The sequence below is a fragment of the Cupressus sempervirens genome, chromosome 9, assembly GCF_028749045.1.
Source record: "Cupressus sempervirens isolate cs-2001-9-10 chromosome 9, ASM2874904v1, whole genome shotgun sequence".
Classification (NCBI taxonomy): Eukaryota; Viridiplantae; Streptophyta; class Pinopsida; order Cupressales; family Cupressaceae; genus Cupressus; species Cupressus sempervirens.
Genome location: NC_143126.1, coordinates 236646624 through 236790802, shown reverse-complemented (window position 1 = coordinate 236790802; position 144179 = coordinate 236646624). Strand labels below are relative to the sequence as shown.

The window sequence follows — 144179 nt, the reverse complement described above, 5'->3', positions numbered from 1 at the left end:
TCACCAAATTTAGAAGACAATTTTGGAACATTGTGCTAAAATGGCTAGTTTCAGGGACAAATTAGAAAAGGGAAAAAGGATGTTAGGGAAATTGGGAATAGAATACCCTGGTTTTACAAAAACAAAGAAGGCTAAGGTTAATTATGTGGAGCTTGTCTTAGAATCTGAAGAAGAAGGGGAATATGAAGAAGGGAAAGATGTGACTAAGGGGAAGGAGAAAGTAGCTTAATAGAAATAGGTAATCTATTAAGCTAAGAATTATGAATCTATGGAAAGATTGTTTCAGAGTTGTAACGACCCAATTTCCCCTCCCTCTTCATGTTTGGTTCATAACAAGATGAGATCTCCAATAATAATCATAGAAAAAGATATCAAGGCTACTTAGGTGAATGTGGTAGAAGAGAACCCCAAATAAGCCATTAGGTTTTTTTACTATGATGATTTAGTTGAGAATGACTTAGTCATTTCTTTACAATATGATGAAAGAAAGGAGTTTGAGGGCTAGATGCATAGGTAGACACTAATTGAGAAAACAGACAAGGCTTTATGGGAGGGTTAAAAGAAAGTGAAAGGATGGGATTCTAATGCTTAAAGTGGTTGATGAGGATGAGTTTAATATCAAGATTATGGATGAAGGTATCAATGATCTAGCTATTGAAACTCCTCGCAATATTTTTCAAATAACAAAACTAGCCTCCCTCGCTCTACTTGCTTCGACTTGATAAATAGACGTTCCAATCCCTTAAAATGCAAAATTTAAACTACAAAGCTCTAGAAGAGAGAATGGAGGGGATCTAGACTAAAGAGGACAAGAAAGGGTGAATCTTTCATTATTTTGAAGAAAATGGTTTCAATTAGCAAATCTCTCAATTTTATTTAATTTTTAAAATTATTTATTTTATCTATTATTTTGGAATCATAATGTTTGTGTTGAAAATTTTGGCAGATCTCAATAAAAATAGGAAGCTCATTAATCACCATGGAATATTATAAATCAATATTAAAACTTTGTTTACATGATGGAATATTATGAGGATCATTACATTATATTTAAATCAATGTTGAAAATTAAAATTTGATGATATAGCCCTTAAGTATCTAATAATTATGATAATTATTGGTGAATTCATCTAACTTCTCTAATAATATATAATATTTAGGTGAATCAAATCTAATAATGTATCAAATATTGTGGCAAATCTTTGAGTTCAAAGTTTTAAATAAAATAAATTATTGAACAATTTTAAATATTTAAGAACTAAATTTTATAAAAAATGTGGTGATTTAGGTCACATTAAATCTTAAATTATTAGCCAAATTACTAGCCAAAAATTTCAAAAATTAGCTAATTGGCGAATATTAGCCCCTAAAAAAAACCTCCGAAGGAGGATTTAGAGTATAAGGGTAATTTAGAGATGATCAAAGCAACGAAGAGAGAATTTGACAAAATGGAAAAATGTGACAAGGGATGCATTGACTAGATGTCGGGGTCTTCTTGAAGTCAATGTAGTGTGCATGAATAGGGTGTTGGGTTCCTTAGGTCAGGATAAGGAGGTGAAGCTTGTGCTTGATCTGGAGGATGCTTAGAAGGAAAAGGAGGATGCTACTCTTGGAAAATTGACCTAATCAAACACCAAGAAGAAGTAGAAGCAAGTGACCCAAATTGATAAAATGGATAGCAAAGAGCTCACAACTAAGATACAAAATTCAGTTGGAGCATATAGAGAAGGTTGAAGACATAGTCTAGCTTCATCCACCTGTGTGTTGTCCTTTTTTTGTTTTTGGTCTAGTTAGAATATCGATGTTTTAGTTCATGCAGGTTTTTGTGTTAGATTGTATTGGCACCCTAAAAATCCCACACTAAGCTTTAATTTCTTAGGTGGATGTGAGCTTAGTTCTACAGACCCTTTCATTTGCATTTAGATTTCTATACATCTTTGTTAGTTTTTTTGTTCTTATTTCCAACCACATTTAATTATTACTATATGAGTTAACCATCCATGATCTACATAGCATTTTCATAGATGAGGCAACAAAATATGCAATTTTTAAGTTGTGTGACCAATATCACTTGATTTGTAATTAGTTGCAATGAAAAATGCATCACATTAAAAAAATATAATCCTCCTTCAAATTAGAGACTTTATAGGACTATTTTTACTAAGTTAGGAATATTTTTATAAAAATAAGTTGCAATTTTAAACTGTGTACATCGTAGGAGCTAGCGTTGAATCAGTTTGATTGTCAGAATATTTTTTTTCTCATTCAATGTGCACAGACTTAAACTATAGTGTATATTCATGTTTGTGCAATATGATAAGTCAAATAAATGAGATAGAAAATCTTTGTGCAATGTTACATAGGTCAAAAATGTTGTACAATTTTTGGTGTCATACGAGCTAACATCAAATAAGTTTGGGCATTAAGGAAGCCTTCTTGTCATGTCCCCATTTTGGAGGTAATTTGAATTAGTTAATTAAATTAATTAAGTTGTCCAAAATAATGAATATTTTATGAGGATGACTAATTAATTATTTTAATTAAATAAATAAGTGGTATTAAGTTAATTATTTATAAAGTTATCAAATAAATAAATATTAAAAGATAACTTTATATTTAATTAATTTAATAAAGTGACTTGAATTATAAAATATTTTATAATGTCACTTAATAGATAAATTAAAATAATGTTCTAGAAGTTTCTGGAGAAAGTGGAGAAAAAGAATATATATGCATGGAGGGCTCATTGTGCATCGTCCAAGTTTATTTTCTCTATTGTGTCTACTTGAGCATTTGTGGAGCTTGAAGGCCTGCAAGTATTCAGCTTAATCATTGGGAATGATACCTCCCAAGTGATTGCACAATTGAGGAGGTGAAAGATCCTTTGAAGTGTTGGCCTTTGGAAGTGGCACTCAGCCATTTCAAGTTGAGCTTAATTTGTATACTCAGACTTACCTTAGGGTTTGAGTTTTTGTTTGCAAGAGAAAAAAATAAATAGATAAAAAAAAAGTAGTCCAAAAAAGAAGATCCGAAAAAAGCAGATCCAAAAAGGCAAAGCGAAAAGGTAGCATTAGTAAAAATTATTACAGCCATCTACAATTAGGTTCCTTTGGATATTTCGTGCATTTTTCTTATAATTTAGATGCATATTAGAAGGTAAGGCTGTAGGTGAAAGTTTGTATCAGATTTAAGCATTATTCTTATGGATGTAAGCCAAGAGTCTTGGCCATTTCATACTAGCATTGTAGTTGATATGTGCAATAAAGAAGACATAAGTTGCTGGTCTGATATAGTTGTAATTGAATATGTATTTATCATTCATGATCAACTTATTAGTTTGCATGCCAATTGTTTGACAAAATGTCAATTGGCTGTAGGTTCTCTTTTTGGCATAAATAATGTTATAATTTTGCATACCAAGTGTTTGTATTAATGCCACTTGGCTATAAGTGCATGAACACCATCATAGGTTGCATCCAAAGTGTTGGTCATAATTACTATTTTCGGTAGTAGCATATTGCAAGTAGTCTTAGTTACATATTTGCATTGAATATTGTAAAAATAAGTTGCACATTCATGTTAGGTCATCGTTTAGCTAATTTTGAGTCTTCTTGCAAAAAATTATCATTGAAGAAAGAGTCATTAAATAAAATTGAAATACTATATAAGTCATATTACCCTTGTATGTGAAGTGTTTGAAAAAATTTCTCAGTTCAGCATTGGAGGTTTTTACTAGCCTATTGGTAGGGGTCATTACAGTGGTATCGGAGTGGTTTCTTGCCAGCTTGATAGGGTTTATGCAACCACCATTCAACTTATTTAATATGAGCAAAAACAAAAGGGTTGTATTTACATAGGGAACCAACATAGTTGAGAACATGGTTGAAAGACATTCTCAAAGCTGACCCAAAATTATGAGAGATGATGAGGCTTTACATCATCAAGATAGGCTTCTATGGTCAATAGAGGCAAGTACACAGGCAATGATAGCTATGCTGCAACATTTGATTGGGGAAAATAGGAGAAATAATCATAATAATGACCAAGATGATAGGAGCATAGCAGGATCACAACATAGGCAAAGGACATGGTCTGGGATAGCTAACAGACCCATATGTCCTACATTTAGGGAAGAAACTCCAGCACTCACACCTAATGCTATGGTAACCGATATTGTAGATGAACTCTGACAAGTGAGGAATTATTGGAACTCATTACTAGCATATATACAAGACAAATGGACATTTGACAAGTACCTAAACTACATAGCTGCCATGCAGAAGTAGGCAGATAAACACAGTGATTTGCAACAAGTCACCAACAAGTTGACTAGATTTCTATTTGGTAGATCTTCTAATAGGGTAGATGACACAATTACTTGGAGCTTTCATGAGGAGTTTGAGAATTTAGCTTTTATCCAGGTTTAGTTCTCGAATTCTACTCTACCGTAGGACGAAGTGGTGAAGGATATTATGCAGATTGATAGTAACTATCAACTTGATACTCAAGTTGAGATAGGTGTATATAGTTTGCCAGAGGGTGATGTCATAGGTACTCAAGATGGTTTGGTTATGATAGGTAGTGACTATAGCATAGAGGGTTCAAATGATGATTTTGAGGATGTTGTTTTGCATGATAGTGAGATACCTAGTAGAGATGAGCAGACATTGAGTATTCATGACTTTGTTGAGAGAGAGAGTACCAGGCACATTTGGATGCTTCATCACATGAGGTTGAGCCTAGTAGTACTTTGGATGATTTTTCTAGCCAACTAAAGGTGAGCGGAGATATTATTGTGACTTCATTATCTCATCATGATAGGATGTGGGATATGATAGAGGATCATATCCAGGCGATTTAGTTATAGGGAAAACATAAGGGAGTTCAGGCAGAGTCTTCTTGTGTTGACTTATAGACGATTAGACAAGGAATGGGAATGATGAAGTTGAGTTATTTACATCTTATATTAGATTATGACCATCTTCTTAGCCTTGCCAAAGACTATTTAGATGCCTTGAGGAGGAAGGAGGAGGAAGTTGACAGGATTTCTTGCGAGCTTGAGGAAACTCGAGCTTCTTTGGTGAATACTCCATTGGCATTACAGGGCTTGGAGAGACATGGGGATGAGCATGGCATGGAATTGAGTTTAGTTTCATCTTGCACACCTAATACTCAGCTTTCTATGGAAAGTAGATCATATGTGGTCATTGATAATGTTGTGAGTTTCTCTTGCATTCAGATCCAGGATACAGGGACAATTTTAGACAGGTATGTGGAGTTAGTTGGTATTAGCCATATTACTCAGGTGAGGAGTTTCGTTGAGTTACTAGCTGATTCTAGTTTATGAATATGGACTCGAGATTGTTATATTGGCATTTGGGATTCAATTGACTAGATATCTTTATCATTTTTTGGTAGCAGTGATTGTTTGGCTATTATCATGGATTTGATTAGTAGATTGCATGGTGTTGTTCTTTCTTGTGCCAGTAGCTTGTTCGATGTTGACATTAGTTTTTATACATTGGTGTTGGGCTTTGTTCATATATCCAGTTGACCATTCTTGTTGGAATGTGTTGATGATCTTTCATATTTGGCAGTGTGTATAGATGAGTCCCAGGATTATACTGGCATTGATGACATCTAGAAGGATGTAGTGGGCAGCTTTGAGGACTTAGTTTCCTTGGAAATTTCTTTTGGTACAAAGGAGTTGGATAGTGATGCTATAGTTTTTGATACACCGTATGTTGATATGAGCTTTGCAGTTGATTTGCAGGATATGGATGGTAATACTCTAGAGACTAGTAACTTTGAGGATAATCCTTTGGATAGTGTATCATAGGAGGATTGTAGAAGATAGTCTAGCCAGTGCAATCATTTGTCTACTCAGCTAAGAGTTAGTGAGTGAGACATTGCTATCGCTTGCCAACATTTCAATGATGCTCATCAATTGTTAGTAGTTTATGGATGGGGTTCTCCTACTAGTGATGAGATGATGATATGAAGATGTACTTTGGTTTGTAGTACTTTTCATCAGTTATGGGATGGTTTGACGCCATGAGATGACAGTTGCGATGGGCAACACATGGCAATAGGTTTTTTGATTGATAGCTTGATAGTACATGACTTAGAGCAGGAGTTTCGAAATGATGCTTTAGTGGTTGTTATTGATTCTACTCCTTTGGCAATGTCATCTCCTAACATAGCTAGTGATCAGTTGCAGTGGGTTGCATCAGCTATGCATGGCAAGCTGTCCCCTGAGGCTGGTTCTTTTAATCAGCATTATACTATAGGGTATGTTCATCAGTTTGCATTTGATTCATGTGTTGAGGAGTTGATGGTAGGCATACTTAGTTTGGGTTCTATTTCTTGCTATTTATCTTGTGATGTGTACTCACCATCAGTGCTGGATGGGAGTTATGGTTATGAGATAGTGGTCAATGATTTGCAAAGTTGTGTTGATTGTAGTAGATGTATAGTATGTGGATTTTCCGTACTTGGTGCAGTTTCATTTGGGAGTGTTCATCATTGGTGTGTGTTGATTGTATTTACTATGTTGGCAATTTGGGATGTCCACTCTAGTTAGGTTATGATATTTTGGGAGTTTGTGTCTCGTGGGTTTCTGACTATGGCAGTAGTCGATTTGAAGTTCAGTTGAGCAATGATTCACCCTTCATTCATGGATTCTTCTTGGTTATATTGCAAAGGATATTGCAGGAGCCTGTGTTAATTGACAACAGTATAGTTCATGACTACATTTGGGATCTAGGTGGATTGATTGGTTTATTGTTCAACCATTGGTTGGGGACAAGCAATTTTAGGAAGGGAAAATTGTCATGTCCCCATTTCGGAGGTAATTTGAATTAATTAATTTAATTAATTAAGTTGTCCAAAATAATGAATATTTTATGAGGATGACTAATTAATTATTTTAATTAAATAAATAAGTGGTATTAAGTTAATTATTTATAAAGTTATCAAATAAATAAATATTAAAAGATAACCTTATATTTAATTAATTTAATAAAGTGACTTGAATTATAAAATATTTTATAAAGTCACTTAATAGATAAACTAAAATAATGTTCTAGAAGTTTCTAGAGAAAGTGGAGAAAAATAATATATAGGCATGGAGGGCTCATTGTCTATCATCCAAGTTTATTTTCTCTATTGTGTCTACTTGAGCACTTGTGGAGCTTGAAGGCCTGCAATTATTCAGCTTAATCATTGGAAACAATACCTCCCAAGTGATTGCATAACTGAGGAGGTGAAAGATCCTTTGAAGGGCTGCCCTTTGGAAGTGGCACTCAACCATTTCAACATGAGCTTAACTTGTATACTCAGACTTACTTGAGGGTTTGAGTTTTTGGTTGCAAGAGAAAAGAAAAAATAGATCCAAAAAAGAAGTCTGGAAAAGTAGTCAAAAAAAGTAGTCTGAAAAATCAAATCTGAAAAAGCAAAGTGAAAAGGAAGCATTAATAAAAATTATTACAGCCATCTACAATTAGGTTCCTTTGGATATATCATGCATTTTTCTTATCATTTATATGCATATTAGAAGGGAAGGCTGTAGTTAAAAGTTTGTATCAGATTTAAGCATTATTCTTGTGGATGTAAGCCAAGAGTCTTGGCCATTTCATACTAGCATTGTAGTTGATATGTGAAATAAAGGAGACATAAGTTGTTGGTCTGGTATAGTTGTAATTGAATATGTATTTATCATTCATGATCAACTTATTAGTTTGCATGCTAATTATTTGATAAAATCTCAATTGGCTATAGGTTCTCTTTTTGGCATAAATAATGTTATAATTTTGCATACCAAGTGTTTGTATTAATTTCACTTGGCTATAAGTGCATTAACGCCACCATAGGTAGCATCCAAAGTGTTTGTCATGATTACTATTTGTTGTAGAAGCATATTGAAAGTAGTCTTAGTTACATATTTGCATTGAATACTGTCAAAATAACTTGCACATTCATGTTAGGTCATTCTTTAGTCAATTTTGAGTCGTCTTGCAAAAAATTCTCATGGAAGAAAGAGTCATTAAAGAAAACTGAAATACTATATCAGTCATATCACCCTTGTATGTGAAGTGTTTGACAAAATTTCTTAGTTCAACATTAGAGGTTTTTAGTCACATATTGGTAGGGGTCATTACACTTCTTTTCTCATTCAACATGTTTTTCTCATTTAATGTGCATATGGGATTAAAATGAAGTGTATTGACAAATCATTCACAATCAAGGGTCTTTTATATAGATCATCAAGTTCCAAACTTGAGAGCATCTGGAGGAGGATTTTGTTCTCAATATACTCAAGGGATCACTTGGAGATGGATATTTGTGGAAACTAAATTTGGCCCACTTCTTATTTTACTCCATGGGGAGTCTCCATAGTAGTTTGGCTCCAAAGGATTTATGTTTCCATGTGAGCTTTCTAAAACCTACACCCCCATTCCAAATAGGTTTATAGATGTTATCCCATTTAACGAGAATGAGCTTCTTTTGTTGGGAGTTTCCTTGCTAGATTAACGATTTAATTTTTTCCTCAAGATTAAATTTAGCTTTGAATGGTAAGTAAGGAATAATATTTTAGATTAGTGTAATGTAGTAGGAATATATTTGTTCATTGTCAACTAACTAGCATTGGAGAGTTTTTGCCATGTTTTAGTCTTACCCTTAAAAGATTGAAATTATTGGTATATAATTGAGTTTGTGTTCAGGGTGATGCCTAAGTATCCTTTAGGTTACTTCTAATCTTCTCCAAGTCCCTCACTTTCTTTGTTTCTAGATTTCCCTTGCATTACCTATATCTTTTTCTTCTATGTTGTGTTTCTATTTTTCTGATGTGCATAGAGTCTAGGTGATCTAGGTATGGTTGTGTTCTTTCATCCTCTCAATGAGAAGTAAGTTATCCATGTTCTACCATTTCCTATCTTGCCCCATTATTCATTTTCTAATAGATTCTGAGCAATCGATCTAGTCTTCCCTTCAATGAACAAAATTAAGTGTGTATCTAAAGAATGAGGCCTTGGAAATGATTAAGAAGTTGTGGATACTCATATGTCATGATGGAAAGATCCATGAGGAAGAGAACCAATGCTAAGAAGAATCTCATTCATGTTGTAGAGGCAGATTCTAGATTTAGAAGGAAAAGACTAGATCTATGAGTTTTCCACTATGCACTAATGGAAGCGAATATGTTTTGTTTAGCATTCGAGGCCACAATGATTTGTGAGATACCCAAGGATTTACATACAAGAAGCAAAGGCACAATGTTGAAATAATTTTTGTGAGCTTTTCATCAATGAGGCATGCTCGCAACCTAGCTTTAAGACCATCAGTTTGAGGTTAAGGGTAACGTGTTGTTAGTTGTACTCTAGTCAGGGAAATATTGCTAAGAAAGGGGTTTCTGTCCCAAGGTAATGAAAAAGGTTACTTATCTAAAGGTTTTTGGAACAGAAACACAAGCGACTTTAAAGTATGAATATTCTTTAGAGATTCTTGAAAGCCATGTTTAGAAAATTTAGTAGTGAGAATGTGACTCTAAGATAAAGGAAATGCAGTGTTAAATACTTAAGGCACAAAGTGAAAGAATGAAGTGCAGAAGCTAACAAAGGATTACTCATGTTGAGATTCTGAATAGAAGGAAGGTTGGCTTGTGGAAAAGATAAGTTTCTCCTTCACCCCCATAGAACTTAAAGACTTGTTTTGTTATGTGATATTTGGTAATATGACTTTACTCAAAGTAAAGTAATAGAGCTTCCTAGAATTTAAGTTTTTATGTGCAAGAGAATGGAAAGTTAAAATAGTCATTTATCATGGAATTAAATGTAAATCTTGTCATTATAATTTTTGGCTAGACATAACTTCCGTTGTGTGGTGCCAGTGTCGGGCAATTCCTATACCTATTTCATTGAAATTGCCTACAATTCATTTATTCAAGTGTAATAAAATAACTATTTATCAAGAACTATATCCTATGCAATCATAGTGAATGGCAATTAGAGCTACTAGTAATGATAAGTTAATAGGCTCAGAGAGTGAATTAAAAGAACTAACAAACACATCTTTCAAATTCTATGATTTGGGTGATCTTCATAGAAGACTCAATTCTAAACCTATTCACCTAATGACTCAAAAGCTTAAAGAGAGAAAACTAGTTGAGACAGCTAGTCTTCCAATGGTAGTACATGTAGTTGATCTTGCAAGGGAACGTATTGAGAGATACGACATGGAAAAAAAGTATATTTTGTTCCCTAACTAATTTATCCTCATCTCGATTAGCAAGGCATAGATGCGGTCTATGTTCGACATTCCCATGAAGGAGTAGTATTGTGATGTTGATTTTAGCTCTTCTGTGTCTATTTTCAATAAGAAGAAGATGGGAAGACATGCAGCGCACATGGTTCAAGACTACTCACTCAAAGAAGAGTGAAATGCCCAAGACCTTGTTTGGCATAATTTTGAAAAGAGACATAGTGGATATCCTTGCTCTTCTCCTTAGACTAAAAGGAAAACATGAGATCTTGGAGTTCATCAAGCACCATTTCTTCCTATCTCAAGCTATATATGCTGAGGATATGCATATTTACTTGGCACAAATTATTTGCGATGACCTCAACTCATGGTTGAATTCAGCTAGAGAATTTAAGCAATTTTACATGTCATCCTATCAAATTTATGGCTTGGCTACTCATCACTTGTGGCCTAGCCTGCATCTAGAACTACAATGAGCATACTAAATTATATGAGTTCTACCCACACCTATAGTTACAAAGAATTTTTGAGGAGTATGTGGCTATAAATGATGCCTTCACAATGAGGCTATGTCAAGAATTGCAAGGATGCCCTAAAAGGAGATTTTCACCAAAGGCAATTTCAACCATCATCAAATCTGAATACACATTCATCCAAGTTTTGAGTTTCTCTTATTTGCAGATAGGAGCTTACAATAACTTTCCCAAGAGGCTTCCAAGGTATCCATAAGACAAGGTGGTTCTAGTCGAGGTATGTCGATAGATCAATAAAGTGAACACCTTGTGTTCTAATGTAAAGAAGATAGATGAGATTCCTTTCCCTATAGTGGTTGGACCATATTCATGTGCTTCCAGATCTAATGCTCAAAATTTGGTGAACATCTTAGATAGAAAAATTAAATTGGTAGAGTATGAGATACTCATGCCTCAATATGATCCAATCAACTTTCTAAGGGATCACTTCAAGTTGAGATATGCAAAAAAGTATGTTTTGAATATAGAAGACTACTGGGATGGGTGTCTCTACTAATATCAAATCTAAGAGAAATTTTGGTTGTCACTAAATTTTTTTGAGATTAAATTGTATAATGATTCTGTTGATGTTTCTGACCTTGCACATGATGGACCCTATATGCATCCCACATCCTACATGAAGATCAAAGGCACCTCAATTTTGTCTAACTCATCTACAGGTCATATCATAGATACTATCAAGGTTCTTATGTAGGGAATAATAAAAATAACAAATAAGTGGGTGGAGTGGACCCATACGAGGAAGAAGAAGACTAGAAGCACTAGTTCTATGGGTGGAGTATATTTTGGAGCCACCAAGTCAACTACAATAGCTTAACTAGCACAAATACTACTTCAACATATGCAGACTGATTCTACAAGGTGGAGACCAACCCCTAAAGAAGAATGTTCCATTCACTCCTACCTACAGAGGTGGCTCTCTTCCAAACACTAGGAAAGTTAGGCAAAAGGAGGGAGACAAGGACAAATGGAAAGAACAAGAAAAATCAATGGTCAAGAACAAGATGCATTTTAGCAAGGAGATACCTTAGCCCTCTTGGTGACTAACACTAGTAAATTTGAGCTCTATTTTCGACCAATTTTGGTCTAAATTTCCACCCACATTGCTCAAAATTTTGACCAAGATATTCATAAAAGTTTTTCTCGTCAAAATTTTGACCAATACGTTTGTCAAAATTTTTTAATTTTTGGTGGTTTTGATTTGTCAATTTTGGTCAAAATTTTGACCAATCCATTCGTCGATTTTCTTTTGATTGGTGAAAATTTTGACCAATGCTTAGTAGAAAACTAATAGGCATTGGTTGAAATTTTTTAGCATTGGTGAAAATCCACTAATGGTTGGTCAAAAAAAAAAATCAGTTGGTTGAAATTTTGACCAATGCTTGGTAGAAAACTAACAAGCATTGGTCAAAATTTCCAACAATGTTTGTTCAAATTTGTTTTTTATGTTGTATCAAGAAATTGCTTCTTATCGAAGCCATTTAATTTGCAACCTTCTAAATCTTTACAAATATAAAGTTGGAGCAGAAACATTTTTCTTTTCAAAGGTGTCATCTGATTGTAAAGTGTCTATTCTATTATCTATTCAACAAACAAGACATATATAGTTCAACAAATAATGGAATGGATGCTTTAGAATCAGATGACACCTTTGAGAAGAAAATTTCTCCCACTCCAACTTTACCTTTGCAGAGATTTAAAAGGTTACAAATTAAATAGCTTGGATAAGAAACAATTTCTTAATACAACATGGAACAAATGGACATTTATGCATAGGGAACCATCAGCTATGTGAGTGATGTAGATGCAATTGAAATATTTAGGGTCAAAGCCACCAATTAATATAAGGTTTCTGATCTCAATGAAGTTGACATTGTGGTTGTACGGGTTGTGGAGAGGGCACTTCTTCATTGTCCACTTCATCACTAATTAACTTGCACCACAAACCGATATTCTTCATCTTTGTTGTGGGCTCCTATCCCCTATGTAAGTGTTGATGTAGAAGCTGAAGGAGAAAAAATAAGTGAAAGCATGTTGAATAAGGTTTCTAATCTCAACTTGGTCAACATTTTTTATTTAAGAGCTACGGACTAGGTAATTCTTCAATGTCCAATTAGGGGTAGCATTGCATCCTCTTTAACTATTACATGTACAGCCCTAGGAGGAAATAGGTTGTCGGTTGCTTCTTTTGGCCTTGCACTTTCTTCATTGTGGTTTTTCTTAAACATAGCTCTACATCCATCCCCAGTTTCAAGGGATTTAGAAATGCATGTATTTGCTACAAAAAAAAATACCCATTTCCTGTTTTAGTTTTTGATAGGTCCTGCTGAACTCTTTCATTTGGAGAGAAGGTTTTCGTGATGGCAACAACACATAAAACATCTCAAGGTAAAACTAAAGATGAAAATGAATACAAGCATACGGTTGACTTACCTCAGACAAGATTCACCCTCAGAGCCAATTCAATAGCACATGAAATAGAAATATAGAATCTATGGGATGAGAAATAATTATTAAATAGGATCACTATTGCTGTTTCTGAGGCTATGTATCTTTGCATAGTCTTATCAAATGTTGTTGTCAAAGGTTAGAGCTATTGTACATTCACTGAGTCGTTAGCTGATAGAGATGACCTCTTTGGATAATGATTAACTCTTTGTAAATATGAGGTATTGGTATCACTAACCAAAAATATTGATGAGACCATTCTTGTATTGGAAATAGACTTGGATCATTATTTCTTACAATTATTTTAACTAACTTTTCAAGTGCAATATCATATTTGCACCATGATTCCCAAACTTATGGTCCTAGTACCCCCCATCCTCGAAACCCTGTCCCTCATTCCAAAACTTTGTGGAACAATGAAAAATGGTCCTCATAAAGTAAAATATTAAGAGATTAAACAAGTCATGTTATATTTGAAAGAAAAAACAAAGCTAAGAGAATTATACCTCAATTAAAAGCATAGAATAAGGATATTCCTAGCCAAAGATATTTTGCAAATTTTGCAAAAGAAAGACTGGTGTGTATATTAAACAAAGGCAAGGATGGATCTTGATGCATCTTTATTTGTAATGTACAAAAAATAATGTATCTATGTTTTCTTGGGGTTGCATCCATTGTGAATTTCCTGGACTAGATTCTTAGTTTGTGTTTCAAAGTTTCCAAAGATGCAAATAAGTTTGCTAGACAATATCTTATGCACCACATATAGAAAATTAAGCATATACTTCAATAGTGTTTTGCATTAGTGGTACATATTTCTTAACATATCATAAATAGACAGAATGTCAATCCTAAGATCAATTTGAGTTTACCAACTATTTTTCAAGTTCAATATGCCTGTCGCTTTAAGAAGGAAGAACATATCAACTATATCTTTACAAAAAAGTTATGGTAGGCCATCCACCCAAGGTGGAGGTCTACTCTACAAAAAGTAAACAAGTAGATGTTTAAGCTGAAGAAATAAGTAAACACAAAATATGGAGAATATATCAAATTGTGAATTAAGAAGAAATCAAAAATTTACTTCAATAATAAAACAACTTATATACTAAGAGCACATACCTCCTTTGACAAAGGAGGCTTTGAAATGGCATCATAATAAAAAAAATAGCTGCAGAGTTGATGAGTCCTCCAAAATTGGCCTCCAAGAGGAAGGAATCTGGTTCAATACAAGAAAAACAATTTACTAATTTAGAGTAACCATTTACTAGAGATTCCAACTCACAAACAATTTGCCTAAAATTAATATCAAATTCTATAGAAAAGCGTTTCTTAAACACAATAGTATTTCTTTTGTAAATTCAGAATTAGTAACTATACGATGCCAAGATCTTCAGAACTTTCATCCAAAGATGTCCCAACAAAATCAAATGATAAGCATTTCAATGCAAGAGAACGCTTGTTCCTTAAGCTTCTTGTCAAGTACAAAAAAGTGTTGATTACAAAAGAGAAATTTCAATGGAGCAAAAGACAAATAGTATCTTTATCACTATACAAGGTTTTCTTTACAAAAATAATGTAAGACATGTAGGCTAACATATTAAGGTTCTAAAAATGACAATATAAGGAAGGAACATACTATCATTTTTTAATTGTTGTAATGAAGCTATAGAGATTTTAAAAAATTGGAAAAGGGCCATGTCCCTGATGGAGCAAGCCATTTTTTGATGATGTGTCAAGGGAAATCCTAGATTTGGCTGTCATAACAAACATAAAAAACCATAGTTAGATAAAAATGGGCAGATATAAGAACTGAAACTAGCATTCATATTATTCAAGCATAAAATTATCATGGAATGAAATAAACATAATGAAAAAGAAACAAGCCCAGATTTTTTATATCTAAATCAAAGTAAATTACATAATAATGCCTAACAAACTCCCTTGTTAAGAAGGAAGATTTAACAACATAATATTTAAATTATAATACATGAAAATACAAAATAATGTAAATATATATACTATACAGAAATAATTTTTAAAAGTCATGACTTGCACCCCTTAAAGAAAATAATCAATCATAATATTTAACTATTTACTAACATGGTTAATGAAGATTGATGCTGAGATCTTCACTTCAAACTCTACCTTCAGTGCTCCATTTCCACCATTCTACAAATAATTTCTAGAATACTTTAGTTTAGGAGTAGTTTAAACAAGAAGTGTGCTATACATATGGCATGCATTAGATGATATTTTTGGATGCATTTTAGTTTAGTCTTAGTTACTTCTTCTCCCATCTGTAATCATTGGCATGGATAATGCAATTATCTTAGCTTTCTTTTTTAATTTAAAGACTTGCGTTCCAAGTAGTATACAGTCTTTTCCTTTTGCAATAATTTCCTTCAATTAGATTAATAAAAGATCATGATTATGTCCCCAAAACAAAGTATGCTCTACTCTTGAGCAAAGTTATTTTACTGTTATGGTGTATTGGATATTATTTTTTTCTGTTGTTGTTTGGATCTTTCCAGGTTTCTACATTTGGTATCAGAGTTGAAGGTGTTTTGAAGACAGCAGCATGGCAAACAATTTGCAAATCCCAGAGTTTGATGGAGTTGATTACCAATATTGGTCAATCAAGATGAATACTTTTTGATTGGGAAAGATTTTTGGGAGATCGTTGTATCTGGATATGAAGAGCCTGCAGATTGGAATACTGTCCAACCTAATGACAGGAGATTGAAGAAAGAAGCTAAGAAGAAGAATGCAATGGCATTGTTTCACATTCAGATTGGTCTTGATAAGAGCTTGTTTCCTCAAATTTCTGATGCATAGACAACAAAAGAGGCCTAAAAGACTCTAAAAGATGCTTACCATGGCAATGATCAGATCAAGGTTGTGAAGCTACAAACCTTGAAAAGAGAATATGAGAACTTGAAGATGAAGGAGACAGAGAGTGTGGGAGATTTTTGTGTGAGCGTGAAAGATGTGACTCATAAAATGGGCACTTTGGGTGAATCTATTGCTCAAGAGCAAATAATACAAAATGTATTGAGATCTCTAACCCCAAGATGGAATATTGTAGTAATTGCCATAGAGGAAAGCAAAAATTTAGCTACCATGGAGTATGATGGATTAGTTGGATCTCTTATATCACACGAGGATAGAATAAGGGACACATCTACCAGCGTTAATGAGAAGGCTTTTACTTCCCAATTGCAAATTTCAAAGAATGATGGTGCTAGTAGTAGTAGTAACAAAAAAAAAGGCTCGGGAAGGGGCCAAAATCAGAATTTTTCAAGAGGATCTAGAGGAAGAGGAGGTGTTGAAGGAGGAAGAGGTAGAGACAGATTTGATAAAAGGAACATCCAATGCTATCATTGCAATAAGTATGGACATTTTGAGAGAGAGTGTAGACTGAAATTAGGTAACAATAATGCAAATTATGCCCAACAAGATGAGGATCCTTCCTCGGGTAATTTATTTTTGTGTTATGGGAAAGGTGAAAGTAATGTGAATGATGTTTGGTATTTGGATTCTGGATGCTCTAACCATATGTCTGGTAACAGAGAAATATTTTCAAAGCTTGATGATAGTTACAGATCCAATATTACCTTTGGTAATAATAATACTGTGGATGTTGCGGCCAAAGGAGCCATGGATGTTCAAACAAAGGAAGGTATGAAAAGTGTTCAAGATATTTATTATACTCCCAAGTTATAGCATAATTTATTGAGTATTTGGCAGCTATGTGAGAATAATTATAGAGTGGTATTTGAGAACATGCACTGTACTATCTATGATAAGAATAAAAATAAAAAGTGATTACAGTTGTTTCCATGACAAAGATTAGGATATTTCCTTTGAAGTTTGGTCAAAATGATAATCAGCTTGTCAATATGGCTTATGAGGATAAAAGTTGATTGTGACATCTCAAGTATGGCCATTTGAATTTCAATAATTTGAAGAATCTAACATCAAATGCATTAGTTCTTGGATTACCTAAGGTTGAAGAGCATAAACAAATTTGTGAAGGGTGTGCAAAAGAGAGACATTCAAGGGAATCATTTCCAAAAGGCAATGCATGGTAGGCCCAATACCCACTTCAACTTATTCATTTAGATATTTGTGGTCCAATACAAACACAAAGTTTTGCTAAGTCATCATATTTTATTACTTTTATTGATGATTACTCACGCATGTGTTGGGTATTTTTTAGAAGACTAAGGATGAAGCCTTTCATACATTCAAGAGATTTAAAGCTCATGTAGAGAATGAGAAAGAGAACACAATCAGATGTTTGAGAACAGATCAAGGAGGAGAGTTTTGCTCAAACAATTTTCAGAATTTTTGTGAGATGAATGGCATCAAAAGACAACTCACAACTGCATACACACCCCAACAAAATGGAGTCGCTGAAAGGAAGAACTGTATTGTGGTAGAAATGGCATCGAGCATGTTACAAACCAAGGGTTTGAACAATTCTTATTGGGCTGATTCAGTTGCTATAGCCGTATATATTCTCAACAGGAGTCCTACAAGTGCCCTAGACAAGATGACTCCATATGAAGCATGGTATGAGAAAAAGCCTAATGTAAATCATTTTAAAGTTTTTGGTTGTTTGGCTTATGTTTGCATCCTTGATCAAAATAGGCAAAAGCTAGATGCTAAAAGTGAATCATGTATTTTTGTAGGCTATAGTGAGGAAAGCAAAGCTTATAGATTATTCAATCCTATTACTAATAAGATTGTTGTTTCAAGAGATGTGATTTTTTATGAAGGGGGAGTTTATGGTCATCAAAAACAACATGTTGGAAAGCCAAAATCAGTTTTGGATGACGATGATATTGCTGATAACGATAATGAGCAGCCAGCTAATGGTTCTATTTCAAGATCACCAAGCCCACCAAGAAACCCCTCACCAATCCCAAGAGTAAGTCCATCCTCAAGTCCTCCAAGGAAGGTAAGAAGATCGAGTGATATTTATGAGAGGTGTCAAAATCAAGCACATGAAGAAGATCCAATAGGTGAGATAGTAAATTTTGCATTACTTGCTAAAGCTGATTTTGAGCCATCATGTTTTGAAGATGCATGTGCTAATGAGGTTTGGATGCAAGCAATAAATGAAGAGATGGATTCCATTGATAGGAATGAAACATGGGAGCTTGTAGATCTTCCACATAAGAAGAAGAAGATTGGCACAAAATGGGTCTATAAGACCAAGTATAATAGTGATGGGGGTGTTGAAAGACACAAGGCAAGATTGGTTGCTAAAGGTTTCACTCAAAGGTATGGCATTGATTATGAAGAAACTTTTGCACCAGTAGCAAGACAAGAAACTATTAGGATGCTAATATCTCTTGCAGCTCAAAAGAAATAGAGTATTCATCACATGGATGTGAAAAGTGCCTTCTTGAATGGGTACATAGAAAAAGAGGTATATGTGGGACAACCACAAGATTTTAAGATTCAAGGCAAAGAAGATTATGTCTACAAGTTGAAGAAGGCTTTGTATGGCCTCAAGCAAGCACCACGTGCATGGTATGCAATAATTGATGGATATTTTCAGTAGAATGGCTTTCAAAGAAGTAAGAGTCAACCTACCCTTTACTACAAACAAGAAGGTAATGATATTCTCATTGTGAGTTTGTATGTTGATGATTTGTCATATATGGGTAGTAGTTCAAAGATGAAAGATGAATTTAAATTTGCTATGATGAATGAGTTTGAGATGAAAGATTTACATCTCATGAAGTACTTTCTTGGCATGGAGGTTTATCAAGGTAAAGATAAAAATTTTATTTGTCAAGAAAAATATGCAAAAGATATGTTGAAGAAATTTCATATGGCTGATTGTAAACCTCTTTCCACTCCAATTGCTCATGGAGTTGCATTATGTAGAGATGATGGTGCTGAAATTGTTGATGAAACATCATACAGGAGCATTGTGGGGAGTTTGATTTTTTTAACTCACACAAGGCCTGATATTGCTTATTTAGTTTCATTGGTTTCAAGGTATATGACAAATCCATCAGAGGAACATACGAAGGTAGCCAAGAGAATTTTGAGGTATGTGAAAAGTACAATAGATTTTGGCATTTACTATTCTTCTAATAAGTTTGAGCTTGTTGGCTTTAGTGATTCAGATTGGGAAGGTTGTTTAGATGATCGAAAATCTACATCTGGTAATTGTTTTTCTTTGGGTTTTGGTTTAATTACATGGAGTTCAAAGAAGCAAAGTATGGTTGCTCTCTCTTCTATAGAAGCGGAATATGTTGCAGTCACTTCAGCTGGCACACAAGCTTTATGGCTTAGAAAGCTTCTTGAAGAAATTGGAGATATACAGGTTCAACCTACTGTGATTTTTTGTGAAAACATAAGTGCCATGAAATTGGCCAAGAATCTGGTTCATCACAGTAGGACCAAACACTTTGATCTTAAACAACATTTTATTAGAGATTTGGTACAAAATAAAGCAGTTGAGTTGAAATACATCAGCATAAAGGAGCAAATTGCAGACATTTTCACAAAGGCAGTTACAAAAGATCAATTTTTGGTACTCAGAGATCAGATATTGAGTCCTCTCAGCATCAAGGGGGAGTATGAAGATTGATGCTGAGATCTTCACTTCAAACTCCAGGTCCACCGCTCCATTTCCACCGTTCTACAAATAATTTCTAGAATACTTCATTTCAGGAGTAGTTTAAACAAGAATTGTACTGTTCCAATGGCATGCATTAGATGATATTTTTGGATGCATTTTAGTTTAGTCTTAGTTACTTCTTCTCCCATCCGTAATCATTGGCATGGGTAATGCAATTATCTTAGCTTTCTTTTTTAATTTAAAGACTTGCGTTCCAAGCAGTATACAGTCTTTTCCTTTTGTAATAATTTCCTTCAATTAGATTAATAAAAGATCATGATTCTGTCCCCAAAATAGAATATGCTCTACTCTTGAGCAAGTTATTTTACTGTTATGGTGTATTGGATATTATTTTTTTTTGCTGTTGTTTAGATCTTTCTAGGTTTCTACAGTTAACTCGTCAATCAAAGTAATTAAATATGTAATAGTCTCTGAGCCAAATGAACAATAGAACAACAAACTGATGGAATTTTGTCAAACACTTGTAACATAACTAGAAGTGCTTGGAACTGAAACAAGATATTCTTGCTCTATCATATATTAATATCAAAATGTTAGGATCTTCAATCAATATCAGTCAGTGACATAGTTAGTGACACAACTCGGAACTAGGGAAATTTAATTCATAACTCAATATTAATGCTTCACAACAGCCCATAATTTATAACAGTTTGATTTTAGTCTGTTAGCGTAGTATAATTTTCAACATTACATATACGCAAATATAGAGAGGAATAGAGAGTTTACAATAGACCCAGTTGATTACAACACTTCCAGTGACCCAACTTGTAGCAGAGCCACGTTTTCCACTCTTCCTGATTACGATACAGACTACCGACTCACCTCCCAATTTATTCTTCCTCAACGTGATACCAAAATTAAAATCTGAATGATACCACATGTTTTCTCTTGTCTTATCTATCGAATTTTAGTTTCCTTGTTGGGGATGTGCACCATATGGCAAGTAGGCAGATATATTCAGAATATTTTTATGGGCTGACACAAAGTAATAAGATGTCGCCAACTAAAGATGCAAAAGCTAAAATGCTTATATAAATTTGCATCTTGAGGAATAATCATATGCACAGTATAGACTAGGGATATTTACAAGTGAAGAAATAAAATCATATAAAACACCTAGTGAAAGTAATAGATATTTCTCATATTTCACTTCCACAAGCATGCCATATTTTCTTCGTGGATAAGATACAATAGTCCATTGAAATATTTAATAATAATCCTCTCTAAGAAAAGCAACACATAAAATATTGCACAATCATTTTAGTGAACAGCAAATACCTGATTCATCTCTGCAACAAATTGATTCAGAATTTTTTGCCGAATGAAATAGTGACTTGTCGTTGACTATAAAGAAATAAAATAGTAATCTTTCCATTAGAAACATGTCCAACAAGCTTACAGCTGACAATAATAATTTAGCGGCCACAAAAATTAACCCTGATTCCAAGTAAGAAAAGATACTAACATGTTTCATTAAACAAGACAATAGGCTATTAAGTATTTTTCACATTTTGTACAGAGTCAATTCTCATAACTATTCAGGGAGAAAAATAGTCATGCACAAACTATCACTCATCAGTAAAGGAAAAAAAATGATCAACTAAACTCATGACAGACATGCACACCTATAGTAAACTAAAAAGTATAAAGTGTCAATTGTATAAAATCTCCATTAATTGATACAACCCAGTCACTATGAGAAATTTAAATTAAAATTTAAACTCAATAATCACAACTTTAAACTTAAAAATCTTCTTGGCACTTAAAAAGTGCTCGGCACATGAAGGTGTTGAGTGCCAATTTTACTGGGCACTTGATGGTGCTGAGTGGCAGGTTGCTCATCACTTGATGGTGCCGAGTGATAGGCAATAGGTGCCAAGTGATAGGAAGAGTATAGGTACCGAGTTAGCTCGGCACAAGGAAGCTGAGTAAGCTTGGAACACAAAGGCAATGCTCAGCAACAATGAAATGCTCGGTACCAATGGATGCCAAGTGAGCTTGGCTCCAACTAAAGTTTATAATCTAGAAAATTCCAAAGTGAATGCATTCACTATTAAAACCAGAGAGAAAAAGCTTTAACCTTTCAACCAAGTTTCTCAAATACAATGAATAGAAGAAGAAGAACAATAGATTCAAGTATGCCTACTTTCTTTTCTATTCAACTGAGATTTAAACTATTACAAAATCTGGGAGCATTCGGCTTCAACCAGAAAATCTTAAAATAACCCTAAACTGATAATACTTCAAACTTCAATAAACTTTTAAACCTGCAACTCTAATGGCTGCATATAAAGGTGTCTAGAGCAATCACTACTTCAACAGGACAAAACCAAATAACAACAAACTCAAAGAATGAACAAAGGTGTCATGTGCAACTGGAGACATTGAACATACTTCCTTCTGTCTCTGCAACAAGTGAATCTACCGACCACTTTCTTCTTCTTCCTTTTCTCTGCTCTGCTGAACACTGCAACTGCTGATCTGCTTGATCTCTTGAATGAATGAATAATGCATTCCTTTTGTCAAATTTCATTTTCTCCCTCTTTTCAGAATTTGAAAACCTCACGTACCTGTATTAACTTTTCTGTCTGTTCTAGACGTCAGGGTGGTAGGTGTGCATTTGGCTCAAGGGGAAAACTTCAACACTGGATTAAGTTTTTCAACACTACCCCTTTGTCTCGAGCCAAAAAAAACAAGGATCATAGCTGATTCACATCAACTACACCAAGACACTCTCTTAGGTGTACAAAAGATCCAATGCCTAATGGCTTGGTGAAAATATCTGCTACCTGCTGCTCTGACTTGCGAAAATCTATCTTGATATCCCCATTCTCCACTAACTCTCTGATGAAGTGATATCTAATATCAATATGCTTGCTTCTCCCATGGAAGCCTGGATTCTTGGACAATGCAATTGATAAGATGTTGTCACAATAAATTGTGGTTCCATCCTATTGCCTTTCATTCATATCTATCAAGAACCTCCTTAGCCAAATTGCTTGACATGCTGCTACATTTACTGCAATGTATTCAGCCTCTTCTGTAGATTGAGCAATAATAGGTTGCTTCTTGTATGCCCATGAAATTGCACCAGATCCCATATGAAACATGCATCTGGAAGTGCTCTTCCTATCATCTAAACTTCCATCCCAATCACTATCTGTGTAACCAACCAACTTAAAATCATTATTTGTAGTATACAAAATACCAAATCCCTTAGTACCTTTCACATACCTTAGGATCCTTTTTCTCGCTTGCCAATGGGAATCCTTTGGTGTTTCTATAAATCTAAAAATTAGACTTACTACATGCATTAGATCTGGTCGAGTTGCAGTCAAATACATTAGACTTCCAACCATACTCTTTTATAATGTTGGATCTACTCTCTTGCTAGAGTCTTCCTTGCTCAACTTCAAACCTATTGCTATTGGTGTGGGGGCTGGCTTACTATTCCGCATTTTAAATCTCTCCAAGATCTGTCCTGCATACTTTTCTTGAGAGATGAATATGCCATCATGCATTTGTTTTCCTTCTATGCCTAGAAAGTACTTCAAGAGACCTAGGTCTATCATTTCAAATTCATTTTTCATGAGATTTATAAATTCACCAATTAGAGCCTTATCATTACCAGTAAAAATTGAGTCATCTACATACAAGACAACAATAAATACATTACCATCTGTTGCCTTGATGTAAAGAGTGGGCTCACCATTACTTTTACTAAAGCCATTGCTCATCAAATATGAGCCAATCTTGTTGTACCATGCCCATGGAGCTTTCTTGAGCCCATAAAGAGCTCTCTTCAATCTATATACTTTATTCGCTTCACCTCGAACTTCATAACCAAGTGGCTGCTCTACATACACTTCTTCTTTCAATACACCATTAAGGAAGGTGGACTTCACATCCATTTGAAATACCTTTTACTTGTACTGGGTTGCAATTGCTATGACAGCATGCACGATTTCCATTCTTGCAACCGGGGCACAGGTCTCATCATAATCTCTTCCATACTACTGTTTCTAACCCTTGACTACCAGCCTTGCCTTATGCCTATCAATCTTGCCTTTAGCATTGCATTTGTTCTTGTAGACCCATTTCACTCCAATCACATGCTTTTTGGGAGGTAATTCAGTCAGCTCCCATGTCTCATTTCTTTCTATAGCATCTATCTCCTCATCCATGGCCTTACACCATTTCTTCTCCTTAATAGCTTCTTCAAAATATATTGAATCACTATGAAAAAATAATGCAAAATTAACACTCTCATCATAATCATCATACCTTTCATTTTGGGATATCTCCCTAAGACTCTTGGTCTTTCTTTGTAATAGGGAGGAGAGTGTAGGATTAGAATCTTCATTGCTGCTGCTTTGTCGACCAGCTCGATCGTCGCTGTTACTCAGCACTGACACTCGGTCATTCCTAGAGGAGCTCGACAATGTCTGAACCTGCTTACCTTTTCTTCTATTTGCTCCTTCTTCTTTCTGTTCATCAGCATCTTCTTAACTCATCATTGACACTTTACTTGAAGTGCTTGGTGACTCATCAATTGAACCATACCAAGACTAATTTTCAAGAAATTTCACATCTATTGAAAGCATCATCTTATTGTTCAGTGGGTCATACAATCTGTATGCCTTTGATTCTGAGCTGTACCCTGTGAAGATACACTTCACACCTTTATCATCAAAATTTTTCCTTTTCTCTTTAGGCACATGTGCATATGCAACACATCAAAACACCCTTAAGTGTTCAACTGTCCATCTTCTTTGTGACCATGCTACCATTGGAATTCTGTCACGGATTGCCTTTGTAAGACACCTATTAATTAGGTAAACTTCTGTTGCAACAGCCTCTCCCCAAAATACAGTTGAGAGACCTTTCTCTTTCATCATGCTCGTTGCCATTTCAACAATGGTCTTGTTATTTCTTTAAGCCACTCCATTTTGCTGTGGTGTATAGCTAACTGTGAGCTCTTTCTTAATGCCATGTTTCTTGCAAAAATTTACAAAAGTATTGGAGGTATACTTTTGTCCTCTATCTGACCTTATGACCTTGATAGAGTGTCCGTATTCTCTTTCAGCCTAGGCTTTAAATTTTACAAATTTATCAAATGCTTCAAATTTATTCTTTAATAAATACACCCATGTCCTACGAATGAAATCATCAATGAATGTCATGAAATAAGTACTCCCCCCAATGGAAGTAACTTGCATAGGACCGACTCGGTCGGTATGTACTAACTCTAATAGATATCTAGCCCTCCTAGAATTTTCAAAATTAAAAGGGAAGCCTATGTTGCTTACCCAAAATACAAGCATCACACTTGTAATATGAATTTACTATACGTGGAAAACCTTCTACCATTCTTTTATTTGACAATAAATTGAAACCAACATAGCCGAGATGACCATACCTAGGATACCACAACCATGAAGGGTCTTCAATCACACTCCTTAGAGCTGTTTGTGTGGGAGGTGCAGCACAAACTTGAGATGAGAAACATGTCTCTATCCTCAAGGGAAACATTTTGTTCTTTGTCATTTGAACTACTGCAAGTAAGTTCTTGCTCCCATCTTTTTCATGAATGACACACGTGTCATTCTCCATCAGCACTTTGTATCCATTTTGAATGAGCTAACCAATGCTCATCAAATTGTGCTTCATACTAGGGGCAAAATACACATTTTGTATTTTCCTTTTCTCACCTTTCTTGGTGCGGACTATAATAGATCCTTTTCCCACAACTGGTAGGGTACCATTGTTACCCATTTTAATTTTAGATTTGAAACTGTTGTCAATGAATGAAAACAAGGTTTCATTGCCACTCATGTGGTTGCTACATCCACTGTTGAGGTACCAAACCTCAGGGATTCCTTCTTCACCAACATTACACACGATGAAGGCAGTAGCATTGGGTCCACTTCCCATGTTCACATTAGCCACATTTGCTTGGCCTGAATGATCATTCCGCTTCTTCCAGCATTCATTTGCATAATGCCCATATTTATGAAAGTAGTAGCATTCTACATTACTCTTATTTGAGTTGTAGTTTTTCTTACCTCCTCTTGAGGTATTTTGTGAGCTACTTGCTCCATTTTCTCTTCCTGAGCTTTCTATTGCAGCATTTCTTTGTCCTCCATTTCCTTGGCCTCTACCTCTAGAGTTCCTGCCTGAGCCATTTCTTCCTCTCCCCCTTCCTCTTAGATTTGACTGAGCCTTGAATGCTTGCTCTTGGGAAGTAGAAGATGTAGATCTAATGATCCTATGCTCATGGGTTTGAAGAGAACCCATCAACTCATCCATTGTCAAAATAGTGAGGTATTTTGCCTCTTCTATAGTCATGACCAGATGGTCATATTTATGAGGTAAACTCCTCAATATCTTTTCCACTATCCTCTACTCTTGGTAGTCTTCTCCATTTGACTTCAATTGGTTAATCACATTGGAGGTCCTTGAACTGAAGTATGTAACTGATTCATTTTCTTTCATTTGAATGTTCTCAAACTCCCTCCTGATGTTCTGTAGCTTTATAGTACAGACTTTATTAGTCCCCTTGAAGTTTGTCTCAAAGATATCCTATGCTTCCTTTGCATAATTCTCTACTGCAATCTTTGGAAAAATGGTCTTTGTCATTGTTGCTTCAATAAGATTTAATGCCTTTGCATCTTTCCTCCTTGACTCTTTCAAATGAGTCCTCTGTGCATTTGTGAGGGTAGCATACTGACTTGGATCAGTCACATCATTAAATCCATTGACCACAAACTCCCACAAATCATTTGCTACCATAATAGTTTTCATCTTCTTTGCCCATGTATCATAATTTTGTCCATTAAAGGATGGTGGTTGCTGCCATATCTTTCCTACATCTCATTCCATGATAAATATCCTAAGAAATTTTTTTTCCCTAACTCATTGTGGATGTGGGGCCTCAAAGCTCTGATACCATGTGAGAATTTTAAATTAAAATTTAAACTCAATACTCACAAATTTAAACCTAAAAATCTGCTTGGCACTTAAAAAGTGCTCAGCACATGAAGGTAATGAGTGCCAATTTTACTCGACACTTGATGGTGCCGAGTGGTAGGTTGCTCAGCACTTGATGGTGTCAAGTGACAAGCAACAGGTGCCGAGTGACAGGAAGAGTATAGGTGTCGAGTTAGCTCGGCACAAGGAAGCCAAGTAAGCTTGGCACACAAGGGCAATGCTCGACCACAATGAAATACTTGGCACCAATGGATGCCGAGTGAGCTCGGCTCCAACTAAAGTTTATAACTTAGAAAATTTCAACGTGAATGCATTCACCATTAAAACTAGAGAGCCAAAGCTTTAACCTTTCAATCAAGTTTCTCAAATACAATGAATAGAAGAGGAAGAACAATAGATTCAAGTATGCCTACTTCCTTTTTTATTCAACTGAGATTTAAACTATTACAAAATTTGGGAGCATTCGACTTCAACCAAAAAACCCTAAAATAACCCTAAACTGATAATACTTCAAACTTCAATAAATTTTTAAACCTACAACTCTAATGGTTGCATACAAAGGTGCTTGGAGCAATCACTACTTCAACAGGACAAAACCAAATAACAACAAACTCAGAGAATGAACAGAGGTGTCATGTGCAACTGGAGACACTGAACATGCTTCCTTCTATCTCTGCAACAAGTGAATCTGCTGACCACTTTCTTCTTCTTCCTTTTCTATGCTCTGCTGAACACTGCAACTATTGATCTACTTGATCTCTTGAATGAATTAATAATGCATTCCTTTTGTCAAATTTCATTTTCCCCCTCTTTTCAGAATTTGAAAACCTCACCTACCCGTATTAACTTTTCTGTCTGTTCTGGACGTCACGGTGGTAGGTGAGCATTTGGCTCAAGGGGTAAACTTCAACACTGCATTAAGTTTTCGAATAGTCATGCAATGAAACCCTTGTATGAAATTATCTCTTACAGGAATACAAATATTGTCTGATACACAGAGCTAACTTAAACAACTATTTCAATTTGAAATTGAGAGGAAGAGAGGTAGGGCTCCCAATAGTCTTGTAGACTCGATTATTTATTCTACACATGAAATATCTATCCAATTTCCTAATAGTTCAACCAAATGTCATGTCCAATGTTTATTTGGTATGCATGTTAGTACATAGAATTACCATACGATTTCTTAGGACTGGATCTCAACGATTGGGAATGGTGTTTTTAAAATGCATTGGGGAAGAGTTAAACCCAATTAAAATGCCTGCTAGTTAAAGACACTTGTAATACTTTATCAATTACAAAACAAGGAGATAAGAGTATATTCAGGCGATGCTCAAGTTTTTTTCCTATTCATAAATGTAACCATTGGGGGTGAATAAGATGAATTCATACTAAAATTAATTATCTGACAAGTAAAAAATAATAACTATACCAACTCTAAATAATGTGAAACCAAGGAATGAGTTTGCTTGATGTTGACAAATGTCATTTTGGTTGATGCTTTATACCTATCTCAAGAATCTTGCTGATTAACCCTGCATGGGCTCTCTTTTAGTTCCCTACTTCCACATAAATGATTTTAAGTTGCTAAGCTTCAAGTGGTATTTATTTAACTATTTGAGTTAGTTTAGCTTCTTAGAAAGTTGATTCTCCTAGATAAATTAATACACTCAATGACTACATCTCAATATCTCTTTAGCAGAAAAGGGTAGTTTGGGTTTTGTATGTCATTAGACAAGATTTCATTTTGAATTAATTTTAAAACTAAGATATGCATTTGTTTGCTAATATCTTCTTAGGATTAAGGGTAACCAAAAAATAGCATGCATGTGGTGCAATTTGTTCAAGTTTTACAGAAGTGACCAATATATTGACTCTAATGCATAGCTTTATTGGAATGGATTAGTTGAGTTGAGCACACAAGTTAGGAGTTGTTCATAGATTTCAGCATTTAAATGAAGCATGAAATAAATAGGGAGCAATATAAATTTTGTGTGAGAAGTAGCTCAACATTATCCAACATACGAATAGGTTACTTACTGGAAAATCTAAAGCAAGCATAAATAGAAAACCTCAGTTTGTCAAAGAAACTCAAAGTTGAATACAATCACCGTTAAATTAAAGAGTGATTTGTTATTTTTACATTATCCATATTTGGAGATATCCCTTCCTAGCTAAAAATTATGTGAGAATTTTATTGTATTAAGTTTATAGGTTCATAGCTCACGGATCAAAAGTGTTCAGCCGAACAATTAAAACTATCCTATGAGAAATATTATAAATTTAAATTAAAACTCACAAGCCTAAACCTAAAATCTTTGCTCGGCACTTGCTCGGCACTTGAAGGTGCAAAGTCATAGATTTCTCAGCACATGATGGTGCCGAGTGACAAGCAACAGGTGCCGAGTTGGCTAGGCACAAGAAGTGCTCGACACACACAGAAAAAAGCTCCGCGCCCATTGGTGCCGAGTGAGCTTGGCTCACAAAGGAAATGCTCGACACTTACAAAAAAGTGAAGAGGATGCTGAGTGTTCTATTCCAAATTGAAAAATTATATCTTAGAGAAATTCAACATGAATGCTTTCACCATTAAAACCAGAAAGCCAAAGCTTTAACCTTTCAAACAAACTACTCAAATGCAACATACAAGGGAAGAGCAATGGATTCAAGTATGCCTACTTGCCTTCTATTTAATATTTGATATAAACTACTAAAAAATTTGGGTGCATTTGGCTTCAACCAAAAAACCCTAAAATAATCCTAAATTGGTAAAACTTCAAACAACTTTAAAACTTTCAAAAAAATTTATACCTGTAACTCTAATGGCTGCATACAAATGTGCCTAGAGCAATTACTGCTTCAACAGGACAAAACCAAACAACAATAAACTGACAGAGTGAACAGGGGAAGTACGTACAACTGCAGGCACAAACTTGTTTACTTCTTCCTTCTCTGCTCTGCTCTACAACTACTGATATGCTGAATATACTTGAACTCACTAAATGAATGAATACACATTCCTTTTGTCACATTCCATTTTCCTAATCTTTTTTTGATTTCAAAATCTCACCTACCCATATTAATATTTCTATCTATTCTAGATGTCAGGGGGTAGGTGAGGGTTTGGCTCTAGGGAGAAATGTATGCTACATTTAAATATTCTAACACTCCCTCTTTGTCCGGAGCCAAACAAGCAAGGATCACTATTGATCCACATCAATTACACCAAGACACTCTCTTAGGTGTACAAAACTTCCTATGCCTAATGGCTTGGTAAAAATGTCTGCTAGCTACTACTCAGACTTACAAAATTCTATTTTGATATCCCCATTCTCCACCAACTCTTCGATGAAGTGATATTGGATCTCATTATGTTTCCTTCTACCATGGAAGATGGGATTCTTGGACAATGCAATTGATGAGATGTTGTCACAATAAATTGTAGTTCCATCCTCTTGCCTTTCATTCAAATATGTCAAGATCCTCCTTAACCAAATAGCTTGACATGTTGTTGCATTTGCTACTATGTATTCAGCTTCTACTGTAGATTGAGCAACAATGGGTTGCTTCTTGGATGCTCATAAAACTGCACCCGATCCCATATGAAACATGCATCTGGAAGTGCTCTTCCTATCATCTATACTTCCAGCCCAATCACTATCTGTGTAACCAACCAACTTGAAATCATCATTTGCAGTATACAAAATTCCAAATCCCTTGGTACCTTTCACATACCTTAGGATCCTCTTTCCTACTTGCCAATGGGAATCCTTTGGTGTTTCCATAAATTTGGAAATCAAACTTACTGGATGCATTAGGTCTGGCCGAGTTGCAGTCAATACATTAAACTTTCAACCATAATCTTGTATAGTGTTGGATCCACTCTCTTGCTAGAGTCTTCTTTGCTCAATTTTAAACCTACTGTTGTTGGTGTGGGGGCTGCCTTACTATTTTGCATTATAAATATTTTTAAGATCTGCACTACATATTTTTCTTGAGAGATGAAGATGTCATTATGCATTTGTATCACTTCTATGCGTAGAAAGTATTGCAAGAAACCTAGGTTTGTCATTTTAAATTCACTTTTCATGGCCTCTTTAAACTCACCAATTAGAGCCTTGTCATTTTTAGTAAAAATTAAGTCATCTACATACAAGACAACAATCAATACATTAACATCTTCTTCCTTGATGTAAAGAGTGGGCTCACCATTTCTTTTTCTAAAGCCATTGCTCATCAAATATGAGTCAATCCTATTGTACCATGCTTGTGGAGCTAGCTTGAGCCCATAAAGAGCTCTCTTCAATTTACATACTTTTTGTTCTTCACCTACAACTTCATAACTAGGTGGCTGCTCCACATATACTTCTTCTTTCAATACACCATTCAGGAAGGCAGACTTCACATCCATTTGAAAAACCTTCCATTTGTGCTGAGCTACAATTGCGATGACAGCACGCATAGTTTCCATTCTTTCAATAAGGACATATGTCTCATCATAGTCTTTTCCATACTGCTATTTTTATCCCTTGACTACCAACCTTGCCTTATGCATATCAATCTTGCCTTCAGCATTGCATTTGGTCTTACAGATCCATTTCACTCCAATCACTTGCTTTCTTGGAGGCAATTTAGTTAGCTCCCATGTCACATTTCTTTCTATGGCATCTATTTCCTTATCCATGGCCTTACACAATTTCTTATCCTAAATAGCTTCTTCAAAATATATTGGATCACTGCGAGAAAATAATCCAAAATTAACACTCTCATCATAATCTTCATACCTTTCATCTTGGTATATCTCCCTAAGATTCTTGGTCTTTCTTGGTAATAGGGAGGAGAGTATGGGCTCAGAATCTTCACTGCTGTTGCATTGCTGACTTGCTTAATCTTCATTGGTACTCGGCATTGAGACTCGATTATGCCTAGAGGAGCTCAACAATGACTGAACCTGCTTGCCTTTTCTTCTATTTCCTCATTCTTCTTGATGTTCATTAGTGTCTTCTTCACTCATAATTGGTACTTTACTTGAACTTCTTGGTGACTCATCAGTTGCACCATACCAAGACTGATTTTCAAGAAATTCCACATCTCTTGAGAGAGTCATCTTGTTGTTCAATGGGTCATATAATCTGTATGCCTTTGATTTTGAGCTGTACCCTATGACAATGCACTTCACGCCTTTGTCATCCAATTTCTACCTTTTTTCTTTAGGCACATGTGCATATGCAACACATCCAAACACCCTTAAGTGTTTAACTTTCCATCTTCCTCGTGACCATGCTTCCATTGGAATTTTGTCATAGAATGCCTTTGTAGGACACCAATTAATTAGGTAAATTGTTGTTGCCACAGCCTCTCCCCAAAATTTAGTTGGGAAACCTTTCTCTTTCATCATGCTCCTTTTCATTTCAACAATGGTCCTATTTTTTCTTTTAGCCACTTCATTTTGCTGTGGTATATAGCTGGTTGTGAGTTCTTTCTTTATGGCATGTTTCCTGCAAAAGATTACAAAATAATTGGAGGTATACTCCCCTCCTCTATCTAATATTAGGACTTTGATATAGTGTACACATTCTCTTTCAGCCCGAGCTTTAAATTTTATAAATTTTTCAAATGCTTCAGATTTATTCTTTAAAAAATCCACCCATGTCCTATGATTGAAATCATCAATAAATGTCATGACATAAGTACTCCCCCCAATGGAAGTAACTTGCATAAGACCGACTAGGTCAGTATGCACTAACTCTAATGGATATCTAGCCCTCCTAGAATTTTTAGAATTAAAGGGAAGCCTATGTTGCTTACAAAAAATACAAGCCTCACACTTCTCACATGAATTTCATATGCATGGAAAACCTTCTACCATTCTTTTATTTGATAATAAATTTAAACTAGCATGGCCAAGATGACCATACCTGAGGTTCCATAGCTGTGAGGGGTCTTTAATCACACTCCTTAGATCTGATTGTGTGGGAGGTGCAACAAAAACTTGAGATGAGAAACATGTCTCTATCTTCAAGGGAAACATTATGTTCTTTGTCATTTGAACTGCTACAAGTAAGGTCTTACTCCCATCCTTTTCATGGATGGCACACTTGTCATTCTCCATCAGCACCTTGTATCCATTTAGAATGAGCTAACCAATGCTCATCAAATTGTGCTTCATACCTGGGGTGAAATACACATTTTGTATTTCTTTCTCACCTTTCTTAGTCTTGACCATAATAGATACTTTTTCCACAACTGGTAGAGTTCCATTGTTACCCATCTTAATTTCTAATTTGAAACTCTTTTCAATAAATGAAAACAAGGTTTCATTACCACTCATGTGGTTGCTACATCCACTATCAAGGTACCAAACCTCAAGGCTTCCTTCTTCACCAACATTACACATGATGAAGGCAGTGGCATTATTTCCACTTCACATATTCACATCAGCCACATTTGCTTGTCTTTACTGATCATTTTGCTTTTTCCAGCATTCACTTGCATAATGCCCATATTTATGACATTAGTAGCATTCTACATTACTCTTATTTGAGTTGTAGTTTTTGTTACCTCCTTTTGAGGTATTTTGTGAGCTACTTGGTCCATTTGCTCTTCCTGAGCTTTCTGCTGCAACATTCCTTTGTCCTCCATTACCTCTACCTCTACCTCTAGAGTTTCTACCTGAGCCATTTCTTCCTCTCCCCCTTCCTCTTGGATTTGTCTGAGCCCTGAATACTTGCTCTTGGGAAGATGAAGAAGTAGATCTATGTATCCTATGCTCATGGGTTTGAAGTTTACCCATCAACTTATCCATTGTAAAAATAGTAAGTTCTTTTGCCTCTTTTATGGTCATGACCAAATTGTCATATTTATGAGGTAAACTCCTCAATATATTTTCCACTATCCTCTGCTCTTGATAGTCTTCTCCATTTGACTTCAATTGGTTCTTGAACTAAAATTTGCAACTATCATATTGAAGGTTCTTGAACTAAAATCTGCAACTAATTCATTTTCCTTCATCTGAAGGTTCTCAAACTCTCTCCTTATGCTCTGTAGTTTTATAGTACGGACTTTATGAGTTACCTTGAAGTTTTTCTCAAGGATATCCCATGCTTCCTTTGCATAATTTTCTATTGCAATCTTTGGGAATATTGTCTCTATCATTGCTGCTTCAATAAGACTTAATGCCTTAGTATCCTTCCTCCTTGACTCTTTCAAATGACTCTTTTGTGCATTTGTGAGAGTAGCATACTGAGTTGGGTCTGTCACATTATTGAACCCATTAACAACAAACTCCCACAAATCATTCGCAACCATTATGGTCTTCATCTTCTTTGCCCATGTATCATAATTTTTCTCATTAAAAGATGGTGGTTGCTACCATATCTTTCCCACATCTCCTGCCATGTCAAATATCCAAAGAAAAAAAATGCCCTAACTAACTATTGATGTGGGGCCTCAAAGCTCTGATACCATGTAAGAAATATTATAAATTTAAATTACAACTCACAACCCCAAACCTAAAATATTTGCTCAGCACTTTAAAACTGCTTGACACATGAATGTGTCGAGTGCCAATTTTGCTCGGCACTTGAAGGTGCCGAGTCACAGAATGCTCAGCACTTGATGATGCCAAGTGATAGGCAATAGGTGCCAAGTTAGCTCGGCACAAGAAGAGCTCGACACAAAAAGAAAAACATGCTCCGCACAATGGATGCCGAGTGAGCTTGACTCACAAAGCAAATGCTTGGCACTTACAATAAAGTGAAGAGGATGCCGAGTGTTCTATTCGAAACTGAAAAATTATAACTTAGAGAAATTCAACGTGAATGCTTTCACCATTAAAACAAGAAAGTCAAATCTTTAACCTTTCAAACAAACTACTCAAATGCAACATACGAGGGAAGAGAAATGGATTCAAGTATGCATACTTATCTTCTATTCAATCTTTGATATAAACTATTACAAAATCTGGAAGCATTCGACTTTGACCAGAAAACCCTAAAATAATCCTAAACTGGTAAAACTTTAAACAAATTTAAAATTTTAAAAAAAATTTAAGCCTACAACTCTAATGGCTGCATATAAAGGTTCCTGGAGCAATCACTGCTTCAATAGGACAAAACCAAACAACAATAAACTCACAAAGTGAATAGGGGAAGTACGTGCAACTACAGGCACAAACTTGTTTCCTTCTTCCTTCTTCGCTTTGCTCTGGAACTACTGATCTATTGAATATTGTTGAACTCATGAAATGAATGAATAAACATTCTTTTTGTCACATTCCATTTCCCCCCTCTTTTCTAATTTGAAAATCTCACCTACCCATATTAATGTTTCTATCTATTCTGGATGTCAGGGGGTAGGTGAGTGTTTGGCTCCAAGGAGAAATGTATGCTGCATTTAAATATTCCAACATATCCATGTATTCTGTTCCAACAGACTTTCTAGTAGATACATCTTGTATCACAATTTAATATTAGCAATTACAAATACATACAATCACCATATGCATAGTGCCATTAACAATATCACAATTAATGACTATATTATCCAATCTTTTCCACTGGTATGTATTAAAATGTAGCTACAAATCTTTGCAAAAATTGAAAGAAGAAAATCATATAAAAACATGGGGATTTGGAACACGTGTATGTGCAATGTAATGCTATTTCTTTATCTATCCTTTCCAAGCTTCTTAAAGTTGTTAAACTTCTCTAGGATATGTATCATCCTTCATGGTGAAAATCATGTCAGTGATACCACCCAAAAGAAAGTACTTTTTACAGTCCATAGTCTTTAGACTAAATTCAAAAAATTAAAAACTTAAAATGCTGATAATTCATTCAAAGATGCTTGTGTACATAAATGCAAAGAACAAGATGATGAAAATGTATGTTGATGGGAAGACCAAAGAAAAAATAAATTTTTTTTCTTAATATATAGAGCATTAATAAAATTTGAGAACTGTGCTTTCTAGGCATTTAAGTATTTAATCTTTTTACCATACCTATATTTCAGAGTAGGCTAGAATATTAAGATACCACTGAATGATATTCAATTTGAAGGGTTTTCTATGAGAGACTACAAATTATATTTTTTTCAAAAGCACTTTATGAATTGTATTTAAAAGAGGTTCAAACATTCATAGCATTCAAAGAGAATGAACTTTATCATGCAAAAAGGAATTTCAACCGCTTTCTTTTGTTTCAAAAATTGTAGAGCTCAAATATTAGGTGCAAATACAAGAGAGGATTAGATTAAGGAAAATCATGGTAAAAGAAATTGAGCATTCCTAAAAAAGTCTTCAAGAAATACTACTAGAAGATAGAGGATCACCTAAAACATATAGGTAGACCTACTTACTGTATAAAAAAACATGTGTCGAATAATTTCTAATATACTGGGCATAATAGATGATACCCCAGCAAATATAAATTTAGAGAATTGAAGGAATTGCTAAAAATATAAGATAATTTCTTATTCCTAAGATAAATTTGAAGAGTAGGGACAGAAGAATCATCAAGGCTTGAGGTTTGTACAGAAACCTATGCCAAGTGATCCCGTGAATAATAGCAGTAGAACATTCAAGATTTCTGAGTTGCCTTTTTTGAAGGTGATGCCAACTCAGCTCCCTCTTGAACAACTCTCCTTGTTTACCAATCAATTTTGCTAGGCAATTCCTCAAAAAGTCACAATAGTCTTTTCGGCATTTTTGACATGCCTTTTTGAGAGGGGAGCCAATTCAGCCCAATCTTGCATGATATTACTATTTTATTTCTGGCACCTTTTGAAAGGAGGTTAATCTTGGTAGCAAGCATGCTTTTAGTGAAATTTCTTGTGATTCTTTTAATCTACCAACATCTAATCTCAATGATGATGAGGATCTTTTGAAGACCAATATGATGTTGACACTATTATTTTAATATTGAAAATGAGAGTTTTTCAAGACATTCGAGTTTGACTAATTAGCATTGAAGAAGTAGTTAAGTCTTATGGTGATTTTGTTCATTTTTATATGTTTTTTGTATGGACGAATCCAACTCCCAATTTTTTTGCTGAAATCGCCATACTAAACCCTAACACCCATGCCCAAACTAGTAAATATTGGTTCATAGTAAATACCTATTTGCCCAAAAGGGGTTCATAACACCTATTTTGAAATAATTTGGTAAGGCTCTTCATGGTATGCTTAAATAGAATTATAAAATTCATCATCTTACTCTTAACAATAGCAGTGAAAAATCCTTTAAATAAAATCCTAATAATTACCCACAAAAAAATTCTACATGTATGTGGAAGGAGTATTGACTCAATATCAACTTAGATGCACACAAACTAGCAACTTAGTGAGTCAAGGCCAAATCCCAAAAATAAATTAAACACTCATCAGCCTGCCTTGGATTTTAAATCTAGTGCTAGTTTGCCTAAATTTGTCCACAATTCACCAGGAATTGTCCAAGACCAACATGTAGGTAGAAAAGAGAATTCTAGATATATCTCTGGGAAAATCAATTTAGAACTGGTACCTTGTTCAAATAATACTTGGAACTAGGGCCTCCAAGGAGAAAATTGGAAACACTGATTTAAACTCAATAAGTTTACATATCAAGTTATTTCATAGTCAGTGGCAAGGATAGAAAAACTAGATAGTGCATTACTGGGATATTATTATATTTATAAGAAAAGTATTATTTTACTAAATTCATTTGGTAAGTCACTTTCTCTTAAAGAATAGTTCCTTCAACCAATACCTATCCTTATTTTCTCACCAAGAATAACTGATATCGATCATAGCTTCTTCCACGATTACTAGATTAGAGCCCAGGGCTACAAGAGCACCATGCCTTTTCCCACCATCTCCAATTCTATAGAGAAGATCCATAGTTTAAAAATCAAGTTTAAGAGGCATGTTTCATCATCAACCTTGTACGTGTGCCAAATAAAAATTACATAACAAATATAAAGACATATTGTATCCGTTTGGATCATGTTGGTCTTCATTCATGAATTGACTAGAATTGCTAGATAAGTAGGCACAAACACATTGGAACATCTAGAATATGAATCTCTTCATCATCTCAAGACATTCTCCTCTCCTATAATAGACAAAAATATAGCAGAGAAATCATTAGTACAAGTTATGGACCTTTGGATCTTTGAGAAAATGTTCATCAGTCTGTTACTTGAAACTGTTTGATAAAGAAATGTCTAAAAGTCAACCTATGTATCAAGAGTGTCTAAACAACTAGAGTATATCTATTTCTTCCAAATTTGTTGATATGATAAAGTTTTGAGTTATTACTAAATTTTGGAGTTGGGTGCATTTTCTCTTAACTAGTTAGAGGTGTCTATAATTCACCAAAATAAAAAATCTATAAGAAAATTCAATATTAACTTTTTTAATGTGAAATTTTACTTCACTATTATAATTGTGTATATGCAATCTAAACCAATTGAGCACTTGATGATTTTCCATTTGACCCTCAATTGAGCCATCAAGATTCATGACAAAAGAGGATAGTAAAAGAATTGACACATTAGAAGAGCCATAGAACAAATAACCTATCTGAAGATAATATGTAATCAATGTGATATAGAAAAAATGGCAAAATACTCACCATTTCCCAATGTACACCTCTGACTCTATCATCAACCACCCTGCACCCAACCCATATATTAAAGACAGTATTGCTGGGACTGCACATATGAAAATATCTCCATGATGAACCACAACCTGGATTGCATAAAACCTTGTTTTCAGAAACACCTTAAAACAAGGTTCAAATGCCAACTAAGGTTGGTAATAGAACTGAAAACTAGGAGCTTAAATAATGTTTCCTAAGTAGTCGGATATAAATGATTATGTGAAAGTTCTTTTTAAATACTTTATTGTATGTGTATAAAAGTATCTATCTTGAAGTGTGCCTGTACATCATGTACAAATATACAAATGTAAAAAATAAATAGATTGCATTGTCTAATAAAATGGTTATCAAATTATCAATGATACCATTAGTTTTAAAATGACCAATCAGAAAAAATATATTATTTCAAATTCACTCAAGTAGAAATTGCTCTCTTAACATTAAATGGCAAGCATTAACCATTCTATTAGCTCAAACTCTAGCTCAATCACCTAATAGAGTAACTAAAAAGCAACACTTTATTACCCTCCAGAATCCAAGATGTCATTAACTTTTCTAAAGCCCACATTTTTTGACAATGTTGTGCATCACTAAGGTCCATGAAAATCTCATCTAGAGCAGTAGCATGAATCAATTTAGCATCCTTATACAAATCAACCACCGCTAATGGTTCATCCTTTTTCTCTTTTTCTAGATCATCCTTTGGGTTTTGTTTGATTAACTCCAAATGGTTGTGAGAAATATTCAAAATTAAATTCATAACCCTAAATATTGCTTGACACTTTAATAAATCGAGTGGTAGACATGTACCGAGTGAACTCAGTAGACACTGGATACCGAGTGAGCTTGGTACTATGGATGTCGAGTGAACTCAGTAGCCACAAGTGGGTGGAGCTCAGTAGAAGAAGACACCGAGTTAACTCGGTAATGACTATAAAGTTAAACCACAATTAAAGACCAAACCGAGTGACAGACTTCCAACGTGAACTTTTCCACTATTAAAACCAGAGAACCCAAAGCTTAAATATGTTCAACAATAAACTTCACAAATGAAATTTATAGAAGAAAGACAATGGATTCACATGCGCCTACTTGCTGGCTATTTAACATTGATTGAAACTATTACAAAATTTGGAAACATTTGGCTAAAAACCCTAAAATAACCCTAAACTGGTAAAACTTGAACAACTTCAGAAACTTTAAACTTGCAGCTCTAATGGCTGCATAAAATGGTGCTGGGAGCAAACACTACTACACAGGATGAACTCAAAAAAATAATAAACTTACATAATGAACAGAGAAGAAACACATGCAATTGTAGGCACGAAATGAACTTCCTTGTCTCTACACTCTGATGACTGGATCTGTTGATCAACTTCTTTCTTCTTCCTTCTATGTAACTTCTAAGCTCTTCAACTTCAACTTCTTTCTCCCTATCTCTTGAATGAATGAATCAAAACATTCATTTTGTCTTACTTGAAAAATGTTTTCCCCCTCATTTCTAAATTTGAAAACTCACCTACTCATAATAAATTTTCTAATCGTTTAGGGGTGGTAGGTGGGCGTTTGGCTCTAGGGGAAAATGACTAAATGCACTAAATATTCCAACACTCCACCTTTGTTCTGAGCCAAACAAAAAAAGATCACTACTGATCCACATCAACTACACCAAGACACTCTCTTAGGTGTACAAAACTTCTAATGCCTAATGGCTTTGTGAAAATGTCTGCTAGCTGCTGCTTAGACTTACAAAATTCCATTTTGATATCCCCATTCTCCACCAACTCTTTGATGAAGTGATATCTGATCTGTATATGTTTGCTTCTCCCATGGAAGACTAGATTCTTGGACAATGCAATAGATGAGATTTTGTCACAATAAATTGTGGTTCCATCCTCTTGTCTTTCATTCAAATCTGTCAAGACCCTTCTTAACCAAATAGCTTGACATGTTGCTGCATTTTCTGTTATATACTCAACCTCTACTATAGATTGAGCAACAATAGGTTGCTTCTTGGATGCCTATGAAATTGCACCTGATCCCATATGAAACATGTATCTAGAAGTGCTCTTCCTATCATGTAAACTTCCAACCCAATCACTATCAGTATAACATATCAACTTAAATTCCTTTGTTGTAGTATACAAAATTTCAAATCCCTCGGTACCATTCGCGTACCTTAGGATCCTCTTTCTCACTTGCCAATGGGGATCCTTTTGTGTTTCCATAAATCTGGAAATCAACTTTATTGCATGCATCAAGTCTGGCCGAGTTGTAGTCAAATACATTAAACTTCTAACCATACTCTTGTATAGTGTTGGATCCACTCTCTTGCTAGCGTCTTCCTTGCTAAACTTTAGACCTATTGATGTTGGTGTTGGGACTCCCTTACTGTTCTGCATTTTAAATCTCTCCAAGATCTATCTTACATATTCTTCTTAAGAGATGAAGATTCTATCATGCATTTTTTTGACTTCTATGCCTAGAAAGTACTTCAAGAGACTAAGGTCTATCATCTCAAATTCATTTTTCATGGCCTCTTTGAACTCACCAATTAGAGTCTTGTCATTACAAGTAAAAATCAAATGATCTACATACAAAACAACAATCAACACATTTATATTTGATTCCTTGATGTAGAGAGTAGGCTCACCATTGCTTTTGCTAAATCCATTTCTCATCAATATGAGTCAATCCTACTATACCATGCCTGTGGAGCTTGCTTGTGCCCATAGAGAGCTCTCTTCAATATATATACTTTATTCTCTTCACCTAAAACTTCATAACTAGGTGTCTGCTCCACATATACTTCTTCCTTCAATACACTATTTAGCAAGGTAGAGTTCACATCCATTTGGTATACCTTCCATTTGTGCTGAGCTGCAATTTCTATCATAGTACGCATAGTTTCCATTCTTGCAACTAGAGCATATGTGTCATCATAATCTCTGCCATACTGGTATTTGTAGCCCTTGACTACCAGCCTTGCCTTATGCCTTTCAATCTTGCCTTCAGCATTGCATTTGGTCTTGTAGACCCATTTAACTCCAATCACTTGCTTCTTGGAAGGCAATTCAGTTAGCTCCCATGTCTCATTTCTTTCTATAGCATCTATTTCCTCATCCATGGCCTTACAACATTTCTTCTCGTTAACAACTTCTTCAAAATATATTGGATCACTATGAGAAAATAATGCAAAATTAACACTCTCATCATAATCTTCATACCTTTCATCTTGGTATATCTCCCTAAGACTTTTGGTCTTTCTTGGTAATAGGGAGGAGAATGTGGGATCAGAATCTTTACTGCTACTACTACTTTGCTGACAAGCTCGATCTTCACTATTACTCAGCTCTGACACCCGGTCATGCCTAGAGGAGCTCAACAATGACTGAAGCTTCTTGCCTTTCCTTATATCTACTCCTCCTTGTTGTTCATCAACATCTTCTTCACTCATAATTGGCGCTTTACTTGATGTGCTTAGTAACTCATCAATTGAACCATACCAAGACTAATTTTTAAAAAATTCCACATCTCTTGAAAGAGTCATCTTGTTGTTCAATGGGTCATACAATCTATATGCCTTTGATTCTGAGCTGTACCCTATGAAGATGCACTTCACACCTTTGTCATCCAATTTTTTCCTTTTCTCTTTAGGCACATGTGTATATGCAACACATCCAAACACCCTTAGGTGTTCAATTGTCCATTTTTCTCATGACCATGCTTCCATTGAAATTCTATCACAGATTGCCTTTGTAGGACACCTATTAATTAGGTAAATTGTTGTTGCCATAGCCTCTCCCAAAAATTTAGTTGGAAGACCTTTCTCTTTCATCATGCTTCTTGCCATTTCAACAATGGTCATGTTGTTTCTTTTAGTCACTCCATTCTGCTATGGTGTATAGCTAGCTGTGAGCTTTTTCTTTATACCATGTTTCTTGCAAAAATTTACAAAAGAATTGGAGGTATACACCCGTCCTCTATCTAATCTTAGGACTTTGATATAGTGTCCACATTCTCTTTCAACCTGGGCTTTACATTCTACAAATTTATCAAATGCTTCAAATTTATTCTTTAAGAAATACACCCATGTCCTATGACTGAAATATCAATGAATGTCATGAAATAAGTACTCCCCCCAATGGAAGTAACTTGCATAGGACCGACTAGGTCAGTATGCACTAACTCTAATGGATATCTAGCCCTCATAGAATTTTTAGAATTAAAGGGAAGCCTATGTTGCTTACCCAAAATACAAGCCTCACACTTGTCACATGAATTTCCTATTCATGGCAAACCTTCTACCATTCTTTTATTTGACAATAAATTTAAACCAGCATAGGCAAGATGATCATACCTGAGGTGCCATAGCTGTGAGGGGTCTTCTATCACAATCCTTAGAGCTGATTGTGTAGGAGGTGCAAAACCGACTTGAGATGAGAAACATGTCTCTATTGTCAAGGGAAACATTCTATTTTTTGTCATTTGAACTACTGCAAGTAAGTTCTTGCTTGCATCCTTTTCTTGAATGACACACATGTCATTCTCCATTAGCACTTTGTATCCATTTTGAATGAGTTGATGAATGATCATCAAATTGTGCTTCATAACAGGGGCAAAATACACATTTTTTATTTCCTTCTTCTCACCTTTCTTGGTGCGGACCATAATAGATCCTTTGCCCACTACTGGTAGGGTTCCATTGTTACCCATTTTACTCTCAGATTTGAAACTCTTGTCAATGAATAAAAACAAGGTTTCATTACCACTCATGTGGTTGCTACATCCACTGTCGATGTACCAAACCTCAGGGCTTCCTTCTTCACCAACATTACACATGATGAAGGTAGTGGCATTGTTTCCACTTCCCATGTTCACATCATCCACATTTTCTTGTCCTAACTGATCATTGTGCTTCTTCCAACATTCACTTACATAATGCCCATATTTATGACAGTAGTAGCATTCTACTTTACTCTTATTTGAGTTGTGGTTTTTCTTACCTCCTCTTGAAGTATTTTGTGAGCTACTTGCTCTATCTGCTCTTCTTGAGCTTTCTACTACAGCATTCCTTTGTCCTCCATTACCTCGGCCTCTACCTCTAGAGTTTTTGCTTGAGCCATTTCTTCCTCTCCCCCTTCCTCTTGGATTTGACTAAGCCTTGAATTCTTGCTCTTGGGAGGAAGAAGATGTAGATCTATTGATCCTATGCTCATGGGTTTGAAGAGTACCCATTAACTCATCCATTGTCAAAATAGTGAGGTCTTTTGCCTCTTTTATGGTCATGACCAAATTGTCATATTTATGAGGTAAACTCCTCCATATCTTTTCCACTATCCTGTGCTCTTGATAGTCTTCTCCATTTGACTTCAGTTGGTTAATTACATTAGACGTTCTTGAACTAAAATATGCAATTGATTCATTTGCTTTCATCTAAAGGTTCTCAAACTCCCTCCTTATATTCTACAGCTTTACTATGTGGACTTTATCAGTCGCCTTGAAGTTCGTCTCAAGGATATCCCATGCTTTCTTTGCATAATTTTTTTCTACAATCTGGTGGAATATTGTCTTTGTCATGGCTGCCTCAATTAAACTTAATGCCTTAGCATCCTTTCTCCTTGACTCTTTCAACTGATTCTTTTGTGCATTTGTGAGAGAAACATACTGAGTTGGGTCTATCACATCATTGAACCCATTAACTACAAACTCCCACAAATCATTTAAAACCATAATAGTTTTCATCTTTTTGGCCATGCATCATAATTTTTTCCATTGGAGGGTGGTGGCTACTACCATATCTTTCCTGCATCTCCTGCCATGATAAATATACTAGAAAAAACTTTTCCCTAACTCACTATGGATGTGGGGCCTCAAAGCTCTGATAGCATGTGACAAATATTAAAAATTAAATTCACAACCCTAAATAGTGCTCAACAAGAACTATTACCAAGTGCCAAAAAATTGGCTCGGTGCTTTAATAAACCGAGTGGTAGATGTGTACCAAGTGAACTCGATAGATGAAGAACAACACGGTAGACACTGGATACCAAGTGAGCTTTGTAGTGTGGATGCCAAGTGAACTCGGTAGCCATAGGTGGGCAGAACTTGGTAGAAGAAGACACTGAGTGAACTCGGTAATGACTATAAAGCTAAACCACAATTAAAGACCAAACTAAGTGACAGACTTCCAACGTGAACTTTTCCACTATTAAAACTAGAGAACCCAAATCTTAAATATACTCAACAATAAAATTCACAAATGGAATTTATAGAAAAAAGACAATGGATTCATGTGTGCTTACTTGCTTGCTATTTAACTTTTATTGAAACTATTACAAAATCTGGGAGCATTTGGCTTCAACCAAAAAACCCTAAAATAACCCTAAATTGGTAAAACTTGAACAACTTCATAAACTTTAAACTTGCAGCTCTAATGACTGCATACAATAGTGCCTAGAGAAAACACTGCTACATAGGACAAACTTAACAAAATAATAAACTTACAAAATGACCAAAGAAGAAAAATGTGCAACTGTAGGCACGGAATGAACTTCCTTGTCTCTACACTCTAATGACCAGATCTGCTGATCAACTTCTTTCTTCTTCCTTCTCTACAACTTCTAAACTCTTCAACTTCAATTTCTCTCTTCTTGTCTCTCGAATGAATGAATCAAAACATTCCTTTTGTCTTACTTGCAAAATGTTTTCCCCCTCATTTCTAAATTTAAAAACTCACCTACCTGTAGTAAATTTTTTGAACATTCAGGGGGTGATAGGTGGGCGTTTGGCTCTAGGGGCAAACTACTGAATGCAATAAATATTCCAACAATGGTTACTAACCTGCAAAGAAAATCCATGTAGAATAAATTTTCATGTACTTTGATGCCAGTGCAAGAATATAATTTTAGAAGGCAAATCTCAGCTGTACCTACTGCCGTTTTACCAGACAAGGAAGTACAAGGTAAAAAGGACATGAATTAGAGCCATCTAGATTATTTTGATGAAGATAAGACTAGATTATACCATTAGGAACTATCTAATGAAAATACTCAGCTCGAGTTCGCTTCCATAGTTGCAAGGTAAGTCCTTTGAGATAAGACTCTTAAAATCTGGACTCTCCAACAGTCTCTTGTAAGCATGCCTTTGTAAGGGACTCATAGCACAAAAGACAATATTATCTTCCTTTCCCCTCATAAGATGCCCAGGGACTCATAGCACAAAAAACAACATTATCTTCCTGTCCCCTCATAAGATGCCCAATTGTTTCTCCCTTTGTCCTCCTCAGCAGGTATTTCTGTAGAACACGTAGGAGATGTTGTTTATGCTCCTTTGCAATTTGTATAAAATGTTCAGGTGCACTTATGTGTTGTCCTTATTTGAGAGGCTCATCATAGAATTCCCAAAAGTGTTCATGAGAGCCCAAGCATCCAGGAGTAGTCCAATAAAAAACATTAAATAAGTCCATAATCTTGTTTTGTATAATTGTCCCAATAAGCCCATAGCATTTCTTAGTTTGTACTCTTTTACAGGCCTTGTAGAGCTGATATTTTCCATTCTTCAAACGATGAGCCTTATAAACAATTACAACTTCCCACTGCACTTCACATAGGCTATCACCATGAATACAGAATGTATCGCAACTTGTTAGGACTATCTTAGTGCCAGTGATTTCTAATTTTTCGAGAACAAGGTCTCTATTTGGACCATGATATATAGCAATATTGAATGTTCCCCATTCTTGAAACTCATTTTCCCAATTACGAATGACAAATGTGGGACAAATAATCAATACTAATCTTTTATTTTCAATAAGCTTCTAGTTCTTCTTCCCATCAGAGCCACCACGAATAAAATCATCAGATTCAAGTTTCTTTCATAGCAGAGCTGTGAGGAATGCAATTGTTTGTATAGTCTTTCCAAGTCCCCTATCAAATTTACACACAGATATCATAAGATTATCATATTCCATAATATTTGGTGGAAGAAGAAAATAATAATCCAATATTAATACCCTGGGCACAAGACAATGCAAACTGTATGCAATGCTCTTCTCTTTGGTTTTGGTAAATTGACATGCACATGAATAGTTGCTATAAAAAATAGAGCTTTGACAAGCTAGGACTGCAATACATAATATTATAGAAAATAAATGCATATAAAGAATTCTCTATAGTGTTAAATAATCAAACATGAAGTAGACTAAAAATGAAATGTGATTGTTTCACTGTCAGCAGATTGATATCTTCCAAATACATCAATGCTCTAACTCCATCAAGTCTCTGTGATAGATGCACTCATAAAAAGTAAAATATATCAGCAATAGCAAACAAGAGTTTATCTTAAACTAAAATTGAACCAATAGAGGAATGCTAACATGGGCTTAGTTCACTTTACAAAATGTTCTCACATCTTGGCAACATGCATCTTGCTAGTAGTTTGACACTCCTTTAACACTATTATTTGCTTTCTTTTCATCTACTTCAGCTAACTGCAATAAGGGTTTACAACTTTACTACAATGGTCCAAAGCATTGCAATGCTACTATTGGAGGACACATATGGGAATGTATCCCAGGATAATATCCTACTACTATGATAAGCTAGCCCATAACTCCAGCAGTGTGTGGCATGGTTGTGTTGTACCATAGTTGGAATATTCAGCTTGGCAAAAGCTCAAGATTTTAAAAAATTGCTTATCCAATGAGTGTTTCTATTTAATTTAATTGATTTGATTACAAATTGAGTACAAAATTGCATCCTCCAGTAGGTTCTTAATATTATAGTAAGTTGACAACTAAAAATGAATTTATGATCATTGCCCTTGAGCATCATCATGATTCAGTGTAGTTCATAAATTGCATAATACAATGTTTGACATCTTCTACCCTATTCTAGTTCAAACTTTGGGAGAGGTTTTAAATTTCTAATAATCACATTTGAATCTTGGATATAGATAGCATGAGATTTTATCATTGATAAATGATATAGTGATAGTGAAAAAATTAGTAGCCTAAGTTCTCAATTAAGGGGTGTAATTGAACATGGCCCAAGTTTGTAGGTTTTAAGAATATCGAATAACAATACCTCAGATCATATTGAAGGGAACCTAAAAACTCACTCAAGATTTACCCAATTAAAGAACACAGGAGTGCATTGCCATGATTGCAATTTACTACCATTAATTAGGTTTTGACATCTACCATTTTTTGCCTCCTTTTTTTTAGAGATTGTGCACTTATCATTAAAATTGGATTATCGATAGAATCAATACTCTAATCTCAATGATAGTCAGATTTTGTTTACAACTTACAAGAAAATGAGACAAGGGAACATTGAGTTGCATGAAGGAAAATAACAACATAATGTGAATGTCTAAACAACATAGACTTCTAGCCAAGACAATCAGAGGCAGTGTAAACAAGACATGAGAGAAATACTAGAGACTGCTTCTCAAGTACTGAACAATATTTTTTATACTTTAAAGTTTCGAATGGGGATGGCTTAGATCTCACTTTTAAGCTGAACTGTGTTTTTTAACATAAAATTTCACTGGCCAGTAAGTACTACAAAGGGTCTAAGATGATAAACATGTTATTTGAATGTCAAGAAGGCCAGCATTGTATTTCTTTGCCTAGTTTTCACTACCAAAGCAATAGGGCAGAAATATGATAATGCATTCTAATTCAAAGTTTGGCTCCAATACATCCAATGAGTTTGGCTCCAAGACTAAACAAGTCAAGTTGGAATAGATCAACCCAACGGAGAAAATTGCTGATATCTTCAAAAAAACCCTTCCAAAGGAAACTTTTGAGTACCTAAGGGGGAAATTGGGAATATTATCACTCTCATCTATCCACTAAAAATTTTGTGTGAAGCATAAGTTCAGGGGGAGCTAGTTTCTAGCCCTGATGACCCTTTGCCATTGATGACAAAGGGGGAGAGATTGGAGTAAGGGGGACCAGCGAACTAAGAGGGAGCCTTGCGTAATCAAGATCATATATTTGAGAGATTGCCACCAATGACAAAGGGGGAGATTAATGGAAATTTGTTGTTGATGTCAAAGAACGATAAGATTATTGGAAGTTTTATCATTGATGACAAAAGCACTAAGATATATGAACAGAGATATATAGAGCAGCAGTAATGATCAAGTGGCAAGTATGGAACTAAGTAGCAGCGAAGAAGAGAGGATAACAATAAGAAAGTTACTAACGAGACAAAGAGAAAGCTTATTAATCTAAGTCACTTCCAAAATCAGCATACACAAATAAATTAGAAGAAAATGATAAGACATAATCAGCAATATATGGCTAACAATATTGGTAGCTATTGGTGAAGTAATCACTTGTATAAACAAAGAATAGAATACTAAATAACAATTTTTTCTATGGAAGTCAATAATAGACATTGAACATTATAAGCAGCAAGTTCTTTGGCAATGAAATTAAGAACAAACTGTTGGTCCTGTTAAGAATGCGACAAGTCTAAGTATTTGCTATCAATACATGGGTTGCTGGAAGTATACAGTGGAGTCATATTGCAGTGGGTAATGAACAACTAAACATAACATGATGTTGTCCAAGTTTCAGAGATCCAAGGGAAAGGAAAGACATGGATTAACGTCATGAAAAGGAGCCCGACAAACTTGCCATAAGCCAGCAATGAATAGCAATGATTCTGAAAACAAACATTACTGCATCAAGAAGTTCGGTCAACATATATCATACAGCCACCAAAAAATTATTGAAAATAACTACAGGAAAGGAGCGGAACAGACAAAGGCGACTACTATACAAGCATGCTGAATGATCAAAAAATGAGAACAGCAAAGGAGACGTCAAAGACCCTCAGTGCCAAACATACAGAGATGCCATCGGTTTGGAAGTATATAGTGGAGTCATATCACAGTGGGTAATGAACAGCTAAAGATAACATGATGTCATCAGAGTTTCAAAGATCCAACGGAAAGGAAAGACATGGATTAACGTCATGAAAGGAGCCTGAAAAACTTACTATAAGCCAGCAATGAATAGCATTGATTATGAAAACAAAGATTACTGCATCAAGAAGTTTGGTCGACATATATCATACAGCCACCGAAGAATTATTATAACAACTACAGGAAAGGAGCGGAACATACAAAGGCGACTAGTATACAAAAATGGTGAGTGATTGAAAAATTAGAACAAAGGAGACGTTAAAGAGCCTCAGTGCCCAATATACAGAGATGCCATCGGTTTGGAAAGTTGATAAATTGTTGTAGAGAATACACTATATCATGCGTATGAAGCTTGCCAAGTTATTGTGAAACAAAACCTGTTGATGCATACATGAATTCAATATGCTGCGACTACAACAAAAGAAATATTATATATATAAAACAAAGAGGGGGATCATTGTGAATTTATCATTGAGCCAAGTTTAGTGCGTTGGAGTTCACAGTAAGATCAGTCAGCGTTGAAAGTTTTAATACAAGGATGAGTACATTCGAAAGGTTGAGCAATTTAATATACAATCTGCTAATGAAGATACCACATTAGGAATTATTCAGAAAACTATGTATAAACATCTGAAGGCATCAAATTGTTTTGGCAGTGATTACCAAAGATCCGAACACTCAGCCGGTACAAACAAATCATGTGCTGACAGATTTGAGGGATAAAAATAATTTACCTTGACTCAAGCAAATGAATTCTGCATAGACAAAGATATCATGTTGTAATAGAGATGAACAAATCAAAGCTTAATGGAAGGCTACGATTAGCTTTTGTTCAAATCTGCAAATTGTCTTATTTTACATGTAATACTTAAGTCATGAGGCAGGCCAAGGCACCAGATTCAGAGAAAGACCACTATTTTTCAAATAACCTACTAACACATCTTCAAAGTGGTGTTAACTCCACATCCGAGCACTGAAATCTTAGTGGTACAAGTCAACATATTTAATCGACTCCAGGCGAATAATTATAATCTACCTTTTTTAGCCCTAATTAATATAAACTAAAATACCAATGCTTCATGTTTCTCTATAAAGGCGATCTTGATCCCACCCTCGCAAATAGTAGGGGATGTGGAACTGCTCTAGCATCGCGAACCACTCCATTCCTGGATCATGCATTAGAGAGGGGGCTGCCGGATCAGCCACTCAACCTCGCTTGGATGTGTGAAATTGTTACTGGTGCATCCGGACCTATGGAAATGGTCGGGGACCCAGAACTAGGCATGGAACTGAAAACCCCAGAATCAAACACAGGCTACCAATTCATATCTACTGCTCTAAATCAGAAAGAACAAAACATGGAAAGAGAACTCCCCAACTTTTCACTTTCTGTACTACCATAATCAAATGCTCCCAATCAGCGCATCTTCAAATGAACCTGTGCTGAAAAACCATACAAGAAATGTTTTTTTTTAACATTTTGACCAACATGGAGCTTACATGTAAAAAAGAGAATTTTTTGCCTTAACATTCCGACCAGCCTAAACTTATTTAGTTGATGGTCGAAAATTTTGGTAGAAAAATGAAGTTAAATGTAGTAGTGTAAGGTCATTGTCCTCCCTGTTGCTTCCTAGAGCAAGAAAAATCCCTTAATTATGAGGAACCTATTTGATCACATTGCCTTGTAGTCGACTATCAATGTGCTCTCTACAATGTCATTGCTTGAAGAGACCATTGATAGGAAGAAGAGGATATATGAAGAAGAAGCTCCATTGAAGGACTTGATGACACAAGTCACCTCATCTCAGCCATCCAAGAAGACAAAGAAGCAGAAGACAATTGTTGCATTGGCTACTGGTTCAACTACTAGCCACATGTTGGTAAAGATTGCTAAGCCACAAAAGGAAGGAAAATTTCATGAGCTTTACAAAGATTACTTGTAGATTACAACAATGGATCTTAGTATCCCTATTCAAGACTCCATGGTGAGCATGTAGAAGTGCACCAATGAGAAAATTGATGATAAGCTAGAAGAGGTTAGAGAAGAAAAGGAAATTCTAAAGGCCTCAAATAGAGAATTGATGGAGTACATAAGGTCTACACATGGGAGTACACTATCAAGTCAATTTGATCTAAATGTAGAGGAGAACAAAAATATACTTCTAAAGATGCAACAAGAACGGTAATTTGGGTAGGTTAGCCGAGCATGGGTATACTAGATGAAGGCTCAAGGTCCCCCATTAATTGAAAATCTAGGAAGTCTAGTGTTATATCCTCACAAGCTCAGGGAGATAGCTTCAAATCATCAGACCACCATACAATAGGAAATAAACATATTGACATAGAAGTTGGCCCTTCTGCAAGAAGTTATTGACATGAATACTAATACTTCCTTTAATTTTGTTATAGAAATCTCTATGAGGTTTGCAAATGAGCTCAAGGATGTACATGAACTGGTGCAGAAGGTCATTGATAAAATATTTCAATATCTAAAGATATTTCACAAGGATTCCTTTGTGTTTGCTAATGGAAAGCTTGGGGATATTGAGAAGATGAAATCAAAGTTCTTGGCATTTGTTGATGAAGTCATTGACTGACTAAACTTTCAAATGTCCAAGATCGATGAACTCTTAGTAACGAATGCAATTATAAGGAGAGAATCAAAGAAATTCTAGCCAAGGGTCATTGAAATTGATGAATTGACTGAAATGCATGACTGCTGGATGCTTCGAGCTAACAACATCATCATTCTAGATGTCAAAGAATTAGACAAAGTAATTGACATGATCAAAGCTTATAGAGCCAAAGCAGTTATTCCTAAGAACAAATGATGTTCTAATACTCTTCAAGACATCTATCATTCTCCCTCTTCTCTTTCTTTTTGTATCCATTCATGGCATTTTGTCAGTCTTTGTAACAAACAACAATTCAAGCTTGTCCGATTTTTAGTTTATTTTGTTTAGAGATTCTCTACAAAGCAATCATCTAGTGTAACTAGCCATTTTGAGAAGACCTATAAATGTAATCTTTTGAGAAGTTAATAGCATCTGCAAAATTACTTTTGAACAAACCCTTGTAGCTACGACTACTACATGTGACTTTGAGTCCATTTCTAGTTTTCTTGTTCATTTAGTTTCAATATAGCATATGGAATGAATGTTCTATTGTTGATAATTGAAAGAATGTAAATGAACTTGATTTTGTTTCCTTTGTTTAATAGATTATATGTCCTACTTTCTTCAGCATTAGCATCACTTTTCTTCTCTCTACTGTATGACATAGTTTATTTGTCTTTACTATACAGTTAAGTGTATAAGAAGGCAAGAAAGTGGTGGATCAAGTAGCTAAGGGATAGATAATGTGGGTATTTTAAAAATATTAGCTAATTGTGTAATTCGGGATTACCTATTTCACCATCTCTTCCTTTCCTCCTGTTGTCATAGTTGGTTATGCATGTTTCCAATTATTGAATTTCAGTCAGAATAGATTGCATGTTTTGAGTTATTCCCCCTTTCAATTGCCTAAGTTGCTTAAAGTGTTGAGAAACTTTGTATTTGCCTCTTCTTATCTTTGGTTAAGAGAATACCCCCAACACCCAATTTTTTATTATTATTGCATATCTTTTATTCAAAAGAGAGTTGTACCTTTCAATTTAGGGGTCCTTGATAAATGACTACATTGATCCATTCTATTGTTAACTTATTTTTCTCCACAAGTCATTGGGTTGTTTAAGAGTCAAGGCATGAACCAAAAAGATAAGGAGAAAAATTGTTAACCAATAGTTTTTGGCAACTCTAATGAGGAGCAAACCCATATGTCCTAAGTTTCCTTAGTAATTTTGTGTGTGGCTTCACCGATACACTTAGAGATTATCTCTATGACACTCAATTCATTGAGTCATGCATAAAACCTCATCAGAAGAAATGGTGTTGTCTCATGAAGGATAAATGCCCATAGTGAAACGCAATCTTGGCTTCCAAGATAAAGAAGAGGAAATAATAAATTCATTGAATACCCTTGCTTGGAAAAACCAAAAGTCCCTTGACCAATATAGAAGAGTAAGCTTCAACCTTGAAAGAGAAGATGCCAATGTTTATTATTGGGATGGATTTTTATAGGAAAGAAGATTAAGAGAAGTACAACCTTTGTGAACTAAGATAGTTCACCTTGGATCTTAAATATACCTATAGTGCTTGTGGTAATGGGTAGGTTGACCCTATTTTCTAGGAATTGCAGAAAGATGAGTTCCTTATATTGTAAGATCCTTTAGGAAGAGGGAGAACCTGCTCTTGGGATCCAGTATATCAAGGTATCCATTGTGCTCTTTTTGGGCCACCTTACCCTATTTCTGAGATACACGGTCATTCATTTATTTCTCCTATTTTTCCACACTCAAATCCCATTATTGGGCAACACTCTCACTCTTCATGGAGTAGTTACCACTACTGCTATCACTTTTTAGGCCATACTAGTAATCCAACTTTCCTTAATGTTTGTTCCTTATGGAAATGATATTAGCCCTCTATGGCTTGCTACCAATAATGACCTCCCTAGATCTTCTCAAAAGAATTTTCCCTAATTCAATGGTGATGGGAAGGTCTCTTCTGATGACTAAATCATGGCTTTCTTTTTCACATGTAGTGTCATTTGTCCTCACAATTAAGATGTAGTAGTGAGGATGTTTTTGTTTCAACATTGGCTGAGAACATAGATAAATGGTTTTAGCACCTTCTAGTAGGATGTATCACGACCTATGATGACACGCAAAATCAATTTGAAATGCTACAAGACTACAGAAGATGAACACACTCTGTTGACTTAACTTACCCAGATAAAGAAGGTACCTAATGTTCTTCATCAACTACATGCCCCTAACATAAGTTTTCAAATTAGGCATGCACATGTGCTTTATCTTCTTGTTGCTTAGACCCTTGCAATCAAATTGGAGGATGATCTGATAGTGGCCAAGAAAGAGAAAAGAGAAATTCAGAATGGAGCCTCAACAAGCTCTACCATGAGCATAACCAACAATACTGAAGCAATGCTTTGAAAGATCTCTAACAAATTGATTTCCATGAAAAGAGAAATGAGGAGGTTTGTTTCTTCACCTCAGTAACCATATCAAGATATTCCCTAAAGGCCACTTGAAGGTAGAGCATTGTAATTATTTTTTGATCAACAAAAGCTTGCTATTGAGGCCCCTCCCAAAAAGAAAAGTTTTTGCATTTTCATCTACAAGCAGATCATGATGGTGATTCCTTCTTGGAAGTGAACAAATATAAATAGCTCACTACTAGTAATGCGCTAACCATTGAGTACCCTAAAAGAAAAGATGATTCTTCTCCCCATGGCGACTCTAGAATATTCCTTTTGGAGTATGAATTAGATTCAAACGTTGGAGGTGACTGCTTTGCCACCTTAGATAGAGTTCAGATGATTGTGGCTACAAGAAGTAAGAGAGAGAAGAATTTGGTGAACTTTGTTCCTTCCCAAAACTCAGCCACTAGCCCTTCACCAACTTTAGCTAGAGCATCCACTTCCTCATCCTAGAGGAAAGAGAAATTAAGGTTTTATCCAAGTGGTAATCCTTACTCCTCATTTTACATAATATTGCAATATTATAAATATGCTCATATCCAGGTGTCTCCCCTTGAATATCTCAAAACTCATCCTATTAAATTGCAAAAGCTAGTAGATTATTGTAAAGGTGATGCTAATGCCAAAACTCAACTTAATGTCACTCTACCATCAACAATAACAAGCCTCATTTGGATAGTGGCCCACTAGCTGATGAAGAGTTTGTCTTACCTATGCTCTTCAAAGAGGATGAAGCATTAGTTTTGGCTAGCTCCCTTGGTTAGAAGCCTAATCCCTTTTATGTGTCCTTATATGTAAATGGTCATAAGCTTAGTACCTATATAATTGATTCTCAAGCCTCTGATAAAATCATGACCTCTTCTTTTGCTTGTGCCCTTTGTTTGACCCTAACCAAGATGTTTGGATGTTTCTATTCAATGGATACAAATTAGGGCCCTTTATTAGGTCAAGTGAAAGATGAACAAGTAGCATTGGCTACTCACACTACAAAGAGAATGAAGCTAACCATCCGTAGCACATATTCTGATCAGCTACGGTATGATTTTGAGTAGAATCTTTTGCAAGGACATGGAAGGGGAAATCAAGATGGATTGGTCATACACCATCATTCCTATGGGTAACAAGAAAATCAAATCAGAACCTGAGGAAAAGGCCAAACTCATGATCCTAAAGTATGATGACCCAAAGGCATAGATCATATATCAAGAGATGGAGTTGGGAAATTATATGATGTTCTCCGACTTCAATTATTCTAAGGAATAGTTAGAGATTCCTAGTGACATAAATATTTGGACCCTAGAGTTTGATGGAAGTTGCACTAGTACTAGGTCTGGAGCTGTTCTAGTGCTTGTATCCCTAGATGGAAAGGTGACTTAGCTTGTATACAAATTGCAATTCAAAAACAAAAATAATACAACAGAGTATGAAGCCTTGTTGCTAGGTATCATTACTTCAAAGAAGAGAGGAGTGGAAGACATAAGAGCTCAAGGAGATGTAGAGCTTATAGTAAAACAAGTCCTAGCTGAGTACACCATAAAAAATGCAAGGCTGAGGAATTACCAAAACAAGGTATGGGATAAGATTTAGCACCTTGACAGGTTCTCAATAAAAGCTATTCCAAGGCAGGAGAATGCAAGGGCAAGCTTGTTAGCTACATCATCCTCACTTCTAATACCACATATGAATTTTAAAGATAATTAGTACAAGGTTGAAGTCTTATTCAAGTCCAACATTTTTGAAAACATTGAGACATGGCAAGTATTCAATGGTGATAAATAGATCTAGTCTTTCCAGGAAGGGACATTCAAACCTTTTAGCGATCAGTACTTCAAAAGAAGAAAAAATGCCTACATAGATTTCTCCCTTGCAACCAAGAAAGAGCTAGATCTTAGAGATGAGAAAATCAAAGGTAATAAGATTCCAAGACATCTCATTTCCCTTGAGAGACTATTCGATAGGCATGATGCATTTATTAGAACTTTAGGAGAATATGAAGGCATAAAAATTGGCACCAAATATAAACCCAAGATGTTTAATATCAGTAGTAGTTGCTCAAGGGAAGAAAGTGAAAAAGAAAAGGGATTGTTGTTAGACTATGAAGATGTATTTTCTTGGGGATATGAGCACTAAAAGACCTTTAGGAATGGTCAATTCAAGCACAAAATTCCCCTCAAGCCTAAAGCCACTCCCTTTAGGTGAAAGAAATGTAGCTACAACCCTATGGCCTTAGAGGCCATATTTAAAGAAGTTCACAAGATGCTAGAAGCAAGAATTTTCTACCCCATACATCATTTAACATGGATAGCTAATATTGTACCTATCTAGAAAAAGAATGGACAGATTAGAATTTGTGTGGATTTTAGAAATTTGAATTGGGCATGTTTAAAGGATAATTATTCCTTTCCCAATATGGATCATTTACTACAAATAGTGGCTAGTTCTAAAATGATGTCCATGTTAGATGGATTTTTAGGTTTCAACCTAATTGAGGTAAACCTAAAAGATTAGTTCAAGACAATGGTTGCCACCCCTTGGTGAATGTTCACATATAATAGGATGCCCTTTGGGCTCATCAATGCTAGAGCCACCTTTCAAAGGGCTATGAATACATCCTTTTTTGATCTCAAGGATAAAATCATGGTCATGTACCTGGATGATTTGATAGTTTTCTCCAAAAAATGAGAATCACCTAAGGAACTTGGAGAAAGTGTTGAAACGATGTAGGGGGCATGGAATTTCACTCAATCCCAAGAAGTCAGTCTTCTATGTTATAGAAAGAAAATTTCTAGGTCATATAGTCTCCTAGGAAGGCATCAAGATTGACCTAGAATGTGTTAGAGCCATCTAGTGGCTGAATTTATGGGGAAGAAAATCTAGTTTCATACGATGAAAGAAAGTCAAAGTTTCAAATGGAATGATTCTGGAAGAAAGGCTTTTGATCAAATTAATGACGCCATAGCCAAAGTACCTATATTGATACATCCAGATTACACTAATGATTTCATATTGTATTGCTATGCCTTAGCCCATATGATATCTACAAGAATCTTGTAAGAAACCAAGGAAGGTATCCAAGCGCCAATTACTTTCATGAGCATACCCCTTAAAGAGAATAAGTTGAGATACTCTAAAATGGAAAAGCATGCATATGCAGTGGTAAGAGAACTCAAAATTTTTAGATTCTATATCATGTACTCTCATTCTATTGTATTTGTGCCTGATTCAATCATCAAATGAATATTGACCTAACAATAGATAAGTTGCAACACTAGAGGTGCATGGATAGCAAAAGTTCAAGAGTATGACATCAACTTGAAGCCAACAAAGTTGGTGTGAGGAAATGGCTTGTACAAGATAATTTGTAGAAAATCATGACTTAAATAGTGACATACACGTTAGTCATTCATCATATTACTTCCCTTAAGGGAATGGTCAAGTAGAATCAAGCAACAAGAACTTAATTTATATAATGAAGATGTTTTTTTAGAACCATAAGAACTGTTAAAAAAGATTCATGAAGCACTTTAGGCAAATATAATAATACCCAAGAATAAAATTAGGATTTCCCCATTTGAGCTGGTATATTGAGTTGAAGTTAGTATTCTACTCGCATTAGAGCTATCCATCTATAAACTAAATGAAGTGAGTGAGGATCCAGTTTTCCAAAATGCAAATTATGTACCTAACTAAGCTGGAAGAAGAATGCAAAATGATGATTCATTACATTACAAAGCATTAGAAGCACATAAAGAAATTCTCTAAGAAAAAGGCTAGACCAAGGAAGTTCATGGAGGATAATTTGGTTCTATTGTGGGATAGGAGGCATGCACCCAAATGTATACAACACAAGTTTGACTCCCTTTGGAAGGTCCCTTTGAAGATTATGCAAGTAAACTAGAATAATACTTTCATTCTAGCATATATGTCTAGAGTGATTCTACCATTTTCCTATAATGGGTAGGAACTAAATTTGTATCAAGTTCATATTTGAAAGCAGGTAGCACCTGCAGTTAGTGTTAGGCTAAGTAGGTTTTCTTTGCATCTTTCCTCACTATTTTCTCCTACATTCTTAGGTTAGTTTTCCTTTATGATTCATTCTAAGCTTAGCTGCTCGCTGTAATTTCCTATTCCACCTATTCAAAACAAGAGATTTTGGGTCCCATCTCAGACATTTGCAATGCCGAAGTCCCCAGTCAGAGCCAGTTGTTGGAAATTTTTAGTCTTACCCTTAAATGCTTGAAGTTATAGGTATTTAAGTGAGTTTGTGTTCAAGGTGATGTCTAATTATCCTTTAGGTTACTTACTTCTAATCTTCCTTCAGTCCTTCACTTTTTTGTTTCCCTTTTTTTTTTTTGGGATCTCCCTTGCACTACCTATACCTTTTTCTTCTATGTGGGGTTTATGTTTTTCCAATGTGCATGGAGTCTAGGTGATCTAGATATGGTTGCAATGTGTTCTAGCATCCTCCTGATGAGAAGTAAATTATCCATGTTATATACCATTTTCTATCTTTCCCTATCATTGTTTTTCTTATGGATTCTAAGAAATTGAGCTAGTGTTCTCTTTAGTGAAAAAAATCAACTGCGTATCCGAAGAATTAACCCATGATAATGATTAACAAGCTATGCATATAAATCTGTCATGATGGAAAGACCCATGAAACTGTGAACCAATGCTAGGAAGAAGCTCATTCATGTTGTAGAGGTAGATTCTACTTTTAGAAGGAAAAAAGTGGATCTATGAGTTTTTTGGTGCACACTAATGGAAGGGAAGGTGTTTTGTTTTTCTTTTGAGGCCACAATGATTTGTGTGATACCAAAGGGTTTACATGCAAGCAATAAAGGGCCCATGTTAAAAGAATTGTTGTGATCTCTTCATCAGTGAGGCATGCTCAAGATCTAGCTTTGAGCCCATCAGTTTGAGATTAAGGGTAAAGTGTTGATAGCTATACTCTATTCCAAAAAAAATTGTTGAGAAAGGGATTGTTCATCCCATGGTAATGAAAAAGGTTACTTATGTGAAGGTTTGGGAACAGAAACACAAGTGATTTTAAAGTACAAATATTCTTCATAGATGCTTGAAAGATGCTTTTGAAATGTTATTAGTGAGAATGCAACCCGGATATAAAGGAAATATAGTGTTAAATTCTTAAAGTGAAAAGTGAAAGAATGACATGCACAAGCAAACAAAGGATTACTACCCATGCTGCAATTTTGAATAGAAGCAAGGTTGGTTTGTGAAAAAGTGAAGTTTCTCCTTCTCCCTCATAGAACTTAAAGTCTTATTTTTCTAATTGATTTTTGGTAATATGAATTTACTCAAAGTAAAGTAATAGAGATTCTAAGAATTTAAGTTTTTATGCGCTAGAGAACAGAAAAGTTCAAATAGTCGTTGATCATAGAATTAAATGTAAATCTTGTCATTACAATCATTGGCCAAATTTAATTTTTTTTGTATGCCACTAATGTTCCAATTCCTATACCTATTTCATCAGAATTTCCTACAATTGATTTCTTCAAGTGTATTAAAATATCTATTTATCGAGAACTATATCCTATGAAATCATGGGAAATGAAAATGAAGGCTCTTGGTTATGATAAGTTAATAGGTATGGAGAGTGAATTAAAAGAGATAATAGAAACATCTTTCAAGTTGTATGATATGGGTGATCTTCATAGAAGACTCAAATCTCAACCTATTCACCTAATCACTAAAAAGCTTAAAGAGAGTTTATTGGTTGAGGTAGCTGGTTTTCCAATGCTAGTACATGCACTTAAGCTTGTGATGGAATGTATTGGGACATATAACATAGAAACAAGGAAGATTTTGTTTCCTGGCCAATCTATCCTCATCTCGATGAAAAAGGTACTAATGCAGTCTATATTCAACCTTCCTATGAAGGAGCAGTATTGTGATGTTGATTTTGGCTCTTCCATGTCTATGTTCAAGAAGAAGAACCTTAGATGAGAAGACATGTAGAAGACATGGTTCCAAATTACTCCCTCAAAGAAGAGAAAAATACCCAAGATCTTGTTTGGCACAAATTTGAAAAGAGAGATTGTAGATATCCTTGCTCTTCTCCTCATACTAAAAGGAAAAGAGGAGAACTTGGAGTTCATCAAGCCCCATTTCTTCCTATTTCAAGCTATAAATGTTTAGGATATGTAGATTTATTGGGTGCAAATTATGTATGATGACCTTGCCTCATGATTAAATTCAACCAAACAATTTAAGAAATTTTAAATGTCATCCTATCTAATCTATGCCTTGGCTACTCACCACTTGTGGCGCAACCTCCCTAGCATCTAGTACTACAATGAGCATACCAAAGTATATGAGTTATACCAAAATCTATAGTTGCAAAGAATTTTTGAGGAGCATGTGGCTATAAATGATGCCTTCACAATGAGGCTATGCCAGAAGTTACAAGGATGACCTGAAAGGAGATTTTCACTAGATGCAATTTCAACCATCAACCAATTTGGATGCTCATTTATAAAATTTCCAAGTTTTTTTTATTTGTGGATAGGAGATTACAATGACTTTCCTAAGAGGCTTACAAGGTATCCATAAGACATGGTGGTTCTAGTCAAGCTATTTTGAGAGATCCTTGAAGTAAAAACCTTTTGTTCTAATGTAAGAAAGATAGTTGAGATTCCTTTCCCTATAGTGGTTGGAACATATTAATGTGCTTCTAAATCCAATGTTGAGAATTTGGTAAACAACTTAGAGAAAAAAATAAAATTGGTAGACTATGAGGTGCTCAGGCCTCAATATGATCTAATCAACTTTGTAAAGGATCACTTGAAGTTGGGATATGCATACAAGCATGTTATGAATTTAGAAGATTACTAGGTTGGGTGTCCCAACTAATATAAAACCTAAGAGAAATTTTGGTCATGGCTAACAATTAATGAGATTAAATTGTAAAACAATTTTTTTGATGTTTTTGACCTTGTAGATGATGGAGCCTACATGCATCCTACATCCTATGTGAAGATCAAAGGAACCCCACTTTTGTCTACCCCACCTAAATGTCCTATCATAGATACTATAGAGGTTATTATGAAGGGAATAATTGAAAGAATAGATAAGTGGCTGGAGTGGACCTATGTGAGGAAGAAGAAGACCAGAAGCACTAGTTCTATAGGTGGAGTATCTTCCAGAGTTGCTAAATCAACTATAGCAACAACCACCACAACCATTACTTCAAAATTTGTAGGCCCATTTTTCAAGGTGGAGACCAACCCTAGAGAAGGATGTTCCCATCACCCCTACCTATGGAGGTGGCTCTCATCTAGATGCCAAGAAAGTTGGGCAAAGGAAGGAAGCTAAGGACAAAGAGAAAGAACAAAAAAAATCAGTGGGCAAGCCATCTTCCCTTGTCCAAGTCATCAATTTGGAAGGTGACACCAAGCCCATGGATGGCCAAGAATGAGATGCACCTAAATAAGGGGTTCCCTTAGCCCACTTGGTGACTAAGGTTGCTGCCTTCCCTGTTTCGTTGCAGAGCAAGAAACTCCCTTAATTCTAAGGAAGCTATTTGATCCTACTACCTTGTAGTCAGCTATCAATGTGCTCTCTACAGAGTCATGGCTTGAAGAGACCATTGATAGGGAGAAGAGGAGATATGAAGAAGAAGCTTCATTAAAGGACTTGATTACCCAAGTCACCTCTTCTCAGCCATCCAAGAAGATGAAGAAGCAAAAGACAATTTTCACATTGGCTACTGGCTCAACTACTGGCCACATGTTGGTAGAGATTAATGAGCCAGAAAAGGAAGGAAAATTTCATGATCTTTCAAAAGATGACTTCCTGATTAGAACAGTGGATCTTGATATCATTGTTCACAACTCCATGGTGAACATGTGGAATTCCTCAAATGAGAAAATTGAAAATAAGTTAGAAGATCTTAGAGCAGAAAAGGAAATCATTAAGGCCTCAAACAAAGAATTGATGGAGTACATAACATCTACACTTAGGATGTACTTCATTAAGTCAATTTGATTTGAATGTTGACGAGACCAAAAAGCTGCTCCTAAAGTTGCAACAAGAAAGGCAATTTGGGCAAGTTGTCCAAGCATGGGTCAAACAAATGGGGTAATGAATGCAATCGTAAGGGGAGAATCAGAGAACTTCTAGTCAAGGGTCACCAGAATTTATCAATTGACTATAACACATTACTATTGGATGGTTTGAGCTAACAACATCATCAGTCTAGATTTCAAAGAACTAGGCAAGGCAACTGATGCTATTAAAGCTTATAGAGCCAAAGTAGTTACTCCTAAGAAGGCATGATATTCTGATGCTCTTCTAGACATCTTTCATTCTGCCTCTTCTCTTTCTTTTTGTACCCATTCATGGAATTTTGTCAGTCTCTATAATAGAGAATGATTCAAGCTTGTCCTATTTTAGTTTTTTTTTTCAGAAATGCTTTGTGAAACAACCATCCAGTGTAACTGGCCATTTTGAGAAGTTCTATAAGTGTAACCTTTCAAGAAGTTAATATCATTGACAAAATTACTTTTGGGAAAAACCCTATATCTGGAACTACTGCATGTGACGCTGAGTTCATTTCTAGTTTTTTTGTTCATCTAGTTTCAGTCTAGTGTATGGAATGAATGTGCTATTTTTTAGAATAGAATGAATGTAAATGAACATGGTTTTGTTTCCTTCATTCAACAAATTGTATGTCTTACTTTCTTCAGGTTAAGGATCTCCTTTGTTCTCTCTATTATACATCATAGTTTATCTTTGTTTAGTGTAGTTCATTATATAAGGAGGCCAAAAACTAATGGATGGTGTATCTAAGGGATAGATAATATGAGTATTGTCAAAACATCAACTAATTTTGTAATCCAAGAATTAACTATTTCACCATCTCTTCCTTTCCTCTTATTGTCATAGTTGGTTATGCATGTTTCAATTTATTGTATATAAGTTAGAATAGATTACATGTTGTGAGTTAGTGCCCCTTTCAATTAGCTAAGTTGCTCAAAGTATTGAGGAACTTGATATTTTCCTTTTCCCCTCTTTGGATAAGAGAATACTCGCAAAACCCAAAAGACAAAATTCATTACATATCTTTTATTCAAAAGGGAGTTGTACATTTCAATTAAGGAGTACTTGATAGATTACTACATTGACCCATTTTATTGTTAACTTCTTTGTTCTTGACAAGTCATTGGGTTTTTTAAGAGTTAAGGTATGAACCAAAAAGATAAGAAGACAAACAATTAAGCAACATATTTCTAATACGTACACCCCCATTCCAAATAGGTTTATAGATGTTATCCCATTTAATGAGGATGAGCTTCTTTTGTTGGGAGTTTCCTTGCTAGATAAAGGGTTTGTGATTTCTTCCTCAAGATTAACTTTAGCTTTGAATGTTAAAGGAGGCATGATATTTCATATGAGTGTAGTGTAGTAGAAATAGATTTGTTCATTGTTAGCTTACTAGCATTGGAGAGCCATCTAGATTTCTAGTTATCTATTTTTTTATCCATATTTTGAATGACTTTGTCCATAAATTGGTAGACTTGATCCATTTCTCCAAAAGCATACTGAAATATTGCAAGGTCAAGCCCCTTCATTAAACCTCAAATATTTCATGTCACACCTTGATGATTTAAATTGTATTGATAAATAAAATTTATGAATTGTAAAGATTGACTATCTATCTTAAGGCTGGCATAAATGAGTCAAGGTTGGATTCGAGGACTTTTTCTTCATTGATGGACCATTTTTTAGGAAAGAAGTATCATGCATGAGTTAGTGAAGGGTTATGTTGGGAACTCCTATTACCTTCATATCTTTAATGAGTCCCTATTCTTGGGAGGCTTTGGTCAACCTTCCAAAGGCTTCAACCATAGTAAAAATATGAAGGGAGAGATGGGGTAAGCCACCCTAAGGGCTCTAGAGAAATTAAAAAATCATTCTAGAACTCCATTGAATAAAATATAGGTTTTAGAAAGGGATATGCAACTAAAGATTAGATGAATCCATTGTCTAGAGAAACCAAATGCCTCCATGCATTTTCAAAGGAATATCCAATGGCCTTTGTCACATGCGTTATGAATATCTAATTTAACTAACATACATGGGTTTTTTTCTTTTGAATAGAGTGGTTGAGGTCTTATATGATGATGATATTTTCCATAGTCAACTTCATAGAATGAAGCTTTCTTTTTCATCAAATATGATGTGGGGGGGGGGGGGAGGGGGGCGAGCGGGGGGGCGGTGCATTAATTTTAAGCCAATTAGTGAGGGATTTGGTGAGTATCTTTCAAATATTGTTATATAAAGAAATCAATATAAAGTACCTAGGATGGATTTCCTCTAATTTCTTTGGGATGAGTGTGACATAGGTGTGGTTGATTAATCTAAGGAGATTAGTAGAGTTCTTTCTACCTTTACAAGATTTCAATAGGTAATCACCTAGAAAATTCCAACACTTTTGATAGAATCTCACCTAGAAGCTAATAGGCATGGGCACCTTGCCAAGCTAAATTGAGAGGAAAAAAATTTTGATTTCTTCTTTTGTAATTTTTAAAATTTAAAATTGCATTATCATCTGTGGTGATTAATAATGAAATAAGGTTGAAGAGGGTAGATTAAGTTGTTAAGTCCAAGGATTCCTATTATAATTGTAATCGAGAAAACCTCAAAGTTGAATCAATGAATTATTTTGAGCACATACTATAAAGGAATTTTATTTTCCTTATGATAAAATATGTAAGTATGAATTAGGAATGTAATATGAAAAATTGATAAATGTGAGTAAGCGATAAAACAGATCATTGTGATGCAAAGATAAAGATTTGATATTGAGATCTAAGAAGTATTTGCATAGTAAGAGGATAGAGAAAGAGTTAGGGTTGGTGAGATAACTTTCATTTCTATTATCTTGAAAGGAATAATGTAGAGGCTAGTTTGATAGTGAGTTTGGTGGTCTTCCCACTAAAAGTTTTTGGATAGTGGGTCTATTTGCCTTCTACAACTCCTAATAGGTTTAGAGTATCCTAAAAGGGATTTAAGGTCTCCTAATAGGGATTTATATGTAATAAATGTATTTTTTTGGATCCTAATGAAGTCCATCCTCTTACAAGAAACTTATATATTAGTACATCATTTTATGGGTACCTTCCCCACTAGGGGTTTCCCTTTGATCAAGGGTTTCCCTAGTTAACATATCTAGTGTAATTTTGTATGTGTATCTTATTATGGTTTTTTTTGTTATTTATCCCATGTTTAAGGTTTAATAAAGTTTTATTGATCACATAATTGATTCACACCCCCACCCCCCACCCCCTCTACCCACTCTTTTAGTTATCTTGGTGGAATTTACTTTGTAAAAGTATTATGTAGAGACTTTTGTCAAAGGGAGGACGACATAGAGTTTCAACAAAGGAGGTCTTATGCTTTTTTTTTTTTTTTTTCCATTTGCATTTTCATAGCTAGATTTTTTATATCTTGGACACGCTTCTCTAATATCTCCTCTCTAATTTGCTCTCTCTTTTAAATTATTCAATGAACATCAAAGTCATGGGGTTTCTTCTGACGTCTACTCACCATGTATGCAAAATGTGGATCACTATTTTGTTCTAATATCTTAAGTATGAACTTTAGAAGATGATCATCTTGCTGAAATTTCATGAGATCTTCACTAGTAACTTTACTATGTACTTCATGATGTGAAGGTTTTGGGCATCTAGGTGGTGATGTTAAACCCTCAATACATGATCTTGGAGTTCTTGGAGGGGTATTATTTCCATTGTTTCCAATGTATACATGATTCATAAAGGGGTTAATAAAAGTAGAGTTAGCATTTTAGTTTTCATAGTCATTCGTGTAATAATTTCCAAAGCCTTTAGTATTGTTGTTGTGGGTATCATTTCCTTAATTAGCATGTGTAGCTATCCTAGAGGCTATGCATTTATCTTGCTAAAGCTTCTCTTTCTCTAGTCTAGCTTGTTATCTTTAGTGACCTTTTTCTCCCTTTCAATGTTTTTTCTCATAATATCAAAGAGTGAATCTAAGAGGTAGAGATTCTCCTCTTGATTCCTGGTGAGAGACACACTATCTTTAGCTCTAGCAATGTCAAAGGGGGTATCAAAGGAACTACCAAAGTGGCTAATAGGATTGTACCAAGTGGCAGCCTTATCTTCCTCTTGCTCAAAAAAGGTTGATTGTCAAAGTGTTAATTGCGTGGACATCTAGGGGAAGCTAATTGTTCAAAGAAAAATGAAGGATGGTTTCCTTGATCAAATTGCAACTTGGTTGTCACTGACATGTAATAATGAATCTTAGCTTACGAGGATAACACAAAGCATTTGGAATATAAACATTTAAAGTCATAATGTTCACTTGTCAAGAAATTTAACAAAGATAGTAGGTTGTCAAAAGTACCCAAGAAATTTATGGCACTACCTACTTGAGCTAAGAGAATAGAAATAAGTCAAATAGAAAAAGCCAAGAAAAATAGGATATATACATGTTTGACAAGTGAATAATCTATAACATTAGGTTTGCACCCAAGAAGCCAAACTTATCCTTTTAACCTAGGACATAACAAAATATAGAAATTATAGACCAAGAAAATAGTAGAACTAGCCAAGAATACCCCTAATTAGGTAGAATGCAATTAAAGATAAAATCTTTAACAAAATAGGTTTAGGAGATCATTTAGACAAGGTTGGGTTACACAATTTCAACATGAACTATTTTGTGATAGTTTCTATATTAGCCAGGTGTTATTTTCTAGTAATACGATAGTTTACAGTAGATCATGCAACATAATGTAGAATACTCAAGTGATGGAGTTTGTAATATGTTGCAGTACTTTAGGTAGTCCAAAATTATTGTATAGTATTTATTATAGGAGTAGTGTGGTACAAGTTCAAAAGAGTCAGTATTTCTTAACTACATGCTTAAAACACTTACATTTTGACCAAATTTTTCATGTGTTTGAGAAAAATGATAGTTACAAAAGACTATTGTTCCAGTTTATAGAAACAAATATGTTAGAAATATTTTAGAATAACTGAGAGGGGGGGTGAATCAACTATTCAAGGTCTAGATGTCCCGATCAAACTTTTCATCAAGTAAAGTGTGCCCATCAAACTTATTCATTCATCCAAGCTTTATCTTTCCTATTTAGCAAGTTACTATAAATAAACATACAAACATAACACATGAAAGTTCAACACATAAAATAGTGATTTACGTGGAAACCCAATTTGGGAAAAACTATTAGTAACATGCTACTCAATTATCACTCTTCTGAAGTGATTCCCTATGAAAGGCATGCCCTATTAAAGGCTACAACACACTATTAAATGTGACCTGGTTAAAGGATTTAATCACCCTATTAGAAGTGGGCCTAGTTAGAGGACTTTAGAACATTCACTTCAAATGCCATCTTATTAAATTATTTAAAAATGGCTATTAGACCAACCTAGGTCCATAGGATTTTCTTTTACCATAATTGATACAATTGCTAAATAGTAACAATAAGGGGTTTGACTTGATTACAACATACAACTTAGCTTGCAGATTTTAAATCACTTCTCAGCTCATAAAATTGCATGGCTTTCAGTCTTTGCAACTCTTGATAGCTTGCCCTCCTTTCAAGCTTAGTCTCCTTGAGTCTCCATGCTTAATATACTAGTACAATCCTCTCATTCTAACCACTTGGTGGAGTAGAGTCTCTACACTTTCTTCTTCCTTCTCCTAGATGTCTTCTCCTTGACACCTTCCAACCACTTTGCAATTTGTCACACCAGTAACTCTTGCTTCTTGGTCTGTGACACCTTAAATAGAAGTCTTGGAATTTCTTTTCCCACTCGATTCTTCCCTTCTTGAATTTCAATTCATATGGATTAGGTAGGATTCATTGAATCTAACCCATATTATATTTCTTCTTGAGACATCACAAAGAATCATCTTGAATTCACTCAAAAACTATTTACATAGAATTTTGTGCCATAAGCTAATCATCCTTATCTTCCAATTGGTTCAAAAAATTCAAGATAACAACTTTGTCAGCTCAGATTTGTTGTATCTTTGACTTTTGCAATAATGCAGCAACTTGGCACTATTGAAATTCTGATTCTCGATACATACTGTGTTACTCAGCATCAACTACATTTTACTGATGCTCGACACCTAATGTGAATTCACTTAGCATCCACTAAGTTTTCTATTTACTTAGCTCCTTCTATATCACTCAACACTTGAACTTCACTCGGCACCTAAAGTTCACTCATCACATACTAGATTTTACATTTTCTTGGCTCCAACTAAGAATTTTCTTAGCTTAAACTAGCTTGCTCAGCACTTACTGATGAACTTAGTCTAAGCTTTGCAATCAACCTTGTTTTATCTTATACTTATAGTGTTTTTTAGTGTAGCCAACCTCTATATCTTTGAGTATGTTATCAATACATCATTTAATCATTGTCATACCTGATCCTTTTTCTTTATTACAAAACCATAACTCAACCATTCCCTTAGGTGCTTTTGTTACATCTTGTTGATTAAATCCTCTTCATCAATCAACTAAGTGATAGTACTTAGATCTTATAAGAAATTTTTATTCCTACAAATAGCAGATTTAACATCAATGACCAAACAATGATTCAAAAAAATATTTTAACAAAAATCTCCGTCTTTGGCATTGATGGCAAACCAAAGTGATCAAACATTAGACCAAACTATTCAACCAAATTATCAAAATGTTAACTAGGTTATAATAGTAAGTAAAATCCCAAAAAGAAAATTGGATTGGATTACACAATTTCTTCCTCTCTTGATCTACTATCCTGATTGCTTTACTTCTACTTCTCCCTCTTAGTTGTTGTATCCTTTCATTCCTTTCTTACATTTTCTCCCTTTGTATTTATTGCTCATCTTCTGCTATTCAACTTCTCCTATAGCTGTTGATCATTTTTGCTATTTCTCCCTCAATCTCCATTCTTTTTCATTCTTTATCTTTTTGAATGTTGTTGATCTATTGATCAGTTTCTCATTTCTCCCTCTTTGACAACAATACCAAAGACATATTATACCAGCATCTTACCATGCAAGTGCAACATTTTTTAGATCTTCCAATTTCTCCCTCTATCAACTTTCTTTTGAATAATTATAAATATCAGTACTTTAATTAGTTTAGGAAAAATCCTAAAGTAAGTATCCTCTGCATCAATGTATAATATTTCAACAATCAATTCCTTTGATGTAGGACAATATTATTTTCTCTTAAGTAGCCTTGGGTAGGGGTATTACCCCTAACTTACCTATAAGATATTCAAAAGCATGTTTAGGTAGTGCTTTGTGAAAATGTCAGCAATTTATTTTTTTGAGCTAACATATTCTATTTTCACTTGTTTATCTTCCACCAATTATCTTACATAGTCATACTTAATTGCGATATGCTTGGATTTGTCATGTATTACAGGGTTCTTTGATATGCTTTTTGGAAATCTGATTGAAAAGCTCATTGTTGAAGATCAAAGAGGGGGATTGTTTTTAAAAGAATGTTTTCAATCATTGTTTTGTCATTGATGTCAAAATTGCTATTTATAGGGATGACATTTTCTTATAAGAACCACGTACTATCACTTAGTTGATTAATGAAGAAGATTTGATCAACAAGATGTAACAAGAGAATCTAAGGGAAAGGTTGAGTTATGATGTTGTAATTAAGTGCAAGGATTAGTTTAGACAATGGTTAAATGATGTATTGATACCATACTTAAAGATACAAAGGTTGGTCACATTTAGAAACATTGGAGGAAGAAGTTGTAAAAAAGGTTGATTGCAAAGCTTAAACTGTGGGTGCTGAGCAACTTATTTGAAGCCAAGAAAATTCTTAGTTGGAGTCAAGTAATAGGAAATTCTAGAGTGTGCCAAGTGATCTTCAGGTGCCGAGTGAATGTTAGGTGTTGAGCATCAGAAAATCTTAGTTGGTGCCAAGTGATTTTTAGGTGCCAAGCATTAGAAAAAATATAGTTGATGTCGAGTAACATAGAATGTGTCGTGCACCAGTATTTCAATAGTGTTGAGCTACTGCATTATTTCAAATGATGAAGATTTGCCAAATATAAGCTGACATAGTGGTTGCCTTGAATTTTGTGAATGAGTTGGAAGATAAGGATGATGAGCTGGTAGCACAAAATTCTATGTAAACCATTTTTGAGTGAATTTAGGAGGATTATTCAAGAAGATTCTAGAGGAAACAAAATATGGGTTAGATACAATGAATCCTACTGAATCCACATGAATTGAAATTAAATAATGGAAGAATCAAGTAGGAAAAAGAACTCCAAGACTTCTATTTAAGGAGTCATAGACTAACAAGCAAATGCTTCTGATACTATCGCTGTTGAAGAGCCAATCTGTGAAGTAGTTAGAAGGGTGTCAAGGAGGAGACATCTAGGAGAAGGAAGAGCATAAAGGCTTTGCTTCTACAAGTGGTCATGAACAGATGATTGCACTGGTACATTGAGCATGGAGACTATAGGAGAGTAAGCTTGAAAAGAGGGCAAGTTTTCAAGAGTTGTGGTGATTGAAAGCCAAACAATGGTATGGCAATGGTACGAGATAAGTTGTATATTGTAGTTAGGTCAAATATTTTCTAATACGCTCTAGAAATTGTATTAGATCTTAAGATCCTATGGACATAGGTTGGTTTAATAGCCATTTGTAAATCCTTTAATAGGGTGGAATTCCCAAGGAATGTTCTAAATTCCTTTAACCATGCCTATTTCTAATAGGGTGGATAAATCATTTAACAAGGTCACATTTGATAGTGTGTTGTAAGCCTTTAATAGGGAAGGCCTTTCATAGGGCATCACTTCAGAAGAGTGAGAATTGAGTAGCATGTTACTGTTGGTTTTTTTCAATTTGAGTTTCTAGGTAAATCACTGTGTTATGTGTTTATTTCTTATGTGTTATTCTTGCATGTTGATTTATAATAAATTGCTGGTTAGAAAAGTTAAAGCTTAGATGAATGAATAATTGAATTGGCTTACTATACTTAGTGAAAAGTTTGAATAGAACATTTGGACCTTGAATAACTAATTCACCCACTCCCACCTCTCAGTTATTCTAAATCATTCCCAACAATTGGTATCAAAGCCATCTACTAATTTAGTTTCATGGTACTAGAAGCATGAAGATCAAGATGTCCAAGAGAGAAGTTCCAAAGCTCAATAAAGACAACTTTGTTGCATGGCAAAGTCTGATGAAATTGCACCTTGGATAATTAGGTGAGTATGCAAAAACACTGATTGGAATAGAACATGTAAATCTAGCAGGACCTCTTAGCACAAATGATTTGAACTAAAAGGAGCATAATCAAGTAATGTTGAAAATTGCCTCTGCACTTAATTATGCAGAACACGACGACATCAAAGATTGTGACACTACATTAAAAATGTGGAAAGCCTTGTCAAATATCAATGGAGAAGATCAAAATGTCCAAAGAGCAAAGAGAGAAAACCTAAGTTTAAATTTAATGACATGAAAATGGAGGAAGGTGAAAATGCTGCTCAATATGCTACAGGAATGAAAGAAGTGGTAAGTGCAATAAGAAGTCTAGGTGGTCAACTGGAAGAAGAAACTATCATCAGAAAATACTTAAGAACTCTGCTCCCTATCTATGCTATTAGAGTTTTATCCATCCAAGAGCTAAGGTGTGTAGAAGGGAACACACTAACCTTTGAAGGAATAGTGGGAAGACTTGCTGCATTTGAGCTATCTGATTTTGATAACTACAAACTTGAAAACCTTGAATATGATTTCAAAGCCAAGATGACAATAAAAGACACTAAGGAGGAGACATCAAGTAAGAAGATAAGTAAAGGAAAACATGCATCTAGTGATAGTAGCATAGGTGAGGAAGATGTGGAACAACTAGAAGCATTATTGGCTAGGAGATTTCATAGAGGAAAAGGTAAATTCAAAGGTAAGCTCCCTATTATATGTTTCAATTGCAATGAAGTAGGTCATATTGCTGCAAGATGTGCATAGAAGAAGAACTACAAAGAAGGAAACAAGTAGAGGAACAAAAGAGAATATGATAGCAAAGACTACAAGGGAAAAGGCAAGAGATAATACATTGTTGAAGAAGATTCTTATGAGAATGATGATGAAGTAGTTTATGTGGCCATGAAGGATGAATTAGATAAAGATGAAGACGAAGAAATGACATTGGTTACCTATGTGAACAAGAATGACAAGTGGATCATAGACAGTGGATGCTCACATCACATGATAAGAGATAAAAATAAGTTCATTACCTTTACTCAATATGATGGAAATAGTGTTAGATTTGATAATGATGCCCCATATCAAATCAAGGGGAAAGGCTCTATTAAGCTCATAGAGAAAATTTTATGCGATAATGCATATTATGTTGAAGGATTGAACTACAACTTGTTGAGTGTATCATAGTTAGGCAATGTAGGTTGCAAAGTTGAATTTGGAAACAAAATTGCTAAGATCTATGAAAATGATGGAAATCTAATAGGAAAAGGTGAAAAAACTAGGAGTAATCTATTTTACCTAGATATGGAAGAAGCAAAATGTCTTGTTTTTATACTTGATGATGTATGGTTGTGGCATAAAAGGTTGTGTCAAGTTAACTTTGATAATTTGATTAGCATCAGCAAGAAGAAAAAAGTCAAAGGATTGCCCAAATTAAAGAAACTTGAAAAAACAATGTGCAAACAATGTCAACTATGAAAAATTGACTAAATCTAGTTTCAAAAGAAAAACATACACTTCCAATGAAGTACTAGAGTTAGTCCATACAAACTTATGAGGTCCAATAGAAGTGCAAAGCTACCTAGGAGACATATACATAATGCTATTTGTAGATGACTATTCTAGGATGATGACTACTATATTTTGAAAGAAAAAATGTGATGCATTTCAAAAATTTAAGTGGTATTTGACTAGATTCAAGAAGAAAATAGGAAAGAACCTAAAATGTCTAAGGTCAGATAGAAGAGGTGAGTTCACATCAAAAGAATTTGAAATATTTTGCAATGACAAAGGTATCAAAAGGAAAACATCAGCACCAAGAACTCTACCACATAATGATATTTCTAAAAGGACAAATAGGTCAGTGATTGACTATGCTAGAACCTTGGTGATGGAGAAAAATGTTGCACTAAAGTATTGGAGAGAAGCTGTAAGTATTGCAGTCTACACACTAAATAGAGTTCAATCAAGAAAGGTACAAATATAAAACCTTTTGAATTATGGTATGATCACTCACCTAATGTAAGACATTTCAAAATATTTGTTTGCAAATTCAATATTCTTAAAGATACTAGAAATGACAAGTTTGATGCAAAGAGTGATAAAGGCATATTCCTTGGATACTCCACTAGAAGTAAGACATATAAGTCTTTGAATACTAACACTAACAAGATTGTGGAGAGTGCAAATGTAAATTTTGATGAGTATGCAGAAGTTCAAGTTGATGAGTCTAAGCAATCAAAGGATTATAGATCCTTTGTATAATTCTATGAAGGAATGACTATCAAAAACAATGCTGAAAATCAAGTTGGGAATCAACAACAAATTTCAGTATTTGTCGAGTCTCAGCCTATGAATGTTGAGTTGCATTCAGAAGTTGAGCTGTAGAATATAGAAAATGCACATTCTGGTTCTAAAAATAGTGTACATGAAAGGAATAATGAAGTGCTAGATGAAGAAGAACAAAATGACTCTGAAGCTAAAATATCAAACATAGAAAGAAGGATAGAACCAAGGTTAGCCAAGTATGTGAGAAGATATCACCCTAAAAATCAAATCATTGGTGACAAGGATGCCAAACCAATGAAAAAGAATAGAATCGGGAATGAATCATGTCTACTAAGCAAGGTTGAACCTAAAATAGTGAAATATGTAGTACAAGATGATGACTGGTATAAAGCCATGGAAGAGGAGATAGATAAGATTGCAAACAACAAAACATGGACCCTAGTTCCTAGACCAACTGATAAGAATGCAATTGGTACAAAATGGGTGTTTAGAAAAACACTTGATGAGAATGGTGAGATAACAAGAAACAAAGCCAAACTAGTTTGCAAAGGCTCCTCACAAGAAGAAGGACTAGATTATTGGAAAAAAATTTCCCCTATTGCAAGAATGGAAGGAGTAAGAACATTACTTGCATATGCTACATACAAAGGTTTCAAAGTGCACCAAATGGATGTACAGTCTACTTTTCTAAATGGTATACTAGAAGAGGAAGTCTACATAGAACAACTAGAGGGATTTATTGATGAGAAGAACAAGGACATAGTTTGCAAAATACACAAAGCACTTGATGGATTGAAGCAAGCACCAAGAGAATGGTATGAGAGACTGCACAAATATCTTGTGAAGATAGGATTTGAGAGAATAGATGACAAAAAAAATTTGTACATCAAATCTGAAGAAGGTAAAAACATTTTGCTATTAGAAGTCTTTGTTGATGATATAATATTTGGAGGAAAGGATGTTTTATGCAAAGATTTTGCTAATCAAACGAAGTATGAATTTGTGATGTCAATGTTTGGAGAGATCAAATTCTTTGTTGGATTAAAAGTACATCAATTGAAGCATGGCATATTTGTTACCCAATCCAAATACATCAAGAAGATACTCAAAACATTTGGGCTAGAGGATTCAAAACTAGTCAACACACCAATGGCTACAAGACATATAAGCTATCCAAGAATGATGAATCTGTTGAAGTAAATCAGACATTGTATAGATCAATAATTGGAAAGCTACAATATGTTGTATATAGTAGACCAGAAATTACATTAGTTGTTGGAATAGTAGCAAGATTTTTTGCAAATCCAAGAGAAAATAACTTAATGGCAGTAAAGAGAATACTATGGTACCTTAAAGGAACTAATGAATTTGGTTTGTACTACAAGAGGAGTGAAAATTTTGAACTGAGAGCCTACACTGATGCAAATTGGAGAGGTAACATTGATGATAGAAAAAGCACTAGTGGAGGAGCAATTTTCTTAGGAAAAAGGTTAATTACATGGACTAGAAAAAAACAAAGCTGCACCTCATAGTCTGCTACTGAATCTAAATATGTTGTAGCTACTATAAATTGCACCAATATTGTATGGATCAAACATTTGCTACAAGGTATGAAAGAAGAGGTAAATAAGCATGTGATACTTTATTTTGATAATACAAGTGCTATTAACATAATAAAGAATCTCATAATACATGCTAAAACCAAGCACTTTTTCAATCAAGTGTCACTATGTAAGAGAGTTGGTGGAAGACAAACAAGTAAAGATGGAATATGTTAGCTCAAAGAAATAGATTGCTGACATATTCATAAAAGCACTACTTAAAGATGCTTTTGAGTATCTTAGAGGTAAGTTAGGGTGATACCCCTAGCCAAGGATACCTAAAGCAAAGCAAGAATGCCTTGCATCAAATGAGCTAATTGCTGAAGACTTTACACATTGATGTAGAAGATGTTTACTTTAGGATTCATGCCTAAAGTAGTAAAGTGCTGAAGTTCCAGATTAGTCACAAGCAAGCTAATAAAGGGAGAAATTGAATGAACTTACAAAACTAAACTTGCATATTAAGATGCTATTATATCTTTGGCATTGTTGTCAAAGAGGGAGAAATAGTAGAGAACTGATCAAAAAGAGAAAGTTGTGAGAAACTGATCAAATGCTGATGATCTGGTTATCAAATGAACATAGAGGGAGAAGTTGACAGAAATAATCAAAGGCTGATTAGAACAATAGAAGATGAGCAATACAGAGGGAGAAAAATAAAGTGCAAGGAAGATAGAAGCAAAGAGGAAAAAGCAGAAATGAAGCAATCTGAATAGTAGATAAAGATATGAAGATACAATTACTTTCTGGTGTTTGACTTAATTTTATAACCTAGTTAGCCTATGGTTAAATAGTTTAGTCTAATGGTTGATTTGTTTGATTTGCTATCAATGCCAAAGAGGGAGATTGTTGTTAAGAGAGTGTTTTCAATCATTGTTTTGTCATTGATATCAAACCTGCTATTTGTAGGGATAATATTTTCTTATAAGAACCAAGTACTATCACTTAGTTAACTGATGAAAAGAATGTGATCAACAAGATGTAACAAGAGAATCTAAGGGAAAGGTTGAGTTATGATGTTGTAATGAAGTGCAAGGATCAATTAAGACAATGGTTAATTGATGTATTGATACCATACCTAAAGATACAGAGGTTGGTCACACTTAGAAACATTGGAAGAAGAAGTTGTAACAAGGTTGATTGCAAAGCTTAAACTAAGATAATTAGTGGTTGTCAAGCATTAGGAAAAATATAGTTGATGCCGAGTAATAGAGTATGTGCTGAGCACCATTATTTTAATAGTGTCAAGCTACTACATTATTTCAAATGACAAAGATTTGTCAAATCTAAGCCAACATAGTGGTTGCTTTGAATTTTGTGAACAAGTTGGAAGATTAGGATGATAAGCTAGTGGCACAAAATTATCTATAAACCAATTTTGAGCCAATTTACGAAGATTATTCAAGAATTTTATAAAGGAAACAAAATATGGGTTAGATGCAATGAATCCTACCTAATCCATATGAATTTAAATTAAAGAATGGAAGAATCGAGAGGGAAAAAGAACTCCAAGACTTCTATTTAAGGATTCATAGACCAAGAAGAAAATGTTGTTGATACTATTGCTATTGAAGAGCCAATCTATGAAGTAATTAGAAGGGTGTCAAGGAGGAGACATCTTGGAGAAGGAAAAGCACAGAGGCTCTACTTCTACAAGTGGTCATGAAGAGATGATTGCATTGGTACATTAAGCATGGAGACTCAAGGAGAGTAAGCTTGAAAATAGGGCAAGCTATGAAGAGTTGCAGTGATTGAAGGCTAGGGAATGGTATGAGCTCAAAAATGATCTAAGATCTACAAGATAAGTTGTATGCTATAGTCAGGTGAAAGATTTTCTAATACTCTCTAGCAATTGTATTATATCTGAAAATCCCTAGGACTTAGGTTGGTTTAATAGCCATTTGTAAATCCTTTAACATAGTGGCATTCCAAGTGAATGTTCTAAAGTCCTTTAACCAGAATTACTTCTAACAGGGTGGATAAATTCTCTAAAAAGGTCACATTTGATAGTGTGTTGTAAGCCTTTAACAGGGTAAGCCTTTCATAGGGCATCACTTCAAAAGAGTGAGAATTGAGTAACATGTTACTAGTGATTTTTGCCAAATTGGGTTTCCATGTAAATCACTGTGTTATGTGTTGATTTCTTATATGTTATGCTTGCATTTTGACTTATAGTAAATTGCTGGTTAGAAAAGTTAAAGCTTGGATGAATGAATAGTTGAATGGGCTCACTATACTTACTAAAAAGTTTGAATAGGACATTTGGACCTTGACTAACTGATTCACACCCCCACACCCCCTCCCCCCCCCCCCCCCCTCAATTATTCTAAAGCATTTCCAAAAAAATTGATAGCACTTTTATTATCACAAAAAAGTATAAGAGGCTCATTCACTTCTTCTTTTACAACTTGCAAAAAATGTTTGATCCATACAATATTGGTGTAATTGATAGCATCTACAACATATTTAGCTTTTTCTATTGATGTGAGGTACAATTTTGTTTTTTGTTGGTCAATGTAATCAATCTTCTTCCCAAAAAAAGTGCTCCTCCACTGGTGCTTTTTCTATCATTAATATGACCTTTCCTATCTCCATTAGTGTAGGTGTTAGATTGTGGTGACTGATCAGGAAAGTACTGTACATACTTCCTAGTAGCCGACATGATAGTCGACATATTATGGCCGACATATGGCCGACATGTTATAACCCTAAAGCGATTTAATACTTGTATAAAAGGGCTTAGGGTTGGGTATTTTTCATAATGTTGTGATACGAAATTGGTTCTTGCAGCGGTATTGAGCTGTAAGGGATTATATATTGTAATCAGGTTGTAATCACTGGATTGTAATAAGATCGTACTTGCTATTTGGTGGACATAGCCCAAGAATCGGGTGAACCACATTAAATCTTGGTGCCTTGTGTTCATTTTTTGTGTGTTCTATTATTTTCTGTTATTGGTTATATTTGCATGTAGTTTTTTATTTCTGTCCATGGTTTATCCTAACAAGTGGTATCAGAGCAAGGTTGTCTTTCAATTATCCTTTGTAGGAAAGTCTCACAGTTAAGTGGGAGTCTCACAGTTGAGTGGGAGCAATGGCAGATGAGGGTAAGTTGAGGGTTGATAGGTTTAATGGGCAGAACTTCTAGTTATTGAAGATGCAAATGGAAGACTATTTATATTAGAAGGATTTATGGAAGCCGTTGGAAGGAAAAGCCAAGAATCAGGGAACTATGTCAGAGGCTGAATGGGATCTTTTAGATAGAAAGGCACTTGGAAGCATTCAGTTATTCTTGGCACCATTAGTGGCATTTAATATTACAAAAGCAAAGATGACAAAAGATTTGATGAAAACCCTAGTGACACTGTATGAAAAGCCCTCCACTTCAAATAAGGTATTTCTCATGAAGGGTTTATTTAATATAAAAATGGCAGAAGGTGGATCTATTGCAGATCATTTAAATGAGTTTAATACTATTACTAGTCAATTATCTTCTGTGGGTATCAATTTTGATGAAGAAATTAGGCCTCTCTTGATTTTGTGTTCTTTGCCTGAAAGCTGGAATAGCTTGGTAATGGTGGTGAGTAATTCTATTCCTGGATCTAGTACCCTAAAATATGATGATGTGATTGGTGTTATTTTAAGTGAGGAAACTCATAGAAAATCATCAGGTGGATCTACATCAGGAAGTGCTTTAAATGCACAAAGCAGGGGCAGAACGACTAAAAGAGGAAGTCACTCTGGAAATCATGGGAAATGAAGAGGAAAGTCAAAGGGGAGGACGTCTCAATTGAGAGGACCAAATGATTGCTGGTACTATGAGAAACCAGGGCACAAAAAGGAAATATTGCTGGAATAGAAAGAAATATGAAGGAGATAAATCAGATGGAGACAATGAGGCAAATGTGGTAAGTAAAAAATCCGAAGAGGATGCTTTGCTCCTGTCTTTAGAGAGTGTTGATGATTCATGGGTTTTAGATTCTGGTGCTTCATTTCATGCTACACCTCACAGAGGTTATTTCATTGATTATGTCCAAGGGGATTTTGGGCTTGTTTATTTGGGGGATAATGAACCCTGTCAGATTGTTGGAAAGGGAAAAATTAAGATTAATTTGCAGAATGGGAATCATTGGCTACTACATGAGGTAAGACATGTTCCAAAACTAAGTAGAAATTTAATTTCAGCAGGGCAACTCGGTGATGAGGGTTGTGTAGTTACTTTTAATGATAAAAATTGGAAGGTTTCAAAAGGTTCCCTTGTAGTAGAAAAAGGTGTGAAAGTAGGCACCTTATATCTTTGTACAGGTCATAATGTTCCTTCTATTTTGATTGTTTCAGAGAAAAATGAATATTCAGGAACAATTACTGCAGTTGAGTAGGGAGAACAAATAGCTGCTGTAGATTCTGATACAACACTGTGGCACAATAGACTTGGGCACATGAGTGAGAAAGGTATGAAAGTACTTCATTCAAGGAAAGTTTTACCAAGTCTAAAATGTGTGAATATGGATTTCTGTGAAAGTTGTGTGTATGGAAAACAAAAGAGAGTGAGTTTTGTAAAGACAGGGAAGGAAAACAAAAAGGAGAAATTAGAGCTTGTGCATACAGATGTATGGGGACCAGCCCAGGTATCTTCCCTTGGTGGCTCTCATTATTATGTTACATTTATTGATGAAGCAACTAGAAAAGTATGGGTTTATTTCCTTAGATAGAAATCTGATGTATTTCAAACTTTTAAGAAATGGAAATGCTTGGTTGAAAATGAGACTGGTAAGAAATTAAAATGTCTCAGATCTGATAATGGTGGTGAGTATTGCAGTCATGAATTTGAAGATTATTGCTCCAGTAATGGTATTCATAGACAAAAAACTATTCCAAGGACTCCACAGGAAAATGGAGTGGCTGAACACATGAACAGGACTATAATGGAGCGCGCAAGGAGCATGAGGTTGCATGCTGGGTTGCCCTTACACATGTGGGTGGAGGCTATCAATACTGTAGTATATTTGATTAATAGAGGTCCCTCTACTCCTTTGGGCTGTGGTATTCCAGAGGAAGCATGGACTGGTAAGAAGGTGAGTTATTCTTTTCTCAAGACCTTCGGTTGTGATGCTTTTGCTCATATAGACTCTGAAAATAGAACCAAGCTAGAAGCTAAATCAAAGAAATGTGTTTTTGTTGGATATGGCATAAATGAATTTGGTTATAGGCTTTGGGATTTTGAAAATCTTAAAATTATTAGAAGTCGGGATGTCATATTCAATGAGAAAGTGTTGTACAAAGATCTTTTGCAACAACATGAGAAGAAAGAAGATGATTATGTAGTGTTGGATGATACTCCAAAAGCTGATGTTCCAGCCATTCCTCATGATGTGCAACAACTGCAACAACAAATACCACACACACCAGTGAATGTTTGATGGTCAACAAGGAAAATTAAACCTCCACAAAGGTTTTCTCCCTCTTTGTATTCTATTTTACTTACTGATGCTGGTGAACCTGAAAGTTATGATAAAGTTGTGCAGGTGGATACTAAGATTCAGTGGGAGTCTGCAATGAAAGATGAAATGGACTCTTTGCTGAAAATAAAGACATGGGATTTGTGCAAGTTGCATGTAGGTAAAAAGGCTTTACAGAATAAATGGGTTTACAGGTTGAAAGAAGAGGAAGGAGGTAAGAAAAGATTTAAGGCCAGGTTAGTTGTAAAAGGATTTGCATAGAAAAAGGGAATTGATTTTGATGAGATATTTTCTCCTGTTGTTAAAATGACTTCTATTTGTACTGTTTTAAGTCTTGTGGCTACTGAAGATTTGCATTTAGAGCAGATGGATGTTAAAACAACTTTTCTTCATGGTGATTTGGATGAAGAAATATATATGGCTTAGCCACAGGGTTTCGAGGTCAAAGGTAAGGAGAACTTAGTGTGCAAATTGAAGAAAAGTTTATATGGCTTGAAGCAAGGACCTCGGCAATGGTATCTAAAATTGGACAGTTTTATGCATGAGCATGGATATAATAGGTGTCATTTAGATTACTGTGTTTATTTTAAGAGGTTGGATGATGATAGCTACATTATTTTATGTTTATATGTTGATGATATGCTTGTAGCTAGGTCTAACATGCATCATATTAAGGGGCTGAAATGCCAATTAGCACATGCATTTGCTATGAAGGATTTGGGGGCAGCAAAATAAATCCTTGGTATGAAGATTTGCAGAGATAGGAAGAACAGAACATTGATGCTATCTCAAGCTGATTATGTTGAGAAGGTGTTGCAACGTTTCTCTATGGAGAATGCTAAAGCTGTCAGCACACCTTTACCTGGTCATTTGAAATTGACTAAGGAGATGTGTCCCAAGACATAGGAAGAGGAGGATAAGATGTCCAAGGTACCCTATGCTTCAGCTATAGGAAGTTTGATGTATGCTATGGTATGTACTAGGCCAAATATTGCACATGCCATGGGAGTCGTTAGCAGGTATATGAGTCATCTAGGATTTGAGCATTGGAATGATGTCAAGTGGATTCTCAGATATTTGAGAGGAACATCCAATAAGTGTTTACACTTTGGGGGCTCTACTCCTGATTTACAGGGCTATGTTGACTTAGATTTGGCTGGGGATATTGATACCAGGCGGAGTACTACAGATTATGTCTTTACTATTCATGGCGTAGCCGTGAGCTAGGTTTCTAGGTTACAGAAGATTAATGCTCTCTCCACTACAGAGGCAGAGTATGTTGCTGCTACAGAGGCAGACAAAGAGATGATATGGCTTCAATTCTTCTTGGAAGAATTGGGACATCCTTAGAAGGATAATTATTTGTTCACAGATAATCAGAGTGCCATTCATATTGCTAAGAATTCAGCTCTGCATTCTAAGACCAAACACATACAGTTGCGGTACCATTTCATTCGATCAGTTTTGGAGGATGGACAGTTAAAGCTGGAGAAGATACATACCAATGACAATCCAGCAGCTATGTTGACAAAGGTTGTAACAAGGGAGAAGCTGAACTCCTCTTCAACTTCGGTTGGTCTTTTAGACTGAACATGAATAAAAGAACAGTAGAGTCCAGGATGGTTTGATCCAGTGGGAGCCCCATGTGGTAGTGGTATTGCTACAAGATCAGTCTCCAAGTGGGAGATTGTTGTTTAGTGTGGAGCCTGATCAGTCTCCAAGTGGGAGATTGTTAGATTGTGGTGACTGATCAGTAAAGTACTATACATACTTCATAAATAGTGGGGTTTGCCCCAAAAAACTTTTTTTGGGCAGTAGCTGACATGGTAGCCGACATATTATGGCCGACATATGGCCGACATGTTATAACCCTAAAGAGGTTTAATACTTGTATAAAAGGGCTTAGGGTTGGGTATTTTTCATAATGTTGTGATACAAAATTGGTTCTTGCAACGGTATTGAGCTGTAAGGGATTACAAATTGTAATCAGGTTGTAATCACTGGATTGTAATAAGATCAAACTTGCTATTTGGTGGACATAGCCCAGGGATTGGGTGAACCATGTTAAATCTTGGTGCCTTGTGTTCATTTTTTGTGTGTTCTATTATTTTCTATTATTGGTTATATTTGCATGTAGTTTTTTATTTCTGTCCGTGGTTTATCCTAACAATAGGCTCTTAGCTCAAACTTTTCACTCCTCTTGTAGTATAGACTAAAGTCATTAGTTCCTTTTAGATACCTCAATATTCTCTTTACTATTATTAGATGATTTTCTCTTTGATTTTTAAAAAATCTTGCTACTATTCCAATAGCTAATGCAATGTCTAGTTTACTATGTCTAACATATTGCAACTTTCCAATCATTGATCTATACATTGTTCGATTCACTTTAGCTAACTCATCATTCTTAGATAACTTATCTCCTATCACCATTGGTACACTAACTAGTTTTAAGTCTTCTAATCCAAATTTTTTGAGTATCTCCTTAATGTATTTGGATTGGGTCACAAATATGCCATGCTTAAGTTGATGTACTTGCAATCCAAAAAAGAATTTGATTTCTCCAAACGTTGACATCTCAAAATCATGTTTCATTTGATTAGCAAAATCTTTGCATAGAAAATCTCTTCATCAAAATATTATATCATTAACAAAGATTTCAAATATCAAAATTTCTTTACCGTTTTTAGCCTTGATATATAGGTTTTTGTTGTCATCTATTCTCTCAAATCCTATCTTCACGAGATATTTGTACAGTCTCTCATACCATGCTCTAGGTGCTTGCTTCAAACCATAAAATACCTTATGCAGTTTAAAAACCATATTCTTTTTGTTTTCATCAAAAAATCCCTCTAGTTGTTCTATGTAGACTTCCTCTTCTAGTATAGCATTTAGAAAAGTAGACTTTATATCCATTAGGTAGACTTTGAAACTTTTCTAAGCAGTATATGCAAGCAATATTCTTACTCCTTCCATTCCTATTCTTATTGTGGATAGCCTTTGCAAACTAGTCTAGCTTTGTTTCTAGTTATCTCACCATTCTCATCAAGTTTATTCCTAAACGCCCATTTGATACCAATTACATTCTTATCAGCTGGTCTAGGAACTAGGGTGTAGGTTATGTTCTTCTCAATCTGGTCTATCTCTTCTTCCATAGCTTTATACCAATCATCATCTTGAAGTGCATCTTTCATTTTTTTGGGCTCAACCTTGCTCACCAGGCATGATTAATTCCTTAGTCTATTCCTTGTCATTGATCTGGCATCCTTGTCACCAATGATTTGATCTGCAAGGTGATGTCTTCTCACATGCTTGGCTAATCTTTGTTCTATCCTTCTTTCCATGTTTGATCCTTCAGCTTCAAATACATTTTGCACATCACCATTTGGTATTTCATTATCTCTTTCATGTATACTATTTTCAAAATTAGAATGTCCATTTTCTTCATTCGACAACTTGGCTTCAAAATGTAGCTCGACATTCACTAGTTGTGACTGGGCTAATACTGAAATTTGTTGTTGATTCCCAATTTGATTAGCAACATTATCTTCAATAGTCATTCCTTCATAGAAGTATACAAAAGATCTATAATCTTCTTATTTCTTGGATTCATCAACTTGGACTTCTGCATGTTCATCAAAATTTATATTTGTACTCTCCACAATCTTGTTAGTGTTAGTGTTTAAACACTTATATGCTTTGCTTCTAGTGGAATATCCAAGGAATATGTCTTCATCACTTTTTGCATCAAACTTGCCATTTATAGTGTCTTTAAAAATATAACATTCTTAAATTAAAACAAATATTTTGAAATGCTTTACATTAGGTGAGTGACCATACCATAGTTCAAAAGGTGTTGTAGTTGTTCCTTTCTTGAATTGGAGTCTATTTAGAGTGTAAACAACTATACTTAAAACTTCTATCTAGTACATTAGAGCAACATTTTTCTCCATTATCAATGTTATTGCATAGTCTATCACTGATCTATTCCTTCTTTCAGCAATACCATTTAGTGGGGGAGTTTTTGGTGCTGATGTCTACCTTTTGATACCTTTATCATTACAAAATATCTCAAATTTCTTTGATGTAAAATCTCCTCTTCTTTCTAATCTTAGGCATTTTAGACCCTTTCCTTTTTCCTTCTCAACTCTAGCCAAATACCACTTGAACATTTGAAATGCATCAGATTTTTGCTTCAAAAAATGATAGTCATCATCCTGGAATAGTCATCTACAAATGGCATTATGTATTTGTTTTCTAGGTAGCTTTTCACTTCTATTGGTCCACATAAATCAATATGGACTAGATTTAGTACTTCTTTGGAAGTGTATTTTTTTCTTATAAAGCTTGACTTAGTCATCTTTTCTAGTTGACATTGTTTGCATATTGTGTTTTTAGGTTTCTTCAGTTTGGGAAAACCTCTAACTTTCTTCCTTTTTGCTGATGTTAATTAGATTAACAAAGTTATCATGACACAATCTTTTATGCCATAACCACACATCATCAAGTCTAATAATGAGACAAGTTGCAACTTCCATATCTAGGTAAAACAAATTACTCCTAGTTCATTCACCTTTTCCTATTAGACTTCCATTAGTGTCATAGATTTTGGAAGTTTTGTTTCCAAATTCTTCTTTACAACCTACATTGCCTAATTGTGATACACTCAACAAATTGTAGTTCAATCCTTCAACATAGTATGCATTATCAAATGAAATTTTCTTTGTAAGTTTAGTTGAACCTTTTCCTTTTATTTGAAATCGAGAATCATTAAAAAATCTAACACTATTTCCATCATACTGATTGAACCTTTTCTTTTTATTTGACATCGAGCATCATTAACAAATCTAACACTATTTCCATCATACTGAGAAAACATAATAAACTTACTTTTATCTCTTGTCATGTGATGTGAGGATCCACTATCTATGATCCACTTGTCATTCTTGTTCACATAGGTTACCAACATTGTTGCTTCATCTTCATCTTCATCTAATTCATCCTTCATGGCCAGATAGACTCCTTGATCATCATTCTCATTAGAATCTTCTTCAATAATATAGCATCTTTTGCCTTCTCCCTTGTAATCTCTGCTATCACCTTCTCTTTTGTTCTTGTACTTGTTTCATTCTTTGTAGTTCTTCTTCTATGTACATCTTGTAACAATATTACCTACTTCATTGCAATTAAAAAAATGATAGGCAACTTACCTTTTAATTTACCTTTGCCTCTATGGAATCTTCTAGCCTGTAGTGTTTCCAATTGTTCCACATCTTCCTCATTTGTGCTACTATCATTGGATGCATGTTTTCATTTTCTATTCTTCTTCTTTTGTCATGTCCCCAATTTTTGGTGACAGTTCTATTTAATTAATTTAATTAATACTGGTTGTCCAAGGACGACTAATTAATTATTTTAATTAAATACATAATATTAAAAGATAACCTTGTATTTAATAAAGTTACTTGGGGTATTTAATAAAGTCACTTGAGGGATAAGATCAAAAAGGTTCTAGAAGTCTCTGGAGAGGATGGAGAAAAAGAATAAATAGGCACCCCGGGGGGCTCCATTCGAATGAGGCAGTTGGTTATTTCTCTTTGTATTTTCAGATTGTGATTCAATCACAGGTGCATTGTGGAACCTAGGGTTTCTACAATTGTCACAGTTGGCCATTGAGAACGATAACTCTCAATTGGTTCGCAATTTTGAGGGTGTGAAATATCATCCGAATTATTGCAGATTGGAGGTGACATTCAGTCATTTCATCAGGGCGTAAATCGGTGGCTTAAGGCCAAATTTGTGGTTCTTGCAGGATTTGATTCAGATTATCAGGTTAATAGCGGAATTGAGGATTCAAGGGCAGAATTGAGGAATTGTAGAGTTTTTGCATTGGAGACGAGTTTCAATTATTCAGTGGACTTTTAAAGGGTTTGAAGGTCTGGCTGGGAGTTGAGAAACCTAGGATTAGGAACTGATGAAACGGCAGGCTCGAATAACCAGAGTTTCATGAGTATCAGTGAGCTTTGTCATTAACATCGCAGGCAGGAGGCTAGAGGTTTCCTTAACAAAAATTGTGAGTCGCGGGTTGTTGAGCGGCTATAGTAGAGGGTCGGTACTGGGGTTTTTTCATCACAGCAGGAGCATTTCCAAACAACGGCTACCACAGAGATTTTGGAGCAATTATCATAATCAGCGGATCAAATTTGCGACCCCGGTTGGAGATCACAAGCAAACCCCGAAACGCGTCCAGTGGGCATCGTGCGAGTTTGAAGAAATCGTGTTCATCTACGGCATTCTAGAACATAATATGTAACCGGCCATCAACATGGGTAACAAAAGACGTAGGTGACTAGGCGATGCACATAACCGCAGGTCGGATCCATAGCTCTATTATGTTTCGCAAAAAGCATACAGATTCCAACGTTTTAGTTGATCATGTGACAAAGACATGAGATATAGCCGGGCCATGCAATTTAGGCATATCGTGGATGCAGTCATGGTGGGAGATGATCTATCATCAAATCGCCTTGGAGAGCTGTCGTTTGGGTCAGTTGATTGCTGAAGCTGATCATCTTATATTATCAACTGAGGGCATTGCATACTGAATGCAATTGGCTATAAGGGCATTCTTCTTGGTTGGCTGTGGAGACTTTCTTCTCAGACTGTGATCTCCTAGGTTTTGCTGCCAGAAGCTAAAGGGGATTGATAGAGACGTGGTCTGCTGCAAACTTTGGAATCAGGTTCTTGTATTTGAAATTGTAATTTGTGGTGCATTTAAATTAGAGTTGTCGATTGAAGTTTTAGATAATAGAATGATGATCCCTTATTGCAAATTGGCCATCAAGAACAATTTATTGCAGCCTGATTCATTTAATCTCAGTATTCAGCATATTAGTTGTGGTTTGCCTATTTGCATTTAACATTGCTCAAAACTATAAAACAAAAAACTTGCGCAAAGCAGTACTTTCTTTCGGGTTGAGTTTGGTTGCCAAGTAATGGGTGTTTGTCAAAGTTTAATGGGTGGTCAGAGCTCGATTGCTAACTGTTTGAAAAAATGCCTAATCATTGAAGTTTTAGTATTTTGGTGTTTAAGAGGCAAATAACCTGTCAGGGATATCTCAGTGGTATCAGAGCGGTTTTCTTGCCATCCTGTGGGGTGAAAACCAACTTACATGAGTGATCAGCACTCTACTTCAACCAAGATGGACAGGTACAGCACAAAGTCTCCAAGGACACAATCTCGGACAAGTAATAGACGCAGTATTCAGAGTCGGAATTGTGGAAAGGAGGACTATTCAGGTATTCAGGATGAGCTCAGAAAGATCAAACATAACATGTCTGAACTGTTGGTTAAACACCACCGTATGCTTGACAGGTTGTCCGTCCCAGCTAAGGTGAGTAAATCAACTGGATTTCGTTTTGGCAAATCTTCTCACGAAGAGTTGACAGATACAATGAGAGATGCTACTAGGAACCTTAATGAGGAGTTCGAGGAACAAGTATGCAGCCAGTCAGAGGCTTCAGTTCGGTCACAGGAAGAAGCGGTGAAGGACATTACGCTGATGGATAGTAACTGTCAACTTGACACTCAAGTTGAGACAGTTGAATACGAGTTTTCCGAAGGTGATGTCTCATGTACTCAAGGAAGTTTGGTTCCGACAAGCAATGATTACAGAGAAGTAAGTTTAGATGAAAATGAAGATGTCATTGTGCATGGTGATGAGATACCTGGTGAAAATGAGCAGACATCGAGCATTTATGATTTTGTTGACAGAGAGTACCAGGCTTAGTTAGATGCTTCATCACATGAGGATGAAATTGGTGGTACTTCACATGTTTGGTCCAGCCAGCTGAAGGAGAGCAAAGATAGTATTGTGGCTTCTTTATCTCATCATGACAGGATGCGGGAGATGTTAGAAGAGCACATCCAGATGATTCAGATACAAGGAAGACAGAAGGGAGTTCAGGCAAATTCTTCCTGCTGTGACTTACATGCAATTGGTGAAGGAATGGGGACGACAAAGCTGAGCTATTTGCATCTTCTATCAGACCGTGATCATCTTCTAAGCCTTGCCAAAGACTATTCAGATGCCTTGAGGAGGAAGGAGGAGGAAGTTGTCAAGCTTTCTTGCGAGCTTGAGGACACTCGAGCAATTTTGGCATTACGGGACTGGGAGAAACAAGGGCAAGAGCACGACATGGAGCTGAGCTTAAGATTATCTTGCACTCAGTTTTTGACAGAAGAGGGATCATATTTGGTAGCTGATAATGCTACGAGTTCATCTTGCATTCACATCCAGAATACAAGGACAATATCAGATAGGTATGTGAAGTTAGTTGGTATTGGTCACATTACTTAGGTAAGGAGTTTTCTTGAGTTACCAGCTGTTCCTTGTTTACGGATATGGACTCGAGAATGTTTCAGGGGTATTTGGGATTTAGTTGACTGGAAAGCACTTTATGGTAGCCGTGATTATTTGGATGCTATCATGGATTTGATTAGCAGAATATACGGTGTTATCTTTTCTTGTGCCAGCAGAACATCCAATGTTGGTATTAGTTTTTATGCATCGTTGTTGGGTTTGGTTCATATTTCCAGTCGACCATCCTTGCTGAAAGGTGTTGAAGGTTTTTCATATTTGGAAGCATGTACAGATGAGTCCCAGGATCGTTTTGACCTTGATGACATCCGGGAGAATGAAGTGAACAGTTTTGAAGATTCAACTTCCTTGACAGTTTCTTTAGGTACAGAAGAGCTTGATAGCAGGACTACAGATTTTGACACTCTGGATGTTGATATAAGTTTTAAAGTTGATTCAAAAAATATGGATGATAATAATCCAGAGACCAGTATTTTTGAAGACATTCCTCCAGTCAATGTGTCAGAAGGAATTTATAGAAGACGGTCTAGCCAGAGCCATCATGTGATTAGCCAGTTGAAAGTTAGTGAGCGAGACATTGCTATCGCTTGTGAGCATTTTGATACTGCTCATCAGTTGTTGGCTGTTACTGGTTGGGGTTCTTCTATGACAGATGAGTCCAGCGGTGGTTACTTTTCTTTGGCAGAGATTCATGCCTTGCGTGAAGCTGTTCGGATTTTGAAGCAAGATTATTTACGATTGGTAGCCGACCGTGATCACTTGGTTGAGTGGGGGAATACAGCATATGAGGCACTCTTGGATCGTGAAGAGGAGGTGAGTGAGCTTTCCCAAGAGCTCATAGCGACTACTGAAGCATTAGAGGACACACAGCGAGATCTACAGAAGTCGCAGCTTCAGTTGAAGGAGGTGACCGTGGAGTTGGAGCATTTGCGGTCAAAACCAGCCCCAGACCCAGTTCATTTGACTATTGAGGTGGACGATGGTAAGTACACTCCTATAGTTGCTTTTGAGGAGCTTATTGTTGAGACTGACACACATGTTCAGGGTTTGGAGGAAGTTGGTCTTAATGAGTTTGGGATACTGGTAGAGTCAAGTTTCCAGATTGATTCTTCTCAGATAGTTGATAGTGCGGTACAGCTGAGTATGCCACCCTTACAGGAGGACCAGTTGTGGTGTAAAGGAGAGTATGTTAATGTTTCCTCATATAATTTTTACTGCACTAAACCGTTCATGAAGTATTTGTTGGATAGTGCATGTGTTCAGTTAGACTCGCATGAAGTGACAGAAGGTGTTCTCATCCAAGATACTAGTGTTATTCGCGGATTGGTTGAAACGATTATAGGGGTCCTTTTTACTATGCTATCTCACAGGGATCTCGAGGAAGTGTTTGTTGAGCAGAATGCATGGGATCCTATCCGACCTACAGTCACTCGGAGTCAGAAAATGGAGCCATCTGTTGATTCCCAGTTCAGTGATGATGAGCCAGCAGTAGAGTTTGGAGGTTCTTACCGGCATTATATGGTAGGGTATGCTCATCATTTTTCTTTTGACACAAAGATAGAAGATTTTATTTCACACAGATGTAGATTGGCTCCAGTTTCTTACCATCCATTAGGGAATAGATTGGCACCATATTTTGAAAATAAAATTGGTAGTTGCAAGTTACTCAGCCTGCAGCATCGACACACCCGGAGCAGTTTTTCAGAGATTGGATTTGATGGTAGTGATTCAGGTTGTCATATCTACAATGCAGTTGGGTGCAGGTGTCTTTTTGACAGGGGCTTGAGTTATGATAGAGTTGATGTTTCAGTTGGCTTGAGTTCTGCAGAATGATTTCTTCTACTAACATCTACAGTTGGTTTACAGATAATTTCATCAGAGTTGTTAGTTGTTTGTATGTTGAGTACAGTTTTTCAGCTACTGTTATTGATGATTTCTCCACAGGAGTATGGTGAGGATTGGGATGATACACAGATTTACATTTGGGATCCAGGAAGACTGATTGGTTCATGGTTCAGCCATTGCTTGGGGACAAGCAATTTCAGGAAGGGCGGACTGTCATGTCCCCAATTTTTGGTGACAGTTCTATTTAATTAATTTAATTAATACTGGTTGTCCAAGGATGACTAATTAATTATTTTAATTAAATACATAATATTAAAAGATAACCTTGTATTTAATAAAGTTACTTGGGGTATTTAATAAAGTCACTTGAGGGATAAGATCAAAAAGGTTCTAGAAGTCTCTGGAGAGGATGGAGAAAAAGAATAAATAGGCACCCCGAGGGGCTCCATTCGAATGAGGCAGTTGGTTATTTCTCTTTGTATTTTCAGATTGTGATTCAATCACAGGTGCATTGTGGAACCTAGGGTTTCTACAATTGTCACAGTTGGCCATTGAGAACAATAACTCTCAATTGGTTCGCAATTTTGAGGGTGTGAAATATCATCCGAATTATTGCAGATTGGAGGTGACATTCAGTCATTTCATCAGGGCGTAAATCGGTGGCTTAAGGCCAAATTTGTGGTTCTTGCAGGATTTGATTCAGATTATCAGGTTAATAGCGGAATTGAAGATTCAAGGGCAGAATTGAGGAATTGTAGAGTTTTTGCATTGGAGACGAGTTTCAATTATTCAGTGGACTTTTAAAGGGTTTAAAGGTCTGGCCGGGAGTTGAGAAACCTAGGATTAGGAACTAATGAAACGGCAGGCTCGAATAACCAGAGTTTCATGAGTATCAGTGAGCTTTGTCATTAACATCGCAGGCGGGAGGCTAGAGGTTTCCTTAACAAAAATTGTGAGTCGCGGGTTGTTGAGCGGCTATAGTAGAGGGTCGGTACTGGGGTTTTTTCATCACAGCAGGAGCATTTCCAAACAACGGCTACCACAGAGATTTTGGAGCAATTATCATAATCAGCGGATCAAATTTGCGACCTCGGTTGGAGATCACAAGCAAACCTCGAAACGCGTCCAGTGGGCATCGTGCGAGTTTGAAGAAATCGTGTTCATCTGCGGCATTCTAGAACATAATATGTAACCGGCCATCAACATGGGTAACGAAAGACGTAGGTGACTAGGCGATGCACATAACCGCAGGTCGGATCCATAGCTCTATTATGTTTCGCAAAAAGCATACAGATTCCAACGTTTTAGTTGATCATGTGACAAAGACATGAGATATAGCCGGGCCACGCAATTTAGGCATATCGTGGATGCAGTCATGGTGGGAGATGATCTATCATCAAATCGCCTTGGAGAGCTGTCGTTTGGGTCAGTTGATTGCTGAAGCTGATCATCTTATATTATCAACTGAGGGCATTGCATACTGAATGCAATTGGCTATAAGGGCATTCTTCTTGGTTGGCTGTGGAGACTTTCTTCTCAGACTGTGATCTCCTAGGTTTCGCTGCCAGAAGCTAAAGGGGATTGATAGAGACGTGGTCTGCTGCAAACTTTGTAATCAGGTTCTTGTATTTGAAATTGTAATTTGTGGTGCATTTAAATTAGAGTTGTCGATTGAAGTTTTAGATAATAGAATGATGATCCCCTATTGCAAATTGGCCATCAAGAACAATTTATTGCAGCCTAATTCATTTAATCTCAGTATTCAGCATATTAGTTGTGGTTTGCCTATTTGCATTTAACATTGATCAAAACTATAAAACAACAAACTTGCGCAAAGCAGTACTTTCTTTTGGGTTGAGTTTGGTTGCCAAGTAATAGGTGTTTGTCAAAGTTTAACGGGTGGTCAGAGCTCGATTGCTAACTCTTTGACAAAATTCCTAATGATTGAAGTTTTAGTATTTTGGTGTTTAAGAGGCAAATAACCTGTCAGGGATATCTCATCTTTGATTTCACCTCCTCAGTGTCCTTCAATGTCAGCTTGGCATTGAAAGAAGATTCAAGATTCTCAGTTTTGTAGTTATCAAAGTTAGACAATTAAGATGCAACAAGTCTTCCCACTATTCCTTCAAAGGTTAGTGTGCTCCCTTGTAAACACCTTAGCTCTTGGATGGCTGAAAATTTAATAGCGTAGATAGAATTTTCTATTGATAGTCTCTTCTTCTAATTGACCACCTAGATTTCTTATTACACTTACCACTTCTTTCATTCTGGATCCATAATGAGCAACAGTCTCACCTTCCTCCATTTTCATGTCATAAAACTTTCCTCCAAAGCTTTCTTTCTTTGCTCTCTGAACAATTTGATCTCCTGTATAAATATATGATAGGGCTTTCCACATGTTAAATGGAGTATCACAACCTCTAATGTCATCAAAATTAGCATAGCTAAGTGCAAAGGCAATCTCCAGCATTGCCTAATTGTGCTCCTTCCTTTTGTTCAAGTCATCTATAGAGAGGGGTCTAGCTGGGTCTACATGCTCTATTCCAATTGATGTTTTTGCATAATCACCTATTGATCCGAGGTGAAATTTCATTAGACTCTACGATGCAACAAAGTTATCTTTATTGAGCTTGGGAACTTCTCTCTTGGACATCTTGATCTTCTTGCTTCTAGTACCCTAGAACTAAATCAGCAGATGGCTCTGATACCAATTGTTAGAAATATTTTATAATAACTAAGAGGGGGGAGGGGTGAATCAATTATTCAAGGTCCAAATGTCATATTCAAACTTTTCATCAAGTAAAGTGTTCCCATAAAACTTATTCATTCATCCATGCTTTAACTTTCCTATTCAACAAGTTACTGTAAATCACCATGCATACATAACACATGAAAAGATCAACACATAACACAATGATTTATGTGGAAACCCAATTTGAGAATGCAGGTGCACTTTTAGTTCACCATTTGTAAAACTTTTAGAGTCACCTCACGTAAAGAATTTCCCAAAAACTTTTAAACTTGGGATTTTCCACCAAAGGGAAAAGCATACTAGAAAACTCATTTTTCACTGCTCCTTTTGGAGTGATTTTTAGATTTTCCATTGGAGAAGTAAATGATTCAGTTTCCACCAAATGGAAAAGTGTAGTGGAAAACTCATTTTTCGCTGCTCCTTTCATAGTCATTTTAAGATTTTCCATTGGAGAAGCAAATGTTTCAGTTTCCACCAAAGGGAGAAGCATAGTAGAAAACTCATTTTCTGTTGTGCCTTTTGCAATCATTTTCAGATTTTTCAATTGGAGAAGTAAATGTTTCAGTTTCCAACAAATGGAGAAGCATAGTGGAAACCTCATTTTTTGTTGCACCTTTCACAATCATTTTCAGAATTTCCATTGGAGAAGCAAATGTTTCATTTTCCACCAAAAGGAAAAGCATAGTGGAAAACTCATTTTCTGCTACACCTTTTGTAGTCAAAGTTTAGTTTTCCACATGAGGAGAGAAAAGGAAAATCTCAAGATCAAGATTATTTCAGAAAAGTAATTTATGAATCAATCTTCATCAAAATTGTGCCCACTACATGAAGGTGGAAAATTGAAGATTGGGTGCACTTTTCGTAGTCAAAAATGAAATTTCTACCAAGCATCAAATCCACAATAGAGAGATGGAAAAGAGCTCTTAATTGATTAAATAAAGAATATTAATCTCATAATAATATATTGCTTGAAGATTTGGACATTAACATGACATTGAATATGAAGTGAAAAATTCAATTTCTGATACGCCTTTTGTAGTCAGTTTGGAGTTTTCCACAAAGGGAGAAGGCAAAAGCCAAATTCCCACAAAGGATGAATTAGAGTGTTCCATGGCTAGTGCCCTAATAGAAAAGAAGAAGTATTGATTGCTAATTATTTTCAAAGTGCAGCTATTACTAGAATGTGTGAATTTCACCTACAATAGAGAAGTGGAAAACTAAGAACTTGGTACACTTTTCAACCTTCATTTGGGATTTTCTACCACAAGAATTCTAGAGAATCACTTCCAAAATTTAGCAAGGAATAAACATGGTAACCATGGAAGATATCATAGTGTAAAATTGAATACATATAGGTTACATAGCATGTGAAAGAAGAATGGATGGAAACTTTGTTTTATCAATTCTGATTTTGTAACAGTCATATAGAGCAAAATTCAGCAGCTCGTATCTTTTGACTCAATGATTATTTTTCTGATCACTCTAGTCAAAATGAAGATAATTAGGTTTGGAAAAACATATCCAAAGATGAGCTTGATCCAATAGTGGAATCAAAAGATATGCCCCCTAAAACATGACCCATTTTTACCTAGCAGCACTATTTATTTTGTTGTCCACTCAACAAAGGAAAGATTTTGATATTGATTTAACATATTTAAATGTCAATTGTTAAAATATAATGTAAATATGTTAATATATATCATTATTAACTTTAAAATTTAATAATAATATCACTTTTCAAAAGGAAAAATATGAGTAGTCAAAGAGACGAGATCGGTTAAAGAACGAAAAAGTCACTAGAAGAAACCAAATGGTTGCTAGAGAATATATTTATTGTAAAACCTTTTCATTTGCAAAGGGTTCTTCTTTTCTACAGGAGTGGGTATTTATGGAGTAGAGGGGAGACAATAGTTTATTTTATGCATTCCATTTCATGCATTGATTTATGTAATAGATTTGGCTTGAGTTGCAGGCAAATAAAAATTAGAGCATTGTATTTGTTGTGTTAAAAAAAAAGAAGAGTTTTTACTTCAAATCAGAGAATTTGGGTATTATTTCCCGAATATATTCAATTAGAGCATTTTTTTATTTGGTTTTCGACACTATCTTGCATCTTGTGTCAGATAATGAATGTGTTTTAGATTAGAGCATTTGCACGTATTCCTATTGTAGAAATTTGAATATTAAATCTTCATTTCTTCATTGCATTCACATAATCTACATTCATTGCATTACCAATTTTGAGAAGTCATAGGAATTGTGGGTTCTTGGTATTGGCTAGGTGTAGAACTAAAATCTACCTGAGTTAGTTCTGTCTACGACTTGCTTGGTTTTCCTCTTTTGTTCTTGGGTTAAGAACATACCCAATTAGTTTAGGAACAAACAAATTCATTGAATATCATTGATAAGGGAGCTGTACCTTTTAAGTTAGAGGAAATCTATCAACCTTATGATAGATTATCCAACTATTGGTATCAAATTATTTCTCACAGGTTCGGGCATTTAAGAGTTACATTGGAAAGAACAATTTGTTTAGCAACAAATTTTTTGCAACTCTATTGGAAAAGCGGAAAAGAAGATTAGTACTAGAGTTTCACTTCCTCTATTTTTATTATTATCTTTACTTGTAGGAGATTGACGACTCTATTATTAAAAGACCATGCCCATTAAAGTTGTGAAAGGAAGAAGGCCAGATCCTTCTTTGTTTGAACTTCATCAAACACATGATCCAGTACTGCATGAATTGTTTGATGCTTTTAGAGAAAGCATTACTCATAGGAGAAAAATGAATTTGAGCATTGAAGAAGATCATGCACTAGTTCTTTTATGGAGAAGTGTTTGTTCCAGATATCACAAGATGAAAGAGCTAGAGGTAAAGAAGAAGTTATTGTAGCATTGTGAGGAAAGGGTATTGCAACTAAGAAATGAATTAAAAGTGGATGATAAAGTGGTTCCAAAACTCCCACCTAATTTTTTTTCCTATAATTTTTCAGTCTTGAGTGAGAAAGAAGTTCAACCAATAAAAAAAATCAAAAGGAAACCCACATTTGAAGAAATAAATGCTGAAAGTGATCCTAACTTGCAATTCCTTTGGACTGCATTTAAACAAAGTATTACTAAAGCTAAAAGAAAAGGATTAAATCCCTTAGAAGATCATTAATCCACTTTACTATTATAGTGTGTGATCCAAGCATATTTTAATGTTGAAGACTGAAGAAAAGGGAAGTATGTTTTCACAAGTTTACCTAGAGAAAAATCAGCAAAAGAAGAACCAATACTAGTGAATTGCTTGGTTCTTAGAGAACAAGAAATACTCCAGCTTCTAGAGGCACAAATTTCAATGAATAGAGACACTTTTAGGGGTGGCAAAGAAATGGTAAGTGAAATAGAAAATGAGGATTTACCGATGCTTTCCTTTTCTCCTATTGTTGAAAGTTTCATATTTGAAGAGAATAATGAAGATCATCTTTTGTATAATATTTCTTGTGAAAGTCATCCCTTGATTTGTACAAAAGTGGAATATGAGACTTATAAGTTTGAAGAACATAATAGAAAAGATGAGGTTCAATCTGCAATGTTAGAATCATTTTCTTTTGTAGAAGATGCCAATTTGAGTATTCTTGATGAAAAGGCTGAAACATGTTTTGATGAATATCATTTTAAGTCTAAAGATATGTTTGAAGAAGTGGTTGCAAGGATAGATTCCAAAAAAATACCGTTGATGGCTAATGAAGTGTTGTAGCACCATGAAGATGATTCAGAGCTGGATTATATTTTTCTTCATCATGAAATGGAAGCTAATCAAATCTTGATGCTAGGAAAATGTAAGTCTTCTTCTACAACTAATTCAAGTATTGAGATTTTAAATTTGGATTAAAGTTTTTCAGAATTGATAGCCACAAAAAGTGATGAAGTTATTCCAGTTCAGTTTGATCCTATGTGCGATTAAGAATCATTATGTTTCAATCTTGGTTTGAAATCTAAAATTGCTATCAAAGATGATTGTAGTGAATGTGAGTATGATGCAACATATGTTTTAGAATTATGTGGACATTTAGATTTTTACAATCTAAATTTATCTACTGGGATTCCTTTTAAGAGTGATCAAATCAAAAGTTACAACAATCTAAATTTATCTACTGTGAAAATGTTGCAGTTCCATTTTCAGAAGTTTGTGATCATTTTTCTTTTCAATAAAGGATGGTTGGATGTATGAGAAATAATGTGCACAAGGGTACAAAAAAATTAGAAGTCTATGATGAGGCATGGTTGTTTGGAAAGTATTTTTGGGTCACTAATTACTTACACTATGGTAATTTTGTTTTCAAAAATAGAGATTTTTCTAGGAGATCTTGGTTTTGTTTCAACCTAGAAAAGTATAATGCACTTCACTGGAGGGGCTCATATTTTTCTTTGCTAGTTAATGGCCATGTCTGAGTTTCTTCCCGCCTGCTTTTCTTTTGGTGAGGTCTCCTCACCTATGTTTGTAAATAAGCTTTTGTTTCCATAGTTTTTGTGTGCTTAGTTTAGTGTTTCCTACTTTCTCAGTTTTGGTTTTGTCTTGCTCCCCTCTGCCCTCCCGATGAGCAATTCTTTGATAATCCTATTTTTGCATAGATTCTGTAGCCCAATGGATAGGTACTTTTCTTTTGCTAGAGATTTTGGATTCATTATGTACTTTATAGCACATAATCCCCATTTAGAGCCAACTATAGGTGCACTTTCAGTTCACCATTTTAAAAACTTTTAAAGTTGCCTCATGTATAGAATTTCCTAAAATTGTTCCGAGAATGCTTAAAAAAATCTCTATGAAAGATTGAATGTTTACTGTGTCCAATGTGAAAGTAAATCAAAGTCAAAGTTCATTTTTCTACCATGGAGAAGCACTTCTTGAATTTTCCACAATGGATTAGTCAACTTGGGATTTTCCACCGAAGCGAAAAGTGTAGTGGAAAACTCATTTTCCATTGCTCCTTTTGCAGTCATTTTCAGATTTCTAATTAGAGAAGAAAATGTTTTAGTTTCCACCAAAGGGAAAAGCATAATGGACAACTCATTTTCCGCTACTCCTTTCTCAATCATTTTCAAATTTTTCATTGGAGAAGAAAATGTTTTAGTTTCCACGAAAGGGAGAAGCATAGTGGAAAACTCATTTTCCACTACACCTTTCACAATCATTTTCAGATTTTCCATTGGAGAAAAAAATGTTTTAGTTTCCATCAAAGGGAGAAGCATAGTGGAAAACTCATTTTCCGCTGTGCCTTTCGCAGTGATTTTCAGATTTTCCATTAGAGAAGAAAATGTTTCATTTTCCACCAAAAGGAAAAGCATAGTGGAAAACTCATTTTCTGCTATGCCTTTTGCAGTGAAATTTTATTTTTCCACATGAGCAGAGAAAAGGAAAATCTCAATCCAAAATGAAGATATATGGGGTCTAGTATTAAGATCATTTTAGAAAAGTAATTTATGAATCAATCTTCATCAAAATTGTGCCCACTACATGAAGGTGGAAAGTTGATGATTGGGTACACTTTTCGCACTCAAAAATGAAATTTCCACTTAGCATCAAATCTACAATAGAGAGATGGAAAAGAGCTCTTAATTGATTAAAAAAAGAATAGTAATCTCATAATGATTTATTGCTTGAAGATTTGGACATCAACATGACATTAAATATGAAGTGGAAAATTCATTTTCTGCTACGCCTTTTACAGTCAGTTTGGAGTTTTCCACAAAGGGAGAAGACAAAAGTCAAATTTCCACAAAGGATGAATTAGAGTGTTCCATGGCTAGTGACCTGATAGAAAAGAAGAAGTATTGCTTGTTAATTATTTTCAAAGTGCAACTATTACTAGAATGTGTGAATTTCACCCATAATAGAGAAGTGGAAAACTGAGAACTTGGTATGCTTTTCAACCTTCATTTGGGATTTTCCACCACAAGCATTCTAGAGAATCACTTCCAAAATCTAGCAAGTAATAAACATGGTAAGCATGGAAGATAACATAGTGGAAAATTGAAGATATCTGGGTTACATAGCATGTGAAAGAAGAATGGCTGGAAACTTTATTTTATCAAATCTGATTTTGTAACAGTCATATAGAGAAAAATTCAGTAGCTCATATCTTTTGACTCAATGATTTTTTTTTTGATCGCTTTACTCAAAATGAAGATAATTAGGTTTTGTAAAAACATATCCAAAAATGAGCTCAATCCAATGGTGGAATCAAAAGATATGCCCCCCAAAACATGACCCATTTTTACTTGGCTATAGTATTTATTTTGCTATCCACTCAACAAAGGAAAGATTTTGATATTGATTTAACATATTTAAATGTCAATTGTTAAAATATAATGTAAATATGTTAATATATATCATTATTAACTTTAAAAGTTAATAAGCATATCAATTTTCAAAAGGAAAAATATGAGAAGTCAAAGAGACAAGATTGGTTACAGAACTGAAAAGTCACTAGAAGAAACCAAACGATAGCTAGAGAATGTATTTATTGTAAACCCTTTTCATTTGCAAAGGGTTATTCTTTTCTGCAAGAGTGGATATTTCTAGAGTAGAGGGGAGATAGTAGTTTATTTTATGCATTGATTTATGTAATAGATTTGGCCAGAGTTGTAGGCAAATAAAAATCAGAGCATTGTATTTGTTGTGTTCAAAACAAAGAAGAATTTTTACTTCAAATAAAAAAATTTGGGTATTATTTTCTGAATATATTCAATTAGAGAATTGTTGTATTTGGTTTTGGATATTATCTTGCATCTTGTGTCAGATAATGAATGTGTTGTAGATCAGAGAATTTGCACGTATTCCTATTACAGAAATCTGAATATTAAATCTTCATTTCTTCATTGCATTCACATAATCTACATTCATTGCATTACCAATGTCGAGAAGTCATAGGAATTGTGGGTTCTTGGTATTGGCTAGGTGTAGAACTAAAATATATCTAAGTTAGTTTTGTCTAGGACTAGATTGGTTTTCCTCTTCCATTCTTGGGTTAAGAACGTATCCAATTAGTTTAGGAACAAACAACTTCATTGAATATCATTGATAAGGGAGCTATACCTTTCAATTTAGAGGAAATCTATCAACCTCATAATAGATTATCCAACTATTGGTATCAAATTATTTCTCATAGGTTTGGGCATTTAAGAGTTACATTGGAAAGAACAATTTGTTTACCAAAAGAGAAAATCCACTAGTAACATGCTACTCAATTCTCACTCTTCTAAAGTTATGCCCTATGAAAGGCCTACCTTATTGAAGGCCACACCACACTATTAAATATGACCTTGTTAAAGGATTTAACCACCTTGTTAGAAGTGGGCCTAGTTAGAGGCTTTAGAACATTCACTTGGAATGCTAGTGCGTTAAAAGATTTACAAATGGTTGTTAGATCAACCTAAGTCCATAAGATTTTCTTTTACCCTAACTAATACAATTGCTAGAGAGTAACAATAAGAGGTTTGACCTGATTACAACATACAAGTTAGCTTGCAAATTTCATATCACTTCTTAGCTCATACCATTGTCTGGCTTTTAGTCTTTGCAGCTCCTGACAACTTTCCCTCCTTTCAAGCTTAGTCTCCTTAAGTCTGCATGCTCAATGTACTAGTGTAATCCTCTATTTCTGACCACTTGTCAAAGCAGAGTCTCTGTACTCTATTCTTCCTTCTCCTAGATGTCTTCTCCTTGACATGCTTCAACCATATTGCAATTTGGCACACCAAAAAATCCACTTCTTGGTTTTTGACTTCTTAAATAGTCTTGTAATTTCTTTTCCCACTCGATTCTTTCCTCCTCGAATTTCAATTCATATGGATTAGGTAGGATTCATTGAATCTAACCAATATTATGTTTCTTCTAGAGACATCATAAAGAATCCTCTTGAATTCACTCAAAAATGGTTTACATGGAATTTTGTGCCACCAACTCATCATCCTTATCTTCTAGGTGTTTCACAAATTCAAGGTAACAACTCTATTGGCTTAGATTTGGTGAATCTTTGACATTTCTAATAATGCAGTATCTTGACACTATTGAAATTCTAATTCTCAGAACATACTATGTTACTTGACATCAACTACATTTTACTAATGCTTGAAACCTACTGTGAATTCACTCGATATCGACTAAATTTTCTATTTACTCTGCTCCTTCTATATCACTCAGCACTTGAACTTCACTTGTCACCTGAAGTTCACTCGGTACACACTAGATTTTACATTTGCTCGACTCCAACTGAGAATTTTCTTAGCTTAAAATAGCTTTCTTGGCACTTATTGATGAGCTTAGTTTAATCTTTGTAGTCAACCTTGTTCCATCTTATACCTCTAGTGTTTCTTACTATGGCCAACATCTATATCTTTGAGTATGTTATCAATACATCATTTAACCATTGTCTTAGCTAATCCCTACACTTCATTACAAAATCATATCTCAACCTTTCCCTTAGGTGCTTTTGTTACATCTTGTTGATTAAATCCTCTTCATCAATCAAATAAGTGATAGTAGTTGGATCTTATAAGCAATTGTCATTCCTACAAATAGTAGGTTTGACATCAATGACAAAACAATGATTGAAAACATTCTTTTAATAACAATCTCCCTCTTTCAATCAATCTTCTTTCCATAATGATCGTTTCAATTAGATTTCCAACAAAATGTGATATTTTGAAAGTAAATAGTGGTTCAAGTCCACATCTTAAAGCAATTGAGAAAGGGAAAAATAAACCTTTCCAATAGAAACACTTGTGCAATTCTCAAAATAGAAAATCCTAAGAATTCTATCATTATGTGTATGTTCAAATAATTTCCACGAGTCTACAACAAAATGAGAACACACCAAGAAATATCTTTTTAAAGTTCACAGTTCATTACTGAATACCTTAGCCCACATTTGGTGTCCCCTCATCTCACATAAAGTGTTTCCCAATAATAGATATTGACATTTTCATAAAAGTCTCTTTAATATGATCAAAGCAACACATATGGTGAGCATAACATCTTGGGGTGATCTGGGTAGTCTACGAAGATTGATTCTTGCACTAAGATATTGAGTAGTTAATAAGGGTGGTCTCTAAATCCTAAAGTGTCTAGTAAGGGTCTCGTTCACAACACCCGTCAAGCACCTAATATCGGAACACCTTATTAAAAAAGTAAGGAATAGACCCCATGGCCACAAGAGTACCTTAAGAAATCCCACCTAGTGATGTCCTCATGATCACAATCCCACAAGTACTCCCACCAAATGAAGACAAATTTTATACCTATAAAGGATTTTACCTTTGTCAATGGGTTTGTGACTATAGTGGGTTGGTTTAGCTAGGTTTTTCTCATTCTCACTTCAAGTCATTTTTATTGATATCTTTCCACCAATAGTAGGCCCTCTAAATGTAAAATTCTTTCTAAGAGATTAGAACAAAATGGATCCATACCAAACAAGTCAATATTTCTGATTGACCTAAGAAGTTAATGAGGATAGTCTCCTATTATTTGATGCTTCCCCCAAACACACCAAAAAGAATCATTAAAACCAATAAAAAGTGGAGTATCTTTCTTACTTTCTTGACTCAATAAATAATCAAGATTTCTTATTCACCTAAAAGATGAAGAGAATACTCTCTTATCAGGAATGAGCCCCTACTTACAAGTTTTATGTGCCTAATGAAAAGAAACAACTAGTACCATGTCATACTTGGAAATGAAAGAAGACACATAGAAAAACCTTTTTGATTTTTTGTTTTCTTTTTTTGGGAAGCCCCGCAACAAAATGTTAGTAGTACCTTTTTAAATTTTATCTTTGACAATCATTCTTTAGCAAGCAAGTGAGAAATCCCTAAAAAACAAGAAGGTTATGAAATCAAAGAGTTAGCAAATATAAAATATACCCAACAATACCACTAGTTAGACTATTAGAAAACTAGAAACCTTAAAAATGGAAAACTTCAAGTAACAAAAATAGCAATTGAGAACTAAAATAGTGAGCTAAAAAAAGGTGGATGGTACTTCTGACTACACTAGTATTATAAGACACTTCTCGTATAACCAGACTATAAAATCTATAGGTGTGATACTCTATGTTATTGTGTGCAATACTTCACATAATACATGTGTGACAAAAACTACGAAAGTTTTGCAATAGAATAACTAGTAGAATATCTCATTACTATAGGGTAAAGTATAATACAATACTGGAAAAGTATCACACTTATATAGGGTAAAGGATCTTACAATACTAGAGATATATCACATGATAATTCTATCTACAAAAAATAAATAGTTGAAACAACAAGAAACAATATGACAAAAAAGTAAGAACAAGAGCTAGACAAGGTTTTCCAGCCCCATGGTGGGCAACAAAAATGTAAACTAAAAAGTGGTACACTTCTCTAGGACACTCTATCTATCCCATATGTTAGGAAACTTGAATCATGACTTAGAGCTCCCTATCTATGAAATTTAAGAGGTGCAAATGTAAGTGTTGTGGCTCTCAAATTAGCCTAGTTATGCAGCCCTTGCAAGGTGCACTATAGAATGGGAGATTTAAAGACAAGAGAAATAGTGCTAATGTCCAAGAACCAACATGTAATAGAATGAAAAAGGAAAAGAATGCTACACGATTACCAAATACAAGCTAAAATAACAAGTATGAGAGTATTACAAGTCCTCCTAGTTAAGTTAGATGAACTAGTCTAAAGAGTAAAAGTAACTAAGGTAACGAAAGTATGACATAATGCTACCATGAAATTCAGGTATGGATACAATAATCTCACAAGCTCTCCAAAGCTCCAAAGAGTAACTAAAAATCCTACAACATAAAATTATTATGAAAATATGAGATATGAGAATGAAGAAAGATATCTCCCTTTTAAAAATAGATGAATGATAGAAATCATGAGAAAGGAGAGATTTAATCAAGAGTGGATGATGATATTTCAATGATCCATGTGCACAAGTGTTTCAACCAATCACAATCAAGAGTTGACTTTTTTGTTCCTCATATATGACAAAAAGTTATTTCCTTTATTTTTTAAATGGGGAAAATGCTTCATGTGCACACACTTTAGGATAAAGGGGAAGTGGCATTTTTATTTAACATAAGGGGAGAAAACTCCCTTTAATTAAACAAGTACTTAGGATAAATTTGTTAAACCATAGATTATAGTTTAAATAAATGGATTTTGGATGATTTGATCAAGACTAAGACAATAATAAATTATTGAAAATACTAGGAAGGGGACTAATAGTAGAGATTGCCATTTTTTGGTGATTACAGTACCTATTATGTAACATGAACACAAAAATAATTTCTTCAGTGGGGATAATCAAGGACAAACCAAAAGTCATAGAGTAGACCCATTTGGGTTATTAGTTTGAACAATTATATCCTATTTCTCTTTACTTCTCCAAGAATTTAGATACATCTAGATAAAATGGAGATTGATGCAAATGTTCTCTAAATTGACCTAATTACCATTAATATAATAATCAACATCCTTCTCCCTATATTTTATTTTTATTTTATCAATGATTCTTTGATCCTTTATTTTTCTAGCGATAGGAACATTGATTAACTAGAAGTCTTCCCAAATTTTAATTTTCCTCCTATTAACCAACTTTTATCTAGTACCATTTTTGGTGATATTCTTGAAATCCTAAATGGATATCTAGCTATGAGAGCCTCCTTCAATATCAAGAGCATTTAAGAAACCTACAATGATGGGAAAACATCAGTATAGTTTTTTGTAAGGATAATATTCTGCTCCTACTCTCAATGAATTCTTCATATTTGTTTTTCTATAATAGCCCTCCTCCAATTTTTAATCAATCTCAGACTTAAAACCTCTTTCCTTTTAGGTTTGAAAATATTTTACGAGGAAATAAGAGGCATTCTTTTCCTCTCTTTCATCCCTATCCACAACAAATTATTTTTAATTATTTCAATTTTCTTAGGATATATATTTGCGATCTTGAATAAATATGGTACATAGGTGGGAAGGTTCTGGAGGTTACACTGTAGAAGAGTAACCTTCCCAACCCAACTTAGAAAATTATTTTTCCATCATGCTAGCTTATGAGAAAAAATTACCCAACAAGATTTTCCGAAAGATATTCAAAGGTTTATTACAAAGAGTGACACCCAAATAAACACCAAGTAAACTAGATATTGGGCAACCAAGGATCCAATATATCCTATCTTTCTTTTCCTAAGGAATTACAACTCAACCTACAAGTCATCACTACAAGTGATCACTTTGGACATGATCTTATCAAAGGAGTTACAAAGACATATAAATAGGTCTGAACTAATTCACTTGATGAACACCAATCTTCTTAGGGATGAGAGAAATAAAAATGGGTTTGATATCCTTAAGTAGAGATGGAGCATCAAAAAATTAATTTACTACATTTGAGACATCTTTTTCCAATTATATGCCACATTTCCTAAAAAATAAACACCGGGAATCAATTTAGGCTAGGCACTTTGTCTCCTTCGAAGGCTATGACCACCTCCTCACTTCACTTAAAAAAAGGGATTAAGGTTAGGTCTTTACTCAATCTTTCATAAACCATCATGGGAATATTAGAGATAAGCCTCTGCTAATTACCAATTTCTAACATATTGTAAGTAGAGAGAAGAGACAAAAAGTGTCTTTGCATCTCCAAAAATACTCCATGCTCATTAGATATTTTATCTCTAGGGTTGTTGAGGTAGGAGATACAATTAACAACCCAATGCTTGAGAGTTTTCATATGGTAGTATTTTTTATTGTTGTCTCCTTTTGATAGCTAGACTTATCTAGATCTTTGCCCCAAAAGGTCTTCTCCTTAGCAATGATACCATGATAAATCACCAAAAGCTGATTCTCCAAATAGTGGAGATGATCATAGAGACCATCATTCTATATATTCTCTTTAGAGTCCTTGAGTTTCATTTTGACTTGTTTTTTATTTTAAAAATATCACCAAACTGGTTTGTGTTCCAAGTTCTCACTCTCTTTTTAACATTGTTAAGATTTTTGGCTAGTATAAACATAGTTGTTCCTTCCACCTTAATATCACACCAATCTTTGAAAGAGGATTCAAAACAAAGATGGATCATCCACATCTTCTCAAATCTAGATGAAAATTTCTTCCTATCATACCTTCAATCAGCAATAAAGAGAATCAGAAAGTGATTGAAACCAATTTTGGGAAAGGAGGAAAGGGAGTAGTAATAACTATAAAGCCAATCATGAGATATAATTTATCAACCTTAATTTGAAAAAGATCTTCCCTCACCCTATAATTGGACCAAGTATATTTAGTTCCTCTTAAGTGAAGATTTGTAATGCCTGACTAAGAAATCATTGCAACAAGGACAAATAAAACCCAATATTTTTTTTAAGGTATCAGGCATGGAGTCAAACAAAATCAACATGCATCCAAACAAAATAGTGCAATGGAACACTTAATCCCAAAATCCAAGAAACCAATGATCTCCAAGTGTCACTAGTAACAACGCATTAAAAAACCAACAATAAAAGTCAAACAAATAGGAACACTTAATCTTTGAACTATCAAGATCTAGGAAGGGGTGCAACTCAATAGGATATCCAAAACACCCTTTGAAATACATTTGACAAGTACAAAAATCCTTGTTGTTTTTTGGAGCAGCTTTTTTCAAATAAACCATTCAATAATTTTCTAGTTTAATACAATACTGTACACTACTAAGAGGTGATACTTTACTAGTATTGCATGATGCTTCTTAAACTATTGTGTGATACTTTCTAGTATCCCCCAATATACTTTCCTATTACCGTGCAATACTTTCTCAGTATCACACAATACCCTTGGCTATTGTTGTGTGATACTTTCCAGTATCGCATAATATTTCTCCCTACAACTATATGATACTTTTCTAATATCTCCCAACGTTCAACCAATGTCACCCATTTTTACCTGAAAAAAACCTTGATGATCAAATAATTCTAACATCTTATCTAAAGCATCTAATATAATCATGTGGAAAGCAACATCAAAATGAACATACATGAGCATAAATCAAATATCACAAGAATGAAAGCACAAGCAATGAAGCCACCAAAATAAATATAATAATGCTAATATACTCTCAACCATAATGGCATGACAAGACCTCAAAGGCCCTAGCCATCCCCATTGCATGAATCTCAAATTGTCAAGAAGATAGTTGGAGTTGTCTCACTAGATCAACTAACATCATAAGAACAAGTACATCCAACATGCTAATCTACTAATAGCATCACTAATCCAAAGCAGTGGTAAGCAACATCATCTAGAAACATTATACAATATCATGATAAAGGAATGCATAAATTAACATATTAATCACCATATAAACATGATATCATATGCATCCAAAGTAAAACATAAATAATTAGAGAACATACTTAGGATACACCAAAGTAACAAGTGATTATCTTGCAATAACCTTAACTAGAAATAGACCATCTAAGTACACCAGTCCCTAGCACTGGTATAGGTAGCTATGCCTTCCAACCATGTCGTACCCATAGGCCCACTCTTACCATGCTGATGGAGAAAATTATCCGATACAAACACACAACACAATCATCAGTCCATAGCTAACACTCACACCAAGCAATATAGAGGATTGAAAAAAAGATCATGAGACAATGAAATATAATAGGTCATGGTCAAACATGCAATGGGTCTACTATGTAGGGACTTTGGTGGAGAGTAGACCACTTGGTATCATGGAGCCCAAGTTAAAAATCATGTAGAAACACTCGTTGGAAGGCCATCAGACTTGGCCCTCGGATAAACCGAATGACCACATACCTTTAGATGAGCTATATAGGTACGTAATATTTTCTTATCTTATTCTAAGTACTCATGAATTCATTTATTTATCACTTATTATAAACTTCTTCATGTTTACCTTGTCAGGATACACCAAGGTATACATGAGAAGCTCCTCCACTAGTCTACCCTACATACCCATGCTTATCACACAAAGAGTGCTCGTAGGCTATAAAGTTTCCCATCCCAAACCCAATGAACATAACTCAATTAAATCAATAGGGAGTTTGGGACCCACAAGAACCTGACTATTGCATGCTCACATGCTCATGTGTGGGTACACCAATAACATGAAGATCATAAAGAATAAGGGATGGATGAATCAAAATACAAAGCAAAAGAAGATCACTCAAGCAACCTATATCTGGGAGTATAGATTCTACATGGATCCCAATGAACAATAAGTCACCAAGCATCATGAACTCACTCAATCAGATTAAATCGAGAAGAATGGATTCTACATGAATCCCAATGTCCATTACGAAGAAACATTACATGCAAGGAAACATAAAATACAATCCATTCTCACCATCCAAGGAGACAATGCCAAAATCCCAACAATATATGGGTGACACACAAAATGAGACAAGAATTAAAGCCCAAACCTTTAATTTCTCAAATAACAACAAAACTAAACCCTTAATTCATGAATAGGGTCGCAAGACCAAGGTTCCAATAAAATGCACCAAATAGGCTAGGATTCCCAATCTTAAAAATTTGGCAAATGACAAAACTCCACAAAATCCACTATGGTAACATGAGTTTGGATCAGGAAATAAAATACCGTAGAATGTCCTATAACTATTCTGAGTCCACAATCCTCATCCTTAAGGTAATGGCTACAAGATGAAGTCTCTAAATAAGTGAAATAAAGAAATAGGTGAAAACCCTAATGCCACACAAAAGGAAACAATACAAAAACACCCAAAACTAAAACATCTTGGAATTTGAAACAAGAAAAAACCCACTGGACAAATCAACCCCACATCACACTTTTCAAATAAAATCATGGACTTGGACATTTTATGAAAATTGAATAGCATAACAACACCTAAACTTGCATTTCTAATATTCTACTAAATAGAAATGTTCCCCCATCCAACCAAAAGATATGAATGCATAAAAAATGAGGGGAACAATAGTTCTCCACTCCCTAAAATTTAACAACATGAAATAGAAGTTGAAATAGAGTAAAACCATTAAAACCCAAGAGTCCTACATCGCAGCCAGGAGGGAAAAAACGATAAATACCACCAGAAAATAATGGGAATGCCAAATCTGATCAAGCCGTCAACATTGTAGAGAAATCGTTATATGAATCCAATGTGACTAACCTTGGAATGATCCGTTGAACCAAACTCCTACAATGAGAAAAACATTGATTTCTCACAAGAGGGTTTGGAGGAATTTTCTCCAAAATCCCTTAATAAAAAAATGAGAAGTGAGAATAAACTAACTTTTATCCAATCAATTCATTTTTGCAAAGTGACATATTAGTTAGATTATTTAAATTAAATAACCTAATTGGCTCCCTTAACTCAAATTAAATCAAGTGATTCCAATTGAATTGGAATCCAACTACAAAAAATTATCCAGCAACAAAATAAAGATTAAATCAAATAATTGAACCCTTCAACCCATTAAACATCATTTAATTTAATATTTTCCATGACCATTGAGAAATCCCAAATGCACAGATATGCTCACGTATGGGTCTAATCACATAATACATTCTAAATTTGGATTTATAGTTTATTAGAGGATTAAAATTACAATAAAGATATATCACCCATACATGGACAATATTGGCTCAACATGAAAGGTCTAATTACTAACCCATGTGCCACTGCTATGGATGTAAGTCTCACACAATAAGTAAACAAAATCAATTGTAGATGCACAATAATAATAGCTGAAGTGACAGTTGCACAAAATCACATAATTAAAGCACCTAATTAATTTCATTTAAATAGCCCTTTTTGCATTAATTACCAAAATGAACAACACAAAATATCCATAGCACATAACCAATGAATCCAACATGGACAATTCATTTCTAATTATTTAGGAATTTAATAATTGAATTAATAATAGTCGTTAAAAAACATAAAAAGGAACTTAAAAGACATAAGTGAACATGGTCAAATACATGACTAACCACTACTATAGGAACCTAGTTAAGTGTGGGAGGATAATAATACATAGTGCAATCTCTGCACACATCTTAGGGTAATCATGGAGCAACATCATGATACCACATCAATCCTGGTAATCATTGGTACAAACATTAGTGAAACCATCTAACACATCATAATTCTCATAAATCAACCATCAACATAATAAATACAATTGATACAATAACATAAATATAATCACTCAAAGGGTGTAGACCACTAATGGTCCTAATCATGATCACACATGGAAAAATCATCAAGGTTGCATCCATCAGGATGACTTATAGAAATCAAATGGGAGAGGCACTACATCACACCACCACCCCCTCCAAAGACTAGGCTTACTCTTGGAAGCCTAGCATCGAAGAATAGAGACCAAACACACCAAGTATGAAATCAAAACCAAAAAAAATGAATGACTCACCGAATTCTCCACAAGTCAAATCCAAATCACTCCAACATCTAGAAACCTTCTTGTCAACTACAAAATAGGTTAACCATAAGAGAAAAAATGTCACACTAACATAAGGTCCTTCAACAAGGAACATCCTAAGTGCTAGGAAAACCCATCTAGGCAGAAAGTCAATACTGCAAGGTAAGGAAAAATAAACTCTACATCATCAACAGGTGCCCAAATACAAAATGCACCTACTAGGTGACCACAAATCAAGGTCAAACAACTATGCACTTCCAAGAATAGTTAGAATAATGGGGAATAGCCATCCCAAAATTCCCAAGAACACTATCATGCAATCCATGAGCATCCTTGATCCATATAAACTCACCCTTTGAACACAAGGATGATGGTTAACTTAATACAAAATTTCACACTTTAAAAGGATAATCTCCACAACTAACCACCAAGTGTAGGAGCACATAGTCTCTATGGTAGAAGACCTCAACCATCACTAGGAACTAGGGTTACTTAACCCAACCAGGCAAGTTATCACCTTTACACAAGGTTGAAAATAATTTAATTAGTGGAAAAAATCATGTATTAGCATCAAACCAACTCACAAGATGGTAGCATGTGTCTAATGATACCATGTTCCTCTAGCAACATACTTGGAATAGTACACCCAACCTACTGCTAACCTCAATCTTCATCCTGAAGTCAACCATAAATGAGAAACTTGATTGAGATAACCTTTTGAGGATACAAGCTTAAGGAGAACAAACTACACAATATTAGGACTGAAAGGGAGTGTGTCTAAACCTCTTCACTAAATCAGCTCAAGATGTATTAGGGAAAACTCCCAATTCCACCAACCATCAAAATACTCATCCAACACTAACTGAGCTAGTGGCATAACCATGCTAGCCTACTTTCTCTAGAGAGGAAAGGATAAGGAGATGTGCAATATTCAACATCAAAAAGGAGAATTTAGATTCACCAAAAGGACCAAGTCACTCACAAATGACCAATGCAACATCTCCCCCAAGCAAGGAAATACTGGCAGTAGACACATCACCTCACAAAAGTGGATTGGTATTATAGGGAACACACAAACCTAAGAGATAATCCCAAATAAGTACCAAGAAAATTATGAGGGATATTAAATCCTCCTTTAGGAAATAACATGAATATTTAAAATTCACAAATGGCCATAAATATGATATGTCATGATTGAATTGGCCTTTACTCAATAAAAGATACTTGGAACATCAATCTCCATCTTCCAAAGTGCAAAAGAGGTGATTTTTGTTTGTCAAGAAACATTTTGGATTAGCACACTCTCGCATAAGGTTTCTCACATAACTAGACAAGATTATACAATTTCCCAAGTGAGGAAATGCATGAAAATTTTTTTACTCACACAAAATTCAAGTGAGCAAAAAATTTTCCTTCACTCTTGGGACCTTAACTTTCACGTCCAGACTCTGATTGACTCCATTCCAAATGAGTTAGAAAGATCTTGACAAGGCCTAAAACATGATGGATTTTATAAACTCCTAAAATCTAAGATTTTATGTCACCACTCAAGATAAAACACATAGGAAAAATAAGAGATTCTCAGTTACCAAGACAAGTAACAAATAGAATGTCGAGGACAACCAAAGAGTATAAATGCCAAAATTGACATAAGACATGAAATGAAAGGTAATTCACACATTGAAACCATCATTTATTCTCTTTTATAATTTCATTAGTTAGCTATAAAACAAGAATTAATTCACAATAAAATTGAATGGTTTTCGAGGCAAGGGTTCAAGAGTCACTTACCATAAAACAAGTGCATATCTTTTCAAATTTCTTTCAAGAATAGCAATAAATTTAATCCTCATTTAAAGAATTCAATTATATTAATAAATTTACATCTATAGAAAACATGCTATTATGTTCCCTATGATATTATCCCTTGTACGTACTACCAAAGGTTCAAGATGAATGTGATAGAGTCACAACACAAGATTGGTCTATTGTAGAAAACATGTAGAATAGTCACCTTAAAAAAAAATTAAAATTGCAAAATGGGGGAATTGTCAACTCCAATAGTAAATCACCAAAGAGCTCATTTCAACAATAATTCAAGTGTGACAATAGCCACTTCAAGTGTGATAATAGCCACTAAGAGAGCAATAGAGAAATTTGATGAATAGTCCAAGAAAGGAAAATGCCAAAAACCAATGCTAATCCAACAAGATGAGACAAGTGCCTCCAACCAAATAAAATAAGATATCAATCAAATCTCATTACATGTGATGACTAATAATAGTCACACAAGAGCAATAAATCACCACATGGTGCTAAGGAATAATCTTCCTAGCATCATTAGAGAACACACTCGTGCACATCAAGTAGTATACCATCAATGAACTCATGCATATGGATCACTAAAATTTGCTTAATTTTTTCCATGCAATGAAACATAATGACATACAATAATTTTACTACAATTTTTCACAAGGTTAAGAAATAAGAAATTTGGACACATAAGTCATTAACACAAATGATCAAAAGAATAATTTACTCCTTTCACAATAATTTCACAATATACACCCATTTATTCCAAAAAAAGGGAACTTATTTATTACTATAATGAATTATCAATAAATTACAATTACATTCATTTCTTTACTTTCGACAGAGAATACATGGAAAAAAATGCACCCTAATCCACAAGGAGAAACAAAAGAGACACTCAAAGCCAACACATGGATACCAATCAATGGCCCCATCTAAGAGAGTCACACAGGTAACTAGCCATGCTAAAGGACATTGATTCCTTCTATATAACAAGAAAAGGCTCACTTCCTTCTCCTCACACTACTTTAGTAACATCTATTGGATAAGAAAGTTCATCCCAAGTAGGTACCCAAGCAATAAGAAACCATGAGTTTTCAAAGAGACTCACATTCACATAATTGTAGCATCAACCATGTGGGAAACATATACATAGAGATCCCAATGTTTGAACATGGGCCCTGATACCAGATGTAATGCCCCACTTGGAGATCCTTACAACAAGTAAAAATAAAAGCCAATACATTTTTTTAAGGTATCAAGCATTGATTCAAAAAAAAATTGACATGTATCCAATCAAAAGATCACAAAAAAAGACTTAATCAAACAATCCAAGCAACCAACAATCTCCAACTGTCACTACTACCAATGCATTCAACAACCATGAAAGTTAAAAAACAAGAAAACTTAATCTCTAAACTATCAAGACCTAGGAAGGGGTGCAACCCAATAGGGTATCCAAAACACCCTTTGAAACATGTTCGACATGTTTGAAAATACTTTTTGTTTGCCCAAGCATGTTTTTGCATAGAAACAATTCGATAATTTCCAGTATCACACGATATTGTACACTACTATGAGGTGATACTTTACAAGTATTGTACAATAATTTTACTACAACAATGTGATACTTTCCAGGCTCACATGATACACTTTTCTATTACTAGGGATTTTTTTAGTGGCGATTGGTCGCCAATTGGCAAATATGTCCTAATCAGGCTATAGAAATTGGCAAAGAAAAACATTGTATTCTAGTTGATCAGTTCGCCTAGATTTTATAAAATACTCATATAGTGCTCAAAAGATATGCCACTATTATTATGTAATTTCAATTTGGTACTCGCATTTTTTGCCCATATTTCTCTTTAATGTTTACTCTTATTCGCCACACAATTAATTGATTGTCTCTTTCGACAATCATCATTTGCCAAATTCCCATTTTCCTATGTGAAATTTTTATTTGTCCTAGGACCCAATTCGCCATTCATCACACACAATAGGGTCCCAAATTCCCACCCTATTCACCCACTCAATTACTTGAAATTATACAGGCTTCACCAAATATTAGTTCTTATCATATGTAATAGTCGGTCCATTCGCAAAAATGAAAACGATTTATTTGTAGTTGTCTATTTAAGATATATGAGTTTCATTATTGAAACATGCCGAAAGAAGGAGCCTTCTTCATAGTATTTCGATTAGTAGAGAACCAGAATGACTACAACTACAAGTCCATATTATTTTATTGCAGTCTTAATTTAATGGAGATGTCAAAGTCAAATTTAAATAGGAAGAGGAGTAGAACTAATGAAGGTGGAGATGTCTAAGAGAGGCCAACGAAATGCAGAAATATATCTTCATACTTTGGCAGAGGTAGATGCAACAGTGTTGGTCAAAGTAAGGAAGGTACATCATCAGAGGAGCTTGTACAATCTCAACCTACACAGGAATCCATTCAAAAAATTGGGGAACCTAATAAATCTGGTGACGGAGTTGCAAAACGTGATATCTCTAATGAAGATGACCTTGAAGAAGAATATCCAGTAAATAACCAGTACCCGGATGAATCAATCGACTTCGGTGATGATGATGGTGAAATTAATAGTAACACTTTGTTGATGGAATTACCAATGGAAACAAGCTTCTAAAAGATGTTGATACCAAATGGATCTCTTTGGATGGACTAGCGCATTGAGTATTTTACAAATATCAATCTTTGATTGGACTGATGTATGAAAATCAAGACAATGCAGAAAATCAGAGATGTGGCAACCTACTTCAGAGGTTAAGCAATATATAGACACTTTTGACTTTGGCATCTCTTCTTCTCATACTAGAAGAAATGAGGTTAATTATGAAAAAATCCCAGCAAAGAGCCATGTATATTGAAAAATATGCTCAGTTGCGTAAAGTGTCATGCCGAGCCCTCGATAGTCTCTATCATACTAACCTAAATTTATCCGATGATAGATTTAATTACTGGCAAAAACTAATAGATTTGGACAATCTTGATAATTATTAAAGATTTTTGAAAATGGAGATTTATGTGTTTTTGTAAGGGGATTTCAGATACCAATGCACTAAAGTGCCCCAAAGAAGCGAGCTACAAGAGTTACAAGGGAAGAGTTTACCAAGATTGTTCAGTCTATAGCATCTACTACAAGGGACATAGCCTATAGAGTTTCCTCTAAAATAATATCATGATTACCATATGATCAACTACTTGAGGCCATGGAAATTTTGTTTCCTCAATATTGGTCCTTCAACAATAAGGAAGATTATCATAGAAGGCTGTTGATTTTGATAAAGGAATTTTGCAAATCAATAGAATTCAATGGAGTGACTATCAATGAAATATTAGATGAGGGTCTTCTTAGATAGAAATTGGGCACCTTTACAAGGACCATGAAGCATCAATATCAATTAATGTGTAACCCACATGAAGAGGGCTTGGCAACAAAGCTTTGGATAGAACTAAAATAGGGCACATTGTTACGTGAAGAAATTTAAGAGTACGTCAAGCTTGTTGATATATGTCAAACCATCATATTGGTTTTAGTGGAGGATGAGAGAGTTTTCAATGCTTTGGGCTTCCTAAAATCAAAGCTAAGAAACAAACTAGACAAGAATTTGGAATTATGCTTGAGGGTATACACATCTAGGTATAATGTTAATACTTTTCCTTTTCAAAAAGCAATGGAAATTTGGAAGAAAAGATGCAAAAGAAGAGGGGTGGGACTAGGCAACACCATTAACTAATCTCCTACAATGACTCCAAGTGGGACAAGTACAGTTGGTACTGGTAGTAGCACTAGCCATGGGATTGGGAGTCATAGAAGTGGAGGTCAGAGTGAACTTGAAGTTGAAGAAGACACAAAAAAAAATGAAAAGAACAATGAAGCAATTGGACTACCAGAATTGGATGATGATGGCGGCATAGAGATGAATTGGAAAATTTAGGAAATTTCTACTAAATTAGCAGTGGCAACCAATAGGTATTTTTTGAACTTATTAACTACTATATGATATCCTATCATTCAATGTTAATTTTAGAAAAGCAAGAAATTAGAATGTATTATGTTTCATCACTAAAATTTGAGAACAAAAAGTATTATTACTATAGCGTGTAGTTTATATCATGTCATCAATGATCATTTATATTTGAATTTAAAATTGCTGAATGAAATTTTGTTTTCTATTTTATTCATTTATTCAACATATATTGAACTAGAAAACATGAAAATTAGATAGAATCGTAGATTCAATTCCACAATTAATAATTATTAATGGTTTTCATTTGAAATATTTAGCTATTATGGTACAATTCTTGTAAGCCAATGACCCTGAATTCTGTTTTATAGAAACAAGGGAGCAACAATAGCTTTAGGTCAATTTTCCTAATGTGAAGTCTCAAAATATAAATCAATAAGACATCTACAAGTATACAACATCTCTACAACTTTAGTTGTACATTTCTGCATTTGACAGATCGATTTAGTAAATTAGCAATTTTAGCATAGGCAATAGCATCTGCAAGACTACAACATTGATCCTATTCAAAAAACAAAGTTCAAACTTGTTACTTTAAACTCAATTCTAGAGTCTAGACTGTAGTATGTAGGATAATATGAAAGATATTCATATATAGTAAAGATATAGAGATGATTGAAACTGAAAGTACTTTCACATACAGACTATAAGTTTCTGTAGTATGCTCCATTCTTCTTCAGTTGGAAGGACAAATTTTTTGATGTTATGGTTAATGACCTACATTCTCGTCAGCATTCCATACTTGGAAGAGTGAGTTTCAAGCAATGTTTGTTCCAGTAGTGCATGCAAATTTGTGAATATTTTGATGCACTTTGTAATGTCTTCATGAGTTCTATCCTGAGGAAGGTTGCCTAAATCAAAGGTTATTTGGTCCAACAACTTTTTTTTGTAAACTTCTCTTGCAACAAAACTCGTTGTTGAGAAATTAGGTCCAGGACTCGGTAAACCAAGAGATATCAATTTTGATGTTTTATTATTCGTCTTGGTGAGCTTTGGCCCAAATAAAGCAAGAACTTCTTCTACTTCTATTAGTTTTTGACATTTATAAAATAAAAAGGTTGCCTTTATTATTGAAACAATGCGGTCTTGAATTCCCTTGCTTGCCAAATGCATGTTAGCAATGCTATTGATGTCTTCCATAATTTGCTTTGCAGTTTTCTGTCTCTGACTAAAACTTTTGTTCTCCTCAAGTTGCTCTTTTAGCTTCCCAAAAACATCTATAAGAGCTTCATAGAGTTCAAACCAATCACACAACCTATCACTAGAAGTCTTTATTTGCGCCTAGAAGTAATTTTTTATTTTCTTTACTATATTATTTACATGGTCATTCAAGCTGTTTTCATATTTTTTAATAGTATCACTTGCCTTCTTTAGGTCTTCTTTCATTTTTTAGTACTGGTGTTCACAATATTTTCTTATTTGCTCTGATTTATTTTCCTACCCTTTTTCTTTCTCTTCCCACTTTTACCCTCTCATTTTCCAATTCTTTATTTAACTTATTGTTTACATTTGTAGCATTCTCCAAGTTTTTGTATAACTTTGTTGAAGAGTCTTTTTCATCCTGACTTTTTTTTCTATTTTTTCCAAATTTTCCCTCAGAGTTTTCAGTTTTGCGTCCATTTGTTCTTGCTATTTAATTACTTCTTTAGAGCTAGAGGATGAATTTTTTATCCTTTTCTCTAATTCTTTGCACCTATTTACTACTACTTTCACACTTGCCTTTACATTTGCTAGGTCTGCCTTTAACTTATCAATTGTGCCTTGAAGCTTTCCTTTCTCTCTCTCCAACTTGATCACTGAACTGTAGACCACTTGGTTGGTCATTTTGGAAACATTTATATTGTCCACATTTTTTATTTTGGATAATTTTTTTATTTTATTTACTGTATTATTTACATGGTCATTCAAGCCGTTTTCATATTTTTTAATAGTATCACTTGCCTTCTTTAGGTCTTCTTTCATTTCTAAGTACTGGTGTTCAGTATATTTTCTTATTTGCTCTGATTTATTTTCCCACCCTTTTGCTTTCTCTTCCCACTCTTTTGTTTTTACCCTCTCATTTCCCAATTCTTTATTTAACTTATTGTTTACATTTGCAACATTCTCCAAGTTTCTGTATAACTTTGTTGAAGAGTATTTTTCATCTTGAAGTTTTTTTTCTATTTTTTTCAAATTTTCCCTCAAAGTTTTCAGTTCTATGTCCATTTGTTCTTGCTATTTAATTTCTTCTTTAGATCCAGAGGATGAATTTTTATCCTTTTCTCTAATTATTTGCACCTATTTATTGCTACTTCCTCACTTGCCTTTACATTTTCCAGGTCTACCTTTAACTTATCTATTGTGCCTTGAAGCTTTCCTTTCTCTCTCTCCAACTTGATCACTGAACTGTAGACCACTTGGTTGGTCATTTTGGACACATTTATCTTGTCCACATTTTTAATTTTGGATCAATTTTTTTATTTATTTACTGTATTATTTACATGGTCATTCAAGTTGTTTTCATATTTTTTAATAGTATGACTTGCCTTCTTTAGGTCTTCTTTCATTTCTGAGTACTGGTGTTCACTATATTTTCTTATTTGCTCTAATTTATTTTCCCACCCTTTTGCTTTCTCTTCCCACTCTTTTTTTTTTACCCTCTCATTTTCCAATTATTTATTTAACTTATTGTTTACATTTGCAGCATTCTCCAAGTTTTTGTATAAATTTTTTGAAGAGTCTTTTTCATCCTGAAGTTTTTTTTTTCTATTTTTTCCAAATTTTCCCTCAGAGTTTTTAGTTCTGCATCCATTTGTTCTTGCTATTTAATTGCTTCTTTAGAGCTAGAGGATGAATTTTTTATCCTTCTCTCTAATTCTTTGCACCTATTTACTGCTACTTTCTCACTTGCCTTTACATTTTCCAGGTCTGCCTTTAACTTATCTATTGTGCACTGAAGCTTTCCTTTCTCTCTCTCCAACTTCATCACTCAATTGTAGACCACTTGGTTGGTCATTTTGGACACATTTATCTTGTCCACATTTTAAATTTTGGATAAATCCATTTGGAGGGTGCTAACTTGAAATTCAAATGGATCCAACTGACTCTTTGGTGGATTGTTATCTGTAGCTAGGGGCATAACAACCATGAATTCCATCATATCTTTATTTGGGTCATATGGGGGAAATAACCTATTTGTTGCAGGTTTTGCATCACAAGCTATAGTAATTGCTTCCATCTTCATTGTCTTACTATTTTTTCTATTCTTGTTTTTGATTTTTCATAGTTAGTTACAAATTCATTGTAATGAAAATTAAGATTTTGTGAGACAATTGAATGTTTGAATGGTGAAATAGCAGTAGCACTTGCTCTAATGTACGAGCTTCCACCAATACCATGAGGATAACCAACACCTAGACCCATTAGTGGGGTTTATTGACTATTATGAGGGTTTTGTCTTGAAGGATGGGCAATTGTTGGACTCACAGTCACCATTGGCATTGTTGTACTAGTAGCACTACTAATACTTGTCATAACCTTCTGCTTCTTTACACTTTCTTGATCTTCAAGACCAATTTTTTTTGCATCTATATACAATGTCCTTTTTGGATCACTACTTGTAGTTGTACCCATGATATCTATAGTTGTGGGAGTGATAGTTGATTTAGATTGAATCTGAGTGCTTGGAAGTGGAACTATAAATGAAGTAGGAACAAATTTAATTAACTAAGATGAATCCAATGTGGATGGAATTGACTAAGTTGATGATTGATCTCCATGCCCAAGGCCTAGTTTTTTATCATGTTTTGGTGGTACAACTGGTGGTTAAGGTGGTAACCAAACCCCTTCTCCATTGGGACCCAGACCACCAGAACCTTGGTAGCCCATTTTTTCTACAATTTCTACCCCTTTTCTATATACAAGTTTGGTGGATGCACCAACTCCTCTCTAAATTTGTGTACTGGATGAGGGATTCAAAGAATCCTAGTCATCGTAATCTGAAATTTCCATTTCTCTAATTTTATATGATATTTCAAGCCTCTAATTAGATCTTTAAGATCAAACAACCAATATTTCAAAGATCCACCAATTTCTCAATAAACCCCAAATCGAGTATGCCAGAAATAGTGCCAAAAAACTTCACAGCTTCACATATTATTAGTAAATTTGAAAGTGGAAATTTTTATAGAAATTTCAGCAGAATAACAGCCTAAAAAATTACATTTTCATATTTTTATAACATTTACACAACAGCTCCTAAATGGAGGATTAAAACAATGCTCATCGGGCTCCGAAAAACAACATAGAATAGTCCGAAAACACCACAAAAACACTAATAATCTTTCACAGAAGTATAATCATAAAAAAATACATATATTTAGCTCTATTTTAACATCTAAAAGTCTGAAATATCGAAGTAACCCAAACTGATATGAAATACTCAATCGGAAACATCAAACTCTTACAAAAAACACACCCAAAAAACCACAAATCTGCACTGTTCAGCACAAAGGAAAACTTTGCATGAGCATGCACATGGAATTGGTTCAAAATCCCATCCTTTTCCTTCCTATAAACTAGCAAACTCTCATTCTTGGGTCTCCTTCTCCACAAGTTTGGAAGCCTCTAAAGAATAACAAAGAAATGAGCAAAAATCAAGTTCTGGAATAAGCATAAAATGCCTCCAAACCCCTTAAAAGAGGGCATAACCCTAACTCACATCCAAGAGGGGTTAATAAAACATATTTTAATAATAATTTTTATTTATTAGTCCAATGGTTTCCAAATATTAAACACCCCCCTTTTTTCTGAAACTTCACCTTCTTGGGCCTGCCTGCCTTGGCAAAAATTATTATTTTTAATTATTTGAAAAGGGACATGAAAAGTCCTCCCCTACTAAATATTGCTTGTCCTCAAGAAATGGCTGAACAATAAACCAATCAATCCACCTACATCCCAAATGTAGTCATGAACTATACTACTATCAATTAACAAAGGCTCCTGCAATATCCTCTACAATATAACCAAGAGGAATCCATAACCAAACTGACAATTATAGCTCAACCAAACTCCAAAATCACCACTACCATAGTCAAAAACCCACAAGACACAAACTCTTAGAACAACAAAATGCAAGTAAAGTGGACAAATAAAACTGTCAACATAGTAAATACCATCAACACATCTCACTGGCCTATATGGAATGTACAATCCAACTCTGCAAAAATGGTGAGTGCTCCTGAATAAAATTGTACCAAGTATGGAGAATCCACACATTGTAAAACTCCTCCAGTCAACACAACTCTACAAATCACTGGCCACTATCTCATAACCATAACTCCCATGCACTAGTGATGGTGAAAAGACATTACAAGATAAATAGCAAGAAATGGAACCCAAACCAAATTTTCCATGAACAAGTGATACAACCCACTGTGACTGACCACCAGCTAAGTCAGGAGATGTCATAGCCAAAGGAGTAGAATCAATAACAACAACTGCTGAAGAATCACTCCCAAACTCCTGTTCTAAGTCATGTATCATCAAGCTGTCAACTGCATAACCTATCACCATGTCATGCCCATCAAAACTCTCATCTCGAGGCGTCAAACTATCCCATAATTGATGACGAGCACTATGAACCAAAGTACATCTCTTTATCATCATCTCATCAATATGGTCATCAAAGGTAAATTGATGAGCATACCTCAGAGTGTAGTGCCGATAGAATGTGCCAATCTTAGTCAGTGGCTCAGACTACAACTAGATGAAACTAATGGCAATCGATCACTAACCAGGTTGGAACTAACTACTACCTCTAAAGACATCACCAAAGGAGTAGTATTACTAGCAGGAATCATGCCAACTATCGGCTCACCAACATCACACATGGTCTTTGATACAAAATCTCTAATTTTCATGCCATTAATACTAGAGGTCACCACCATGTCAGGCATACCACAACAATCCATTGTAGCACCCAACTCAACTGAACCTGACTTTAGTGAGGATGAACCCGATATGCCAATGTTAGTATCAAGGATGGATGCATCCCCATCTCCACTGTCTTTGACAATCTCGACCATGGACATCCTCAGATCACTAGACACCACAGCTTGTGACTGTACAAAATCTAGTAAAGACTATAGTTGCTCTAACTCCATGGTCACCTTAGCCAAGTGAAACTGTGACTCCTTGAAAGCAAACTGTGTACTTTCAAGAATCTTAGAAGTCACCTCAAGCTGCTCAGTAAGCTCACTCACCTCATCTTCCTTGGCCAACAATGCATCATATGCTGTACTGCCCCACTCCATAAGATAATCTCTGTCAGCTACCAACTGCATATAATCTTATCTCAGAATCTAGATAGCCTCCCATAAAGAGTGGAACTTTGGCAAGGAAAGATAACTACCTCCCTGCTCATCACTAGTAGGAGAACCCCATTAATAAACTACTAACAATTGGCGAGCAGCATCGAAATGTTGGCAAGCGATAGCAATGTCTCACTCACTAACTCTCAATTGATTAGACACATGATGGCACTGGCTCGACTATCTCCTACAAGCCTCCTCTGATGCACTATCTAAAGGAGTATCCTCAAAGTTACTAGTCTCTAGAGTATTGCCATCCATATCTTGTGAATCAACTCTAAAGCTCATATCAACATACGGAGTATCAAAAACTATAGCACTACTGTCCAACTCCTTTGTACCCATGGAAACTAAGTCTTCAAAACTGCCCACTGCATCCTCCTGGATGTCATCAATGCCAATATGATCTTGGGAATCATCTATACACACTGCCAAATATGAAAGATCATCAACACATTCCAGCAAGTATGGTCAATTGGATATATGAACAAATCCCAACACCGGTGTATAAAAACTAATACCAACATCGGACAAGCTGCTAGCACAAGAAAAGATAACACCATGCAATCTTCTAATCAAATCCATGATGGCACCCAAACAAACACTGCTACCAAAAGGTATTAGAGATCTCCAGTCAACTGAATCCCAAATGCCAATATAACAATCTCAAGTCCATATCTGTAAAATAGAATCATCTGGTAACTCAAGCAAAATCTTCACTTGAGTAATATGACCAATACCAACTAACTCCACATACTTGTCATGATGAGATAATGAAGTCATAATACTATCTTTGTTCACTTTTAGCTGGCTAGACAAATCGTGTGAAGTACTACTAGCCTCAACCTCATGTGACAAAGCATCTAACTGTGCCTGGTACTCTCTCTCAGCAAAGTCATGAATGCTCAATTTCTTCTCATCTCTACCAGGTATCTCACCATCATGCACAACAACATCCTCATAATCATCATCTGAACCCACTACGTTGTAGTCACTACCTATTGTAACTATACCATCCTGAATACCTGTGATATCACCCTTTAACGACCTGTATACAATTGTCTCAGTTTGAGTATCAAGTTGACCATTACTATCAATCTGTGTAATATCCTTTCTCACTACCTCCTATGGTAGAGTAGAATTTGAGACCTTTGCCTAGCTATAAGCTAGTTTCTTAAACTCCTCATGCAAGTTCTTGGTAATTGTGTCATCTGCCCTGTGATAAAATCTGCCAAATAGAAATCTGGTCAACTTATCCACCTTAGCTAGGTCAGACAACATGTCATTCATCATATGGTGGTTCTCAACCAACTATTTAGACATGTCATGGCTTATTTTCCTAAGTTTATCTCAAATGTCTAAATAACCATCCTTTCTACTATTCTGACTTTGGATATCAATTGTCCAAGATCGTGTCCTCTGAGACTCTATACTATACCTGTCCATTCTGGATAAAGTAGAGTGTAACCCCAATAGGTTATAACTTCTTCAAACACCAAGAACTAACATGCAAATGATTAGAAGTAGCATGCAACCATAGATTTTGACATCCAACTGATTAGAAGCAACATGCAACCACCAAATTCACCAAGAACTTACATGCAAATGATTAGAAGTAGCATGCAACCATAGATTTTGACATGCAGCTGATTAGAAGCAACATGCAACCACCAAATTCACCAAGAACTAACATGCAAATTATTAGAAGTAGCATGTAACCATAAATTTTGACATGCAAGATTTGGGTAGTTGTCAAAACTGACATGCAAACTTCTACAAACCCTCAGGCTGGCAAGATCATAGCTTTGATATGACTAAAATGTCCCTTTCTCTAATTTTATATGATATTTCAAGCCTCTAACTAGATCTTTAAGATCAAACAACTAATATTTCAAAGATCCACCAATTTCTCAATAAACCCCAAATTGGGTATGCCGAAAATAGTGCCAAAAAACTTCACAGCTTCACATATTATTAGTAAATTTGAAAGTGGACATTTTTAGAGAAATTTCAGCAGCATAACAGGCTACAAAATGAAATTTTCAGATCTATATAACATTTACACAACAACTCCCAAACGGAGGATTAAAACAATGCTCATCGAGCTCCCAAAAACAACATAGAATAGCCCAGAAACACCACAAAAAAACTAATAATCTATCACATAAGTATAATCATGACCAAATACATATATTCAGCTCTATTTTAACATCTAAAAGTCTGAAATACAGCAGAAAACCAAACTGATATGAAATACTCAACCGGAAACACCAAACTCTTACAAAAAACACACCCGAAAAACCACAAATCTACACTGTTCAACACAAAGGAAAAATTTACATGAGCATGCACATGGAATGGCTTCAAACTCTCATCCTTAGCCTTCCTAGAAACCTGCAAACTCCCATTCTTGGGTCTCCTTCTCCACAGGTTTGGTAGCGTCTGAAGAATAACAAAGAAATGAGCAAAAATCAAGTTATGAAATAAGCCCAAAATGCCTCCAAACCCCTTAAAAGAGGGCATAACCCTAACTCACATCCAAGAGGAGTTAATAAAACATATTTTAATAATAATTTTCATTTATTAGTCCAACAGTTTCCAAAGATTAACCCCCCCTTTTTTCAGAAACTTCACCTTCTTGGGCCTGCCTGCCTTGGCAAAAATTATTATTTTTAATTATTTGAAAAGAGACATGACATAATCATCATCAGTATCACTATGATGTGCTTCAGGTGGATGCTCCTTATTTCAAAATTTGTCAAACATTGTATCCTCTTTAACCTCATCATGATCTGCAGATGTCTTTGGCTCACCAAGATTCTTCCTCATTTCCCAAAATTGAGAAATTTTGCTTCAACTCCATCTAGCATCTATATATTCATTCATTAGCTCTTTTGGAATAGGTTTTGTAGATGGTTTATCAGCTTTCTTGTAGAAATTGGATGATGTCATGCCTTGCACTTTTCCTTTCTATTTGTGCAAGACCATTATTTGTGATGACAATTCCTGTATTGACATATTATTTTCAGCAGCATATTTCTCCATCTATTTTTTGACCTCCTCCTAGGAGTCCATGTTTTTAAATTTTTCAATCAAAGGCATGCTTTCATGTTCATATTTTCTTGTAGAAGTCCCAATGCCCTTAAGCCTTGCTCCCATTATGTTCAGTGGATCATACTGCCAATGACTGTCAACATCAAATCGAAAAATTGACAAAGAGGCTTCTACCACTTTGAATCCTCTTCTCTCAAATGTGAACCCTCGAAAGGAGAATGGCAATGAGGGAAATACCATTTTCTTTTGCTGACCATGAAAGTGTACATCTGTGCTCTCCATTTTTCGTACATATTCCAATGCAAATAACCTCTCTCTTACATGTATTGGAAGTTTTTAGGGTTCTATCCATGAACCATAAAACCTTAACACAACGTACTCTTCCATTAACTATCAATTAGCCAATTGTAGTTCACTTCTGAGTTGAATGCAATTTCTACAAGTAACAGGCAACCTAGGCATTGGAGTGCCTACAATTTTATGGTATATTAGTGCCAAAAAGAAGTCTACAAAAAAATTTTAATTCCTTTTGTTATCAATTATGCTTATTTGAGGTCTCCACTCATATATTGGATTTTTGCCTTGAGTTTGACTACAAAGCTTGTTTGCCTCAAATAATGCATGATGCTTTGCTAGGAGAAGATAGCACAAGTAGGTTGTGAATCTAAATGTCTTCTCTAAACCTCTTTGAATAATTAGTAATTGATCTTGCATGTAATGAACAATTTGCTCAATAAAATGATATCTTACTGGTTCTTTTTAAAAATGAATATGATAAAGCATTTCAAGAATGCTAGCATCCACTTGTTTCTTACTATTCAATACCAAACAAAATCCTAGCAAGGAAATACTGTCCTGTGCCTATGGCACAAAAAAATCAAAATCATAAGGAGGCATGTGATTTGGACTCAGCCTACAACCACTTGTTATTCCTCTGATATAAGAATCTCTCTGTTTTGCATCTAATTTTTCATAATCATCTACTAGCTTTCTCAAGTTAATATGTATGTTTGACTGTTGTTGTTGAAACCCTAGGTTCAACAAACTAGCAAATTCGCTCTTAGTTATGGACAAAATTTCCTCCTAAGTAATTTTATTCACAATTGCTTTTCTATTTTCATCATAATTTTTGGCGTAGAGGATAACAATTTCTGGGCAAGGGTATACTTGAGTTAACACCATGTGTGCTGACCCAACGACCCACAATGCAATTTTATTTGGAGTTTCATTTACACTAGGTTAAATAGAAATTTTTTTGAAGCCTTATTTAGATCATTCCACTTTTTTTCAAGTGAAAATCTTATCTCCATTATACCCTTATTTCCATGAATAATAGGATCATGTATATCATGGAATAAATCACTGAAACCTGTTGTTTTAAGCATATTGTGGAATTCTGTTATTTTTCCCATGTTATTCTTGGTATTTTTTTTTCCCATCACAATAAATATTTAAACACAGCTACAAGCCTATAGGGGTGATTCAAAATTAAAATATTATAGACTAAATTTTTATAAATAAAATAAACAGTAAAGTTGTAAATCAAGAGGCTTGAAAAAATTAAAATGTAGGACATAAATTTTCAAGATTTTAGTAGTTACACTCACCCGGTCACGTTCATGTTGCCCTTAGTTTCAATTTTTGCAGAGAGTTGAGAGATTGTAGTTTTTTGCTTTCCTCAGACCACAATCCTCAACCTAGAAATTAAGAATCTGTAACTTTGTAAATTGTAACCCCTTTCTAATTTCTAAATCTGTAGACAACGTATAACTACAAAATTAAAGAAAATTAACACACCAAACTTGTACAATCTGTACTCTATAGTTTATAGTCATCACACTTGTCATAGTATATTTTCAGTTTAAATGTGAGTGGAATTGTGGACCACTAGTTACTAGACACGTGTTAAGTGTTAACTAACTCGTCATAATGTATTAATGGCATTCATAACGTGACTATTAATTGCAAGTGGAATGTGATTATGTCAATGTGTTAACTGAGCAGTGACATGTGTCACGATTCTCGGAGGCATTTGAAATGATAGGGTTTCTTTTTCCTTTCAGCCAAAAACTCAACTTCAGTCGTTGATCTATAAACATCCAATGACACTGGTGAATGGTATGGTGGCCCTGTGGGTCATGGGTCCGACTCCCATTAACTAAGCTAGTTAGGTATTAGGATGACTCACATGACAAGTCAGATGTGTCAATGTCACATCATCACCAAATTGAAATGACATTTTTATTTGGTTGTTGACTGAGGAGTTTAGTAACACGTGTCATGATTCTAGGATGTATTTGAAATGACAGTTTTTCTTTTTCCTTTTAGCTCAAAACTCAACTTTGGTTGTTGATCTATAAACATCCAATGGCATTGGTGAATGGTGTGGTGGCTCTATGGGTTGTGGATCCTACTCCCATTAACCAAGCTAGTCAGGTATCAGGATGACTCACATCACAAGCCAGATGTGTCAGTGTCACGTCATCACACAATAAAAATGACATTGTTATTTGTTGGTCGATCAAGGAGTCCAGTGACATGTGTCATGATTTTGGGACATGTTTGAAATGACAGGGTTTCTTTTTCCTTTTAGCCCGAAACTCAACTTCGGCCATTGATCTATAAACATCCAATGACAATGGTGATTTGTGAATGGTGTGGTGCCCCTGTGAGACTAGAAAGTTGCATAATTGCATATAGATAGTAATTTAAGATAATATTACTATTTAATTTTAATTAAATATTTGGGAAAGCAACTAGCTAGTACAATCAAAACTAATATTAATATATTTTTAAGACATTATCTATACATTCATATTTTAAATTAATATTAATATTATTAATAATCTTAAGATTTAATATATAAGTGCTAATCATATAATTAACATGGGTCAATGAGTTTGCCTCAAATCCTCAAATCAAAATTACAATTTAATATATTTGTTAATTTATAAAAATTAAATTAAATTTTCTATATAGCTAAAATTAAATATATTTCATAAGACACAAATATATATCTAAATTTTTTATTAAAATATTAATATTATATATTCACAAATTATATCTCTAACTAATATTATTTATCTTTAGCTATAATATTTCTACTTTCTTTTCACAATAGGGAGGGACTCATGCTCCAATAGAGCTCTTGTAGTTGTTATTATTAATTTTTTTGGCAAAACTTTATTTAAAATCAAAGGAAGTGGAAAATGGATCTTTTGCGCAGGCAAAAAAATACATAAAATAATAAAATTTTACCTAACAATTGTAATGAAGGCAGAAATGCAATTATTTACATAATTAATCTTGGTAGTTTAACTTTACTATTTGGACATTAGTTATTAGTGCCTGCCGTAGGAACTATAGGCAATGAACTTTTTTAACCACTATTTGAAATAAACAGCTTTAACCAATCAAGTTTCACATAATTTTTTAATAATAAGTAATAAGATATTTTTCTATTAGGTAAAGTTTGAGGTAGGAACTGCCTTGCTCTACAACCTTGTTTCTAGGGAAAATGTATTAGTGATTATCATTATAAATAATATTCTATATTCACATAGGCTTTATAAACAATTCAATAGAAAATTCAAAAACCCAAAATATTGCAATGTTGCATAAGTAAGCATAAGAAGTTAAAACAATCAAATACAATTTTATATGGAACTGAAACTCCAAAAATTTCACTGATATTTTTTGAAATTTACAAATTTACAAAATCAGGGGAAAACCCTAGACTCTATTACTACTGTACTATTTGTCGTAGAAACCAACAGAATTGACCATGGTTGCGAATTCTTCTAGCTAGTGGTTGCCATCTTCCACTTCATCCACGAAAAACTATTTTTAAAGAAAATTCAACCCAATTCTTATGCTTTTCCTATGGCTATGCAATTGCCCAACAGTCAAGCCCAATAAAAATGGTTGCAGGACCACATTCTGGCTAGGTTCCAGAAGCTTGTGGACTTCACCTGCCCAAGGGATCCGCGTTTGTAAAACTGCATGAGCGACAATTTCGATGTCATTGCCCAAATATACTACTTTAAAAATCTTCCTCAAGAGCAACACAATTTTGGTCCTTGCTTCTCTGAGGTCAAGCAGGGAGGCTAGAAATTGTGACACAATGTCACTGTTGACATGATACCAATTCTCAGTCTCCAAAAATTCAAGCCCCAGAACCATTTTGACAGTAGTAATAACAAACTTCACACCAAAGCATGGAATAACCTCATTGCAAATTAACAAGAGGTTTTCCTTAGGAACGTGACCTAGAAAGGCCTTCTATGCCTCTTCCAAAGTGCATCTCAGGCAAATAGGGTTGTCCATCTTTACTGCAAAGTTCAAACTCTAAGTTCTAGCAAACTAACACCAAACAAACCAAACCTATCGACTACCAAAAATGAGATGAGCAATGATGAAAGAAGTAGTCCAATCACCTATAAATAAGCTTGGTGGGCAGGGTGCCAGGGATTATTTACTTTTTTTTGTCTGACTACCAATTCAATTACATTAAATTAGCATATATTCTCAAATCTTGAACATAATTACAAGTACGTGCCAAAAATGCCAATTGTAATTAAACACTAACACCGTCCATTGTCCTGCAATGCGTGTAAAGCCGCTTAATCGATGGAAAAGCCCAATTGTAATTAATACTAATAGTACTACTGCTAGTGGACTATGGCATGTCCTGTAATGCAAGAGAAGCTTCTTAGCCGATGGAAAAGGCCAATTGTCAATTGTAATTAATAGTGACAAGACATCAATATACTATCTCCTGCAACTTAAGTGATACACACTAGACAGAAACATGTCACCATTCCAGACACTTGAACAAGGTCGAGGCTTCATTCCAGACATTTGATCTTGAAATAAACCTTCAACCGTTGATATATTATCATCGGACGGTAGTCTGAACCATGTAATTAATATTCTATATGTAATTAATATTTTTCATTTAAATAAACTGAGTTTTGTTCATTTTTAATTTTTAATTTTTATCTATAGTCTACATGTAATTAATGTTTATCATTTCAATCATCCAAGTTTTGTTCATTTGTATTGGTAATAATAACAAGTGCCACATAGTGGCATGTATTTCTCGTTATAGTTTTAATTTAATTAGTAATTAGAAATATAAGTTCAATTTATAAATTGTCAATTTAAAGTAAAAAATATAATGCTCTCAAGTTACACTTGGAAATTATAAAATTTCTAAAAAATTGTAAACGATTTTTTTTAATCATATAACACATTTGAATCCTAGTTAGATTAACAAATAATCTTTTTAATTATTTTTAGGAAGTAAAAGTCATTTGACTAAATTTTAATGATAGTATTTTATATCTTTACTATAAATTTTTGTTTTTGTTTTTTACCGAATTGAATATTTCTAATTTTAAATTAGTTAGAGAACCAAATAAATATGCAATACTTGCTAAAATGTTTCCTTTATTATTAAAAATATATTTTTACTTTTCCTTTCATGCAATTATACACTATAAACCCGTTATCAAAATGTGTATACTATTAAAAATATATTAAAGACAGTTAACTAATTAAACTTAATACAAAATTTATCTCACAATTAGGGGTGATTGTCAAATTTCAAGCCTCACACTATGTAATTCAGTGTTGGGAGGTTATAAATAGAACATATTTTTAATTTAAAAGATCAATAAATTTTATATTATAATATCTTTTTTAAACTGATATATTCCATCAATATAAAATATTTAAATATGTAAAAATAATAGTTTATTTGTTGATAACAATTTAAAAGTACTTCATCAATGTTTTGATGGGAGTATTTGTACTTCATTAATTTTATGAGTTTTTCAAAATCTATATTAAAAATTGGTTCAATTAAAAATTTAAATTTAATTTTTTTAATAATAGTAAAGTTGTCGTTGCTCACTTAATTGTACATTTTTAAAAAAAAGATACTTTATTCTATTTTATTTTGCACTCATCAATCAACTTGTATGCAAAATAGAAAAGATAAATCTATAAACTAATATTTACTCCGAAAATCTTTCCGAAAGAAAAGCAAGATGGAGGAAGTCTCCGTAAAAAGGGGCCCTATAAGAGTAAACAAAATCAACCAATAAAATTTGAGAAAAATAATTTCTACAACATATAAAATTGATAGATTAATAATAAAACTTTACAAATATTTAAATATTCCAAAAATACTAATATATAATTGGTGGAAACTAATTAAACTAATTGAATAATAGGAGAGAGTGAATGCAATAGTATATTGCCTACGGCAAATACAATAAGATATATTTCGGCTTATTATATATAGTTATAGATAAACTAAACTGCAATGGTATTGGTAACTATTGATAAAAAATTGTTAGAAATTGGCTATACAATTTAGGAAGTGGTCTGTGGTTAGTGGTAGCATACTAGCGAGAGAATGTTGCTATCACTGACATGGCATTGAATTCTTTCTAGGTACACTGTACTTTGTAGATAACTTACCTTGATACGTGTCAACATTCCGATGACTACCTCGACAATTCTTCTTCCTTGAAGAAATGTTGGCCAAAATTAAACCTCAACCATTGATCTTGGATCATCAGATGGTCTGAGTTCTCAAATAATACATTAAACATAATTACACTAGTAGTGGCAAAGATTATGCTTCCATAATGTACGGTCAAACAACCATGTCTTTAAACCATCACTTGCCAATTGCCAATAATTTATGTAAGTTGGTATGTTAGGTTAGGCTACTTATTTCCTATCTTTTGAAAATAGCCATACCAACTATAACTTTCTGAAAACCATTCACCATAACAAATAAACTAATTCAATTATTTGGAAAAAAAATTTGCCATTTTTTTATAAAAAAGGTATCAGTTATTAAAATATTTGCCAACCAATATTCATATTTCAAAACATAATTCGCCATCAATATTAATAATTTTATTTAAAAAAAAAATTATAATCTCCATTATTTTATAAAAATTGTCTAAACTATTAAAAAATTTGCCACCAAATATCCATCAATTGAGGCATAATTTGCCAACACTATTAATTTTTTTTTTTCACCCAAATGACATGTGATTTGCCACAATTTTATTTTAAAAAAAATTTTGGGTTGGGGGGGTGGGGGGGGGCGGGGGCGGGTGGGGGGTGGATGGGTTCCTTAAAGTTATCCTTGCCTATTACCATGTAATACTTTTTTAGTATCACATGATATCCTTGGCTGCTGTCGTGCAATACTTTCTAGTATCACACTATATTTCTCCCTATAATCATGCTATATTTGTCTTGTATTTCCCAATGCGAAACCAATAGTGCCCAAGTTTATAAAGAAAAATCCCAACAATCAATATAGAAGGAAAAATAGAGTAAGAACCTATGCACTGGGGAGTACCATAACTACTTTAGTCAATGTGCAAACACTTAGAATCATAAAGGAGATTAAATAATTTTAACATCTAATCCAAAGAATCTTATGTAATCATACAAAAAGAAACATCACAATGAACATACATGAGCATAAATCAAATATCACAAGCACGAAAGCACAAGAAATGAAGTAAACAAACTTAAAACAATCATGCTCATTTCCTCCCAAACATAATGGCATCATGAGACCTCAAAGATCCTAGCCATCCCTTGAGCATGAATCTTAGATTGCTAGTTGGAGTTGTTTCATGAGATCATTCTTACCAATAATCATCGACTAACATCATCAGAACAAGTGCATCCAACATGTTAATCTACCAATAGCATCACTAATCCAAAACAGTGGTAAGAAATGTCATCAAACAATATGATTCAATATCATGATAAAGGAATGCATAAAGTAACATACTAATCATCATCTAAATATGATATCAAATACATCCAAAGTAAAACATAAATCACTAGAGAACATACTCTAGATATACCAACATACCAAATGAATATCCAACAATGGCCTCAAGTGAATATAGACCATCTCTATACATCAATCCCTAGAAATTATATAGGTAGCTATGCCTCCCAACCACATGGTACCTATAGGCCCACTCCTGATGTACTGATGGAGATAATGATCCAACCAAAAGCATAAAACACAATCCTTCATTCATGGCTAACACTTACACTAAGCAGTACAGAGAACCAAAACCAAGATCATGAGACAATTCAATACAACAAGTCTTGGTCAAATACTCTATGGGTCTACTATGTATGGGTTCTGGTGGAGATTAGATCGCTTGGCATCGCAAAGACCAAGATCAACATCATGCAAAAACTCTCCCTGAAGAGGCCATCACACTTGGCCCTCGGATAAAACAAATGATCACATACCTACGGATCAGCCATATAGGTACATAATATTTTCTTATTTTAGTTTAATTACCCATGAATTCATTTAGTTATCACTTATAGGAAACTTCTTCACGCTATCCTTGTCAGGATATGATAGGGTATATGAGAGAAGCCCCTCCACTAGTCTACCCTAAATACCCATGGTCATCACATGATGAGTCCCCATAGGAAATGTAGTTTTCTTAACCCAACCGTAATGAACATAACTCAACTGAAAACAACTAGGAGTTTAGGTCTCACAAGAACCTGACTAGTGAAAATTCATGTGTTCGTGTGTGGACACACAAACTACACAAAGACCATAAACAACAAGTGCTAGATGAGAGATAATCAAAATACCAAGTAAAACAAGATCACTCAACTAACCTATATATAGGATTATAGATTCTACATGAATCGAAATAAACAATAAATCACCAAGCATCATGAGTTCACTCAATCAACCTAAATTGGGGATTACAGAATCTACACAAATCCCAATGTCAATGAAAGGGAAATATAATATGCAAGGAAAAATTGAATAGAATTCATTTCAACCACCCAAGGAGACAATAACAAAATACCAACAAAATATGGGCGATAAGCAAAATGAGGCAAGAATAAAATCCCAAAACTCAAATTTCTCCAATAACAATGAAACTAAAACCTCAATTCAAGAATAGTGTCACAAGACCAAGGTTTCAATAAAATTCACCAAATAGGCTTGGATTCCCAATCTAGAAAAGCAAGCAAAATATAAAAGTCCACAAAATTCACTATGGAAACACGAGTTTTTATGAGAAATAAAATATCCCACAATGCCCTATAACCATTCCGAGTCTACAATTCTCATCGTTAAGGCAATGTCTACAAGATAAAATCTCTAAATAAGAGAAATAAAGAAATGGGTAAAAACCTTGATGGCATGCAAAATGAGACAATGCCAAAACACCCAAAACTAAAACATATTTGAATTATAAACGACAAAAACCCACTAATCAAATCCACCCAAGATCACACTTTTTAAATAAAATCATGGACCTAGGCATGTCACAAAAATATACCAGCATCACAACACCTAAAATTTTATTTCTAATTTCTTACAAAATATAAATGCTCACCCTCATCCAATTGGTTGATATGAATGCAAAGAAACATAGGGGAACACTAGTTCTCCACTTGATAACATTTAGCAACATGAAATAGAAGTTTAAATGAAGTAAAGCCATTAAAACTTAAAAGCCCTACCTTGTAGCCAAGAGGAAAAAATAAGAAATACCACCATAATATATTAGGATGACAAATCAGATGAAACCATTGACATAGTAGAGAAATCCCTATACGAATCCAACAACACTATCCTCGCAACCGTCCACAAAGCCAAACTTGTACAATGAGAAAATCACTAATTTTATAGAAAAGGCTTTGGTGGAATTTTGTCCAAAGCCCCCAAATAGCAAAGTGAGAATTGAGAATAAACTCACTTTTAGCCAATATATGCACTTTCACAAAGGGATATATTAATTACATTATTTAAATTAAATAATCTAATTGCCTCTCTTAACCTAAATTAAATTAGGTGATTCCAATTGAATTGGAATCAAACTATGGCCAATTAGTCAACAAAAAGATAGAGATTAAATCAAATAATTAAACCTTTCAACCCATTAAACATCATTTAATTTAATATTTTATGTGATCATTGCAAAATCCTAAATGCACAGACATGCTCATGGGTGTAATCATATAATGCATTATGAATCTGGATTTATGATTTACTAGAGGATTAAAATGGAAATAAAGATACATTGCCCATACAAGGACAATATTAGCTCAACATGAAAGGTCTAATCACTATCTTCATGTGTCACTACTAGGGATATAAGTCTTGTACAATAAATGAACAAAATCAAGCATAGATGAACAATAATAATAGTTGAAGTGACAATGACATGAAATCACGTACTTAAAGCATCTAATTAATTTCATTTAAATAATCATTTAAATAGCCCATTTTTTCGTAAATTACCAAACTTAACAATGTCAATATTAGTAGCACATAACCAATGGACAATCCATTTCTAATTATTTAAGCATTTAATAATAGAATTACTAATAGTTGTTAAACAACATAAAAAGGCACTTAAAACACATAAGTGATCATGGTCAAATACATGGCTAACCACTGCTACAAGAACCCAGTCAAGTGTTACTATATAATAATATACAGTGCAGTCTCTACACACATCTCAGGGTAATCATGGAACAATATCATGATACCACATCAATCCTCGTAACCACTGGTACAAACCTCAATGAAACCATCTAACATATCATAATCTCATAAATCAGCCATAAGCATAATCAATCCAATGTATACAATAACATAAATCTAATCACCCCAAGGGTGCAGACCACTCATGGTTTGAATCATGATTTGTCACAAAGAAAGATCATCAAGGTTGCATCGATCAGGATGACATATAGAAATCAAATAGGAGAGGCACTATAAGATCCATAAGAGTTTCTCTAGAAATAAATTCCACAAGATCTAGACTATCTTCTTGAGTGTTTGAAACACATCCAAAGTTTTCTCTATTATTTAGAATAGTGTTCAAATCACCTATGGCTAGCCAATTTTCAATCTTGAAAGAAGATATTTGGATTGAGGTGTCCTCCTAGAATTTTCATGTAGGTACTTTGTTATTAGGGCATAAATATTGGATATCACCCAATGAAAAGTATGTCTAGTATTAGAACACAAAAGATGAATAACATTACCATCAAAATATTACAATGGGATTGTTGTTGCACCAAAAGACCAATTTGTCAATGCTCGATAAAACCACTCAACTTATAATTCACAGGAGGAGGTTAAGACATTGTCACAAATTCTAAGGGGAGAGCTAAACAAATTTCTAATGATCTCCCTCTCAGCGTTACCCGACAGTCTGAGAATTTGAACCTGTGACAAAGCCCTTATACTACTTGTTAGAATGGGGTTGTGATTGCATCAAAAGACTAATCTATTAATGCTTAAAAAAACCACTCAACTTATAGTACACAGGAGGAGGTTAAGCCATTTTCATGAATCCCAAGGGGAGCATTGAACAGATTTCTAACACAAAATGAAAAGGCTTACCTGAGATGGTGTGATTATTGGAAAAGATAACAAAACCACCTAACACACCATCTGCATTGCTACTTATCAATCCATCATTCTTGAACAATTTTATTTTTTGCACAGCATCTTGATTTGTTGCAAAACAACCATATCTAGTTTATGATCCTTAACTATATTCCTTAGAACATCCTATTTATGGGGGTTATTTAAACCTCTTATATTCCAAGTTAAATTTTTTATTTTCTTGGAGTGATGTCCTAGATTGTAGATCATTTTCCATCCACCATATTTAGGATACTGTTCACTTCTCTCACTTGTCATGCGGGTCTCCTTTCATCAACATTTTTATGTTGTCCAACATCAACTTTATAAGATCCCCTGGTGGATTTGCCTAAGGAGGCAGCGAATTTGATATCCGTGTCAAACTTTTTCATCCTTCCATCCCCCATACCTTCCCACATCTTCTCTACATTTTCCTTGGCTAGAACCTTTTTATCATTCAAAGACACAATACCCTCTCGGTAGGTCAATTTAACCATATCTACATCTTCTACTTTTTGTGAAAGATTGATGCTCCTTTCCCCCAAAACTGGACAAGACTGAGTTTGATTGAATGAAGGAGTTCTGTACGCACTTTCAAAGGAATTTTTTATTGTAGATGGAATGGGGGGAGAGATAAACTCTCCCTCCTCCTACACAACATCCTAACTTTGGCCCTATTCCTCTCTTCTATATATTAACTTCTCCACCTTAGGGCTCTGTATTGACTCCTCATTAAGAGTTTTTAGTGAATCTATTGTACTTCCTCCACACATTGATTTGGAGAAGATACCTGCGGACTCACATCGCCAACACCAACCATTCTGTTGTCATCTTCAGTTCCTTTAGCGTAGTCAACCACAATCCCCTATTCACTAGATTGATCCTTCAAATTTTTATCTTTTTATTTTGCGATGAAACCGATCTAGTGATCTTCAATTGCTAATATTAATGGGTTAAACCTCTTAATGTAACTAATAGATTTAATTACAAACTGCTGATTGATTTTAAATAAACTAGGAATTGTTTTTTAATCAAATGGATAGGCTACTTGGTCAAAGCTTCTACCTTGAACGGCCTATATACGAAAATGAAGAAAACGAATGGTCATTGACTGTAAATAAATCCCTACACGTTTCTAAAACAAAATTAGTTAACCAATTGCATCGTCTCCAAAACGGCATACGACTTTTGAATACATCACTATGGAAGAAATTATTGGTATGTTATCGGCCCGCCCTTAAATGGGTCGCCATGATGCATTGCATATCATCTCAATCTTTGGTTACAATCTAATCGTTAATAATCCTCTCGGCATTTTGAGTAAGTAAAAACACACAACTCCGAACATGGGAAGTTTGGCGCGCATGAAAATAAGCACAATATTAATGCTTGTTCTTCTCTCCCTTGCAATTGGTTTTCTGGCTCATGTATCGGCTCGATATAACCTGCCAAATACTTCAAACAAGAGTAACGCCCTTACAAATTTGAGGTAGTCGGCTGCTTCCACCTGTGGCAGCTCTGCATGCCCTCCCCCACCAGCAGCACTACAGAAAAAAGTGACTTTATCAAATGATAATGCAGCTCTAAAAATGGAGGAGTTAACTGTTTCTAGCTCAACCTGTGGCGATTCTCCATGTGCTCCACGACCACCAACATTGCTATACAGAAAAGTTTCCTTGTCAGACCATAATAATAATAATAATGTGCTCACAAAGTGAAGCAGTTAGCTGTTTCTAGCCCCAACTGTGGCTCCTCTCCATGCCCACCACCACCACCACCATCACAACTACTCAAAAAAGTCGGTGCTGCTTCAAATATTCAGCGTAACGACATCTACTGAAACCCGTTTTTCTTTCCTCGTCTATTCTTATCCCTAAACATTAGTTGCTCTGCATAGATAAAACCAGTTGTTTTCTGCGATTCTGTCCTTTCATTATTTTCATTCATTTGCTAGGTTCCAATTATATATCGATGAGAATGCATCTGTACTTAGCAAAGCAGCCACCTATTGGTTTGTTATATAATGTCTAAATAAATCTTGTCTACTATCCATACATAGTAGTCGCGCCACACAAGAGAACAATTGGTTTTTCTGGAATTCCATTGTTTCGTCATGATTTCATATTATTGTTGCATTGGTTTGGATAAATCAGTTTTACAGTCTAGACGTAGTTGACCGATCAATAGTGTAAAGGACAAATGGAAACATAGCAAGCCCCATATACAAGAGTGCAAGATAATAAAGAGGGCCACAACTAAGACATTCAAGACAATAATAATAATATGTAAATGGTAAAGGAGTAGTTAAAACATGATAAATGTCATGTTATACAAATAATATAAATAAAGCTAAAGACACACAAAAATGTGCTAATGGAGGCTTTAAACCTTTTTCAAAATATAAAGGAGAATGGAGAATGACATGTAGCATTATGGCCAACTATATGAATGAGTATGAATTAGTATATGTATTTTCATGATTGACATTTGAATGAAGGGAAAAAAAAATTAATGTCAAGAATGCAATAACAAGTACAAGGGACTTTCTTATATAGTAATGCATAATAATGTATATTTATAATATTTTTGTTATTATTATTACTAATAATCATAATAAATATTTTTATTATTTACATCTGTGTATTTATCATACTTCTCAATTATCTTTATGTTTATATAATTTTGAATTGGATATTTGAGTGTTATCTATTAGTTAACATGTAAATGTACATAATGATAAATGCAAAAATATTGATTTGTTTATGGTACAAGTTGAACAAAATATTTTAGATCAACTAGAAGTAACTAAGATTGTACTTTAAAATTTATTCTACTACATCATATTTGTATTGAATCAATTTTATATATGCATATGTACATGTGTATGTGTATGTGTGCATGTCTATATGTACGTATGTATGTATAAACTTTTGTAAACATGATTATCATTATTTGTATTCTTAATAACATTGTTATATTAATATACCTAAGAGTTCTACATATGGTCATGTAAAAGATACTTATTCAAGAAATCATGCTTTTGTTTATATGAAGTGGTATATAGCTCTTATAATGAATGTTTACCAAGACATGAATATTAAAATTTATCTAATAGTACTACTTAGCCCCATACTTTCATAGACTTACCAACCATGATTTTAAAATCAGAATCTAGGTGCTTGTTTAGGGAGCAATCCAATAGATGACCAATTGTGCTTATTTTGTGTTATCCATTTATACCTTATCATAAGATCCATGGATCACTTGATGTATGTGATTGCAACACAAAATCATGAGAATAATTCAATTTGATTGAAGATTTACCTAGCATTTATTGTATAATCTAGTTATTGAACAAGAAGCTCATAAATTTTTAGAAAGAGGAGACATTTATTTCCACCTTAACAATGATTGAAAGGCCTCAAGTAGAAAGCTTATTTTCTCACTTCCCAAGTAATCTAGAACTTTATTAATGGAATTCATCATGTAATAAAATGATTTATCTAGCCCTTGGGAATTTCAAATTGTCTAAGGTCAATTTATAAGGAAAAATAAGATGTCATTCATACAATTTTTTGTAATATTTTGTTCTAAATATAATTTTAGGAAATTATTTACGAATATTTTCTTAAGCAATCTTGTATTTGATAGAGAGATGCCCATTTTTGTGTTTAAAATTAGACATGTGTGCAAAATAGAGAGATTGTGATATGAGGAAGAGGATAAATATGGTTTTATATAGAGAAGGAGAAGGGAAAAAGTGAAATAGTTCACTTTGGAATGATGAGAAAAAAGGACATGTAACACGGGGAATTTATAACTAGGCTACTACCTAGTAAAATTACGTAGGTTTATTTTTTATATTGCAACTTATGTCGACAAGTGACCATGCAAAGAAAGAAAGAAAACATGTGCAAAGTTGAAAACATATCAAAGGATTGTACTCTAATTATGAGGGAGAAAACAATGTAGTCTGTGTAGTTGAGGGAAAAGGAAGAAGCATACTAAACGAAAAGAGTATCAAGAATATATAAGTTGAGAGAGGGATGCAAAAGAAGTTAATGGCAGATTAGTGAAGAATGTTCTATACAACCAAAGTAAATTTTTGACACCATTCCTCATTGTGATCACCCTATGATCTATCATGTTGAGAACTCAAAGGGTAAATTTTTCCTTCAGCCAAGTACCTCTACGTTGAGTCATATGGATCCTCCTAGAATCGATAAATAAGGCAATAATGAAAAGGGGATTTTAAATGATACTAATGAAGTAAGTTTTGGAAAGGTAAAATAATGAAATGAAATAATATGTTACACTAGCAATTAAGCATAGATGGCTATGAGACCCATAGTTCCTAGTGTGGTGACCTATAGATCAAATACAAGATGTAATCCCTCATAAGGGAAACACACCATACTTATAAAAGACATAATATTATTTTAAATTAAACTAATATGACATGCATTATTTCATTACTTGGCTTCATGCAATATTTAATATTACATGATATGACCACTTAGGTTAACATTCAATATTTACATTGCATAAGTTCTTACATAAATCTAGGTTCACTAATACCATATGTCCTACTTCATGTAGGGAACTTAAATACATGAGTGAATCTTTTAAAAAATTAAGTGATTTGCAATTTAAAAAAATTTCATAATTTCTTCTTTATACCATTTCCTAGTGTGTAATATTTTATTAAGGCCAATAGAGGCACTTTTGTTCCTATCATTTACTAAGGACCCATATGGTCAAACTTGGTCAAAACTCACCCAAGATGTGTAGAAGTGGGTCAAGTATAGTTAGATGTTGATTTATTCATTTCTAACTAGTTTCTAAAGTTCTTAGTTTATTTTTTCATGGTATATGAAAAATTATTGAAAAGTTGTCAATATTATAAAAGTTCTCAACATTGTCAACATTGTAAATAATGTATTATAGTAAACCAATCACTAACTAATTCATATTTAAGCTAGAATTTAGTAGAGATGGTTATTAAATTTTAGCACAAGTTGAAGAGATTAAAATGATATGTAACTTGTAGAGTTTTTGTCAATGGTTGTATTGGACTTGTTAGGTATCACTATTTCTCGCCGTTTCTTTGTAATGATATGGATGGCTCTTGCCTGGTAGACCATATTATATAAAATTTTAATGTAGCCTTTCAATATTATTTCAATTTTTTAATCAAGGATACTCCCTTAATACCATAAACTCATAACAAAAGAAAAGAAATAACAACAATTTGGAAGAAAATAACATGGGCTTTTTATTATCACCACAAATGTGGAATAATAGAATCTTGAAAAACAATATGAAAACCCACATGGTTTCCTTCCATATAATAATCTACAAAATAGAGATATGAAGTATCACCCCAAGCTATCCTAGATAATATATGGACATTCCTTAGATAGGCAATTTTATACCACCCAAGAAGTTTCTAGACATCAAACCCTAACCCTTGAGGTCGACCAACCATAAAATTACATATACAATTTGCTCAAATCAGTTATGACATTCATTTGAAAATTTTCATTGGCCCAACTTTGGAAGATAATAACTTGCAAACTATTGATCTAGGTAGCTATTATAACCCCATTCCAAAATCCTCATATTTTGGTCTATAGGGGCTAACTTGTCCAAGATCTAGTCAACCTCATTTTGGATCCCATCTAGAGCCTCTACAGCCTTCAAAATTGTCCCTAAAGTTTTTCTACAAAAATCAAACACTAAAAATGCACAATAACTTCATAAATAATCATTATATGGCACCGAGCATTAAT

The 144179-nt window shown here is 34.6% G+C and overlaps 1 pseudogene; it reads right to left on the bottom strand.

Annotated features, from left to right (window-relative positions):
* Positions 1-39024: 39024 nt before the first annotated feature.
* Positions 39025-93815, bottom strand: LOC149538367 (switch 2-like; annotated as a pseudogene).
* Positions 93816-144179: the final 50364 nt, after the last annotated feature.